The sequence below is a fragment of the Corvus moneduloides genome, chromosome 13 (genome assembly GCF_009650955.1).
Source record: "Corvus moneduloides isolate bCorMon1 chromosome 13, bCorMon1.pri, whole genome shotgun sequence".
In the NCBI taxonomy this organism is placed as follows: domain Eukaryota; kingdom Metazoa; phylum Chordata; class Aves; order Passeriformes; family Corvidae; genus Corvus; species Corvus moneduloides.
Window position 1 is genome coordinate 2,832,984 of NC_045488.1, and position 140,732 is coordinate 2,973,715.

General features: G+C 40.7%; 9 protein-coding genes across 15 annotated transcripts in view; 7 read left to right on the forward strand and 2 right to left on the reverse strand.

Annotated features, from left to right (window-relative positions):
• The first annotated feature begins 14,406 nt into the window (after positions 1-14,406).
• On the forward strand, positions 14,407-21,555 carry SPATA5L1 (spermatogenesis associated 5 like 1). The gene is given in 22 exon segments (XM_032123165.1): positions 14,407-14,534; positions 14,537-14,616; positions 14,618-14,651; positions 14,654-14,724; positions 14,726-14,803; positions 14,805-14,871; positions 14,874-14,924; positions 14,927-14,976; positions 14,978-15,155; positions 15,158-15,309; positions 15,311-15,353; positions 15,356-15,393; positions 15,395-15,457; positions 15,459-15,551; positions 16,552-16,593; positions 16,596-16,739; positions 17,298-17,462; positions 17,959-18,168; positions 18,546-18,773; positions 19,646-19,780; positions 20,433-20,558; positions 21,205-21,555. Coding segments are annotated over 22 exon segments (2,262 nt in total). The 5' UTR covers positions 14,407-14,473; the 3' UTR covers positions 21,358-21,555.
• Positions 21,556-23,291: 1,736 nt separating this feature from the next.
• C13H15orf48 (chromosome 13 C15orf48 homolog) lies at positions 23,292-26,638 on the forward strand. The gene is given in 5 exon segments (XM_032123135.1): positions 23,292-23,468; positions 23,802-23,884; positions 24,655-24,671; positions 24,674-24,719; positions 26,527-26,638. Coding segments are annotated over 5 exon segments (300 nt in total). The 5' UTR covers positions 23,292-23,426.
• A 10,764-nt stretch (positions 26,639-37,402) lies between these two features.
• Positions 37,403-53,740, reverse strand: SLC30A4 (solute carrier family 30 member 4). The gene is made up of 7 exons (XM_032122864.1): positions 53,153-53,740; positions 48,177-48,323; positions 43,662-43,815; positions 43,212-43,425; positions 42,808-42,913; positions 40,397-40,531; positions 37,403-39,726 (listed from the first exon to the last, which is right to left on the reverse strand). The coding sequence occupies exons 1-7, from the start codon at positions 53,541-53,543 to the stop codon at positions 39,572-39,574; spliced, it is 1,302 nt and encodes a 433-aa protein (XP_031978755.1). The 5' UTR covers positions 53,544-53,740; the 3' UTR covers positions 37,403-39,571.
• Positions 53,741-57,852: 4,112 nt separating this feature from the next.
• BLOC1S6 (biogenesis of lysosomal organelles complex 1 subunit 6) lies at positions 57,853-63,893 on the forward strand. The gene is made up of 5 exons (XM_032123139.1): positions 57,853-58,049; positions 58,732-58,876; positions 59,944-60,031; positions 60,634-60,720; positions 61,503-63,893. The coding sequence occupies exons 1-5, from the start codon at positions 57,983-57,985 to the stop codon at positions 61,620-61,622; spliced, it is 507 nt and encodes a 168-aa protein (XP_031979030.1). The 5' UTR covers positions 57,853-57,982; the 3' UTR covers positions 61,623-63,893.
• Positions 63,894-65,262: 1,369 nt separating this feature from the next.
• On the forward strand, positions 65,263-74,091 carry SQOR (sulfide quinone oxidoreductase). Of its 2 annotated transcripts, XM_032123137.1 has the most exons (11): positions 65,263-65,444; positions 65,888-65,907; positions 66,687-66,938; positions 67,274-67,444; positions 67,933-67,986; positions 69,582-69,776; positions 70,638-70,847; positions 71,314-71,497; positions 72,332-72,399; positions 73,259-73,437; positions 73,628-74,091. In XM_032123137.1, exons 3-11 carry the CDS (start codon positions 66,705-66,707, stop codon positions 73,683-73,685), a joined length of 1,353 nt encoding a protein of 450 aa, XP_031979028.1. In that variant the 5' UTR covers positions 65,263-65,444; positions 65,888-65,907; positions 66,687-66,704; the 3' UTR covers positions 73,686-74,091. The 2 variants fall into 2 exon arrangements, with proteins under 2 accessions (XP_031979028.1, XP_031979027.1); XM_032123136.1 differs by lacking the exon at positions 65,888-65,907 and having other exon boundaries at positions 65,265-65,444.
• Positions 74,092-74,326: 235 nt separating this feature from the next.
• Positions 74,327-77,299, reverse strand: LOC116450544 (nicotinamide riboside kinase 2-like). Its single transcript, XM_032123138.1, has 8 exons — positions 77,011-77,299; positions 76,772-76,862; positions 76,321-76,366; positions 75,993-76,179; positions 75,684-75,755; positions 74,933-75,039; positions 74,637-74,728; positions 74,327-74,526 (listed from the first exon to the last, which is right to left on the reverse strand). Exons 1-8 carry the CDS (start codon positions 77,034-77,036, stop codon positions 74,521-74,523), a joined length of 627 nt encoding a protein of 208 aa, XP_031979029.1. The 5' UTR covers positions 77,037-77,299; the 3' UTR covers positions 74,327-74,520.
• A 1,002-nt stretch (positions 77,300-78,301) lies between these two features.
• On the forward strand, positions 78,302-88,301 carry LOC116450555 (CDC42 small effector protein 2-B-like). Of its 2 annotated transcripts, XM_032123162.1 has the most exons (5): positions 78,302-78,317; positions 79,721-80,311; positions 81,726-81,933; positions 82,363-82,464; positions 82,998-88,301. In XM_032123162.1, the coding sequence occupies exons 3-5, from the start codon at positions 81,880-81,882 to the stop codon at positions 83,070-83,072; spliced, it is 231 nt and encodes a 76-aa protein (XP_031979053.1). In that variant the 5' UTR covers positions 78,302-78,317; positions 79,721-80,311; positions 81,726-81,879; the 3' UTR covers positions 83,073-88,301. The 2 variants fall into 2 exon arrangements, with proteins under 2 accessions (XP_031979053.1, XP_031979054.1); XM_032123163.1 differs by lacking the exon at positions 78,302-78,317 and having other exon boundaries at positions 79,548-80,255.
• A 3,589-nt stretch (positions 88,302-91,890) lies between these two features.
• On the forward strand, positions 91,891-118,831 carry SPPL2A (signal peptide peptidase like 2A). 4 transcript variants are annotated; one of them, XM_032123149.1, is made up of 17 exons: positions 91,891-92,128; positions 95,860-95,979; positions 97,192-97,374; positions 98,138-98,227; positions 101,429-101,562; positions 103,186-103,337; positions 104,100-104,196; positions 105,487-105,588; positions 106,208-106,289; positions 106,541-106,615; positions 107,252-107,308; positions 107,464-107,517; positions 107,944-108,043; positions 108,875-108,952; positions 109,287-109,447; positions 111,591-111,624; positions 116,134-118,831. In XM_032123149.1, the coding sequence occupies exons 1-17, from the start codon at positions 92,075-92,077 to the stop codon at positions 116,163-116,165; spliced, it is 1,605 nt and encodes a 534-aa protein (XP_031979040.1). In that variant the 5' UTR covers positions 91,891-92,074; the 3' UTR covers positions 116,166-118,831. The 4 variants fall into 4 exon arrangements, with proteins under 4 accessions (XP_031979040.1, XP_031979039.1, XP_031979042.1 ...); XM_032123148.1 differs by lacking the exon at positions 111,591-111,624; XM_032123151.1 differs by lacking the exon at positions 107,464-107,517.
• Positions 118,832-126,883: 8,052 nt separating this feature from the next.
• TRPM7 (transient receptor potential cation channel subfamily M member 7) overlaps positions 126,884-140,732 on the forward strand; it is a 52,600-nt gene continuing 38,751 nt past the window's right edge. Inside the window, exon 1 of one of the 2 annotated variants that reach the window (XM_032123141.1) lies at positions 126,884-127,129. In XM_032123141.1, the coding sequence (XP_031979032.1) occupies positions 127,127-127,129 (3 nt within the window). In that variant the 5' untranslated portion in view covers positions 126,884-127,126. The remainder of the gene's footprint in view (positions 127,130-140,732) is intronic. The other variant, XM_032123140.1, reaches the window with a different exon arrangement.

Below are 140,732 nucleotides of genomic sequence, written 5' to 3' on the forward strand. Positions count from 1 at the left end.
TCCCACCACAGCAAACCTGATGCTTTTACATATTTTGTCTAAGCTTAAAACTCATTTGTTTGTTCACACTACACCTTTGAGGCCCCAACTCCTAACCACCTGTCTTGCTGCCAAGAGCAGTTCCTTTGTCTCTTACCATGGGCACAATAGATTTGCCCCCACTAAAGAGAAAGCACAAATTCTCTACAGACAGGGAAGAATGGACAGAAGACTTTTTTCTTCCCTCTAATATCTTAAGTGTTTGATTTTTCTTACATCGTGCTAGGTTTGTTATGTATTTTATTGGTTTTCAGAGGCATTCCACAGAAAACATGGGAAAAATCAATCTCAGTTGTTAAAAATCTCAAGCATTTTTAAAAATTGGAGCGAGTTAAAGCTATCTGTTTATATAAAGTCCAGAAAGCTCCATTATGATCACATAATGTAGACATGGCCAATTTGTGGTTCTTGAGCCACATGTAACCTTCAGGCAGTTCAAGTGAAGCTCTAATGGGGCTAAATCATGCAACAAACACATCTGCCCCGAGCTGCTGAATAATCCAAACCTACAGTTCTGGGGTATCATCCATGGTTATACTACTCATCCCTTTCACCAGACAGAAAAAGAACTGCAAAGCTCCAATGTCATCAGATAAAAGCAGGCACATTCAAAGTATTTTCATAATGTTACTTCATAGCACTCCTAACTATCATCACCTGCAATATTTCCCCCTTTAAAGTATTTGTTTCCACTATTTTTAATACCACCATAATTCCATCAGGTTACTTGAGGACAGAGACCACTCTCAATTCTTGTCTCCATCTCAATACACTGCCTGACTACCAAACATGGTATTTTTCACTTCTGAAATTCCCCTTAAAAAAAAGGCAGTTTCTCCTTTACATCACTTCGATTTTTCCCTACTTCCCAAATCTTTTTGGTGTTGACTTAGCACAAGTACCACCACATAGCAGAAAGACTCACTGTATATTCAGTCATCTATAAACTACCTTTGAATGCTCATTTATCCCTGAACACAGAAGATTTCCTTGTTTAAAGCACTGTGTTAAGCTACACAGATATGAAACACATCAAAATTTATTCATTAAAAAATATCAAAATATATTTTAGAAAAAAAAGGGGTTATATCAACTGTGAATTGGGGGGAAGCATTTCTTTGAGACATACATCAATATGGCAATTAAAATATTTTAAGTAATAAAATTAGTCTTATGGGTATTTTATAATTATTTCTTAATAAGTCAATAAGTATATATGGCTGTAGCTAAGAAACAAACAACTGCCACTGTAACTGATTTGAGTTTCATTTAAAATTTAGTATTGGAATGCTCCATATTATTTACATCTCTTCATGATACCAGATTCTTGCATAGGGAAATATATACATGCTTGGAAAAATTATACTTACACTTTATTTCAGATTAACTTTCTTTCTAAACTGTTGGAATTACAAGAAAGGCTTCCTGCTTTTCCCAGCAGATGTCACTGCACGGCAGCTGCAGAGAAGGCACATCTGTTGAAAGAATTGCCAAGTGCAGCATAAGCAGCACAGGTTCCTTTGCCCATCCAAAAGGCACTTTATGAACCATTTAAATTCAGTACAATTTTTTACAAGATAACTAAAGTTAACTGCTACAACAGCTATAAATTCCAATTTTTAAATTTTTAGCTGTCTCATCCTTTCTATTTCCTTTTAGGACATACATTTGATTTATCTTACAATTCTACTATGCATGATCCTTTGTCATTTCAGACTGCTGTTTGTTTGGTTTTTTTTAAGTGCCCTTTCAAGTATTCAAGGGGAATCTGAAGCTGAGAGACTATTTATCCACTCACTTTATCAAAGGTGGGATGCAATAAAAACATAGCCATATACCTGGGTGGGCAGTCGTGCAATAGCTTTGTGCCAACAAGCTACTTACCCCCCTCCCATATTCAGAGTCATTCTAGCAGGCAGATGTCACATGATTAATTCAGCAGGTCCTCTTTACAAACAAGTGCATGAAAATACCTTAATCACTTCAATCTCCCTGTTTGCACTTCTCCAAGATCATTTTCTTTTGCAAAGGCAGTATTTCAGATAAAAATTAAACCAAAAGAAGAGAACACATTTACAGAAATTGAAAAGGAAAATTGTGATTGCTAGTGACTTCCCAAGCTGGAAGCATTCTAGCTTTCAAATCTCAGATGAGAACAGAGCCTTTAGCAAGGCAAATAAGATGCATTCTTCAAGTGAAAAATAATTTGATCAACAGAGATTGATTTGAGAACAAACGCATATAGTAATTTTTACACGGATTCTTCCACAGCAGAACTCCACAAGCTTCACACAAATATGCTTTGAACAGTAACATTCTGTTCCATGCAAAGTGCAGTTTTTCCTAAATTGGCTGTCAGGGCTCCATCCAACTCCCACAATACTTAGTGGGATTTTTCAAATTAATTCCCCGGGAGATAACTGATTCCCTATTGAGCTATTTTTAAGAAAAAAGTTGTCTACACACAATGGAACAAACAGAATTCTACAAATTTGGACTTGAACTCTCAACCTCTCGCTAGCACTGGTAAAGGTAATAAAGCCAATAGCTGGTTCCAATCTACAAGCAAGCTATTCCTGAGATTCTTGTTTCCATGAAACTTGCAGGAAACAACTCCAGCTTATGCAGCTTTGGGCTTCAATGAAGTGAATTCAGAGCTTTGAAGAGATACAGCCTGATCTCTAGTTTTCTTAAGTGAAAATGAAGCTCATAAAAATAGCACAACCTCTAACAGCTTTGAAAAAAAGGCTGAGAAAATAAAGTCAAACCAAGCTAAGGAACAAAGCACTGGGGGTAAAACAGATACTGCATGACTTGAGAAAAAGTGCTTCTACTGAGCTATTTAATTTCATTACAGATTGGAAAAACAGAAATAGAATCTTTAGTTTTATTAAAGCCTTTGCTCGAGAACCAGATCTACTTAGAACATTCAGAGTGAAAGAATTAGTCTTGAGAAAGAATTCATCTTTAGATAGATTTAATCAGCAGTCACTTTCAGTCTTGTAGATCTGTGGGAGAGAACCATTACATGTGTCTCATGAGGTTAATTCCCTAGTCACAATTCACATGAGTTAACATGCTTTAAGGATACTTCCTGGACACTTACACTAAAAATTACTAACAGGTTACTCAGCTATAAGTGATGATACCAACTTGCTTCAGCAGATGACTGTTCTGGACCCTAAAATGTGATTCATGGAAAAGCTAAGTTTCATTTCTAATTTATTTCAGAAGTTCTGATATTTTAGAATTGCCAAAAGGGGAAAAAAATTTAAAAGTTTCCTTCGAGATTTACTGAGATGTTGTATAGTTTCCTTCTTCAAAATGCAGGCCAACAAGAAATTCCAAATTAAGAACCAGTTTTATTCAAGATAGATAGCAAAGATGGTTTTATTGATGCATGGACAATTTCAATAGTTCTGCTTTTCAAGCTATGCCTTTGTGAAAAAAACTAAATTTTAGCCAACTTCATTTTAGAAAGAAAAATATTCATACTCTGCTAACCATCAGATACAACAAAGACATTTGAAGTCATAATTCAATCTGCTGCGACTGGATGCAGCTCCACCAGCCTCAACAGGTTAATTATTCCACTGATATTGCTTCAGAGACCTACATTCACCACAGTCACAAACAGCTGTTCACCATTAACAAGATTCAATTTGACAGGTGGCTTTATTATTTTTTAATTTTTCACTTTTATCTTTCACCAATTTTAATCATCATTTTCAATTACAATGAAATTATACTTGACAAGAACCTCCTTTGCAAAAAGATTCTGGAAAAACAACATTTCCTTCAGGCTACTGATGTTCATGGTGCTTTTCAAGCTGCCCCATCAGTTTGGGTGATGTAACAAACTATGCCTAAGGTCAAGTTGCTGGCTTGATAGGTTGAAACACAAATCAGTCTCTAGTTGTGTTTGCACAAGTAGTACATGTTTTTGCTGTCAATGATCCACGTAACATGAATTTGGAAGAGCATTCTTAAGCTTCTGACTCGATACTGCAATGGGACTATTCACTGCTCAAGTTACAGAGATTTAAACCTTTGCAGAGAAAGGTATTTCTATTGCAAATACTTGTAGCCTTCCCCTTTGGCAGTTCTGCTAACTCGATGCCTACATGAATGCATAGGTTGACATTTTAAAACAACAATGTAGGTATCTCAATCCAATCATCTCTTACACACGTTTAGTCAGTCAGCTCCTAAAGGCAAGGTCGCAAAACAGACACCATCAGTAGAATGCTGCTTTGTTACTCGAGTGAAAAAAGCTACTTAAGTTAAGATCAAAGTCTAATTATGACATCTGCATCACAGCACTAAGTTGATTTCATTATAAACAGGATGAGTTTGTAATTCTTCCACCAGGAAAAATTAAAGGAAAAGAATACTTCCTTCTTAGGAAAAAGAAATCCTCACAGCAAATTTTCCAAGTAATACACTGCTACAGGTCTTACAAAAGAACAGGGCTGCCTCTTGGTAACACCTGAACACTGATGTAAATTCAAAAGCATTGCAAGCTTCATGTCTTACAGTCATCAATGCCTCCAAATTATTCATGCAGGCATAGCTCATTTGTTCTTGAAAATATGCCTCTCCAAACACACGGACATCATGTTATCCCCAATGCCTTTAATAGATTTCCTATATCCACTGATAATGTTGATTTACAAACCTAAACATTTACTTCCATTTCTTTGATAGCTGAGAAATTCAATTCAGCTTCCACACCACGAGCTAAGGGAACAGGGAATTTATTTGAAGCAACATAACCCAAGCACTGAGGACCCAGCATTCTTGATACCCTCTGAAAGAGAAGAAATGGGAAACAATACATTCAATATGGAGCAGCAGGAGCAATAATTGAATACTTTTCCATTCAGGCCCAGCCTAAAGAATTCTGTATCACACCTAGGAATCTGGAAATATGACTCAGTCATTATTTCTGTGGGAATCTTCAATCTCTTCTTGTTAGAAGAAAAAAAATAAACATCTTCCAGCTTCCACAGTCAGAAGCCAAGGAAGTCAGTCACTGAAAATTCTTGCTATGGTTTTCTTCCATTTTTCTTCATTACAGCATTTGGGTGACATTATTTAACCAGCAGCACATGAAAGTCAGTATGTTACAAGAAAGACTTCATTCTGTGAACTATTTTGCATTGTAATATTTTCTGAGGTATGGAACTCTTCTGACAGTGTAGAAAGCATTCCTACTCCCTTTGTTCAGTCAGAACAGTCTCACATCAGAAAGATCAGGCCGGTGATGAATACTGTTCCAGTGCGGATTCTGTAACACGATGTATCAAAACAGGAGGCCTGTGGAAAGGAAATATCTATGGACAGATTGTCGGTAGATGCTACAGAGATGTTTATTTCCCCGGCCACGGCCGGGGCTCTGCCGAGGAGCCATCACAGTCCGGGCCGAGGGTCCGTGCCCACACAGGGAGCACAGAACAACCAACGGGAACGAGGCTGCCCAGGGGCAGGGAAACCCCGTGCCTGCCCTCAGGGCCCCGCTCCCAGGGCTCCATGGCGGGGGAGGAGACCCCGACAGAATACGAAATAAGCGCTGTACTTTTAAAGGCGATCCTTTGGGTGGAAAGGTGCGCCTTTGGCTCTCTGCCGGAGCACCCGGCCGTAACGCCCTTTGTGCTGTTGTCTCCTAATTGTCCCTTTTCTGAAACTTTCCTTCAAATTCTACAAAGAGCGAAGCTCGTTTTTCCCAGCCCCGCGGTTGGGGGGGCATCACCGCTGATCCCTCCGCGGGCAGGACCGCATCGCAAATAGTCCCTCCTGCGGATTACTGCGCGGCCAGGACGGCAGCACCGCGGCTCCCTCCGGCCGATCCCTCTGTTACCAATGGGATTGTGATGTTGGCTTTTCGCGTGTTCCAGAATTGTTATGAATGGATTGTGATGTTGGTTTTTTCATGTTCCTTAATGTGAGAAAAGCTTTGCCTCGGTTCTGTAACGTAGTGCTGTAGAATGGCTGCAGTTTGGGTGCTCAGTTTGGGGAGGGTCTTCACATTCCTGGAAAATCTTATCAGAAGAAAAGAACCCGAAACCAGACGGAATGAGGCAAGGAAAAAGATAAGACTGATAAGATGATACTCAGCAACTCCCATGAATAAATGAATGATGCATGCCGGTGACGAATACGAAATAAGTGCTGTACTTTTAAAGGCGATCTTTGGGATGGGAAGGTGCGCCTTTGGCTCTCTGCCGAAGCACCCGGCCGTAACGCCCTTTGTGCTGTTGTCTCCTGATTGTCCCTTTTCTGAAACTTTCCTTCAAATTCTACGAAGAGCGAAGCTCGTTTTTCACATATAACAACTCAAAAATATCTGTAGAATCATTTCACATTTCCCTAAGGAATGCATGCATCACTGTAAGGACACAGAAATTGCAGGGTTTTGTTCTAAGAATCCCTGCTTTTCCCTTCCTACTGTCTTTCCTACTTTAGACTGCCCTCATGGAACCTATTCCAGCATTTTCCTAACCTTTTTTTGCTGTCTTAGTCCCTGTCTACTTTGTTCCTCTCAAAGAGCACAGATGACTTCTATTAATACCACAGTGCATTTGATGCCTGAAAGACAATTTTTATAGCAGAAAAAACAAATACATTACACTCGGTTGAGAACACAACAGTTTAACAGAATTCAAGACTTACCACTGCATGGGGTAGATCTCTATCAAATGACTGGTACTAAGTTGAAGTCAGATTTCACCAACTTAACCAGCCTTTCTCAGATAATAGTAAGACCTCAGATGTCTCAGAAAACTGGAGGTGCTCATAGACCTCTCCACAATAGGTAACAGGTGAAGAATAGTTCCATCCCATTTAATCAAAATTACCATCTAGCTGCAACTGCTAGCTATGCCCCTTCCATAACAAAACTCCTTCCCAGTAAAGAAATATTATATTAAAGCTTTGTTTCTTGTACTTTCTCTCAACCTTTGTATAAAAGCATAAATAAAAGACTGAAGAATTGCTATGACAAATATTAACGTGCTTTGCAAGGACTCTACACTAGGGAAATGACACAAGTTTCAGGGCATCTCCAAAAATAGTAATAATAACCTTTCGTCATGAGTACTTTTTAGAATGTGCTTATTTCTGTATTTTTAAAACCAAATAAATATTCCACATTCCATTAGATAATTAAACTGTGACTAAAGGTATGCAAGCAGGACTCCACAACAATAAGTTACAGGAGATGACAGTATGTGGTAATTACTCAAAAATTCTAATAGGCCTACTGAGAACTTGGACAGCAGGCAAGTAAAATACAAAACCTTACAAGGAAACAGCTCCCAAACAAGAAAGTCCCCATCTGCAAAGAAAAGTTCCAACATACACATTGCTCCATGCTATCAACTGCTCTACTAGCTACATACCATTAACACACCAGCAATGCTACAAAACAGACCTGGAGAACAGCAAGGAGCAGCAGCTCTGTAACAGACAAAAAACAGCAACCAAAGTTGATAAGAACGATGGCAAGGCATAGCCTAAGCCCAAGCAATATAGGCCTAGGAACAATGCCCAAGCCCAGGCCATCAGACAAACCTGTGCTAACAAGACCAGGTCCATAAACAAATCAGGAACGCCAGAGATGGCTCCGAAGGCACAAACCCACACCTCAAGCCATCCTCAAACAAAAACTCAAGCCTGAGCCTTAATAGAGCTTGGGCTCATGGGCAGAGGTGTGGGTGGGGAACTCAGGTAAATGCAGTCAGGGTAATAAAGGCCCATCGGTGCACTCTGAGTCCTGAAAGGGCTTGGGAACAAAAACAATGAAACAAAAGGAAGCAAAAACAAGAGCACCAAAGATTTTCTAACATAATTAAACACTGAGCTCCCTCCTAAAAGCTGATTGTTTCCCATGATAACACAAATGGATTAATTGCTAATCCATTTACCTAATTTTACAGTCTCCAAAGAGAAGAGATTTCAAATTTCACAAAAATACTTTGAATAAGGGCATTGAACCTAACTATAAAAAACAATTATTAGGAGCCAAAGCCAAGTGGAGTGAGCAAAAGAAGTACCTGAAAAAAATAACAGCCTGAGTGCAGGTGATGCTAGCCAGGGTAACACAGGTGCTTCGCATACATCCTATTCTCAATTAGTCTTAATTATCTGCTGATTTAGTATTTAGTCTTTGTGCTACCTCTATATGAAAAATATTTGTTTGTAAATTAAAGTCTTTTATTGACTCCTATCAATAAAAATTGTAAATTACCTGCTCTTGATGGAGTTTTTAAGTTAAGATTCAATGACATGTACATTCCTGCTCTAAAAATCAGTCTGGCTTATAGTCTAACATGAATACTCTGTGACTGTGTGAAGAAATGACAATAGTTGTTCTGAAGAAAGCAGTATGGCCTATCACAAATCCTGAAAAAGATAAAAAAGAAAATCTACCTATCTGCATTGGAGGAAAGGAGAGAAAAAAGTATAACACGTAGCTGTGGTGTGGAGGAAGGGAAGTGTAAAAAAAAATCATTAAACATTTTTCAAGTGAAGTTCTAGGTGGGAAAACAGATCTACTGAACACCTAGCTTCAGACCTAAAGCCTTTCCATTTTGCTCCTGCTCAAAAAGCAGGCATGACAAGGATTCCTAGAGTGCCTGGGTAGAATACTTAGACACTTCTGGGTACATGCCTGGAATGTTCCTACAAAGCAGAGAGAATTCCTAGAAATTCTTCTAAAAAGACTTTCTAGAAAGCATAGAGGGGATTCCCGGGTGCACCTGGAAAATTCCTAGAAAATATAGGGCAAACACCAGGCAAACTCCTAGGATACACTCAGAAAATCCCTAGAAAGCAGAAGAGAAAACAGAACATTTCTAAAAACCATTGGCAGAAATTCCTACAAAGCAAGGAAGGAAAACCTTCAGAAAGCACTATGAAAATTTCTATCAAGCCTAAGAAGAATTCTTGAAAATTCTTTAAAAGCACAAGGGAAATTCCTAGATGCTACACTGGGAATTCCTTGAAAGCATTTGGGAAAATTCCTAGAAAACACTGGGAAAAGCCCTAGAAAGCTGCAAGACCATTCTACATAAACCATACACTGATCTGTATAACTGCTATGTGGGATTTTCTAAGAGGGAAAATTTGAATACAAAACACGTCCCTAACATTCTGTATGCCTGAAACCAATTCTTGTAGGGATTTATTTGCATTCTATTAAGAAACAAGTACGTGATGCTTTAAGAATGCACCATTAAAAAGACAAAATGGAGAGCAGTGCAGAAATAGACAGTAAGAGTAAGCACGTGTGACACTTCCACTCTTACACACTCCTGATTTCCAACAATATCAGCTTGCAGAAGTTTCTGACACCAGCAGGAGTCTGGCTCTGCAGCAATCCCCCGTGAACTCTCTTCTCACACAGACATCCTCAATCCTGAGAACTCTCATGAACACCGTCCTTTGAGAAGTACTCTCCAGTCTCCTCTTGTACCTACATACAGTTTTGCATCCACAGCATCCTTCCATGGAGTTCTACCTATCTACTACCCACCATGCCATGGATTGCCTCTTTTGCTTTGTTTTGAACAGAGGTCTGAGTAGCATCAGTTGTTCTGGCATTGGAAGAGACCTTTAAAATGGGCATTTCCAATCCAAATGACAATTCTGCAAACCTCTTCCACAGCCACCTCAAAGTTTTTCTCCTGTCTTGAGGAGACATCATGTACTTTAGTAATTTCGTGAACTGAAGCCATTCCGTACCTTTGATAATTCTTGCTGCCTTCTCTGAACCTATCCCAGTTCTAATACGTATTTTTGAGGACAGGAGAGCTGAAGTACACACAATATCTGAAGTACAGGGGTACCACCAAAACAACAGGACAGAGAAAGATTTTGCTCTGTTCTCTGTTCCTTTTTAAATTCACACTAACATTTAATTTGCTTTTTGAACATCGAGCACTGAGCTATTTCCATGGAATCATCTATCCTGATGCTCTAAAAGTGACCCTTCCCTTTGATTGCTCTCCTTTTGTTCCCCTTTGTTCTCATACCTGTATACTGAATTTAATCTGCCATTTTGCTGCTAAGCCCCTCACGTTTTTATGGTCCTTCTTTAATTCTCAACAATCTACTCTCATTCCTATACTGAACACCACACAAGGATCTCACTATTACACATCCAAAAGAAGATTTAGTGAACCACTGGATTATATATTATGCTGAAACTTACAACCAAGCATCTCTAAGCAGTGATCAAAAGGTGCTAAAGACAAATACTGACAAATTGAAAAATGTATCTTGTTAAACTATCTGCAGCTGTCCATTTTCCCCTCTTTGAAAAGCTTTCACCCCAAAGTTTCAAGAGAAAGGGAATGTGTAGTTGGGACTCCAGTCACTCCCAAAGAAATGTAGCCTCGAAGAATAAAATCCTTTCCTTGGCAACTTAAGACAAGTGAGTGTCCACTGGAAGGCTCCAGGTGCAGGCACACGTTTTTCCTGATGCATCTACTGTGGTGGCAATGACTTCCAGCAGAGATGCAGCATCTCTGGTATCTACCTAAGGTGCAGTCATTTCACCGTAGCTTTTGCCAGCAGGCAGAGATTTTCCACACAGTAAGGCACGAGCCAAACCCCATATGCCTTGCCCATCCAAAATTCCTAACAGTAATGGGAACTTCTTCCATGGAAAGATACAAGACTGGATGTTCACTGGAAAATTAAGTAAACACATTGAGGGTGGCCCTCCCAGAAAGACATGCAGACATGCAAAAACTCTTTCCACTCCTTTTCTAAGCATGTCTTTACTATTTATTTATGAAGTTTTGTTATAATAAAGCCTGGTGTTTGAAATGTGCAATATCTAGCCTAAGTGTAATACAGCATTTATACCTAGTCAAAGAACCCCCACAAATACTAAAATTCTGCCCTAAAGCATATACATGCCAGCTACTCACTTTGAACTATTCTTATTTGATCAATAAACAATCAGACCACATCTTCAAATCCATCTACCATGAAATAGGACTATGTTAAAAACACAGTTCATTTGTCAATTGAAAATAAAAATTTCCATTCCAATAATAGATAGGGTAAAACCTACTGAAAAAAATACAGCTTAATATCTTATTTACTTTGTGTGCTGGGAATTATTGTAACAAGACACAATTATTTTATTTCATGAGTTATAATAATTGGGAATTTTGAACATTAGTCCATCAAAACCCAATACATATATTTAAAAAAAAACCCAACAAAATATTGTCCTTTCTTTTTAGAACCTTTAATAATTGTATGTTGTCCTTTAAAAAAAGTTAATCTGGCCCACTAAATATGACCAAAAAAAAAAAAAAAAATTCTTCCCCAGAAATAGAGAGCAACAAGCCCAACAAGAAAAAGTAATGAAGCTGAAAATTATGTGAACATTCACTGTGCTGGTTTTTCAGTTTCATATTAGAAATGGACTGAAGACAATGCTGGACAATTTCTCCAAGAACTGATGACTACTCTCTCCAAATTGTCAGATCTGAAAGGAGAAATACAGCCATTCTTGAAGATCAGCTGCCATCTAGTGAATGGTGAGAAAACTGTTTAAAACATTACTTTCTTTTTTTTTTTTTTTTGTCAATTTAAACTAGATTCTTGGTTGAGTATTTTTTGTCACTTTGTCACTGTAAATTTTGGGGTCTGTAAAATATTCAGGAGCATGGCTACTAAAAAGGATGCATTTGAAACCAGAGCCATGTCACTCAGCAAAATTTTCTATTAAAATATATAAATAATATATATGTGATCCAACAGTTTGTTCAAGAAAAGCCAATCGTGTGCACTTTCAATAGGACATATTGGTTTTTGGGGGGCTTCACTATACTAAGAACTGAACTATCAGTGGCTTAAAGTAAAATAATCAGTATTACAGCAATAAACTACAGCAAAAACTTCAAGAAGTTTAAGTTAAAATTGACTGAAATGTGCTCATCAAGCAGCAATAGCAAAGTTTTTCTGTTGGACACCAACTTTTGTTACTTTATTACTTAAGATTAGATTTGCAGGTGTTTTCCTTCTCATAAGAAATCAGATTTTCCAGATGATACAATAAGCCTGTTAGAAGGACCCACTATATATATGAAGATAAACCACAGAGCTCATTGCAAATATTCCATTTTCCATTCTTTTCTTTCCTAAACACAGCTTTCTGAAACCAAGCAGAGGCTCTACCACTTACAGTTTGAAACTCTGAAACACAAATCTGCCATTTTAAGCAGAGGATGTTTTTTGTTGAATCGAGTACGCACTTGAGGGCACTCGTGTTTATGAGAGCCTTTGACAGAAAGAAATAAAACAAGAGAATGTGTTTAGAAGACATTGGCTTGAAAATACATTCTCCTGCTTGGAATGAAAGCTCCTTCTCATCTTTTGTCTGTACATTCTCTGGACAGACATTAGTATGTCCTACACCAAATACCTGGTAAGTCTACATATTCCATAGAAGCACATTCCACAGAAACATTTGCATACATGTGTAGTACAAAACCGTGCTATGAAAGGAAAGATTCAGTAGAGGAATAGAAAATAAACACTGAAATGAGAAAATCTGGTCATGAATTGAAAGGAAATGTATTACAGGCCCTTTTTGCACATAATTAGGCTTAAAGAAAAGGCTTGCTGGTTTTCACACTGTGCAGCCCCTACGACATTCTTGTGAGTTCCTGTTCAGCATTTAGAATTATTAGGAGCTGGTTCTCTTAGCACTGCCTGCTTTTATTCATATGGCTTACTGAAATATTTTGTGTACAGCCTTGGCTCAGTAAGGAATGTGATTAACAGGACACCATCAAAAAGGTTTTCTTACGCTGCCGCTTCTGAGGCCTTCAGAATACAAGGCAGGACAGATTGTAGTTGTGCTGTAAACCACTTTCTCTGGGTTTTCTGTGAATACAACTGTGTCTGGCTGCCATCATGCATTTGAGATCCCAATTCTTGTATGTCTGTGGCCTCAAAGTCTGTGTGTATTCAGAGTATGTGTGACTTTATTTAAAACAAAGCTACTTGCAAGAATAAAACTATGCACACGCTAAATTTTATCTTGTAGCCCACAATGCTGGCAGACATCCTGGAAGGTTTTTATTCATAGCACAATCGAAGAAGGTGGTGGACCAAAACTTTTCTTAAATGCTGACTAAGCATTTGTCAGAGCAACATACTACAACAGTTTTACCAAATGTCGAACGAATATTCTGTGTCTTAATTACTTGTACCAGCAGCTTCTCAAGTTAGTCGTGGGGCTCCACACATGGTTTTTTAACCAGCAACCACAGCTGACTCAATCCTGACCACTGGAGACAGAGGTACTACCCTGAGCCAAGGGAAGCACAGACAGGAACATGGGAATGGGGAAGCCCAACATTTGGGAACATGTTTAAGATGCACCAAACAAGTAGGTGGCACTGAGGAGACAAAAAGAGGACAAAGAAATGAGGGTGGCAAACAAGCCCTGCCATGACCAGCTCTGTGGAGAACAAGCCAGATGGCAATTAAGTTTTTTACTCCGTGCATTTCGTCTGCAGGATGAGGATAGAAGAAATCTCCAGTACACAGCATTCACCTCACAGGCATTGCTTTGACAGCCCTTCAAAAGGGAAGGCGCAGGGTGGTGGCTGAGGCAGGGTGTGAGGGAGGTGGTGGACATCAAGTACTATGGGCAGTTCTGGGCCCCTCAGTTCAGGAAGGACATTGAGACTGGAGCAGGTCCAGAGAAGGGCAGCTTAGATGGTGAAGGGCCTGGAGCACAAGTCCTGTGAGGAGCAGCTGAGGGAGCTGCGGGTGTTCAGCCTGGAGAAAAGGAGGCTCAGGCCTTATCATTCTCCACAACTCCCTGTGAAAGGCGGCTGTAGCCAGGTGGGGCTTGGCCTCTTCTCCCAGACAACAAGTGACAGGAAGAGAGGACACAGCCTCAAGCTGCACCACGGGAGGCTTAGGTTGAACATTAGGAAAAATTTATTCACAGGAAGGGTGATTAGACACTGGAATTACCTGCCCAAGAGTCACCGTTCCTGACGGTGTTTACGGACAGACTAGACGTCACCCTTAGTGCCACGGTCAGGCTGACACGGTGGCGCTGGGACACGGGCTGTACCCGATGATCTCAGAGCTCCATTCCTACCGCATGAACTCCGCGGCAGCTGAGGCGGCGCCCCAGCGCGCGTGCTCCGCCTGTGGCGCATGCGCGGGGCCGCCAGTCAGCGCCGCGAGCGGCTCCGCCCCGGCCCGTCCAGCCCCGGCCCGGGGGTCGCGTCCCGCCCGCCGCGGGTCGGGAATGCCGGGCGGCCGCGGTGCGCCGGGCGGTGGCGGAGCGGCAGCTCTGCGGGACGGCGAGGCGCGGTGAGTAAGGAGCCGGACGGGCCCGCGCAGAGCGGGGGGGGGGGGGCTGCTGCCCTCTCTCGTGGAAGCAGCGATGGAGGCGGCAGCCTTAAAGCTGCTCCCGCTGGAGCCGGGAGATGAGGGCACCCAGCGGTGCGGTTGGGACCTGCCGCACTCTCCTTCCTGGGAGCCAGGATCGGCGCCCCGCTGAGGATCTCCGTGCCCGGCGGGTGCTGTTGTGTGCACGGCGTGGCCCCGGCACGACCTGGCGGACGGTACTGCAGGGCCGACCTGACGTGCAGCAGCGCGGGGCTGACGGCGCGGGACCTGCGCGGCCTCTCGCTGAAGCGTGGGCCGGCTGCAGCTGCTGCCGCACCGACAGCTGCGGAAAGCCACTGTGAGAGCGGTCCTCAAGAGCGCCGCGACTGAAAAAGTCGACTCCCAGAGCGGTGTTGCAGGAGACGATCAGAGAGCTGCTAAGAAACGTGTATGTTTCGCTGCATTTGTGTGTACTGTTGCCCCAAGTCCCGAAAATCCCGTGGCGTATATGAAATACTGTCTGCGGACCTTTTGGAGGAGGAAGCTGGATTGATAACTCGCCCAAACAAGCATAAAAATTAAGGAGTTGATCACTTTAGAATGGTACAGACATCTGTCAGAAGACACTGCAAAAACTTCCATTGCAGGACTAGATGATGTGGGGAAGTCTTTGAAAGAAATGATTGATCTGCCTTTCCGCTTTCCAAAAACTTTGAAGAAGCTGGGTCTTTCTGTCCCTAAGGAGTGCTATTAATTGGTCCCCCAGGTGTAGGGAAAACTCTTATGGTAAAGGCAGTAGCAAAAGAGCTGGGTGCGTATCTGATTGGCATCAGTGGCCCAGCCCTCCATGGTTCAAGACCAGGAGAAGGTGAAGAGAATCTGCGAAGAGTCCTTTGAAAAGGGCAGAGAGATGTCAAACGAGGGCCCAACCATTCTCTTTTTGATGAGATTGATTCTTTATGCCCAAAGCGAGGAAAGTTCCAACACTGCTCCTGAAGATCGTATTGTTGCTCAGTTGCTGACACTGCTGGATGGTGTAGGGATGTGAGGGTAAGATGGTCATTGTGGCAGCAACAAACAGGCCTGATGCCTTAGAGCCTGCACTGAGAAGACCTGGCAGATTTGACCGAGAGGTAAATAAACCCTGTTCCTCATACACTGACATTTCTCTTTCCTTATTGTAGTCATGTTTCATTGTGGGATTCCACAGGTTTGAGATGGGTGTCTTGTTTCTGTCTTTACTTTGCTGCAACTTGGGTAAGTTTGTTTTGGGTTTTTTTTACTCAGGACACTGAGAGCTCCATATACTTGAAAATGGACGGGGGGAGTCTTTATGCTTGTCATAAAGACATTGAATTTACCTGATCTCGAGGGGGGTTGTTTGCTTACAGATGCTTAGCTTTACAGGATTGGATTTTTTCATTTAAATCCTACATTGAAGATTTATACATCTCTCCTTAAAGGTTTATTGTGACAGGGAACTAGTAACCTCTTGTGTCAAAACTTCTATTCAGGCTTCAGTAACAGAGGTTGGGTCTACTCTGGAAAACTGCCATTAGCCTGGTAGTCCAAAGAAGAGAAAACATATGCAGTTATACAGCACACAGTGCTTGTGCTTGCTATTGTTTATTTTTCTGTCTAAACCCACTCCTAGGTCTCCAGCTTAATCAAGTTCTTTAATGCTTTCATAATTATAATTTTTGTTATTTTCCAGGATTTATAGATTGTTGGGATATATTTTTATAATGATGCTTTACCAGGTTTGCAATCATGTATGAATGTTTATCTGTTTTATTTTTCCCTATCATATTAATCTAATTTAGTGCTTGTGATGTAAGGGAATTATTATTTCAGTGTTATGGGACTTGATAAACACTGTCTGACAGTGTCTTTATGAACAACTGTTTATGCAAACACTGTTCACTTGAAAAGTAAAATGGTATTTTAAATACTTGTCCTTTGTATAGTGCTGGAAATAGGTTTCCTGTAAAACTCTTTGGTTGGGATATAAGTATATAGAAATTCTTCAGTAGGCAATATAAAGCAGAGACAAAATTGCTTGCCTAGGTCTATAAATAAATGAAATAGCAAATTATCTGTTTAAAACTTTTGTTTCTTCTGTTTGGGTTGTAGGTTATTATTGGGACCCCAACAGTTACACAGAGAAGATCCATTCCTGCAGTTTGCTTACATCTGATATGCCCATTTCTGCAGAGGTTGATTTGGCTAAGCTGGCAGAAATGACAACTGGGTATGTGGGAGCTGACCTTACAGCACTCTGCAGAGAAGCTGCTATGCAGGCTGTGTCCCACAGCTCTTTGGTATGGTTGCAAATCCAGTCGAGAACAATGTCAGTAATACTCGTAATACCCTTTCCCTCGTTTATACTCAGCTTTACTTGAAAGCTCAACAAGTTGAAGGCTCACACCAAGCATATTCTAAATATAAATGTTATGTTTGCTAGTCCTTTCAGTTCTCACCTTAGTTCTGTTAATGCATCTGTGGTTTAATAGTGGCATTTACTAGCCTGTTTGAGATAAAATGTGTTACATTCTTCAGTGTGTGGTGAAAATGAATTTGGCAATTTTTGAATTTTTATTCAGAAGACTGTAGGATTTGATGTGTGTTAACCCCAGAAGCAGCTATTTGATTTAGCAGATCACTGTCTGATGCAGCTATAATTTAGGGAGTAGTAGTTTTCTCTGAAACATTAATTTCTGTTCTGCATTTTTGTGCCTGCAGTGTCTAAGCTCATTAGATCAGGAATTGGCTTCCTTCTTAGTTGTATTTAGCCTTACGTGAAATGTTTTGCGTATTAATGCAGCATTTAAGAATGGCATTAAAATATTGTTAATATGCTCTATCTGGGCTTTTTTCAGGATTCAGCTGAAACTGAAACCATGATTAACATGGGAGATTTCCAAGAAGCTTTTAAAAAAATTCAACCATCCTCTTTTCGAAGTGCAGTTGGACTAACAGAGTGTAATCCTGTGACTTGGGAGCAAATTGGTGGTCTTGAAGATGTGAAATTAAAGTTAAAACAGGTAATGTATTAAATGAATTTAGGAAAACAGCTAATTTCTAATAAATGTGTGCTTCACGGTATTCTGCATGCTGCATTATGAAAATTAATTCTCTTGCCAATTACCTAATTAGCAGTGTATTTTAAACATTACATGAAGTTATTGCAATGTTTGAGTTAGAAATCTTGCAGTCACAAGATACCACCACCAAGCATAGTAATATCATGGGAAAATATGCATGTTTTTAGTAGCTGGAAAAGACCTAACTTGCAGCCAGATAATTTGTCCGTTCCTGAATATCTATCCAGGGATGGCACTTGGGTATTATCTCTTCAGGATTGCTTTTAGTTCTGTTTCACATGGAAACTTTAAGCAGGGGGCATTATATGAAGAAAGACTAAATCAGTATTCTCTGATTTCCAGTTAATGTTTGTATCAAGGAGAGGAAATTATGGACTTGGCAGTTTTATTGATCACTTGTTACTGAGAATTTTATGCCTTTTTTATGTATCAACAGAGTATTGAGTGGCCCATGAAATTTCCTGAGGCCTTTGCCAGGATGGGCCTGTCTCATCCCAAGGGTATTCTTCTCTATGGGCCATCTGGGTGTGCCAAAACCACGCTGGCGAAGGCTGTGGCCACGAGTTGTCACTGTTCCTTTCTCTCTGTAAGTGGTGCTGACCTGTTCTCACCTTACGTTGGAGATTCAGAGAAGATTTTGTCTCAGGTACAGTTTTTTATTTGTATAAGGTCTGTAGTTTATTTTTGCTTGATTTTTGTAAAGTATTAGTTAGACCTAAATTTTGTTGTTGAAAAGATGATAGAGCTCTCATCTGATTATAAAAAGTGAGAATTTATCCCTGAAATTATACCATGTTAAACTTTGAAAGTATTTCTGCCCTTTTGTTTTCAGTTCATTTAAGAATGTAAATACGAAGCAGAATTTGCCAATAGTAAATGTTAGCCAGAACAGCTCTTAAGAATCATTACAAATGTACCTTTAAAGTTAGGTAAAATACAGAGTATATGTAAGTGGGATTTTTTTTCACCTTACCTGATGGAATGCAGGCATTAATGTTTTACTTTATTAACATTTGTTCAAAGGTTTTTCGCCAAGCAAGAGCAAATCCTCCAGCAATAATATTCCTAGATGAGATTGATTCTATCTTGGGATCTCGGGCACAGGGCAGAGCTGGCCATGGTGTCTCAGAGCGGGTTCTTTCTGTTCTTCTCAATGAATTGGATGGGGTTGGGCTGAAGGTTACAGAAAGAAGAGGAGGCAAGCTACAGCTTGAGGCTCAGTGCCAAGAGCAAAGTGATGAGGAAAGAAAGGTATTTATGCTCTCTTTTCTGTACAGGAAGAAGGAGAAATGCTGTCCAGTTGTTTAAAAAATCTTAGTTGTTGGCATTCACATTTTAAATTTAAAATCCTCAAAAACATGCAAGAAGCTCTTTTGCTCTGTCATAATTACTAGATTTTAGAAAATACTGTATCTAGGCTGCTGACTGTTTTTACATACACTGTTCCTCAATGAGACCTTGTTTGGACAAAATACCCACACAGGCTAATGAGCATGACTTGTTGGGGTTCATCTTCTGTCACCAAAATCCTTTTCTTGGCACTAACGTAATTTTTTAGATTGAGTGTGCGATTTTTACTCTTAAAACAAGTTCCTCCCTGAGCTTACTTTTTATAAGTACTTCCCCTACTTCATTTGCAGTTCTTTCTCACATAATGCATACAAAAGCAGCACAGTTGTGATCAGTTACTTACTTAAACAAAAAGTTGTACCTTCACTTGTCAGTGAATTGTTCACTACATGTAATATTTAGCTATTTTGGATATAAATTTCTTCTTCTTATGATACTCTTTGGGAGAATAATGAAAGAAAACAGTTCCAGAATTGTAGGATACTGAATTTTTTGCATGTAAAAGTACTTTCTTACAATCTGGTCAAAGAAAAATCTTCATTTATTGCCAGGGCAGATAGTAATTTCTTCTTTGTCATGTCATCTGCCCTAGACCAAGGCATTTTTTTACCTCAGGAAAGATAAAATACTAATATTGAAGAGGAAAGAACTCCGTGAAAAATTACATGACCTTTTTGCCCTTCCCCTGTTCTCATTGGTAGTTAACTGATATCTTCAGATTTTACCTGTCTCAACCATGTTGCACTAATTTGTTTATCTGATCTCTTACTCAGCTGGAGTTTCAGGAAGCTTTAAACAAAGATTTCATGGTAGTTGCTGCAACAAATAGACCAGATCTGTTGGATGATGCCTTACTCCGTCCTGGAAGGCTGGACAAGATGATCTATATTCCACCTCCAGATCTGAAGGTATTACACATACATATGGATGTGGCTTAAAAGGGGAAGATGTTCATTGCCACCATACTTCAAGAGCAAAGGGGGCAGATTCCTGTAACGTATTTAACAATTGATGGGTTTTTCACTAGAGGTCAGTCACCAAATTCAAGGTACAATGAAGAAATTTAAAAAGGAATAAAGATATTTGTATTTTAAGCACTAATAGCATTTTAACTGGTGTAGGTAGTTACAGTATTGCATATGGAAAAGAGAAAATATGTATTTACAAAATAAAGCTACAATTCAGGAAATACCAAACTAAGTTGTCTGTCCTTGCTTCAAATAATTTTTGTGCCCTTTTTCCAAGGGTAGTGTAGCTACTTGTCCTGAGCTTCACAGAAAGAGCTGACCCAAACCATGCCAAATCAGGCCTGTTCTGTCTAAAATGCTGTGTTTTCATGTAATAAGGAGTAACTGTGAATATCAGACCTTAAGTATATGAGACAACCAGAACAGCATTTTCTCCATTGATGGCATTTTATTCTTCCACTAAAACCAGGTAGTTTTGGTACTCTCCTGGATTTTCCGTGGTTCTAATTTCAAATTTGGTACTGCTTTAGAGAAAGATTAATTTTTGGTTTGTTTGGTTTTGTTTTCTTATACAATGTGCACCAATTTACAGGGAAGACTTTCCATTTTGAAAATCTGCACTGAAAAAATTCCATTAGATACTGATGTGTCCTTACAAGACGTGGCAGTCCTAACAGACCTCTTCTCTGGAGCTGATATTGAAAATCTGTGCAAGGAGGTAAAACATACTCCTGGTTCATCTGTGAAATAGACTCTAAATAACAACTTTGAAAAAAAAAGAGCTAACTCATAGATGTTACCAAGCCATCTGTAGTACAGGTTCTTTCACAGTTTGCATTGAAAATACAAAGAAAATCTTTGAAACAGAAGAACTGAACAAGGGTTCATTCTTTAAATAAAAAAGCCAAATAAGAATAAAGTCTGTCTGTGATAATTTACTAGAAGTTAAGGAACTGTACTACCCTTTATTTCATGTGGCCCTCTCTAATCCATACTCAGATCTAGTTGAATTGTATTCTTTCTCCTGCAAGCTGAAATTAGCAGATACTGTCAAGGCTAGAGAGGAAAAAATGAGAAGAAAAATCCAGAATTTGCGTTGAGTTGTATAAAAGACAGAAGACTAGTAAGAAAATCCAAATATATAAGTGATAAAGGATGTATTGTTTAATCCAGACGGAAAAGAGAATTAAAAAGTTATGGTAACCTTACTTGGATCTTTATCTGTTGTTTAATACCTGTTAAGTTACACAGTGCTGTTTTCAGATGCTTTAATACTTTGTTCCTTGTAAAATATTTTAGAACACTTAGAGTGTTCTTTGCAATTCAAAACATGATAGGGACTTTGTTTTTTTTTTCTTTTAAAGGCTGCTTTGTTGGCATTGCAAGAGAATGGACTTGAAGCAACTGCTGTCAAACAGGAACATTTTGTGAAATCGTTGAAGACTGTAAAACCATCTTTAAACGTAAAAGACTTGGAATTTTATGAAAAATTCTCTAATCAAGAATTAGTCTCTTGAATCTAAAAAGGAGTGGCATAAGTATTTTTAAATATATTACAAAGATTTTGAAAAGGTTTGCATCTTTCCTGCTTTTTAATACTGTACTTACCATAGTTTTCAGAGTGTTTGAAATACAGTAAAATTTCACTTGTGAAAAGTTCTGCAATTTCAATAATGAATAATAAATGAAAATCTTGTTTGCTTTGGGTAGGTTTACATCTGATGAAACAAGTCATTGAGATACTTAGATAAAACTGTGGAACAGCTTAGTGTTAATGTAGATTTCCTACTTTTAAGTACAAAAATGGCATATTAAGAAAATTTAAAATGTGTTGTGAAGTCTCCAAAAGACAGCAAGTATTTAAGAAATAGAAAAGCTTTCAGGAGATTAAATAGGAGGAAGTAAGCCCTATTCTATATAATGTAAGGTGTTTTTTATGTGCCTATCTACAGGCTTACTTTCTTACAAGAAGATTCCAGTGGCAGTGAAAAGGTTGTCAGAGCTTAACTCCTTGGTGTAGGTTTGGAAGTCAGGGCTTTTGGGAGTAATTTTAGATTAGTTACTGCTTACTGTACAAACATGTGAATTGAGTAAGCAGGTAACAAGTGTGTAATCAACTCAAACTATAATAATTTCTTCTTTTAGAAACAAAGAGTGCTTAATGACAGTTTCTGCAGAACTATTTTCCCCACCCAACCATTCTTTGTCAATACATTTTTGTTGGTCACCTTCTAAAATACCCAGATCTAAGGGAATTGGTATTACACGTATGTAAGTGTGCATTTTAACTTAAAAGAGTAGGAAGGTTTTTACTATTTTTTATTACCTTTTCCCAGTGAAAATGCTTGTGAACAGAATACACCAGTGTCAAAGATAGTTTCTTATTTTAGCTGGGGTTCAGAAGTTATAAGCCCACTGGCAAATATTTCTTTCTCTTAACAGGCACACTAGGGACTGTGCTGGAGTGTGGTTTATAGTGAGATGGATCACAAAAAGAAGTTCAAGGCAGCTGGTGACTGAGGAGGGCAAAAGGCAGTAGTAGAAGCCATTGTAACCTAGAAAAGGGTTCAGATACAAACAACTGCCCTATAGCTTGGTGGCTTTCATCACCATTTTATAGAAAGGACCATTCTGTCACTTTTTTGGTGGCAACAAATAGTCAGTGCTCGTGAACTTCCCAAATAACGCAAAGGTTTCTCAGCAGCAGTGCTGATAAAAAAGTATGAAAACTCTGTTTTGCTTTCCAGTGTTTGAGAGCTTGCATTAGAATTGCTGGACCTGAAAGTTGTTACAGTAAAATGCTGCCAGCTCCTTTGCCCCTCCAAGATGCTGCTGCTTAACTTCCACACTTGCTCCCTAGAAGAACCAGCAGAGCTCACTGTGCCCTGTCACGTCTGTTCCTTGCTGCAGGGAGCGAGCAGCACATGCAGGGAAGGCTGGCCTAACTCCTCCCTCCTCACTGCTTTCCTGTGGCTAAGAGAGAAGGGAGAAACAGATGGGACAGGAGTCGCCTGCTGTCACCTCCAGCCTCGCAGTGGTAGGAGTTTTTCCAGGGATATTGGGAAGTGATAGGAGCTGTGGTACACAATAAAGTGATGGGAACCTGGGCCGGGTTGAGCTCTCTGCTGCAGCACAAGGGGACATGGTGACGCTGGGCTGCCCTTTCGGTCACTCTGCGAGCTCTGGAAGAGGCAGGCTGTGTCCTCACTTGGGCGTTTGCCTAGATACCCTGTTTGGGCAGCTGTTTTAAGAAGGGGAAAGACAAGAAGACAAAGGAGTAAATGGAGAAGGCAGATTTGAGTGCTGCAGTCACGGAGAGAGAGGGTTTGGCGGCGGGAAGGGCTCGGGCCCGCGTCCCGCTCTCTCCCGGCCGCTCCCTGTGGCACCTGCGGGCGCGCGGGGGCCGCTGCCGGGCCGGGGGCGCCGCTGCACGCCGGCCGCTGGGGGGCGCTCTGCCGCGTGCCCCTCAGCGCCGCGAGGCTCAAGGAGCGCGGGGCGGGCCCGGCACCGGCGCCGCCCGCAGCCTCCCGGGCACTCGGGGAGCGCTGACAGCCGGCACTTGTGCCGCTCCGCAGCCGCCGCCAGGATGAACAGGGGCATCTTGCACACGCTTAAAACCAAAAAAGAAGTAAGTTTGCCCGAGGGGTCGGGGCTGTTGGTACCCGCCTGCGGGGGAGGGATGCGGAGGGCTCGGGCAGCTGCACCGTGGCTGCCACTTGATTTCCCGAGGAAATGGACCCGCGTTAAGGTTCATGTATTATTAAAGTGAGGTGTGGAGAAGGGTGATATAGAGGTAAAGTGAAATTCACATATTAAAAGTGAGGTGCTGTAAAGAGTAATACAGAGGTAATGTACATGAACAGGTAATCCTCTCCTTAGTTCTGTGTAACCCTTGCTCCCCCTGCTCGTGGGTCTGTAACCAGGACATAAGTTCAGCTCTTTTCTCTATTTTATCTTTCAGCTCATTCCCCTGGCTGGAATAATTTCCTTCGCAGCAATTGGGGCGTTCTCTTTTTGTGTCCATTCCCTATCCGCAAATCTGATGTCATGTAAGCAAAAACTTACTGCTTAGAGCCTTACCCTAACCTTTTTTTTATTCAACCAAGTATCTGACCCATCATGTTTTACACCATAAAAAAAGTAAGCCAGGTGACATGTTCCAGAGTACTGGTAAGGATTGAAGTATATGCAGATTGTAAATAGTGAAGAAATTAATTAATTTGAGTGTAGTCCAAGTTATTTCCTAACTTTGATTTAATAATTATATTTTTTCTTTGATTTAGGTATTAGAAGTCTGAAATGTTCTAATCAAGAATTTCATATAATCCACATAGGTAGATGAGATGCACATATTTTACAACCAGGCTATTGGGTTGTATATAAGAAGAGCATTTGATAGTATTAACTTAAGATAGTGTTCCAATGGCTTGGCTAATAATTGGAGCCAAATCCTGTACTCTTCAAGCTTTGGGGAATTTATTTATTTATTTTAAAGTGATTGGAATAGGCATTTTAACTGTCAGGTAAAAGTCCCCTTACTTTGTGTCTTTATTCAGTTTTGATTTTTTCATCTTGCTTCCCTCACAATGATATGTGAACAGTGCTGGCTTGCTTGGTGCTTTGGAAACTGCAAACAAAGCAAGCCACGCTGATTCCTACCCAGATTTCAAAACAGAGTATCCCAAACCTGTGAACTTGTGTTTTAGGGAACTCCTTGCTTAAGTGAATAGCTCTATTGACAATAGGCTGTCATATGAAAATACATGCAAGGACACACCTTAAAACATAATACCTGTTTTATCTCCTTTTTAAAGCATTCACAAGATTGGCAGCCAGAACCATGGGAGACTATTGATCCTGCCAAGCCTCAGAAGGTAATTTTTATGTATAAATATAGTATAAATTTCCAAACATAATGAATCACTTCTTTTAAATGTCTAAGACCTAGCAAAATATGAATGAGGAAACAAGTGTAAAGCTGATGTATATCTAGTTAAAAGTAGAAACAAATGCTTCATTTCATTACTTTATGTCTTCACTGTATTTACCTAATGATAGGATTCAGCTGTTACACTGTAGGTCTGATCTTGAATTTATGCCGAACTTCTGGTTGTTCTCTATGTCCATTCCCCCCCCAAACATCCCATTTACTCAATTCCATTGATAACAGTGGAAATTTGGAGCATAGAGGAAGTGCTGTTTACGCTTTACCTTTTTCCTGAATTACAGAATTGAGTAAGAATGTTTTGAGTACTGCAGCCTGAAGGAAAAATATCATAATTTAATAGAGCAGCTAGGATAAGGAAAAACAAAATTGGCATTATTACTTAATTAATATCCAAGTGATTTTATTCAAAAATTATTATCTTATCAGTTGCAACATTTCTGAAAGGAAATGTAAAACCACTAGAACTTCTTCATCAATAAGATGATGTATGATATGGGGGGATGTGGGAGTGGAGTAAATGCTCACTGAGATTTTGCTAACTTTCATATTTTCCATTTCTTCCAGCTGGTAACAAATCAATCAGAAGTGGCAGCCTATAGAAGAGCTGGAAAGGTCAAAAAGCTTACGAAGTGAGAAGTTTCTGTTGCCTCAAAAAGGTACCCTATGAATCTAGTGGAATCACTTCTGCACAAACTGACTACTGAAATCAGTGTGCGGAAATGCTCTGCTACATTTTTAGGGTCTCCCTACATTTTTTTGGACTCTGGATGAGGAGTTTCATGTTGCTTTAGAAGCTGGCATACAGCATCCAAATAGTCCAAAAATCTGACTCAAAATATTAATTTTTAATAGGCATTTGATGTAAATTGTTGAATATTCAGATGGTGGTTATGGATTGAAAAAGCCTTCACAGTTTTTGTAGAATTTCAGGGTTTGTTTCAAAATACATTTGTTTTCTCATTTTATTCATTTTTCGTAAAATAAATTCTGAATTTATACATTTCATGTAAATTGCCCAAAAGCCTTTCTAAATTGGGATTCCTGGTGTTTCAATGCTATATAGAGAGCAAAGTCATAGCCAGAGGATGTCTTTGTATGGCAGCATATGTGTTCATAAAGTACCCTTGCATTCCTTGTCTGTATTAGATGTGGTGACAGTTTAAGTCAAAACTAATGTTCTGCTTCAAATGCTGAAACTTACCCACTGAGGAATCCAAGAGGTTATTTAAAGGTGGATTTGAGACTGCAGATTTAGAACCTAAAAACCTAAGAGTTAAAGTGTGGCTAGAAGGGAAATGAAAATAAGGTAATTTCTGTTGTATTTAAATGTTGCTCATTATTAAATTTTTTTTAAGTACTAGAATTAGAAAACTTGCATTATCCAAACGACATAGTGTTAATTTCTTCTTTTTGTGCGAGGTTGGTTGAGTGTGAGCTCCAACATACTGCACAGTTAACAATATTTTTTTTTCAATTTAAAGATTTTTACCTGCTGTTAGGAATATCTCCTTTATCAAATAAAAACTAATAGATTGAAATTAGAAATGATTCTGTGAAGAGACAATTCCTCTTTAAGTTTCCTGTGTTGTGCTTGTGGATGGCCAGGGAAAGAATGTAATAGGCAGACTCCAGTAAATTAATGAGATAATAGATGCATCCAATGGCAGAACAGTCCTTTTGTAGATATTTTCTGGATGTGCCCTCTTCTGAGCAGTTTCCCAATCTATTCCACATTTCCTTTACAATGGATGTTCAGAATTCATATTACTTTGTGTGAGGAAGAAAGCAAAAGTGAAACAACTGCTAATTGGAAAAAGTCCCCTTAAATGAGTAATAATCAAGTGCTTTAGGTTACTCTGCTGCACGCAATGACAAGCTTAAGTTAGAAAAGCTGTCTCCTGAATTCTCAGATAGTTTGGCTTCAGAAGCTTTATGTTTTCTTCCACCGAGGAAAAAAAAATAGTTTAAATGTTGCATAAATATTTGTTTATCAAGTAAGGATGACTCAGCATTTATGTTTTAGAGTGAGAGTAACTACTAGTCTTCAGAATAAGTCCTTAGCTTTCATTTTAAGGAATGACATTCCGAGAAGATTGGATAGCATAGAACCACAAAAATACAGTGCTCTGAGGAATACAAGCTTTAAGGATTTTAAAACAGAAAACATTTTAAAATACTTCTCTGTATTTCCATATTTTCTGCTGGACTGTACCTAAAACAAAGTGCTGTGCTCTGAGTTGGTGCATTAATTTAATGAGTTTGTTCTTCAGTAAGTCACTTGTTTGGTCTGCAAATACTGTGACCTAAGTATCTGTCCACATTGAGGAAATAAGTGTAAGTAATTTTTAGTTAATTTTTGTATTTAGCCACATTTCAGTGATGTTTCCAGTAGCACAGTAAGCAGTGTGACTGCTATCAGTCACAGGTTGTTGTTTCTCTTATCCTGTCCTGAAGCATAACAGCTCTGGTAATAAACTGTTTTGCTTTGTTAGCTGTTCTGTTTTTCTTTATTAATATAGATTTTTTGGGGGACAATTTTCACACAATGTAAGAAATCAAAATATTTTTTCTGCAGTTCAAGAAGATTATGAATATTGTTAAAGTTCTTGGGGGTTTGTGTGATCTCTGTGTCATCGCAGACAGTGCATCTGTCTCCTGCAGAGAGGAGGATTTTTGTTTAAAAGTAGAGTACACCAAGGGCAATTACTGCATCTCCCTGCTCAGCTTCTCAATATAAATCTATAAAACAATATACACATTATTTCCTTATTCCACAAACAGTAAAGATTCAGTTGGCTGAATTTTATGAGCTGACGTTTATGAGAACAGTAAGACTTTCCTGATCTGTGCTATACAAACCCATGAGTTTTTATTCCATGAACAATTTAGAGGGTATTGAAACAATTCAACAACTTTCTTGTTTCTCCCCATTTGTCTCCTACTCCACTCTGATCTTGGTTTTGGTTTGGGGTTTTCTGGTTGGTTTTGGCTTTTTTTTTGTTAACAGTGACTATCTTTGCTCATTCTAATTAGTACGTTTCCATGGAACTATATCACTTCTGAATTTCATATTACCTACAAAGTTTAATAAAAATGCTCACTAGCTTGTTCGAGTTTAAATATAGGTTAGAAACCATTAGAAATGTGTTTTAGTAGTTATAATCACTATTAGAAATGCATCATTAGAATCTATGGCCATGCTTTTCTAACTTTTTCTAAGCAGTCTATTTGTAAATAGCTTTCTGGAAGAACAGAAGACTAGAAGGTTGCTTTTTGCAGTGTACATACAATGAATTACTAGTTTTGGTATTACAATAGTGCTTCAAGGCCTTAAAACTGCAGATCTTGTGGGTGGTGTGGTTATCAGAGAGCTGTGTTGAGTTTTTTTGGTTTCTTTGCATGTGATAGCCCCGGTATCAGCATTTCTCCTTCTGACCCCCTGCATTTCTCTGCCACAAGGTGCCTATTAGTGTAGTTCTGCACTCTCTGGTTATTTCACTGCGTGTGCGAGCTTTCTGCAAAATAGTAACTTACAGAGGGGCCTGATGCAACTGTTGAAGGAAGTGGTTCATCCTGCAGTTGTCTGCCTCACTACAGAGGGTGGTTGAACCTAGGACTAGCTGTGGAAAACAAACAAGAGTAATGGGAATGATTCACTGAATCCAGCCAATATTTGGTGTTGGACACTTCCCAAAAAGCTTTCAGATTAAACAAACAAGGCACAGTTTTCATTTGCTGTCCTGAAGCCTTTTGCTGTCCAGACATCCCTGCCATACGGGAGCACACAGACAATGAAATCCATAAAAAGTGTAACTGAAATAGAAATAAAAGCAATACTGCTGGCCCAGCCTGGGCACTGTGGTTGGACATGGTGAGTGTTGCCCTTCAGGTTGCTGATGTTAACAGGGAGCAGGCAGCTTGTTTGCCCAAAGCTCTCTCCATCGGGAAGTAGCCATCACAGTAATGGCACCTGCAAGGCTGTGAGCTGACACCGTGTCCAAAGCACGTTTGCCTGCGCACCTCGCCCTGACCAAAGATCACACACCCTCACCACGGCCGTACCAACCCTATTTATGCTGGACCTTGCCCAGATGAACAAGGGATTTGGTTTCATTATCTTTTACTTTCAGATAATTTTGTTGTGCATACATTCTGACCAGAGAAATTACTGCTGCCCTTCTTCGGGGCTCACCCAGGACGTGTGAGGGCCCCTCACAGCATGGGGTGCCCAGGGCCTGGGACAAATTTCACTCTAAAGAGTGAGAGCTGTGCTGCAGCATCACCACAGTGCCTGTGTGGGGACTGAGGGCCATGTGAACAAGGTGTAACAGTGGAGGTGGCAGGGCCCTGGTTGGGAGCCCAAGAGACCGTTTGTCTGGGTCTCAGGATATAGGCCAGTACTGGCCTTCACTGCCAGGTTACCAAATTAATTTCAATAAACCCTGTCTCTTAGCAATTGAGGGCATGAAAAAGGGTTTGGTTTGGTGTTGGTTTTCATGTTGTTTAAGACTTCCAAGGTTTGGCCTGGTGCATCAGGCCAGCTCCATGGCCTCCATTCGGGGGTTGTGACACTGCACAGGCTGTGTCCAGAATCCCTGGAGGTGTCCTGGCTGGTGGCTCTGTGTGTGGAGCCCCATGAACAGGCTGGGCTGTGCAGCAGCAGCAGTGACAGCCAGGGCTGGGGTGCTGGGCTGGCAGGCGTTGCTCCTGTCCTGGCTGGCCAGTACCATTTTCTGCTGCTCATGGCCAAGATTTGACAGTGTGTAATGTTTCCTAAAATGTCTGTATAAATAATTTAGGCTTCATCATGCAACATTTCTTAAGATAAAGCAAGTCACTTTTGTGACCTTCTTTCCATAGGTTTAAAAAGTACTTGTGAACATCTGTTAAAATTCAGATACATGTGCTTCCACTTTTATTGGCTGTCAAGCAGTAGAAAAATCACTTCAACTTGAAATATTTGATATAGAATATTTCTAGACTCTGGTATGACTTGCTTGCTGCCACTCACATCCTCCTCCCTATTTTCTATTGAGACTCATTTCTTTTTTCACTTGTTGGCACATATTTTCTTCTTGCCAAATCTCTTTCTGTCTCACCCATCAAAACAAACACATCAGAAAAACTTAGATTTTTCTTGGCCTAATTTATTTCTACTATTACTACTGTTTATTGGTGTACCTGCACTGTGTTCTAGAAAGTTACACGTCTAATGAGTAGATCAAAATATAGTTAGTCTGGTGGTTTAAACTAAGAAATTAAGCAGAGAAGGCCCTGCTTGTAATGTTTGCTTTCCTTCTCCCTCTTTCCTCTTCTGCTTTGCTTTATTTATGCTGATGGATTGTAATAAATGCATCATGGGGGAAAAAAAGAGGAGCCTTACTAATAACAATAAGGATACATAGATTGTAAACATTTCAAGAAGAAATCTCTATATTTTCATGATATGCATAAATAACAAAAGTGCTTTTAAAATTCTTTCCATTTTTTTAAAAAAATGAAGCACAAATAATAAGCATGCATTATCTTTCAATAGACTCACATAAAAACATTTGCAGTTTTTCTTTAATTTGTTGACAAATTAACACTATGTTGGTATGTAGGGTCCATTCCACTGAAAGCTCTCTCTAAATTATGCTGCTGCAGAAAAATAAAGGCCATATCAGCTAATAATATTATGGAGGTTCTTGCTCACCCACTTCTATCTAGATACCTTTTGTTTGAGTAGGGGCTGTTCTGTAACTGAAATTTCTGTCATCTGGTTGTTTCTTTGCAGGTAAATGGTAAAACAATTTGTTCGCGTTGTGTAACTCCAAACTTGAAGTGGTCTGGCAGTTTTTAGTCCTAAGCACTATAAATCATCGTGATTCCTGTGGCGTGGCAGACTGATAGTGCCAGTCCAGGCAGAAACTGCTTTTTTTTCATTTGTGTATTTTCTGAGTAATTAGAAGACATAGTTTCTGTAAGTTCAAACTCCCTTAGCGCTCACTCAGGCAGATTTGCTGACTTCACTGACCCCAAGTGTTGCTGAAGTGGGGGAGGGAGATGATAGCTCTTGGACTTGGAACTTGTATCACAGCCGTTGATTTTATAATCTGAATTCCCTGCTGAAGGGCATGGGAATTCTGCACAGACGTTGCTGTTACCAGAGGATGGTAAACTGAGGATCTAGAGACTCTGGAGGATAAGTCATTAGGATACAGCATCAAAATTGGACTCTGGGGACCAGAGCTCTGTAGCAATCCTGTCAGCATTGCCTAAATCATGAAAGCATGCAGTCACGAGGTAGAGCTGCCTGCATCCCACTTCACAGTTACAGTTCTGTAGAAGTCTTTGCTTTTCAAGCCATTTTGTATCGTTTTACTCATTTGTACAGTATTTGGCACAAGACCAGTCTGTTCTGGTGCTCCAGAGGTGGACTGTGGGCTCGAGGGCTGCATCAGCCTTTTGCACAGAGCTGTATTTTATCTTCAGAAAGTACTGGTGCATGGTGTGAGGTGTAAATGAGGAACACTTACCTCCCCGCTAGATTATAACAGAGACTGTCGACAGCACAGTGTTAGTGAAAACTGGAGTTCTTTCCCTTCCTGTTTCAGTATTGTATCCTATGTGAATTTTTTGTTGCAAGGTTCTGTATTAGCTGAGAGGTCAGAAAGCCACACAAGTCTGAAAAACTTCTTGCATATAAATAAATTAGTTCAAGCTTTGCAAAACTATCAAATTCTTGACCTCCTTTTGGGTGTCACTTCTTTAATTGAATTAAATGTATTTCCAGTAGGCAGGTAACTAATAAACACCATCCTTTATCTGATGCTGCTGCTGCACAAACAAGGAAGTAAATGCAAAAAGTCCTGATCCCTGATAGTAACAGAAAAATCTTATCAGTTTTGCCAAAGAAAAGCAAAGTCATCCACTGCTGATAAATCACATATTCACTGCATTAAAACAAATGGAAAGGTGGGGTTTTATTGAAGCTGTTTAAAACGGTTTCATTTAATGATGCATCTTTGCCTTCTGAGGTGACTCCTAAAATCAGTAAAGCCTAAGTATTTTTGAAGACACTTAGCACTATGCTGCCCTGTGCTGTTAGCATTATTAAATATGTTAGCATTATGCTGCCATTACTGTGTTTAGTTTTCTTCTTGGGAATGCTTTGAATGAAACGTTATCGTCAGAAAAAATTAATTTGTCTTCAAGACTGCGGTATCCACCTTACAAAAGCAGAAATCCGCAGCACAATCCTAGTCATAATGATTTTGCAAGTTCTGGTTCATTGCCAAACTTGTGGTCATATTTCCAGCGTTACAATAGCATGTTGTACAAAGTAGATGAAAAAACATTAGTTTGAAGTTAGGTGAATGTTTTTATACTGATTTCAGGGAGGCATGGAATTAATACAGTAAAAATTGTAGTGGTTGTGTTTATGTACTAGTACATGTTTTTTGAAAATTCTCTCTTAAGAAAAGTTAAAACATTTAAGAACTGGGCATGTCTCTGCTCAAGCTCCTGTGTTTGTATTAGTTCAAAGAGGAAGCTTTTGCACTACACAAAACAGGGTGTTACAAGGAAGTTTGTGTTTGAGCATATACTGTTGAGAGTGTCACTTCTCAGTAGGTGTAAAGGGCATAGGTGTACACCCTCTACGGTAAACAAAAATTACCATCAAAGTCATAGATGGATTCCCTCAATAAAGAACCAAAAAGAACCTTCCTATCTGCTTCTAGAAATCCTCACAGTTGTGTGGCTGGCAGTGCCACAGGTGTAACATGCATTCCTTAAGGAATAGTACAGCACAGGGGTATTGCTGTAGCTGCAATACATTTGTTGAAGAAAAGTGTAATCAGTTTTAAACAAGCAAAAACTAAGATAAGTTCTTTACTACTGAGCTTTTTTCTTCTTCACTAAACAGATAAAGTCTGGCAACCAACAAGAAGGGAGACACTCCAATTTTCTTTTTTTCATGCAGTAATGAAAGTTTGTGGTATAAGCTAGACAGGTAAAACATACCTTGTTTAAGAGAAAAATGACTGTAAAACCATCAGATGTCTTAGTTGAACTAAGTTGAACTGCACAACAGATCAATTAATGCCTGCAGTCTGTAAAGGAAATTGGTGTTGGACCACCACAGATTACAGTATGAGTCATACTTGGTTGCATGGTAATGTAATGGAGTCTAATGTTTCCCAGTTGCTATCTGCAGAACCCACATGATCTGGCTTTATGTTTTCTCCCCTCCTTCCTTTTTTTGCACACGAACACACCTTGTATCATAAACAAGATATGAACTCTTAAAAAATAAAAAAAATTTAAAAAAAAAAAAAAATCCAGGCAAACAACCCTGCAGTATGAATACCTCTACTTAGCCATAGCAGGTGGTGGGCTAATTGTTGAGATTTAATTTTGTTATTACTCCACCTCCATGAGCAGCTTCCTTCTAGCTCTGACAGATAAAATTAGGAATTGCCTCTTCTCTTGATCCTCTCCTCAGAGAATCTCAAATGTAGTAAGTCTGTGGAAGAAAAATATTCTGCTTTCATTGCTGCTTTACAAAGACACTTTATTAATAGAGTTAACGTAACGAGATATCCTGCATAGCTGTTCACAGGTGAGCATATCTAAAACATATCTTCATTTACAGCTAACTACCCATGAACCTTTAACTTTTGATAAGCAGAGAGTTACTTTCCTTTGAATTTTCTATTCTATGACTTGAACTTCGCTCTGTGGCAAGTTGAGGAAGTTAGGTTGCTTGAAAACCATCCTCACTGAGTCCATCTAGGTTCTATTTAAAGCAAATAGAAAGAAACCAGTGTGTAACTGGTTGGGTAATTTCTGTTTCCAGTTTAAGGTGTGTGCAAAAGCTTAGAAAATACAGAATTGCTTAATAGCTTGAAGAAATGAAAGAAGACTTTACTGGAAGGAAGTTGTGGTTCTGAGTTCATCAGCCCCTGTCATCTGAATTTTCTCTCTCTGAAGTCTGTTCAACTAAATCCAAAACCACCACTGTACTAGCAATTGCAGTGTGTAAACATAACAATATTTGACATTTATAATTGTACCTGCTTACTTTAAAACAAATTTTTTTCCCTCACTTTATGTTTTTGATTGAAAGTGTCCTCTGATTCTTCACAAAAAAAGCAGAGTCAGCAATGCTTCAGATGGCAGCATCTGTTGTCTTGGAAACATGAATTCAGCACCCCAAAGAAAGAATACTTGTTTTCATAGAAACAAAGGGCTTGCTTGATAACTTACCTTGTTTGCATTTAATCTGTTCTAATTACATTTCAGGTATCTGTAGCCTCAACTAATTTCTACTCATATGATTTTTTTATTAGATGTTTCTAACTGGAGGAAGGCACTGGAGCATGTATTTTATGGTGTTTACCCGTATATGCCTTCAAGAAGTATCTAAACTCCTTCCCGGTAATAGATTAGCCAATCTGTGCTAGGTATGTGCTTTTCCTTATTGCATCCATGATAACGTTAAATCCCCCTCTGCTATTTTCAGGAAAAAAATAAGAAGGTTTGGTGGGGGCGTATTTTAGGTTGGGGGGTGTTTTGGAGTGTTTTTGCTGTTTCTTTACTTACTAATAAGACATTTCTAGAATGTGTAACAAATTATATTCCCTTGCCCGCGGCAAGTCCCCCTGGCCCTCCCCAGCGCACAGCTGTTTGTTAACGCTGGGAACGGTGCGCCATCGTCTGGAGAAGTCGGGAACGGCCTGGAAGGCTCCCAGGTGAGGGGAGTCCTTGTCTGTACAGGTGTGTCAGGCTTGTTCCCACAGGGGGCTTGGAAACGAGAAATCAGTAAAAAAAAGGCAGAATATTTGTATGCTACACTGAACTATGGATCATCATCTTAACTATGAAAATGTTTGTTTACGGTGTTTATCTCAAAAATTCTGTTTTGAATTTAAAAGGCCAGATACTAGACTAAGGTAACTGGTTTTACTAGTTCACATTTCATCAGTTTATTTAGGGGTTTATTAAATAATTTCTTTGTGTGTGCTTTGGGAAAAAGAAATAGGAAGATTGCAGGGACTTGGATGCTCTTAATGCACCTATGATAAAAGCAAATTTTTAGTCTGCTTGCCATCTGGGTCCTTTTATTTATTCATCAGCTGAACTAAAAATCCTGTGTACATCAGTACTTAGTTTACTATGTAAAACAATGCAAAACACACTCTGGACAGACAGCACTGACTGGTTTCACATACCCTCATGTACTGGCTGATAATGGTCCTGGAGAACCAACTTATCTTTTTACCATCTATAATAATAAGGCAATCATGAAGCAGTCATCTTAAGGATGAAATTATACTTTAACTTATGAAATGGCTTTTTTCCCCTACACAAATTGATGCCATAAAAGGTGTAAATCTTCATAGCTGTAATAAAAGCAGTTATTTTGTACTGCATATTTAGTACCGGTCGCTTTCAAACTGTGTGATACTGAGAAAAAACAATGGAGAAAAGGAAAGTAGAGATAAAAGAGCAAAAATTCTCAAAAGACCAAATATAATTATGAGGATACCATCATTTTACAGCTGTACACATAGAAGGCAGCTATACATGTGTTTGAAGAGCAGATTGCTGTGGAGGCTGCAGAGCAGTAAATGGAAAGGATCCATATTTATTCTAGTAGTTTCCAAAGTTGTGTCAGGTATTTCAGAGAAAGAAGGAGCATGTAGGGTCCTTCCTAGGGCATTCAGCTGTGGAAAATGGAATAAGAAGAGTAGAACAGAGCAGGATTTGCAAGCTCCAGAGCACAGAGACTGCCAGTGCCCAGCACAATTTGTTACAGAGGGGAGGATGGTGTGAAACTGGAAAGGGAATTAAGGGTGGAGAATGTGGAGGAAATTTATCTTTTTTTTTGTGGTAGAAAGGGAATATAGAGGCTTTTAGATCAGGTCTTTCCTATGAATTAGCAACTTGGTGGCTGAAGGCTTTTTTTAAAATCTATCAATCAAAGAGGAAATGACCAGGCAAGGGCAAGCCTGTGGAGAGGACAGAATATGGCAAGAAAACAGAGAGGGAAGCTGAGAGCAGTGGCACAATGCAAAGAGCTGGTAAAACATGCGACTGCTGTGCTAACTCCTGCAAAAACTGAATGTGCTTGGAGCAACCAGCAAGAAAAAAGACCCTGGCAATGCCAGTTTGGATGGATAGAGGGAAATGAGCTGGATATTTCCAGGGGATTGTCCCCTATGCTTGAGATCCCAAGGGAACTTGTGCTCTGGCAATGGATTAGTTTATTGAACTAGGAAGCTGCTGCAGTATGTACCGTGTCTTTTACCCAACTACCCATCTTTGTTTATTACACTCTTGTAGTTATTTGTAGAGAGAAATGATGCTTTAACAGCCCTGCCCTGTGCAGTGCAGTGCAGTGTCCTCATGAGATCCCACCAAAATACCTGAACAAAATTCTTGCCACTCATTACTTGATGGGTGTCTTTTGGGTTTTTTGGTTCTGTGTCAGAAAATTACTTTTAAATGCCAGCCTACTGCTTTTCTGAGTCATTCTGCCACTTGGGAGTGATTCTGCAAGAAGTAGTAGATACGTACAGTAGTAAGATAATTGAAGACCAGATTCAAGTATGGCATTTTAAATGGTAATTCTGCTAGTGAAGAAAGAAATGCTGCTGGTATTGAAAAGACAAAATGGCAACACAATTAAAAACAAAGACCAAAACACATAATTGAGCAAGGAAAACATTCAGAAACAAAATATGTTTCTGATAATTTTCTTCTTAGGATAAGAACACTTCAGAAAGAAAGAGTGGGATGTGGGGGTTTGCAGTCTACTCATATGAAAATGTTTTATTGACTCATATGAGTAGGTTGTCATCAAAACTGTATCTGTGCTTCAGAAAAGGATGGGTGACAATCACAGATTTAGAAAGGAAAAACCTTCTCCCAGTGTGGACTTTCAGAAGTGGCAGAATTTTCTCGGGATTTCATCTGTTCAATCAGCAAGAGCATTCCAGCACAGCTCTGGAAACCAGGGATACTAGTTGTGGAAACCTGCTCAGATCTTTCAAGTCTTTTGCTGAGAAAGAAGTCCTGTCAAGTATATGCATTTTCATTTCAAGCAGAGGATTTGTTAGAAGGAAAAGAATACTGTACGAGTGTGTAAACTATCTTAGCCACATGAAATAATCTGGTTTGGAAAGACACGAAACCTTATTTATAATAATGCCCCTTTTCTCTAAGCTGATACTGAAAATTATCTTGAAGTATCTATAAAAACTTACTGATTGTTTTCTTCTTTATTCTCATTTCATCTTCTGTTGCCTTTTCTCTGAACTTCCAGTCTACAGACCTTGCTAACAAGGGCCCCTCAAGGGTGTATGTAGGGTTTCAGGAATGTTTTGCCAGTTGCTTTATGGTGATCCTTCACCATACTTTGTCAACTTATATTTTCTAAAGTGCAATTGTTGCGTGTGAAATCACAAGTCTTAAATTGTTCTGACTAAAGGCAGAGACTTAATTCTATGTGTAGCATCTGCAAACTGAGTTAAAGTTGAGTGTTCAGACATTTCAAAACACAGCTGCCCTAAGAATCAGATTGCTGTAACAATTCAAAGATGATGAGATAGAGAAATACAAATAAATATTTTATAAGACAATGTGAAGTTTAATAATTGATTTGATAAAACCCACAATAAAGCAACACACCTTTTTTTTTCAATTAAACAAATGTATAGTAAATTATTAAAAAACTGCAAATACAATACATGTCTACTGTACTTCAACATCTAATTACATCGACTGTAAACCCCAATTTAATTAAAACCCATTTGAGCAGTAGTATGTGCAAAATACCTGTTGTTTGTGGTTTGGGGTGTTTTTGCCAGTAAGTTTGTAAGGATGGGATGCACATTTTTCACGAACTGTGATATGGCTTAATTAATGATAGTGTTTGTATTGCAGCATCACCTTCCCGAGCGCGGTGCTGCTTTTGAGCTGCACGTGCTCCCATGCTGTACACGGGTGTTCCCGTTTCTTGCCCAAACAGATACAAACACAGTCCAGTGTTATGTGCACTTTGTCCAAATTCACAATGTGCTGTCAGTTTTCATCAATAAAAATTCATCATGTGACCCCTACCTCCAAAAAAGGAAGAAGCCAAGATTGTTACCGCCAAATGCAGATACAAATCAGCCTGATGAAAATTCTAAAACAGACAGTAGCTGAAGTATTCACAGCTGAGTATCACAATAACCTTAACCGGGCAAAAATTTTCCTTTCTGATGCACACAGAGAACTACTTTTCATATCAGTGAAAGTTCTGCATAAAGATGAAAGTACAGAATAAGCAAAAAATATTTGAAGCCAAGTTCTTCTCATCTTCTGAACTTTGTAGGTCGTATTTTTGCTGCCCTTAACTTCTTCAATGTCAATGACTTCAGAAGCAGATTAAATCTGAGCTTGTAGGTGTATGATACATTAGTGTCAAGATTTATTATCTTGTGTACATTCAAAATACAGGGGTTCCACAATGAGGCCAAACAGTTCCACTTCGTGGAGTCTGAGCTGTCCAGATGAACACACAGTCTTTTCAGGTTGCCTCCTCTCTGTAAATACAAAAGGCCCTTTCTGCCACTGTAGGTTGTTATGATATTGTTGTCCAACACCGTTAGGTTACTGAGCTTGCTTGGATCTTGCTTTATTCATAAGCTAAGTAGTGGGAACTGCTATTGCAGTGGCATTCCTGTCAGGATGCTGCCATGCTGTGCTCAAAGCAAAGATGAAAAGGTCAGAGATTGTGATGGATGGAATTGTGCATCTCTATAACTTCTGCTCCCCACTTTCCTGTTGGATGCCCATCTCTGTAGATGGCATTTGAGAGTATTTCCATGTCAAACATCTATCATTTTACTTTTAAAACAAAACAATCATGGAAAAATGATCAATTACGGGACATTTATTAATTACAATTAGAATGCATGCTAATCAACTGGCCTTTTAACGTGAATCAAATGATGGTTTAGACATTCAAGATTATTAATAATAAAATTCATCTTACAAGTCAAAACTTTGTAAAATAAATAACCTGTTTCTAATGTATAAATCCTATTCTAAAATACATTAACGATAACTGATCACTTAAAACACTTTGGGTCCAGTGTTGAGTCTCTAGTTAAATACCAGAAGTCTGGGCAAGGATCTTCCTATCTGGATCTCTGAATGCCCAGATTAAAGCTAACTTTCTGGTCTGGGTTCAGTAAATTCTGTATTTTGCAGTATCTCTGAAGAGACAGTTTCCACAAGAATTCAACTTAATGTATGTGTTAATAGTTTGAGATGCTGTATGAAAATTACTATTGTAAAAATACTGAATAATGAATTTGGGGATCATGATATATTGTGCAACCCTGGTATGATCAGCATTAGAGACTTTTGAATGAAATACTGAATACTTGATGCTCTGTTTGGAGTGCAGGTACTTTGTGGTACGTAATGATTAAAGGACAATATTTGACTGTAATTTGTGAGGTATCTGCAGAGCCATGTTCCAGTTTGTAAACAATAATCCAAAAACAGCTTTGTCGCAAAATCATAATAAATTGAATAAACCAGTACAAGGGAGAGAGTGAAATACATGTTCTGTAGGGCAACCACTGCACTTTTTGCAGCACCAGTTCTCCCTGCTGCATGTCCCATGGAAAAATCCACATATTAATGGTTACTATTGGATAATTTTCATTTTGCATTTATTGCTCTCAGTCTTTGACTACATAAGGTAAAGAATAAGGCAGCAGTTCCCAAAACATATGAAATTAGGCACTGGAACTCTGACAACTCGCACAGGTTTTGCTCATTTCTTGTTTGTAACTCTGAAGCTGGACAGAGCACTTGTACATTCCAAACGTGTTCAGCAGCAGTTGTCGGGCCTTGGACTGAACATCTTCCCATTTAGATGAACTACCAGGAACTGGAAAATTAAGAAAATAATTAATAAATTCACTCTGTAAGAAACCTGGGCAATCCAAATGTTCTCAAACTTCTCACAGTGTCACTGATGAGAATAATTTTTGCTCCACTTGTTTATTAATTTAGTATTGTTCTTGTGGTCACTGTGTGACCTCTTTATTATAACTCTCTTTATTATTTTACACCTCTCTTGACAGAACTCTGTGTGTGTCTGACACTTTCCCCCAAAAACCTGAGCTTTCTTACTAAGAACTGATATTCGTAGTAAAATATATTCGTAGTATTGTTAGATGTCTGAATCAGCACATGTTTTGGCAAAACATTTCTTTTTCATGTGTTAGATTGATCCATATTAGAACTTCACCCTTTCTTTCCCTAAGCATGTGAGAAAATTTCTGAGGAGAAATTTTGTGTTGCTTTTTTTTCCCCTACCCAAAGAATCTGCATTGGGTATTTTGGTATGAATCTATTTTATTTGCACAATTTTCATTTACACCATGTGTTTGTGGGCCAAGGTATTCTATTCCCTGCTGTACAAAACCAGAGTTAGTAGATTTTCTTTCCCCAGAATGATATTTCTTGGTTCAACTTAAATAATAATATGAAGAGGAAGTGGCAGGGTTTTTCCTACACTTGGATTTAATTTAGAATTATGCTATCCAGCAGCTTACCTAGTTGCAAGTGGACTATGGCAGTTGTTTTTCCTGCAGTGAGAGACCAAACATTTAAATCTTCTATAGAATAAACATCTTCAATTTTCATCAAGTCTTCCTTGATGCGATCCACGTTTAAGTGCCGTGGAACTCCTGTGATGCCAAACATGAGATAAAATTAATTCTGTCTTCTGCAAAGTTTCAGTAGCCTTTAAAATGTCGTGACAGATCTCAATGTCAAAAAAAAATAGAATTTGTGCTGTTGGAAGTGATTTGTAACTTCCATGTTGTCAACAGAAAATAATATGGAAATGAACCTGTTAAGTCCAGTATGGATACAGAAGTTGTACAGGAATTGCAGTGCTGTCTCAACTGGAATCTGTCCTGTCCAGAATCCACTCTCTGGCAACAGGCAACGTTAGATCCTTTGCAATTATGTAATTTTGTTGACAACTTTACTGCAGCTTCTAGCCCCTAGTAACTGCTTAGGCCAGACTCTAAGGCCAAAATCTGTTAAAAAATAAAATGCTAGGGCCTGTCTCCTGAAACTTCTCTTCAGCTACCTGGTATGTTCACAGGCTACAGTAATCCATGTGCAGTGGTCACCACAGAGGACTGTGTCTTACAGTGTGTCATCTCTGCAAATCAGAGATCAAGTCTTTTAGGTATTTTCAACAGCACCTCTGTAACTTAACCATCACCAGCCCTTTATCTGTACAAAGGGCAAAATCAAAATTTTAGATGATCAACATGGCTCAAAAACTAATACAAGTACCGAATAAACTCTTTCTGAGTAGTTTTGATTCTATAGTAGCTTTTATTGCTTATTTTCTAGTTTTATGGAGTTTCTTTAAATATACTATGAGGAGTCCAGCCACTTGCTTCTCAAATTTCTTCAGACTTTTTGCATGACTTCTCTGAACCTGCTGCCTTACTGTCTCTTAAATTATGTTAGTTCCATACTACCTCTTTTGAAAGTTCAGTGTCTAGGATTGTCTCATATGAAACAAAATTTTCCTACTAGTGGAGACCATCAAAATTTATTTAGCTGATAAATAACTAGCTGTCTGGTATTTGTACAGCTTTCTTTTTCCCAGGAAAAATGGACTTAAATTCTCGTATCTACATGGTACTTGTGATGGGCTTCCATTCTGCCTTATAAATCTATATTAAAAGCTGGAATCTCATTGCTTGTGTTGGATAGCTATTTAATTTTTTAATTTAGCATTCTTAGTATAATGAGGAAGCTTAAGTTAATACTAAATGTTGATACAGCTTCAAGGGCCTTGATGTTGCAGAAGCACTTTCCAGTACAAACACAAGTCCATTCTCTGGAGATCCTGAATTTGAGTTGGCAAAGTTCCCTAGCATGCATAAAGCCCATGTATCATCACTTTTAATGACATCATTAATTTAGAGATTTTTATGACAACTGGGATACCTATGCAAACAGCTACAACTCAAAACATCTGGAATCTGATACTTCATTAGTTTGTCTTATCTATTTTCTTCAGCTAAATCTATTGCCTTGGAGGGTTCTTCAGTGAATTTCATCATTTTTACCTTCTCAGTGAACTTCCACTTTGTTTGATTTTTTTTTTTTTTAATCTTAAGTGACAGCAAAAGCACTTGACTGAAGATTCTGAGGTTTCTGATTTAACTTCATAACGTAATAAAAGTAAAGTCAATGATAATTCACATTAAACAGTTAAGAATGTGCAGTTAAAACCTAGGATTTTTCTCCCAGCCCTAACATCTCTACTTTCATAAAGTAATAGTACTAGATCAAGCAGTAATAGTTGGCATGTAAGCTATGATAAAGCAAAGGATGTTGCTGACATGTTTCCTTCTATGTCACAAGAGATAAGATCCTTCAGCCTATGTTCAGCTTTTTCTTCCCTTTTTTCTTCTTTTTACACCACTCTTAACTTGCAGCTTCCCCTATGGGAACAGCAGATACACACAAGTAATTCAAAGTAATGCAGTTGTGGAAAGGGGAAGACAGGACAGGCATGAACCACGTGTCCAGCCATTTAGCTAAGCTTGCTTCCTCCTTTTACCTGCATTCACATTCATTTTAGCTGTACAAGTAATTAAAGTGAGAGTGTAGAACTGAGTCTGGGCAAATGTTCACTTGATTTAGCTGAGAGTCACTGCAGACACACAGGAAAGTTCTGTACATTTCACTTCCCCATCTCCTGATGGTAAAGAGTGTGCAGACATAGGACTTGTGTTGTTCTGGCCAAGTCAGACACCTAAAGACTGCTGCAATTTAGAGGAACCATAAAGAACCACCAGACTAAAGAGCACCAATACAGACAGATCTCCAGGCACAACCCAGTTAGAGATGGTGATCATGATATCAAGAAAGGGCCAATGCTCACTGGTATTTGGCATGTAAGGTACTTCAGACTGGGCACAGATCTTACCTTCCAGAATAATAACTCCTGTGTCACACAGAATTCGAATTGTTGTAAAAACCACCAGTATGGAAAATACATATGTACATATAGGATCAGCAATCTTGTATTCTGGCTGCAAGGGAAATTTCACAATGTCAAAGGATGTACGAAAACAAGCTCCCTTACAAAAATGTGACTCAGAAAACACAGTTACTTCTAGTTCCAAATTTTATGAATAATTTTTTTTGCTTGAATAGTTAGAAAATATGTAATAGAAACAGTTTTGCTTATTTTGCATGAATGTATGAAGCTTATCATAAAATACCACAGATACTTTAAATAACTTATAAAACCAGGCCCCTTTTTACTTTAATCACAGGAGCTGAAATGCCAAGAATTGCCCCGTGCCTCCAGAAGAGGCCCCTCCTTACCTTAAAGCGGATGATGTAGGCAGCTACGAGCACCCCGATGCTCTGTACCAGGTCCCCCAGGGCATGGACAAACGCTGCTCTCACGGCCAGGCTGCTGTGTCCATGGCTGCTGCCCTGGGCTGTGTTTGGAGAGTTCGGCTGAGGTACGTGAGAGTGAGGGTGGGAATGGGAGTGGGAGTGAAGGTGGCCAGATTGATTCAGCAAAAACCCCATTCTGAAAGTGGAAGAAGAAAAATGCTTCAAGAAACAGGCTTTAGGGAGGATTTGTTGGTGTTTTTCATTTTAAACCAAGTAATTGAAAAAGTTGTATTCAGCGTAATTGCTTGTCTTATTTATGAAAATTCAGAGGTCCAGCAAAATTACATCCCAAGAGGAAGTTACAGGCCATGAATGAATTAGCAGCTTATTCAGAAATACATTTGTGAGTGTTAATGGAGAGAGAGATCTTACATTAAGTTAACTGCAACACCGACGGCTGCTGTGATGAGCATTATATCACCATTTATTTCATAGTCCATATGGATAGTTCTCTGAACAGCCTCATACAAGAGGAATGCCATAAGGATATAGACCAGCAGTACACTAATGATGGCTGACAGTACTTCTGCAAACAGAAAGGAAAAAATGTTATAAAAATGTGTCTCAGATCCATTTTTATTTCCAAATTAGAATGTGGACAGGGCCTTGTTTTAACTACTTTATGCATATTATACCTAATATAAACAAACAAGTTGTGTGGCAAATAAAACTTGTAAAATAGGATTAAGCAATGGAGTTTGTTCTAATCTACTCCTTCACATGTCCCTGTCATCAGTGTATACCTCAAATTATGTTTTCTCTGAAAACTTCTGCACAGGTGATGATCCTGACTTCTTCACACAGCCCAGAACATTTGCCTGAGAAGTCGCAAGCAAAGGCCCTGTCCAGGGGTGAGGAGGACAGGTGATCTCAAACATCACCAGTCCACCCACAATAAGAGAAACAAAAGTTTAAGGTCCTACCACAAAGAAAATAGGTACTTCCAAATGGTCCACTTGATTGCTTTTATCATAAACTTACTTTTACCCTCTAGCTTCATATTCTTAAAACTATTGCTGTGCAGCAGCTGAAATGTAACAAAATAAAAGCAATACAGCTGACAGAGAAAACATTAGCCCAGTTAATGATTGTCCCAGTTATAAGCAAGTTAATACAGGGCTTTACAAAAAGCACTGGGAAAACCTTAATGCTCACTCCATTGTATTACATGTAAATCTGCAGCCATGCCTGAGTAATCTGTAATCATTATGCATAATGCTTATTACTGTCACTTGCCAGATGGATCACTGGGATCTCAGCCTTCCTCTGCAAACTCAGAGGTGGAATTAATTTACTTGGAATTGTAATGGTTGTTCTTCCCCCTAGTTCCACACGTTGCCCTGATTTCCTCCCCAGTAAGGGCAAAGTTCTGCCCTTGGCTATACCATAGCTCTAAGAACACTCATCTGAGAATTGCCTCTGTTCTCCCTCTGCTTTGAATCTGTCAGCATGCAGTACAACTTTGGTTACTGCAGTTGTCATTTCTAACTCAGAAGTGGTTTAGTTTTATTTATTGAGTATTACAGAAAAAAACCCCAAAATGCAGTTATATCAGCATTTTAATATCACCAAAATCACTTGATCCATACACTGAATTATTAGCATCATTATGGGAGAAGACACTCACACCAACGCATTCAGCTGCTGGGTTGTGTGTCAATGCCTGGATGAGGAACAGCATTACCAGGCAGTAACAAGGCTCTGAAAGGGAACTGTCACAATCTGAGATGATTTCAGAGCAACTTGAAAATTCTGGAAATATCCATGCAAATGGAAGTGATCTTTATGAAGCTGGCAATGGCCTTAAAAATAGACAATACATTGCTTAGAAGGTTTTCCAGAATGCTTTTTTAAAAACTTGTCAAGCCATAGCATATTAGCATTTACCAGAGAAACAATACAGTGTGCTTTTACAATCTAAACCCATGTTATCTGCAATGGAAACCAGTGTTTTCCTTGCAGTTTCTTCCACAGTCACTGTCATGTCAGCATTGTAAATCTGGCTGAGATCTTTCACTTCTTGTGAAATGAACTGTGCACTGTTTCAGTGGACTGTCTGATTGTCATTACTGACATTGTCTCTGCAGCAATGGAAAAGTGCCAGGTTCCATATCTATGCTTAAATCTGCTCAGTGTCTTGCTGAAAAGGAGGTATCTGCACTTGGTGGTGAAACTGAACTATTTTTGGCTTCAAGAATTTAATTCTTTTTCAACATGACTGCAATTTCCATTATTTTGTCTTCACTTTTCTAACCCATTCTTAAATCTGTCAGCTTCCTTTTCACCACTGAAAATGGAATAAAACTGAAGATGGAACTTATATATTATGTATGCAAGGAGAATTCAAATAAATGAAAATTAGCACTAACTTCTTTCTGGAATTCAACTAGATAACTAACAGGTCTGTTGCTTTTACAAAGCAATGTTTATGGGAACAAGTTTGAAAATTCATCATTCTAAAACTAAAATAATGAGTACCAGAAACATTGTTCTTTAGAACATTTTCATGCCTGCTGAATGTATGGATTATCTTAAAACTAAATGCAAAGCAGGTCAGTGATGAGACAGTTCTTGCACGTATTCCCAGCTTTAAAAAAATGCTCCACATCTTTTTCTGACAGATGCCCAATCTGTACCCTATTTTTAACATCCCGACATGTTTTAACATCTCTCTTGTGAAATTTAAGCTATTCTTGAACTGGTATTATTTGCTGACAAGCTTCTTACATATAGGTTACTTGGAAAAACGTGTTACAATGAGGATATACCCTAGAAACTGCTTTGTTCCATTACCAGCACTCACTGATGTGTGAAACTGGGCCCTCAGGCCACAGCATTCAGACTGGGTGCCTAAAATCAGGCAAATAAATTTCACAAATGTGATTTTTAAAAAGACTGTGTGTAGTAATTTTGAACCATCCCATCTGCATTTTGGGGGTCCCTGGCAAGGCCTTTACCCACTTCCTTTTCCCTAGTGCAGCACAGAAACTCTTCTCCCCAGCCCCAGGCTCTCCTCCTCCTCCTCCAGAGAGCTGCACTGCTGCTACTCATGCAGGATGGTTGAAGTAAAAAGGAACCCTGGAAATTGTGTAGTCCTGCTTAAAGGAGGATCAACTACAGCAGGTGGCTCAGGGCTGCTTCCAGGTGAATTTCATGTATTTCCAACTGAGGACACTCCACAACCTGTTCTAGTCCTTGACCACCTACTGGCACTGGGAGCAGAAAAGGAGCAAGTGTTGCAGAACTGAGAAGCTTCTCTCCTAGGGAGAAGGGCAGTACAGACTAATTTTATGGGCCACATCTGGCCCATGGACCACCACTGGACTAGTCTGACTAGTATTTTTCTTGGCAGTAAAATGGAAAGAAAAAAATATATAGAAAATGAGGTGGCAGGAATCCTCAGGGATTTCTTCTTTCACATTAATTGCAAAGTCAGCGAAAATTTACAGGACTGAGCAAGATTTTAATGGTTAAGCAAGTTCCTTTTATTCTTCTTAAGATACACCCCTGTTTTAATCTAGGCCATGGCATGTTCAATGTATATGCTATTTGGTTTTAGAAAAGTTACAAAGACATAGAAACTACCCAAATGATTTTGAAATAGGGTTAAAGCATGTATAAATGCTAACAAACATCCTTCTGCAGAGTATGAGCAAATGCCAGGGGCATGCCTGCAAGGTCAGGTTTCAGTATCAGGGGAGCTCCTATCACAAAATTAAAACTTAATGAAAGAAAAGTTTGTAATGGGAAATGCTGGCATTGCTAATGCTTTCTTGCTAGAGCCCCAGAGAGCTTAGCTAGTGTACAGAGTTATGCATTCATGCACTAGTGACTAACTGATGACAAATGACAAGGAGTGATGGAGTTGTTGAATTCTACTGCTGTTCTAGCAGCAAAAATAAGAATTGCAAATAGTGACTACACAAGATTGAAATTCCTTGGAAAATGTATGCTGTAGAGTGTCATAGAAAATAGGTAGAAAACTGTGACACTAGAAATTATCTATTTCATGAAAAAGAAACTTTGAAGCTTTTGCTAAAATGTCTACAGACTTGCAGCTGCATATTATGGATTATTATATCCAGTTAGCAACCACATGAAAACACCCTTTATCATCATTACATTTCCAAACATGAAGTAAGAAATCCTGAAAATATTCTTCCAAGGGTTAGTCCATAATTCTGTTTATACTTCTTTTTACAGACACCTAAACTGGACAGAGGTTAAGTAACTTGCTGTATTTTGCAAACCATGGGAAATTTTGACCTCAGCTTTCTGTAGTTCGGGGAATGCAAAAGGAATACTGATTTATACGACTTCTGGCAGGGCAGAGCTCTCTAATAATATGTTCTACATAACTTCTTAGTAGGGGATTAAAATGTAATTTTTCACATTGAATAGGACCTTTTACCAGTATCACAATTCTGCTGAAGTCAACAAGATTTTGTAAATCCTGGGTACTGGCAATAATCTGTTGTGAACAACAATGGGCTGCCATGCACAGCTCCTGCACCAACAATGTCATCATGAATTCCATTCCCCAGCCTCCCTCTTCAAGATGGAAGGTGAATCAAGCATTCAGGATTTAACTCTGACTCTGCTAAGTCCTAGTTGACAGAGATGGAGAGACTTGCCCTGCTCCCAGTGAATGAAATTCTGCCATCAAACTTTTGGCCAAGTTGTTGGTTTTTTTTCAGTCTATTCACTTGTGGGAATACAAGCTAAGTAGTGTATCCACAATGGCCAGAAAGGACATTAAGAGTCAGTTAAAGCAACTCTTAGGTTTGTTGCTACTTTCTTTCTAGCTACCTATTCTTCTAGAATTAGGTGCTCTTTACAGTTGTTGCTTAACATACTCTTTAATAGCAAAATCTGCTATCTACATACCTAAACGATGAAATCCAAAAGTGAACCTCTTTGTCGGAGATTTTGCAGACAGCCAGAGAGCGAGGAGGGTCAAAATAATACCACTAAGGTCAGTTAGCATGTGAAGTGCATCTGTCATAATTGCTAGACTGTTAGCAACATAGCCACCTGAAAACACAATTGGAAAAGTCAGGACACATGACACTTTTAATTATTTTACGTAATATCTTCTTGCATAGCTTACAGTTATTTCTTTTCAGAATAGTGCAGTAAGTACATGAGAGCCCTTCTCATACTCACTAAACATGAGGAGGTTTTGCCATTACAAGAAAAATGCCTTGCTATAATTTAAAGCTACCATAGTTAGAAGTGCAGTCAAGTGTGCTTTCTATTAAGAGTAACATAGAAAGGATTCACTCCTGTAATTCTAACAGAGACTACTTGCATTATAACGTTTGCGTGATCAGGTCCAAACAGTATCTTTTCTCTACATATTACTGCACATGTGTTTAATCAACTGATTCTTTTCTTAAACTACATCTGTTAAACATTCTGACATTACAGAACAGGAACAGAAGTCCAAAGACTCAATGACCAGGAAATTTACCCTGTCCCCTTTTTATTTTTATTACGTTATCTTTTAACCTTAATTATTCCCTGTCCTGGAAGAAGCATGTACGTTCTGCCAATATCTATTGCAGACAATGACTTTCAGTTGTACAGCATTTTTCTTTGTTATTACCATAATTTTTTCTTGTAATTATGAGCTGCATTGAGACAAATAACCTGAGATCAAAGGTGAATATCTTTGTTCCAATTCAACTGCTAGTGCTACTATTGGATGGGTGAGAGATTTAAACAGCACACCTCTTGCTTAAGTATCCCTTATACAAAGGGGAATCAAGGACAAGGCTGTGTTGTCTTCCATATGCTTGAAGGTAAGCCCATTATCTCAGAAAAGATCACATCTTCAGTGTCAGCTCAGCTATGATTTGGTTTCTCTTTTTACCTTGAGATTGTCGTGCAGCCTGTAAATTGTACTGAGCAAAGTGTGCAGCTGGTGTGCCATTTGGCAGGCTTCAGGCTCCAACTAACATTTCAAATAAAGAAATCTTCGTATACAATTAAAATTGTCTTAGTGAAGAGGCTGACCAGAAGAAATAGCAAAGGGGAATTCACAACTGGCTGATTGCTTTTAAGACTAGTCATAAAACCTGTGTGTGTGGCTGTGGGTGTTCTTATGTACACACCTGCAGACAGAGCTACTCTTTCCTCCCCAGCCAAACACGGAGCACAGTTGGTACTGCAGTACTATTTGTGCTGTGGGTAACTACCAAATGCACTACATTTCAAACAGCTCCTTTCCTCCAGTCCCTTTCTTCAATTGTTCAGAACTTTCTATGTCAAATTCTTCTGAGGCTGAAATTCTCCAAAAGGCCATCGCAGCTCAAAAACAATGAGTTTTTAAGATTTAGCAATTCAGCGGCTTTTTAAGTAAAATGAGTTACGCCTTTCCTTTCTGAATTAATTTTTGTTCTCCCATAATTTAAAAAAAAATTACTTAGAAAAGTGCAACTCAGCCTCTTTTATAGTCAACAGAGAAGAAACAATAATTTATATCCAAGGACATTTAGTTCAGCAGTTTATACATATCATTATCTATAGTATATATGTTGATTCATATGCATTAATTTTGAGAATCACTTCAGTCCAAGAAGAGTCAATTCCACTTCAGCTAGCCCCTCACTTTTAAAGACTTTAAAAATAAAATTATAAGGAAGGAATTCAGGTACTGAAGCTAAACATAGTGCAGCATGTGGATTAAGAAACATAATCGCCATTTATGGAATTCTGAAATCAAAGGTTCTCTGTTTCTAAAGGTATCGGTTCATCGCTCGGTTAAAGGTACTGCCTAGGGGAGTTTAAATACAATTGGCAACTTGGAAAAAAAGACATCTATAACCTTTACAAATAGCTTGATGGCTCACCACTGTTTTCAGTGACCCGTGAAGGACAGCAGTTCTCCTCATGGATGATCAATTAGAAATCTCTAAACATAGCTGAAGACATCAAAACCCTGTCAGAAAAGCTAATTAGGACTTGCAGTGTGTTTTTCATTTCTTGATGCACAATGGTTTCCCCAAAGTGTAAATTGTTATCTGGCTGTTCATCAAACTAAACAGCAAACACTGAGATAGGCTGGGGTAATGGGTTTGGAAAAAATATGCCAATCAAGATTTCATGAAAAAAGCTGCTGAAACAAGATTTCCTTCATCTTGACATTGGTAACAGACAGCAGAAAGACTTTTAGTGAAAAAATTGTCTGAAAGAGTCTTCTGCCTTTTCCCCATAAACTCAAATCTGTCAAAGATCATAGAAGGAAGTCAGTTTAAATGTCCTATATGATCAGAGTTTCCCAAATACCTGAGCTTCAGATCAATTCATAAAGTTCGGAAATTTGAAACCAACCATAGAGAACATAGTACAGGGCTGGAGTGAAGTAAATTAAGCAGGTGGGGCACTGACCCAGGACTTGGGGGCTATATCTCTAATTACTCTTCTGCTGATGATTACTTGCCCTGTGACAAGTCATTCAGGTCGAGATCCACAGAAGTACAGAGATATCCAAACCCTCTGATTATTCTCTGTGGAAGATGGATGCCTGAATATTTTATGGGTCTGGCCCTCAATGCTCTCTGATTCTATGCCCAAAGAACAAAATATGACTGGAAGCAGCACACCCAGACCCGAGGAGGATGAGCCACAGTACAGCACTAACATTCTGTACAGACAAATTCAGCCTGCACAAGTCCTGACTGTATGGGAAGAACAATAGATGATGTGACAGTGATGAGAGAGTATTTTTACTCTCAACATCTATTATTTCTAGAGCTCTCCCTGCACTAGCTATGGAGATGTCTACAACTGCATGAATCAGATCCAAAGCCCCAGTAGAAACACTCCCAGTGACTGGAGCATCAACCTGCCAACAGCTTGGACATTATTCAGTAAGAGGCCCTTCAGATGAACTAAATTCAGTGTACATCAGAACTCTGATAGGAACACAATCAGTTAACATCACTCTCATGTTAAAGGATGTCTAAGCCTAAAATACAACACTATTGCTTATCAAATTTACCTGAGTTCATGCTGAACTAAAATCTCAGCCAGAGAACAAAACATGGAGCCAGGGGGCAAATGGAGGCGTTCAGCCAAATCCCCACAACCAGTTTGACACATAGTGCCTTAGCCATAATAAGCTGATGTATTGTGGCAGTGTTATTAATGACCAGCCACACACTGAGACATGCTGAAGGGCAAACCCACTTTTTTTCTATTAACCCATGTTCCTGAAATAAGGCCCCAAATAAAACTGGGGCAGACACAGTCAATAGTCTGGTCTTTCTCTGACAAATGGAACATTCATTCTAGGGGTTTTCTTCCCCTACATCTGTGGGACAAACTGCATTATTTATCCTCTAGCAATCATTTTGCTTCCTATCCATCTTGCACAAATTTGTCTTAAAGACACAATTCACAGCTGTCCTAGCAAAATCATCCAAGAGCATGAGCTCAAGCTCACTTCACACGAGCACTCAATTGACTTAATTTGCAGAAGTCAGGAGGAGGATGTGGGTCCCATGCTACTGTTCTTCACTTCCAGAAAGTTTTTATGATTTGATTTTTTTTTCATGTTTGAATTATGGCAAGTAATTAATCTGATTAGCTCTGATTCAGACTTGAATGTTGAAAATAAAGAAATTTAAAAGCAATTAATTGCAATGGAGAGACCTGGCTCAACATACACATCAATGTAGTGGCACTGTGTAGTGCTCCCCACAACTCCAAATCAGGGGACAGTGGATGAGAGCGTTTAAGCATTTTTCAGGAGGCTGAGTCACACCCAGCAGACACTTGCACTGCATGGCATGGATGTATCCAAAAAAACAAATAGTAACAGGACACAGGAAATGAGATTAAAAGATAAATACTGAATTTTGTAAAAATGATTAGACAATGGCCAAGTCATAACATTTAACAGCTAATCTATGCATCTCAGGGACACTCATTTTATTTCAAGTCTATGCTGCTATAGCTTATTAGATAAAGCACAGTTGTTCAGTACAGACTGGTGTATAATGCACAGGTCTCCTCATCCTGCACGGTCATTAGGAGGGAGCAATAAAAGCTGAACTTGAGCAATAGGTTCACTCTTCTGACCAACAATCAGATCTTTATATAGGAACTCATTTTCAGGTAAAACCCCACTATACTTCTGCAAATACTAACAAAAACTACAAATAATTTAATGTGGCTACTTGGTATTCTTACACGTTGTAGCAGAAGGTGTTAAAATATCACTTTAATTGACTGTGCTCATATGATTTATGTCTGGATGGAGCACATGCTAGTCCAGAGCACAGCAGGACATCAAGAAGTTCTCAAGAGAGTGACTTTTTCACTGGATTGCTGTTGATAGCTCAGGACTTGTCTTTTCAGTTCTAAGTAATGTGTATTGCTGTATCTGGTGAATAAGGACAAATACCCCCCCAATATTAGTTTTGTTCTTATGGTAATGTCACATTTGAAACTCTATTACCCTCTTTTTCTCTTGTCGCAAACACAGCAAGATTTTAGGGCAATGATCAAACAATGCTGTGACTGAAATTGTTCATGCCACTTCTCCTTTGTTAAAAACACCTTAAAAACTTAAAAGGACAAATAAAAAGCCATTAGACAAAGAAAAATATGCATATTTAATACCACTTCGGGGGATTGGTAAGAGATTCAGGAAAGAGAAGTTCCAAATTCTTTCATGGAAAATACAGGTGGACTTCATTCCCTCTCACTCTCTGCACGTGCAGCTCATCTCTGTGGTCTCTCTAGTGGACTGATGGTTTCTCTCAGCAAATACCTTTTCAAAGCCACGGCCGGAGCAGGGTGACGAGCTGTGAGGCACCATGCCGGAGGGACGGCACAGAAGGCCCCCGACTCACCTATGAGCTCCCCCGTCATGAAGAGGAGGTAGAGAAGGGCAGCGAGCGTCAGCCGCTTCTTCACCTTCCTCTGCTTGGAGCGCTCCCGCCGGCTGCTGCAGCCGCTGCAGGGGTCCGGCCGGCTGGCTCGGGCGCTGCGCAGGGCGATGTCCCGGTCCAGCAAGGACTCATCGTCGGACGCCAGCCCCGGGGACGCCCCGTTCACCGGCGTGTCCGGGGCCGCCTCCGAGCCGTCGTCCGCCACCACCACGCGCAGCTTGTTAAACCTGGGGAAGTCCTCGTCTCCCACCTCGTCCGAGAAGTCAAAGGCACTGGAGTCGTTCAGGAACAGGGGGTCTTCGCTCCTGCCTAGCAGGGACTTGATGCTCGTCCAGAGCCCGGCCCCAGCCATAGCGGCGGCGCTCGGGGGCCTCGCGGGGCGCGGCCGACCCCCGAGCAGCCCGAGCGCGGCTCCGCTGGCGCAGCTGTGCCCTCGCAGGCAGCGCCCCGACCGCTCGTCGTCCCGTCAGGGCATGTCCCCTACATCGCCCCGCCGGGCCCTGCGCAGGCCGGACGGAACGCGGCGCGGGGCTCCGGCGCGGAGCGCCCCGGCACCGCCGGCCCACCGCGCCGCCTCCGCGCGGGGCACCGCGCCGCGAGGCGCTGTCACCGCCGCAGCTCCGGTCACCCCGCGCAGCGCTCAGCCGGCGCAGCCCCGGTCACGCCGCGGCCGGGCAGGCGGCGCCGGGCGCGGGGCCGCCTCCCTGCCGGCGCAGGGGGAACGCCGCCGCCGCCATGCGCGTCACATCCCTCCGCTCCGCGCACCGCCGCGGGCGGCCACCGCGCCGCCCCCGCAACCCCTGCGCGCTCCCGGGGCCGCCCCGCGCACGGCGGCGGCAGCAGCGGGCGGGACCCGCGTCCCCTGCGCGCCCGCGGACCCCGCCGGCACCGCGCCTGCGCCGCCCGCGCGGGACGAACGCGGGTTCGAGCCCCGCTGCCGCCGCCCCGCCGCGCCCGCGCTGCCCGCGGAGCGAGGGGATCGCGGTGCGGGGCTCGGGGGCGGCGGGGCCCGCTCGGGGCGGCGGCGGCTCCCGCGCGTCCCTCGGGGTGGCCTGAGGGGCTGTTCCCGTTCCTCCGTGCGCTTGTGTTGAGTGGGTAAATGCCACGCGAGGTAGAGACTAAGAACTGCCAAAGCCATACAATGCAGGTATGGTGGTCTGTGACAGACAAGAGGCTGTCTCCATGTACGCTGGAAGCCTGAACTGCATAGTTCCGTGCTCTGGCTTCAGATTTTGAAAGGCAGAAGTTTGCATTGTGTTGCTTTTCTCTTTCTCTGTCACTGCACAGCTCTTTACACCGTTTCAATAGCTCCATTAAGGCAGGCTTATAGGAAGTTTCATATGCCTTTCTGAACATTCCTTAAAGGATGTAAGGAGAAACAAACCGCAGGGACCCTGCTGATGTATAATTCCTTTCATAACTGTGCTCTAACTTAAGAGTAATTAGATTTTTGCCTTTATTAATTTTTCTGAGAGGTTATTCCCACTCCTCATTGGTCTGAGTACTAGAAATTTTCTCCTGATTTGCAGCCGACATGTGCTCAGCAGCTGTTTGTACCTATGGCCAAATTCTATTACTGTATTCAGTCAGTTCCCGAAGCCATAAATATTTCTGAGAAATGATGCCTGTCAGAGAGAAAGTACATATCTTGTTTTTTTGACTTGGTTGAAGGAAGTTACCAAGTGAAGACTGGAGAGTTGTATAGAAGTGCAGGATTTTGGAGACGGGCACTCCTTTTCTGGTAAGGGCTGATAGCAGATTCTGGCAGGCATCAGGGCGGTGCTGCAGAACGTGGAGTGAGCCCCTTCTTGGAACTGGCCTTGGGTGGAGGTTGCTTATTGTTGTTCTCTTAATGATGCCCAAAAATAGACAGTGTGACGCTTTGAGCTCCCCTTGTCACTTTACAATGTGACTGTTTTCCTGAGCATGTAATCTCAAGTTATTCTTCCTCAAGTGGCTAAAATGGTGCCATCTCCTGCCCTTTCACGCACCTCATAATTCCCCTGGCAGCATTATCAGCACAATTGTTCAGGGACCAGACAATGAACTGAGTCCCTGAAATGGGCCAGAATGAAACAATGCATATTGGAAGGGGTTTGGATATATTTGTTCCTGTAACTGAGACTGCTTCCGTGATCTCAACTCGCTTAGACATCAATATGACAGTTGTCAAACTGAGGGGGCACTGAACAGTGTGGGAGTCAGAATGAGCAGCCAAGGCTGGGAACCAGTTAAGCCAGCCTTGCTGCCTAGAAAAGTCCTCCCAGCTGTGTTCCAGTTAATCCATTTTTAATGTTTCTCTTTGGGCGATTTAACTCACTCTGTGTTTCAAGAGTTTTGCCACTTGCACCAGCACAAGGTAGGACACACAGACATGAGCAGCCAGGTTCCAGGAGCCACCAAAACAACTGCTTTTAAAACTGTCTTAAAATGTTGGGGCTTTGCACTGGAGCTTTGCTGCTTCTACAGGAACAGAAACTTTCAGCACTGAGGAAGGGTAGTAGCTGAGAGGACTAACACACTAAACCAGTGCACTGAGGTTTGCCAGCTCACCTTTAACTGAATAATTAAGACCAGATCTGAAGTGTTGTCGAGTCAAGAACCAGTTCATACATTGGTAAGATGAGCCTCTGTTGAACAGAACCTTTTGTACCAGCCTGCTACACTCCATTTCTTTACTGTGGCAGCCAAGGCTCTACTCTTTCTATAGTCTCATTTACTTAATGAGGACGGAGAGTCTTTAAGAGGTTACCTATTAATGTGAAGTATTTCCTTTTCATGTTGTCATCCCTGAAGCCATGTGGCACTTCCAAAGCTGATGGTTTAAAACATCCTATTTGCTATACAAGTTACCTTAACTCATTTCTGTCAGATTTCTAGGCTGGGGCACGGTTACAATACATGTAACTGCTTAAATCAGTTGCAACAATAAAATCCAAAATGTGTGACAGTGTTGCATTAAAGGCTTCTGAACACAGTTGCTACAACATAAAATGAAAATGAAATACGGTTATTTGGTGTTAACAGTATTACATACATAGGCACTTGGGAAATAGTTACTGTGAAACAGAGGACATTTTGCAGAAGAAAAGGAACAAGAAAAGTTTTCCATCAATCTCTTTTTTGGAGCATTCGGGTTGACAAATAGTTAAATTTTAATTTGTCTAGAAAACCAGATACCAGCTTTCTATTCCAATCCTTAGTCTATTTCTGCAAGACGTGGGAAGGCCTGGAACAGGCAAAGCAGGAGCACAAATCTGAAACTCCCACATCTCAAGTGAGACTATTTCAGAGTCATTATCTCACTTGTTCTTACTAGAAATTCCATCTGGAAGCTGAGAAGTCTTTCCCAGTGAAACTTTCAACAAAAGTTGTGCGTTTTCCCCCCTACCAGAAGAAACTTTTAGGTAAAATTGCTAACCAGTTGTAATTAAGAATTTGAGTTGAGTCTGTTCAAGTTAATTAACAACTTCCTGCTGTTGCTTCTTTAAAAGAACAGAAAAAGAAAAATGGGTGAGTTTTTAATCTGATGATGGAATAGTAACATAATTGTGATCAATAGTTAATTAGAATATGCATATGAAGAAAAATGCAAATGAATTTGCAACAATCTTGCTGTTAAAAATGTTAGTTTTGAGGTTGACAGATTATCTCAAAAGCCCATTGTTTTGCCTTGGTCTGTTTCCGAAGAGCATTAGGGGGACTGTCTGAATTTAATTTAATCTTGAATATTTAGGAATATATTAAAATACTGCATTAAAAAAAACTTTGAGTGGTGCTTCGTTAGTTTCTTTCTATAGTTGCACCTGCATTTCTTGAAAAGACCTTTATAGGTAAAAGAGGGAAAAAATATAAATCCTACCATGCGATATAAAAGTGATTTTTCATTAAAGAATATATATACTTGCAAGTTGGTTAGAGCAGGGTGCTGATAACACCGAGGTGGCTGCTTGATCCCTGTATGGCCACTCACTCACGAGCTAGACTTAATGATCCCTCTGGGTCCCTTCCATCTCTGCTCTGTGATTCTGTGTGAAGTTATTGCTCTTGCAGACTGTTGGGGGAGATGCAGAGACAGACCCACACACAAAAGCTAGTTATTCATTTCCTAAGAAACAAAAGCTACGAGTAGTCTATAGTCTGCATGGTTTCTGGACAATAAAATACAAACCTATTAAACAGATGAGCAAGGACGTCCCTAGGAAAGGGCACCTGCAGTGATTTTAGTTGTTTTCTGCCGCGGCAGCAGAGCTCACGGGGCTGCGCTGTGCTGCTCCCGCCTGGCAGCCGCTCTCCCCCGGCACGCTGGGACGGTGCCATTGTCAGGCCCCTGCACCCCAGCGGGGTCTCCGCGGGGCCGGAACCGCGCACACCGAGGCTCGGCCCCGGCCCCAGCGGCTGCTCCCGAAGCCAGGCGGCCTCCGACGGTCCCGGACGGGCCAGGCACCCCCGGGGAGCGCAGGGGAGCGGAGGGAAGCGGAGGGAAGCGGAGGGAAGCGGAGGGAAGGCGCGCCCCGCACCGCCCCCGCCCCGGCGCGGCCCCGGTGTCGGTCCCGTCTCGTCGTCACTCAACGCCACCTGCGTCACTTGCGCGTCACTTCCGCGCCCGGCGCGGCCCAGTCCCGGAGGCGGCGGCTCTATGGTGCGGCGGCGGCGGGGCGCGGGGCGGGGGGCGCCGGGCCGCCCCGCTCGCTGAGGGCAGCCGGAACCGCCTGCCGCGGGCTTGGGCGGCCCTACCCTGCCCTGCCCTGCCCTGCCTCGCCTCGCCGGAGGGCGCCGGGAGCGGCAGCGATGAGCGGCGCGGAGCGGCCGGAGGGGAAGGAGGCGGCGACCGCGGGCGACCCCGGGCGCTCGCTGGGTGCGTGAGGGGCGGCCGGGCCGGGCCGGGCGGGACGCGGGTGCGGGAGGCCCGAGGAGAGGCTGCGGCCGCCGCCGGCCCCGGTCAGAGCAGGGCGCCCGCCGGGAGGCTCCGCTACCCCGCGGTGCTACGGCCGCGCTCCCTCGGAGGCGAAGTGCTGCCCCCGGCAGCGTTCTCTCCGGTGCGGGGGGCCTGTGGGTTAAAGGGCTTTGTCTTCCACGAGCACTGCAGGCAAAAAATAATCATTGCGTGCCCATACGAAACTTAGAGTTGCTGTGAACCAACTCCTGCAAACTCTCGGAGTTCAGCATGAGGTGTTTCAGTGAGCCCGTGTTGTTTTGAGTGACAGGTGAAGACCTTTCATAGCCTAGTTTGTTCTCAGACCTTGAAAGCAAAGGTTGGGGGCTGTTAATGTTTAGGTGCTCTTGATACATAGTCAGAACACTGATGTTGCCCATTTTTAAAAGGGTTTACCAAGAAGCTTGTGATACAGGCCTGAGAGTAAGGGAGGAATAAAGAAGAGGAGGAAAATGAAATCCCAGTTTAGTTGAAAAAGTGCAGAGAATTTTAACGTCAGTGTTTTAATGCTTTCAATTTTTGAAAAGGAAAATACAGTTGCTCTAGGTGAAACTTGAAGTGTGTGCTGAGCTGTCACATTCAGCCTTGCTGTTCTTTGGTGTAGGTCCCAGTGATGCATCTCCAGATGAAGGAGTTGTAGAAGACCTGCCTTTAATAGATGAGAAAGCTGTGGAGCAGCTAACTGAAGGATTGATCTCCCATTATCTGCCTGATCTTCAGCGATCAAAATTAGCACTGCAGGAACTTACGTAAGCAGATTTTTGAAACCATCTTCATATCCATGCATACTTTGTTTTGCTACTTTTTTCAGTATAATGTGCCAGCTCCCTTTAAGTGGAATATAGTTTATCAGCATTTCTGTATCCTGACTAGAGCAGCCTGAATAATTCAGTGATCTGTGGGAGCACCAGCAGGTGTATAAGCTGCAGTGCAGCCTGTGAGCACTTTGGCTGAAGAATGTGTAACACTAGAAGACTAAAGTCCCCTAAGCCAGGCAGAGCAGAAGACATGTAGATTTCTTAAACGCTTATTCACTTCTGCAATGGAAAAGTGTGCTAAAAGCTGGATTTATTTTGCTTGGAGACATGCAGTTTGTATTCAGGGCAGCTTGTAGTGAGATATATTGTTTGTTGTTCGGTCTCTAAACCGTATTGCAAAACACTTGAAAAATACAAGTAAGGAGCTAAACAGATAAGAGTTTTGTACACTGATTCCTCACTGATAACTGAGAGTAGTTGATTTCAAATGCAGACCAGATCTGCCACGGATACGGAGGTACTGGAAAGAGCTTTACACAGATCCATCACAGGTTTTGCAGGGTACCGTGGTTTGGGTTTCACTACACAAGATGTGGTTATGCTGCTGCCAAGGACAGCCTTTGTCTGGAAAGACTTGAGCTGATCTGTGTGGGATGGAGATCCTTAATAATCACCAGGAATCCACACAAGTTCTGTACAGAAATAACTTAGTCTTGCATCATGACACAGAGTAACCCAAGTAGAAAGTCAAGAGCTAATTGTTCTTTCTTTCATTCAACCACTGCAACCTGGAGAGTGCCTCTTCAGAGTCTAGGGATATTCGTGCTGGATATCCATGCTGTATGATGCCAGCTGAATTTGTGCAACAAACAATAGCTTGGATTTTTCTAAAATAATTTACTCATTTTTTTATTGAAATCACCTAGCAATGCATAAGAGGAATCTGGTACTGGGAAGTGTATATTGATACTGTTTTGATTAAAAGTCTATTTAAAGGACTGGTTGAAAAGCATAAGTGGTGCTTCACTTTGGGTTTATGCATCTTTTTTTTGTTTTAGACAGAACCAAGTGGTCTTGCTAGAAACATTAGAACAAGAGATTTCAAAATTCAAAGACTGTAACTCCATTCTTGATATTAATGCTTTGGTAAGTACCAGTAATGCCTTTTAAACTCTAGATTAGCACAGATTTTCTTGCTGAAGCATTAGTAGCAGCTTGTGTCTTTTCCTTGTCCTTAATGACCTACAGAAAGAAAACCAGTTCAGATATTAGGGACAAACTGCTGGAGAGGGTGGGAACCAGCATATTTCCCTCAAATAGGAAGGGCAGTGGGAAGAGAGCACTGGCTCAGGCAGCATTAGTGAGACTGGCTGTTCAAAGCCAGTAGCCAGAGCAAATGTACACATTTTTTTCGGTAGGATTGAGGCCCAGCATGGGCTCTGTGCACTTCCCCAGACTAGCAGGAAGGGTGCGTGAAACACTCATATATGGGGCATAAAGTGGTAATATTTTTGTTCTGTTTTGTGAATCTTAACTCAATAGATTACTGGGTACAACTGCTGAGATGTAGTAATTTTCTATATTGGTATATGTAATATGCAAATTTTATATATAAACTTGAACATGTTTGTTCCATTATCAAACTGTTCTGGTAATCACTATGTTTTTGATTGCTATTTTGCTGTGTAGCTTTATAAAACAACTATTCTAACTTAACAGTCACTGCTTTAACAGTTATGGTTTTTAAGTTTTCAGAAGCTAAACACTATCACAACAAGTTAGTGAATATTAGAAATGAAATGATGATGCTGCACGAGAAGACATCAAAGTTAAAAGTGAGTGGGATAAATATTTTTACTTTCCAATACAGATATTTATTTCTGTATTATTGACTTCCAACTTTTATTTTGGATGCATGCTGAAAATTCTGATTAAAATAGAATTTTATCTTAAAAGGATGTTTTCAGTAGCTCCAAGCCATGTATGTTTTTAAACTTTCATTTGCTCGTAATGGTGCTCAAGCAACTTACACATCTGAACTGCTCCTAATTTTCAGTGTCATCTTCATGTTTAGATGATGTAAGAATCATGCCTTGTTCTGTTGCTTAATCCACTCCATTCCAAGTAGTTCTCTTTGTTGTTTCAGTTTCTTTTCAAGGGAAACTAGATTGTGACAAATGTAAGAATTTCTCCTATTTAATGTACAGTGGCATAATTAATTTAATTAACAGTGGCATAAGTTCAGTGGCATCATGCTGTATCGACAGTCTCTGGTTACATTCTGGCAAGGTTAGTCCTTCAGTGTGTTCAACAAGAGAATTTTTTCTTAGAGGCAGTAAATGGCATGCTAAGAACCTTGTCAAGTGTACCCAAAGGGTGACTTTTAGTGAGCCTGAAGGGATTCCAGTGTGTTTTTTCCCAGTGTAGATCACAAACTTGCCATTTCTGAACAGTAAGCTGAAAGTGGGAGGGATGAAGCCAACATGAACAGTTTATGCTACATTCAGTCATAAGGAGGGTGTGTTGGAGAGAGGGAGAATGGGAGGGATTTTGTTTATTGCACCAACTTGAATATATCTATAAAACTTAAAATTATTTCCTTGTCTTTTCTGTTTAGAAAAGAGCACTTAAGCTGCAACAAAAGAGGCAGAAGGAGGAGTTGGAACGAGAGCAGCAACGTGAGAAGGAACTTGAAAGAGAGAAACAGTTAACAGCAAAACCTGCAAAGAGGACCTGAAAGCAGAGCATGCAACAACTTATCTGAATGAATGATTTCTGCATTCACTGGAATTAAGGCAGACTTTGCTTAAATTGGGCTATAGCTGTTGCTAGCAACAGTCTACTCTGTGGTATTAAAAATTCCAGAATGGTAATAACAGAGTTGGTAATTCTCACATTTTTTCATTTCGGCCATTCAAGTTGCCTTCCTTTGTAATGCTATGCAGTTTGATATTATTATAATGTAAGTTAATTTTTATATATATATGTATATGGGAGAACTAGGCATCATAGTTTTAAGTACCTATCAATTTTTGTTTTCATCTGTTCTTTTGGTGTTCAGAATTCTGAGAGATATTTGATGACTAGCACATGTTTTTCAGACAAAATGCAGAATACTTCTTAAAGTTCAGTTCTCATCACCAGACTTCAGTGGTTGCATTTTCACTGAAACTGCTTTGTTTCAGGCAGTTGGGATCTGTCTTTGATCATAAATACTGATTTCTTGTGCAGCCTTAGTTTGATCCATCTCTAATGAGCTGAAGAAAATACCAGTGTATTTGCCTAAAATTCACTTCATTGCAGCAATCTTAGGTTTTTTGTCATCAAGTAAGTTAAGAACAGCTTTAAACTAACTTCTGAGTAAGTTCCCAACTGAAATGATTGGCAGGGGGGAAGCAGAACACTAAAGATTGTCAAAATTGATTTGTGCACAATGCAAAGATTAATGAATTTGTGCTTCCACAAACATTTAGTTCAAACCAGGAAACTGTTGCTTCTGTAATGGTTTATTAGGAAGACTTGTGTGGTCTAAGCATATTTTTGTGGGATTAGAAGTTGTAGTTTCTTTGTCTTGTGTGACAAAATAAAACATAACCAAAACTAAAAAATTTCCACTTCATGTGAAATTCAGCTACCTGTAGGAAAACTACTGCATTTAATGTCTTTTCCTTAACAAATTAATCATTTGCACTTCGGGGCTATATAAGAGATTTTTTGTTACTTTGTCCTCACCCAAATTGATGATCATTAGTGTGTACTGATGATAAATTTGGAATGGAGGTTGATACCCATTTCTCTGAATGTAATTCCTATCTTGCAGCACTTGGTGTGAACTCACATTCAAATGAATGTACAAGTTGTCTAGACTGGTAAAAGAGCTTTAAATTATTTGTTCCTTCAGTCTAACAAACTAGTTATTATATATCTGTGTTTCTTTTCAATTATATCTGTGTTTCTTTTTAAGTAATAATGTAAATGGTGTGTTTTGAAGTAAGATAAAGGGTAAGCTATGTAAAGTTTTCCATAAAATATGTATAGGAAGGTATCACAGGGGCACAGTCAATTTTACTTTTTCTTCTGTTTTAGATTACTCACACAGTGTACACCTGCCTGGACTTTCTGTATTGTAATTTTCTGAGCTCCTAATGTCCTGTTCTTAATATTTGGCATCTGTTTCTGTGAAAGATGTACTCTAACAAGTACCCAGCCATCATGCAAGGTAAACTGGGATAATGTTTTGGGGCAAGAAGAACAAACTACTTAAAGTAGTCTGAACAGACACTGAAATTCTGTTACTGAACCAGTATTAGATTAAGACTTTCCACAGGTATTTTTCCCTGAAGTTGACTCATGTCTATTAATTGCCAGTGGACTGTTGGTCTCTGCTGTGGTTTTGTATGTATTTCTAAGAGAAATGTAAAGAATTTCCACAGTCCATTTTTTGGAGCAGAATGTACATAACTAAATGTTGTCTAAGTATTTTATTTTGTAATGTAATTTCACAATCAGATTCTGGGAATTAAAACTGTTCTCATTAAACTATAACATGAAGCTAGATGCCTCAGTATCCAAATCAGGATTGAATTCCTTTGATATTTCTTGATTTGTATGCCCTCATGTAGAATCCAGTTTACTGTGTCAAGTCATATTCTGTCTCTCTGTCAAGAACCGTTTGGTTTTTTCCAAAGAACTGTGGTTTTATGGGGTTTTGTTTTGTTTCAAAAAATCATGGTATTTTTAATTAAAACTAGAGAATTCTAAGAAATTCATATAAATTTATGCTTTTGAAATCTTGTACATTTCAGCATTTGGAATAATTTCCAATCAAAGGAATAAAAGCTGACAGTACTTGCCTGAGTAATCACATACACATACAGAAAAATGTGATTGATTAACTTTTCCTACAAAAGTTTGGTAAGATCTGGGTTTTCTATGAATAAGGACCTAATTTTACTAAATGACCTTTCTGTACTAAAGGGGGGAAATTAATAAAAATATATAGGATGAAGTTTGTTCAGTTTACATAACTGCCATTAATGTGTTCTTAAATTACTTCGGTGAAAAGTACAATTCAGTATCTCCACAGGATGTTCTATCAAATACTCTTGTAAGTCTTAATGCATAAAAGCAAAAGCTGCATTGGATGAATCTAACGATACTGACATCTAAAAATGTGTGCTTGCATCAACATGCTCAGCTAGAGTGAGCAATTCTATTGCTGTGTACACTTAGTCATGCTTGCTTTTATAAAAAGTTACTTATTGAGTAGATAAATGTGGTAGTGTAGGCTTAGGATTAGGCAGTGTGTGCCCAGCCCTCACACAGCAGCTCCCACCCTCTCATCCTGCCTGGACTTTGGAAAGGTTTAGGCAGCGCTCCCTGCAGCTGCTGGAGGCCTCTGTGCTACAGGTGAGGAGTTTCTTCATGTTTGGTTTGTGAGATGTTTCTGAAGTATGGAATTCATTTGAGTGATTTTTTAAATTCAAATTGCAGGCTATCTCTGTAAGCAGTCTGTGGGGAAATATGCATGGGAGCGTAAAGACAATACTGCAATATTTAAAGACAATCCTAAAAATATATGTTAAAAAAACAGCCCAACAATTTTCACATGAACAGAGATGAGGATCAACCTCTTAGGACAAAAGAAGATGTGGAAAAAAGGCTGCACTCTGATTATACCAAAGCAGGTGGAAACAGGAAGTTGAGAAACTCATAAAAATTATAAAGATTGGCAGTTTGAATATTTTAAAGGATGTAACCATAAACCCTAGCCCTTTTTTCTCTTTAGAGAAGTTTCTTGTATTAACAAAGATGTCTAATTTCTGTGTCACGGTTTAAAGATACTTATTGTGTCTTCTTTCAGTACATTTTCTGTCCAGTAAAACCCAGACACTGGGTGTACAGCAGCTTTGAAAAGAGAGCCTTTGCCTATCACTGGGGAATGCACTCCATCAGAGCTCATTTATTATTAATTATCTATCTAGTAAGAGTTTTGGTGTTATTTTATTAAGCTTAATTGTTTTGCTGGTTTTTCTGTCTATAGAAAAGGGTCACTAGATGATGGTTTAGGGCTGGTGCTTACAGGTAACCTGAGAAAGTTCAGATATTGAGGTATCAGTGGTCACTCCATCACAGGTACTGTAGTGCTCATGATTCTGGTGTAGGCCAGCCCTATGCGAGCGACCTGTGCTGCGCCTGTCTAGCTGGGACTCCAGGCTGCCTCCAGCCGAATGCGCAGCAGGGTTTCGAGCCGGGATTGGCAGGGGGCCAGGTTTAGGACTGGAGTTTCAAAACTTCGGGAAGAACGGGGTCTGGAGCTGTAGGTGCGATCGGTACCTGCCCGGAGCGGAGCGCCGGGCTCAGCCCCTCGCGGGAGCTCCGCGCCCACCGCCGGCTGCGCACACCCAGCCCGGCCCTCCCGGCCGGACCGCGGCCTTTGCCCGCGGCCGGGCAGCACCCGGAGCCTCGAGCTCCGCCCCGCCACTCCCGGGGCCCGGCGCCGATCGCACTCGGGCCGGCGGCGCGATCCTTCTCCGCCCCTGCTCGGCGCAGCGAGCGGGTGAGTGCGGAGCCGGGAGCGGGGCCCGGGGTCCGTCCTGCCGTGAGGGAGCGGAGGTGCCGGGCTGGGCCGAGCAGGGAGGCGGCGGGAGCGCCGTGCCGGGGGGAGCCCGCGGGCCGCAGCGGCCTCGCCCAGCGCGGCCGGGGTCGTGGCCCTGCTCCCCCTGCAGGGCCGGGTCCCTTGGCCCCGGCGGGTGCAGCAGCGGCGGCCTCGGGGTCCCCTGCGGCTGCTGAGACCGGCGCTGAGGGGCTCGCAGGCTCTGGAGCCGGCTGGGGCACCGCCCGTCGAGCTCGCACACGTGCATGGGTGGAATGCTTAAGCTGCTGATCTGCGGCCAGCTGTTTAAGGAATAGTTGCAATGATCTGTACTTCTTGCCGGTAGGACTTTTCTAACTTCATTTATTCCAACTTCCTTCAATAAACTGGTTCGATGAAGTGGGCAGTCTGCGGAGCTTAGCATCTGGTAGGTGCCCCGGAGAGGAAGAAGCTGCAGTTGTCCTGAGTGCCTCTGCATGAACCGCCGTGCTTCGCTTAAGTGTTTGTTCTAAGCTCTAGTTGAAATACTGAGGTGCTGAGCTCTCCTGCTCAGTCTTAACTGTGATTTTTTTAAAGTGCATTTTCCTCAGTATTAAACAGACTTATTCTAAAAACATGCAAACAAATAGAGTGAAAGGAAAAAGAGATTTAAGAATGGAGGTCCATATTTTTGAGTAGCTGCCTGCACAGATGATAAGCAGCCTTCTAAAGTGAAACTAACTTATTCTGGAGTTGGGTGTTTTGTTCTGAATGGGGAGAGGATGAAAAGAAAATGTCTGCATCTTGGAAACCTTCTGTAAAAATTATTAACATTTGTTTTACATTGGATGCCTCTGAGATTTTTCTGTCTCTGTCCCAAATTGTAACTGTAAGCATTAATAATGGGCCATTATAAAGAATTCAGGGGACACAGACATGAGGGATGTCAAGATAGCACAGAAAGGTTCAGAATGAGTTGCACAACTACATCTAGTGTCGTGGAGAATTTTTGAAGCTGGCATTGGAAGATTTTCTTGAAAATATTTGAGGTTTCTGGTGTAATTTTGAAACTCTGGTCTGTAAGTACCAGTACAAAAGCTGTAATTCTTGCCTGATAACTCCAGGATTTAATATTATAATTTTTGCCTTGAAGACTAACCCAGGCATTTAAATAAATATAAATTCTGCCTCCTGTAATTGTTGCTGGTGCCTTTCCTTATCTCCTAGCTTCCCACTTAATGAAAGATGTCAGCAATTGGAGCAGTGTCCTCCTGCTTCTGTCTCCGTCCTGGTGTGTGGTTGCTGAAACCAGGAATGCAGAAGATGAGCTCCTTTGGCTTACACACAGCAGCCAGGTGTGCTGCCAAGGATTATTATGAAGTACTTGTGTTGGGTGGAGGTGCTGGTGGAATTGCCATGAGTGCTCGGATGAAGAGGAAAGTGGGGGCAGCAAATGTGGCTGTTGTTGAGCCAAGTAAGGTGAGTCTCCCTCTGCTGTAAAGCACTGTAAAGAGTAAGCATTTTACATGTGACCAGATGGGTCTGATTCTCATCCCTCTCCAGCCCCACGTTTTTAGCTGTGGAAAGTAAGCCAACTAACCATCTTTCAAAAGGTTTTGCATGACATTTGCTTATCCATGAGATTTATGCATCCCTGCAGCTTTGTCATGGAAAAATCTTGGTTATTTATACAGCTTCTTTTGTTAAGAATAATACAATGTTAAGAGTACATTGCTCCCATTTGGAGTGATGTGCCTTCATCTTTAAGTCCCTTTAAACAGTTTTGAAATGTCCATTTGAACCTTTTATTTCAGACTCATTACTATCAGCCACTGTGGACCCTGGTTGGTGGTGGTGCAAAGCAGCTGGCAGTTTCTGGACGTCCAACAGGAAGTGTAATGCCTAAAGGTGTTGAGTGGATCAAATCTCAAGTTACAGCATTGGATCCAGATAAGAACTGTGTCTGGCTGGAGAATGATATCAAGGTAATAATGTAAAAAAAAAAAAGAAAAAAAAAGTTTTTTATTTTATCTCATGAGCTGTCTACTTCCTGCAGATCCCCCTAGAACTGCCTATTGAGCAAGACTCCACCATCTAGGAGGCCAGGAAATAAAACTTAGAAATACTTGATCCTAAAATATTTTTCTAATAAAAATTGCAGTAGATAACTAAGTTAGAATAACATCAACTCAAAATACAATTATCATAAGCCTTTGCCCTGTTTATAGTGAACTGAACAGAAAAGAGAGAATATTTTGCTCCAGATACCTGGGTCCGTGTATAGCAAAGGTTGTGTGTGTAACTCATAATGCAGTTAGCATTTTAACTAGAATTCTTAGAGCTTAACTTATGTTACTAATGCTCCCTATATCTCCTTCCCTTGTGACCCTGTTGCTGTCAGGTAACTGAAATTTACTTTGAGGTAATGCTTTGGTTTCTTTGTCTAAAATACTTTTTTTTCCTTACGCAACAGGTATCTTACAAGTATCTGATAATTGCCCTTGGAATTAGTCTGCATTATGAAAAGGTATTTGTTTTACAGTAATCACATTTATACCAGTTTTAATAGCATCACGTGCATTCATTAAAGTAAATGGCTTTTCAGTATTGTTTTTACTACAAGGTATTGAACACTGCATGAATTAAAGAGCTAGAAGACAAATGACTTTACTCCTAACCCAAATTAGCCTTGGGAAAGTCTTTTCTGACAACTTTGTTGCATCTCTGTGGCAATATCAGCAGATGGGGCAGCAAGTTAAATCTAGAACTTTAAGGCAGCCTGTAATAATGAGATAAGAAGGTATGCTGACTGTAGTCTGAAGCATCTCTAACGTAATGAGAATGAGAAACACGCAGCAGTAGGTAAAATCTGTCCTGCAGAATTAATTTGACCTACCCTCACCTTTCTTAAAGAGTGCACTTCAAAAGGAGCCAGCTGAGTCACCAGGCTTGTGTTTAAATAGGCCCTGGGGCCCTTCCCTTCCGTGAACACTTCACACGGTGGTACTCAGAGGTAAATGTTGGTGCAAGAATGACCACAGTGATGTGTAGGAGGAGGAAAATGCAAAGGCAAGATGTCTGAGCAATTTGACCCTCGTGGTTTTATCCTGATCTGAATATGATGTAGTACCTGACAATATACTTAAGTATCTCTTTGAAAAGCTTTCAAGATGTGTGTAAAGCAAGAGCTGGTCTCAGTTAACTACAGTCTCACACAGATTCTGGCGATTGGGTCGGTGGAAGGAAGAGTTGCAGCATGTTCAGTGACCCTCCTCTCAGTCTTCACATGTATTGCTCCAGCACAAGCTGATAAAAGTAAATTCAGTGTTCACTAGCAGAAGGCATGTAATACAGTTAATCACACTCTGTAATGAAAACTCATAGTACCTCTAAAACAAAAGTGGACACTTTTAAAAAAGGGATGTTTTTTCTTTAGCAAGAGCCTACTCCTGGTGCAGACTGGAACATCCCAAACACATTGCAGCATGTGTAACATGACTCCCATTTTCTCACGGAATTTCTGCAATCCATTATTTTGAAATGGGTACAACTTCCTTCCTCACAAGCAGATGCTCAGCTCATAATAGGAGTAGCAGGGAAATAATAGCTGGACACAGTTTAGTAAAACAAAGTAACCCTAGGCAAATATAGGTGTCTGCAACTGAAAAGTTTCCTTCAGCTTATAAATTTTCGTTTATGTAAACATTTTGTAATTATTATGTAATAATTATGTAAACATTTCGTAAATGTTTGGTTGGTTTGTTTTTTTTTTTACATGATTTTTACTTGTGATGATGTGGCAGTGACTTTATAAATTCTTACTCTGAATTTCAGTCTACAAAAACTTGGGTCTGGGTCTGCACTGAAGACTTATGCTCAGATGTTGCAGACCAAAGTAATTTCACTAAATGTTACATCTACTAAATCATCTACTAAATTCTAAAGGAAATACCTGTTTTATTGCTAGGCCTATTTCTAAAAACACCGACTACCAAGTAAGTATGGGCTTTCTTTCTGGTAAAAACTTCTTATATAGCTATTTCTCAGTCTATATTTAATACTTGTCAATGATGACAAAACTTTTGCCATCTGTACTTGAAACCTTAATTTCTCTTTTCCTAGATCAAAGGCTTGCCTGAAGGTTTTAATCACCCTAAAATAGGTTCCAATTATTCAGCCCAGACAGTAGAGAAAACATGGAAAGCTTTACAAGATTTTAAGGAAGGAAATGCAATCTTCACTTTTCCAAATACTCCAGTGAAGTGTGCAGGGGCTCCTCAGAAGATCATGTATTTGTCAGACGCGTACTTGAGAAAAGTAAGTATTTTACCCTCTCTGCCCGTGCTTGTTCTCACAGTTGGAAGCTTGTTCTAAAGGTTTCATATTATCTTTAAAATGAATATAAACCACATGAGAGTGCTGTGACTCAGGATTATTAAAGTGACAGAGTCGGTTTTTCTATTTTTAATGTATAAGGAATGCAGGTAATGGATTGTACATAAATATTTAGCATATGTTTAATACCAGACAAACTTGTAGAATTCAGAATCCATACTGAAAGAACTGCTTACCCTGCTTCTGGTGAGTGCAGATACAGCTGTTATGAGCCTAATTTATAACTTCACGTGGTGCACCAAAATAACACTGGCTGGAAGTAAGTAATTCTTGTTACTTTAAGTACTTAATAGTTGTTGCCATTTGTCTTTCTACTAGTCTGAGAAGTGGCTATGCTTGCTCCTTGGGGCACATTGTCTCAGCATCAGGAGGAGTCTTAGCCAGGCTGTTAAAGCAAGCTTAGTGGAAGCAAAAGACAACTTCAGGTGGAAGTGTCAGGCTTCATATATGTTTAAGTTTCATGAGCTACCTACTGGGTGAATACCTGAATTATGCATAGAAATGAAGGTTTCAGAAAGCTTTATAACACTAAACTGCTTCAAGCAGTTCCTCAGTGCCTTGCAGCCACCTCTTGTCATAAGTCATTTTTGTGGTGTCTTCAGTACCTCATGCTGAAAGGGGTCTACCTTCTAACATGGTGTGAAATTTTAATTAAATATTCATTAACAATTGACCTGCATGAATAGTTCTGTCAGCTCTTTAGTAGTGCAGCATAGTTCTTTTGTCTCTTCTAGCTTGTCACAGTTTCTTAATAGAAAAGGCTAATTGACTCTCCTCCTGCAGACAGGAAGACGTTCCAAAGCAAACATCATGTTCAACACTTCCCTTGGTGTGATTTTTGGTGTTAAGAAGTATGCTGATGCATTGCTTGAAGTAATAAAGGAGAGGAACATTGCTGTTAACTATAAGCGCAACCTCATAGAAGTTCGGGCAGACAAGCAAGAAGCTGTGTTTGAAAACTTGGACAAACCTGGAGTGACTGAAGTTTATCAGGTCAGGAGCTTTCAGACCCCTCATTTCATTCTATTTCTTTTCCTTGTGTACTGCAAAATAACTTCTACATTGTAATAACACAGTCTGCTTCATTGTGTATTGTTCCTACCCCCTTAGAGTACTATCTCTAACTTTAGCAGAGTATTAAAAATTTTGAAACCAAGGTGGAGAGAAGAAAAAATCTCTCATAAATTATGCCTGGAGTCCAGTATGCCATGGGAATGTGTCAGGTGTGTATGGAGGAAGGCAAATTGCTTCCAAATGGAGTTGCTTGGTAAGGTCCATGTTAATTAAAGGATGCACTTGAAATTTGAGAACAGATTTTCATTCTATATACTTGTGTTTAAAAAACCAAACAGACACAAACCCAAGAAACCCTCTCTCCACACTGTACTTATTGCCTTATACCAACAGATAGAGTTTGCTGTGATGAACTAACCACTGAGTGCCTTTTCTTTCTGTTTAGTATGAAATGCTTCATGTCACACCCCCAATGGGGCCACCTGCTGTACTCATCAACAGTCCTGTCTCAGATGAAAGCGGCTGGGTGGATGTAGATAAGGAAACCCTACAACATAAAAAGTATCCTAATATCTTTGGTATTGGAGACTGCACCAACCTTCCAACATCAAAAACTGCTGCAGCTGTAGGTAAAGTTGCATGTGTATGTTTGTGTGTGTAAATGACAAGAGTGGAGTCACATTAAGCTTTTTGTTAGTTTGCTACTCCTGAGGTCATGATTTCAATTTTGAGCTTTCAAAAAGACCAGTCTCATGGGCTGACCAGCTAGCTACAGACCATGTCAATGCCACTAACCCAAGAGTTCTGTTCCAGATACCTCACAGCTGAACTAATTCTATTTTTTGTGTTCACGGAATGTCATAAAATGAACGAAGTATTCTTGTATTACAACATCATTCAGTAATGAACCTTTCTGCTTTATCTTAGCTCCTCATGCATGTGTCACCTAACTGATAAGTCACTTCGAAAAATCACATGTTCTGCCCTTGTAGCCACAGGTTCCACAATTAAAACACTTTTAAGCGTATGGTCTCACAACCAATAAAAGGCAAATAAAAGAGTAGGAAAAACCTCAGGGTATACAGTATGTTATTGATGTAATGTAAGAGTGGGGTAGTCAACTACTTCAGTGAATGGGTCTACAGTTACAGCACTCAAAATGAAACAGAACTTCAGTGTGCCAGAATCTCATGTTTGATAAGACTGAGCAAGTATAGTTTGTCATAGGAGAATGGGCATAGGCTAAAAATACCAGCTCAAGTTTCATTAAGCTTTAGCATGTTCGAAACAGTGAGGCCAAAGCATTAGTCCATTTTTTTTTAATCTGGGACAGTAAACTTACATGCAAATTCAATTGCAGCTGAATTGTCCAACAAAATGCCTGGCTACTACTGTTTGCTTTACTAATGACAATTGCTGCCTGAAACAAAGTCTTAGTACACTTCTTTTTCTTTCTTATTTAGCTGCACAGTCTGGAGTCCTTGATAGAACCATTTCTCTGGTAATGAAGAACAAGTTGCCAGTTAAAAAGGTACTTTCTCTTAGGGAGAAATTCTCTTGAATGTTTTCTCCCTTCTTACACAGGAAGTCTTGCAAGCAGCTGAGCGTGTGAAGCGGAAGGCAGGAAAGGCTTTGCCTCCGCCGCTGTGGTACTAAATGGCTACAAGCTGCATGTCAGAGGAGCAATGGAATTGCACAGTTCATGCTCTTGATGCTGCCATTAAAAGTATTATCTGTTTGATTCCCTGACTTCTGAGCTGAGAGAAGGTTAAATGCTGATTAGTCTGGGTTTTTCATCAGTACAAGTGACTTATTTACACTGTTAAGGTAATCCCTGTTCCAGAAAAACTCTTGCAAACTTGCTTCTCCTGTATAGGACATGATCTTTTAAAGAGTTAAACAGAAGCTTTTGTACTACACTGTGTTAAGCCTATAAATATGTTCAAATTTGTCCTTGAGCTTTTACTTTCATTTTACACATGGCTTCCTTGGGGTACTAACCCAAATATCCTGCATTTCTCTGGAAATTCTCACTAGATTAAAGATAGTTTGCCTGTTAAAGTAAACACCAGCTCTCATCCATATCTTCTGGTCACCTGTTCCATTAGTTACAATAACCAACAATTAATGACATTATGCCCTATTGTTCTAGGTTAGGTCTAATTTAAGCAATGTTGTTAAGCAGATCTACATTTGAAATGGAATGGCTTGGTATTATGGTCATTAAACCATAACAGGTCTAGCAGCCTTCCAACTTCACTGGTATTTACACTGTAAATGCGGAAGTCTCCTAGGAAGTTGTTTGGAAATGTGAATTTTAACCATGCCTTGTAAAATCTCAGCATTTAGGCTTTGGTCAGAATAATGAAAAGTGGTGTTTTTCATTGCAGTATGATGGATACACTTCCTGCCCCCTAGTAACAGGCTACAACAAGGTGATTCTGGCAGAGTTTGACTACAATGCTCAGCCTTTGGAGACCTTTCCCATTGATCAGAGTAAGGAGAGAGTAACCATGTACCACATGAAAGCTGATATGATGCCTCTGCTCTATTGGAATGCACTACTTAAGTAAGTATTGAAGAAAAACAATCAGGTATAGACACCTGTTCTGACTTAGTTCCTTGCCAGAATAGAAGCAAAGTCCATCCTTAGTTGTGATCAAAACAACCCCCTAACACTTATCTCTTAACAGTATTAACTCTTAACTTTCCCCAAGCCCTACTTCAGTAGTATGTGAAAGAACTTTCTCTGCTTCCAGGGGATACTGGGGAGGACCAGCTCCTTTCAGGAAGCTCATGCATCTGGGCTTGAAGTAACTGCTGCTTCTCAGTGTTGGTTATAACCTCCCAAAGAAATGGACTGTTCTCACACTGGATCAGTACATATCTTCCCTCTTGGAATACCTGGCAGACATTTAATTTTTTTTTAAATCAAGCTTTTGTCACTAATTCCCTTTCCTCCTACTGTGGATTAAGCCTTCATAGTGCTCTTTCCCTGCTCTTCTGTGTAAACTGAGGCATTAAACTGCTCCTGTGTTTACCCAGGAGTCTCAACTTGCCTTACCCTACAGGTTACTACAGGAATTGCTATAACAATCAATACTTCTAAAGCTGTTATGTAAGATTTTCTTCCTGACCCTAAAGTGAATTGTCTGCATCCAAGATCAGTGCATGCACTGGATTTAACAGTGATTCAATGCTAGTAAAATGGCCTGACAACTCTCCTGTTGTACTCTCATTTTTGAAGAGCATTAATCCTAGTTTCTGAGCATACCTGCTGCCTAATTATTACAGGAATGCAAGCAGAGTTGTGAAAGGAAAGAAGTCAAAGCAATGTCTGTGTATATGGATACACACTCTCTCCTAGGATAGTTGTGCCACTGCACATCAGTTCCACTATAATCTTTTAACCTGTGACACTAAGAACATCACAAAAAGAATCACCTCAGAACACATACTAGACTGAAATCACAGACAAGGGGGAAGTGCTTTTTAATTATGACCATATAGAACTCAGTTTTCAAGGGAAAGGTTGAACAAAGTTGAATTTAAGAGTTGAGTCTTCACAGAAGCTGGAACTTTAGAGGCAGTCAGGTAGACAGCATGGAGCAAACGGGAATCATCTTCACTTGCAAGAATCAGCAGCAGCAGCTTATTTCTAAACAGAAAGATAAATGTGAACGTATTTCAAGTTACAGCTTCATGCTTTTTCAACACAGGCTTTAAAAGGGTTGCCTTTGAATTTTAAGTACAAACATGAACATATACCTGGGTGTTAAGTAGTTCTTCAATCTTATTCTGGATCTGCCCATACACATCATTAAACAGCTCCTCCTTTGATTTTGTCCCATTCAAATGCACTTAAAAGGAAGTAAAATAAGAGAGCAATAATAGAATGTCTCTCTAAGGTAGTCAGATCCTAATTTAAAAAGCATGCACCCAACTGGTATCAGAGAAATGTAGTCCCTCCACCTGCTTCATTCACTCCTCTCATGCATCTAACCAGAATGTAGTGCACAGGTTTGAAAAGCAATCTCAAAGTGCTTTTGTCATTAAAGACTTACCCACATCAACTCCAAGTTCTTCCATTATCTTCCTGTGCTTTACATACATAGGCCAAACGTGGCCGTCAAACAATCCAGGTGGATCTGGTACAGTGTAACTCCTTGAACTGTAAATTAAGGAAGGTATTGTTACTCACAAGTAGTCAAGTAACAGTTCAGGGAAATGACAGCTCCTTCACTGGGTTTCTCTACACATTAGCCTGAGCCCATTGATTCCAGTTTGGTTTCTGAGCTTATCAAAAGTTAGTAGTTAGCAAGAGCTGCAAGCATCAAGTTATGCAAGTAAGTTGAAATTTGATGTGCAGGCCCGAAGTGTTCAAAATGCAAAGAGAGTTCCTAAGACCGACTGATCTAAATAGTGATGAATAAGCTCTTAAAAGCTTTAGCAGAACTCTGGGTAAAATAGCTGTCTGCTTATTCCTCTTGAAATGTAACATTAATACTTTTCATTTGCAGTAAGAACACTGTATGTGTGCATACATACAGCCAAATGTAAAACCTCAAGTAGTGTGAGATCTGGGAACTCTGGAAAACCAGCAGGGGAGAAAGCCTAGTAAAAGGTCTGTGCAGAAACTGAGCATTACATACACAACACAATAGTTTGGTTGGAAATTTTAGGTCAGAAGGAAGCTACAGTCTCCTAACACAGCAGCTACATTTGCCTTTATTCCTTCTCATCTAAAATCTTCAGAGAAACCAAGTCTTGAATGGAGTAAGATGTTATTTGGCTAGCAAGGGAACTCAGACTTACCTTCTTCTCCTTTTACACTCTTCATATGGAATGGAAAGGAAGTACCGATGGTGGAACACATCAATCAGTGGCCTGAAAGAGACACGTGTTGGTTACACCTCAACTAATTACTAGCAAAACCCAGAAAAGTACAACTATACCCATTTCCTGTACTTAGAGTGACCTTTAGACTTGTGACACCTAAACTTGGCTGTAGTTAATGCCAGCTGTTAATTCTTGGTTTAGAACAGGTAGTTTTATTCCTCTGGAGGCTTGCCCATCACATAAAATAATGTAAAAATCAAAATGTATGAAGGCATAATTGATTACCTGTAAGTGTAAAGCAGGAAGCCTTCAACAATAAGAATGTGGATTGTTTCATCTCCTCCCTCCTTATCTTCCAAGATCTGGGTATCCAGTGTGTTGTTGATCCCATGAGAACGTTCAAACTTGACTGGGTTTTTTATCCAAGCATTTATGGTACTCATCATAGCTTCCATATCTAATGCACTAATCACTAAGACAAAACAGACAACTATTATTAAGAAGTAATTAAATATAATCTAATAATGCAGTCAGTGCAAAACAGTTCACTTAAAGAATCAGAACACTCTTTAAGTTTTTGAGTTATGCTTTGGTAACACTAACAGAGGCTTACCATCATACTGTTTAAACCCATCTTCAACTTCTATTTCATCTTGGGGCTGAAACAGTAACAAGAAAAAAAAAAAAAAAAACCTGCTTGGTCAGAACAGCTACTGAGAAGCTTAATACCCCTTTCAAAGCAAGATTCAAGATGCAAACCCTGAAGCTACGAAGGGGAATCTTAACCCTCCACCAGGTTCCTTTGCATGCAGATAAACCAGCAGTACGAGGCTCAGATAAAGCCGCCTGCTCCTCTATCTTTCCACGGACACGAGCACAGCGCTCCACGGAAAGCCATGGGGACCCGCTATAGCGCAGACTTATCCGGCAGGCGCACGGCCCCGCCAGGCAGCGCAGGAGCCGCGGGCAGGGCGGCGCAGGAGCCGCGGGCAGCGCGCCAGCAGCGCGGGCGGACGCCCGCGGGGGTCACCCCGCGCCCTCCCGCGGCCGGCGGGCCCGCTCACCTTGAAGAAGTCATCCTGGTGCACCACGCTGCAGTTGGGCAGGGCCCGCATCAGCCGGCGGGTCAGCGTGGTCTTGCCGCCGTTGGTGACCCTGCGGCGAGAGCGCGGCCGTCGGGAAACGCCACGTGGGGGCCGTGTCCACCCCCCACCCCCACTGCGGCACCGGGAGGGGCCGGGATGAGAGACCCGAGCCCGTCCCGCACCCCGAGCCGCTTCCCCCGCCCGGTCCCGGCTCTCACCCGCCGATGCCGATGATGATGTTCATGGTGTGTCCGGCGGCCGCCCGGCCCGACTCCTACTGCCTGTTTCTGAGGGGCGGGGGGGGGACCCGGTGTCTCCGGTACCGGCCGTCTATGTGCCTGAGCCGGGACCCGGGCAGGGGGAAGGAAGGGGCCGGAGAAAGAGGAGAAGGTGGAGAGGGGAGAAGCCAAACGTCAACTGCTGGGCAGCGCCATGGTCGCTCAGAGCAGCAGCAGGGCCGGTCCGCGCCGCGCCGCGCGCTCCGCAAAGAGGGGCGGTGCTTGCGCGCGCGCGCCTTCCCCTCGCGCGCCGCCGCGCCCATTGGGCGGCCGCCTCCGACGCGCAGCCAATAGGAAGCGGCGTGACGCAGGCGGCTCGCGATGATTGGCCGGAGCGCGCTCACTCACGCCCGGCCGTGTTACAGCGTGGCCGCTGGGGGGCGCCCGAGGGCCTCCGCGCCGGGGAGGGGCGGGGGCGCAAACGTGGGAGTTTGGCGCCCCCTGGCGGCTCTGGCGGCGCAGCGCGGGGCCCCGCGCTTCCCTCCGGCCCCGCGAGGGCGGAGCTGCGGCAGGGTCGGGCGCTCGGGCCTACCGGCGGCTCGGCTGGGTCCCGCTCCGGACACCGGCCCGGTTCTGAAGTGAGGAGCTGCGCTGGGGCCGCGACCGGCCATGGCTCCCCGCGAAGGCGCGCGAGGCTCCTGAGGGAAGGCCGCGAACGCGCGCGGTGCGCAGTGCGCCCCCTGCCGCTGTCGCCGGCCCCGCGAGCAGCGCTGCGGGCAAGGTCACGGCGCGGCCCCGGGGCGGCTCGGCACGGAGCGATTCTCTTCTGCAGCCCTCTCTAAATGAGGGCAGTTCCCTGCTTTTCCTGCTTCCATCATATGCTTTTCCTTGGCAGTCGTGTTTGCTCATCAACCATGCCTGAGGAATTCTATCTTTTCTTGTTAAGGCTTTTATTATCATTTTATGATAATAAAATGATGATTTTATGATGATCATAGCTATGATCGAATTTATGATCATAGCTTTTTTTTAGTAACACTTAATTTTGTAATTTACAAGCCAGTTAATCCATTCAATGTGCTTACATTATCAGTGGTGGGTGTGTTGCCAACCATTTGCTTGCTTTTCATTATTCTTACTATTTTTCTTTTCTGGTAAGACTGCAAGCAAACCTCAGTTGATTCCTTTTGCAGTTGTTTTTAACTTCCAAACAGAACACATAATTTAGTCTCTTGACTTTTTTTCTTTTTTGAGGGGGAATGGACGCTTATTTGGAAAAACCTTTTTATTTTCCTTTTGAGATTAAGGTAATTTAGCTCATTTTTACTTTGAAATAGAAGAGCTGCCTTTGTGGTTTGGGGGGTTTTTATGTGTGTGTGTGGGTGGGGGTATTGTTTGGTTGGTTTGGTTTCGAAGAGTCATTTTTTAAATATGTCTCTCTACCTAGCTTTGGAAAGAAGGATGTCCTCATAGTCACACCCACACCCCAATTTCTTAGGTTAAAATCCTACACACCTAGATTATTGAAGAGCTCAGGTAAAACCCTACTCTCAGCTTTCTGTGAAGCTCCAGGATGGCAGACCAATATATACATTTATGCTACATAACAGCATCATTATGTAGTTTGAGGAATGCATCCCAAACTCAGACTGTAATCTGTACATACACTGGTAAAATCAGGATGCTACTTGCAAGCAGCTAAGCTCACTCCACAGCAGGATTTTAGCTGCTTGGCTCCAAGGTTCTTCCAAATTCTTGGTAATTGTTTTGTACTCTTCACCTTTTACCAAGCAAGATGTACTCTTCAAGTTTCATGCTCAAAACTAATACTTGAAATACAAGTTTTGCTGTCTTTTGCCACAGCTTGTCATTCAAATATATAAACATACAAGCGTTTGAGGATTTTAATGTGATGTTGATGTCAAATGAGCAAAGGAGGGATAATGAACAAATTAGAAGCACGGTGGTTTTTAGCAAGGCATTTAGGCTGAAATGCACTGCTTCTTGCATGAACTCAGTATTGACAGAGCTGGAATAAAAATGACAACAAGTGGGCCCAGCAGTAATCCCGGTTTAACGCTGATTCGGGGCAGGGGGATGGCAGCCTGGGCCCGATGTGTGACAATACACACTAACTCTACCCTCGTTGTCTGCACTAACAGCTCGAGCCAAGGATTTTGCATGATCTGACCTTGAGTCTAAAGGCCAGCTGGGAAGAATAAATATGTTTAGTGATGTTATTTATCACTATTATCATCCGTCTCTTATCTATGCAAAGAGAGTTCTTTTGGTTTGATTCAAGCAAATATTTTCCCTTGATAGTTTGTAAGTAAAATACAAGAAGATTTTTGAATACCTTTTAATTCATAGCAGTGGTAGATTGCTACACTCAGGGAAGTTTATCTCAACATTCACAAATCTCTGGGGCACTTTAAGGCCCCGGGGTCCAGCAGGGCTGTGCATCCTGCCAGCGCATCCAGCATCCGTGTCTGCGAGTGCTAGCCATTCCCAGGCCCTTTGTCTCCTCGCCTCGATGATACTGCTGCCATGGTGAAAAACAGAGAGAAAGAACAACAGGATATTGTCCCGTTCTGGTCTGCGTGCCAACTGTGACAAAATGTTGTTTTCTCCTTGGTTTGGGGATTCTTGTTGGCTTTTACTTGTCCTGGGTGAGCCTGAAAACGTTAAGATGTTTTTAAAATTTTTCCAGTTAGTGTGGAAACCTTGAGTGTCTGGGAGCAAGGTGGTGTCCCATGCCCTGGCACAAACATTCCTGTCCTGGGGGATGATTCTCTGAGTCATGCAGAGGAAAAGAAGCGTTCTGATGTGAAAGACAACAGGAAGGCGTTCAGCACGCTGTGTGCCAGCAGGACACCTGCAGAGCTGCCGCAGGGGTGGAAGTGAGCCACAGGCTGCATGGAGAGTGCTGAGAAAACTGCACGGCTGCACAAATCTGACGCCAAAGCAGGGCTCTATTTTTGGCCTCGGCTCTGCGTTTCTGACACCTGTAGGGACGCGTGAAGCGCACACGAGCCTTGTGCAGCACCTCCCGGAGCGGAGGAGCCGCCGCAGGGCACGGGAGCGCAGCGGAGCGTTCCTGCTTAGCCAACAGGATTAATTATAACCCAGGAATATGAACCGTAAATGTGCTGAAGCTGCCAAGACGGGAGCTGGGTGTGTGCCAGCGCCTGAATGAGGACACACCATCCCGTCAGGACTCTCCGGGAGCAGCGGGCAGCACCGAGGTACGCGCGGAGCCCCACGGAGGGAGATGGACAAATGGGGGTGCGGCAGGAGGACGGTAGGCGTTCAGCTGTTGCTTTGGGATGGGCATGGTGTCTCAGTCAGTCTGCTTTCAAAATAGGGGATCTCTGGGGGGTGACACACTTCATGATTTTAAAGAAAATCTTATCTTTGATGGGGTCTCATTAACATGCAACAAACCCAAAAAATCTGCAACTAATGTGAGGTGCTGGCAAAAGCTTTGACTTCTGCATGTTTTTATGGTTGTGTGGACCACTGTCCCTTCTGGTGGTGATAAAGACCGTTGTGAGAGCATGAGGCGAAAAATGATGATTGAGGCAGAGAACGAGTTGTGTTAAAACCACTTAGGATAAACCGGAGTGGCATAAGACACATTCTGCAGAAATGTATCCTATAGGCTACCTAAAACAAAGGGGCAGACATAACAAATGCTTTGAAAGATAAATGGCAGAAATTTTAAGAAATCTGCTTGAAGTGAGACGTGATGGAATGTTAGAAAACCACAAAGGTGAAAGAAATAGATGTGCTAATAACATAATTGTGGGACTACATAAGAAATGCCCATGAAGGAGGAAGCTTCTGCTGGTTGGTTGTGAAAGGTTTAGTGGGGTTTCAGGAAGACTGAATTGATGAAACTATACCTTCTGTTACGCTGTAAGCTTTAATAAAGTAACAAAACTTCCTTTAAATGAACATGTTGTAATATTGTTTTAATGATCTGGGGTATGAAAAAGTTAATTTTAAAATCTACTCTATAACCCATGATTTGATTTGAAGGAAGATACGTTTACTAAAAAAAAAAAGTCAGTAACTACTAAAAGCTGGGCTGTGTCCTGGCTTCAGGGCACTTAGAGTCAGTGAGTTTCCTGGTTGTGTCTCCAGTTCAGGATTGCTATGTTAATATTTTTATACATTCTGGGAAGCTCTAAGCTCTGATGAATGGTTTCTCTTGCTGGTATGCATGGCTTTTCTCTTCTCTTTTAAGGGCTATTTGGAGTTGTAGAAGGCTCTTTGCTTTGAGCTTTTCCATATCTAAGAAGAGTAACTGTATCATATGTAAGGCCAAAACTTTCTTTTGCCTCAGTTTGTAAATGTTAAAAGGTCAATCTGTTCAAAGCTGGTTTCTTGCAAAACAGTAAATAATTCGTAAGTATTGGTTAGCTCTGCTTGCAACCAGATCATGGACTGTTAAACAAGACTTGACTTAATTCTAGCATTGTTTTTATTACATTTCTATAAAGAACTTACACTACTCTCTGTGAGTAAATATGGAGAGTTCTTAACCCTGATTTCTGACATGAACATGAATTAATTTTAAATTGATGCTTCTCTACAGATATGTTTAAAAATGTAATAGTCTTGGTTTAGTCTTATGAACTGCCTACTGCTCAATAACTCTTATAAAACATTGATATATTTTAATATGAATTTAAATAATAATCTCTTTGCAGGTATACTTATAAGATGCATTCTGTGATCTCTACCAGTGAACCTGCACAAGCAATTCCTTTCTAAGCTCACTCTAGGAACTGCATCTTGGTCCTTGTACTGCTTGAACTCCCAGAGAAATAATTACACAAGGCCTATTACCTACTGAGAAATAAAATGACTGAGTTCCTGGTTTGTTTTAACTGGTGCAATGGTGAACAGCCCCCGCCGGTAGGTGGATGCACAACTGCCACCCTTTATCAGATTTGAAATTTTGTCTTTCAGTTACGTGGAAAATGCTTTCGTTTTCCTGTTGTTTTGATTAGTTTGGGCAAAGTAATGCAAAAGCTAAAACCAGTCCTGTTAAACTATGTTTGAACTGTGTGTGCTTTGCCAGAAACTTAGACTGTATGACTGCTTGCAGTTTTCAGGCCCTGACTTTCCAATATTAAAGAAAGCTTTTGCTAAAATTCAATTAGCAGTAATAAAAGTGACTTTCATCATGTCTTACTGCAAACAGTCTGAAACTTCAGCCCTGTTGCCGTGAGGTGTCATTACGGGTCAGTACTGGCTATCTATTTTTGTCTTGGCTACTTGTTTCTGGCTGAAAGCTGCTGATGTTTTCTGAATAGAGACCTAAGATATCTTTTTGTCTCATAGAAGAGGCGTCGGAGACTGGACCGGAATATGATAGGAGAGCCAATGAACTTCGTACACACGGCGCACGTCGGGGCCAGAGAGATGAGTGGTGACTATTCCTCAGTAAGTGTGCACCTCTGGGAAAAGCACAAATCTCCCCTCAGTAACCTGTAGAGCAGGGAGCTAATGAAATACTAGCTAATTGTAAGAGAGAGAAAAATCTGATTTTTTTTTTTTAATCAGTAGAATAGCATCAGAACAGAACTTTTGGTTTGTAAACATGAGATAGCGTGGGAGATACACTGAGCAGGAAGTGCTCATTTCCTCAGTATCTTTACACATGATGAGAACCTATCTTTCACATGATGAGATTCTATGGATGCACTTGATACTAGAACCTGATCACCTTAAAGTCAAAGCTGTGCCAGGGTGAGGGATGTAAGAATAAGTGGATTTTGTATAGCAAAATGTATCTCAAATGCTGACTTAAAATAGTATTTAACAGTCCTGGATTTAGTTGTTATTTCTCCCTACTACAGTTGGGACTCAGCACTGTAAACATATGACCCGCCTGCCTTTTCAAATTGAAGCTTTTACTAATTGCTCTGGCAACCAGAATTTATAAGATGCATGTCCTAATAAGCTTTTTTTCCTAGGCTGTATCAATTCAGGACCACATGAAGTCTAAAGGTGGCTACACAAATGGCACTTCTGCAACTGTTGAAATATAGGAAACTGAGAGAAGGCTGAAATCTGTTCTGTCCTATGAGGACCCCCTGGACTGTGCTTTCATATTCTCTAAAACCTTGTTATCATGGAGTAGGGAGAGTACCTGAATTAGAAATAGGTCAGTACAAGCTTTGATGTTCTTTGCACTATATCTTCTGAAGGAGTTATTTTAAATTATCCTTAAAATGGTCTGTCATGGTAGTGTTGTAGTAGCAACTGTAATTCGTCACTGTGGATGACTTCCTAGCTCTGTCCCAAAAACCTCTCAAATCTGTCATGTAAGATGGGATTGGAAGTCAGTATGAATTGTCTGGGATTTTGGCATCTGTCTTTTTCTCCTCTCAGGAAATGCAGAGGTGATTTAATTGGAAGGTATCGCATGTTTTCACTTCTTACATGGGCTAAACTGAGTTGCTAAGTACGATCTTGTGGCTGTCAGATAACTTTGGATCTGTTTTTTAGATACATTACAACCTAATGCATAAATCTTTGGTATTTTTTTTATGTCTTTTGATGGTGAATGAACTCTAATATAAGATAGCTAGCTGAGTCTGCGAAACACAGTGAAACTTCTGCCTTGCCAAAATAACACTTTTGTATCTAAAAATGGAGCTTTTGCAAACATTCTGACTCTCAAATGAGACTTAGAATAAGAAATGTATCCCTAAGTGACTGGGCTGCCTCCCATCCATGCACACACACTGCTGTGACTGGCAGCTATTACTACAACACAGCTAATTTCACCTACCAGTTAACTTCCAGTGGTGCTACAAGATGCTCACAACTGTGTGCTAGTTTTGCATGCCTACCACTGAATTTTAAACTAAACATATTTAAGATCTCTCTCTTTGTTACCTCTCTGTAACAGTAACCACACAGGACTTCAAGGGATATCTTGCTTGTCTTTCTGGCTCCTTCCTTTCAAGATTGTCTGTTTTTATATGAAATAAATTTTTTCTTGCATGCGGTGTAAGTGATACGGCCATGTGAAGGACACACATTTAAAGAATATTGTGAAAAGTTGCAGGAGAATATTAAATGGAAACAGAATTTTGCAGAGTTCCAGCACTTCATAAAGATTTAAATAAATAGCCATAAATATTTAGACATACTCAAACTACAGTTTATTACTTAGTTCTTATTCATCTTTCTATTAAGTGATATGACAAAACTGCTGAAGCAGAACTAGGTTTTTCTTTTACCCAATCACTGACAATTGTTCCCCAACTCAAAATTCTGTATGACTACCACTGTAGAAACTTAGGAAATCTGCTTGCTCTCATGGGATTTACTAAATACAAATGTTTAAATTGCTGCCATATCAGCACAATTTATGCTGGAAGTCAGCAAACTCTTCCTTTGCTCTAGGCAGAAGATCAGTTATGAACTTATTTCCATTTAAAGAAACTTATAGCGGCAAATCTTTTAATTTGTATTATTCTGTTGGTAGCTTGTGATATTTCTTAAATCTAGGTTGCTGGCCTTGCTGAATTGTTAGACTGCTTTTTCTGAGTATACCAGGAAACTAAAACTTGAAAGGTAGCTCTGTGTTTCTGTATATGTTCGAAAAAACAGCTTTTCCCCTCCCCCATGTTTTATCTTTTAGGGCCAAAAAGGAAGAGGGAGTACTACTTAACAGTCAACAGCTGATCATAACATTCTGTAACCACATAAAAGAAATCTAATACCCATGTCTTGCTAGATTCTTACTCTTGAATTAGAATGCACGCCAAATTTAAATATATTTTAAAATTAGCGTCGTTAACTGTACATTTAGCTTTTGCAAGTCTTTTATATTTCTGTCTTCTAACTTCAGATATATTCTAACAGCCTTGTTAAGATACAGAGTTTAAAGAAACTAAATCCTGTATACTTTAGAGGAAGCATAAAGTGACCAAGTTGTTTGAAAGAATAGATTCTAATTCATCTGCTATTATATTGAGTTAATTAATTCAGTCATCTATACCTGCCTAGGAAGAATTGTGATAGGGCAGTTGTCATGAAGAAAATGGGTTGTTTTGTTAACACTGTAAGAAAAGACATTGAACAGAAGTTAGAGTTTCTTGAAGGACCACTCAGTAGATTTAAAATTAGTGGTGTAACTAGAAATAAAGGAGTTGGTGATCATTTCAGTTTGTCTCTCTAAAAATAAATCAACAGAGAATTTGTTATTAAACATTTATTTGGAGAAAAATCCTAGTTTTGATTATGTAAACCAAGTAGCACTATCTGGTATAAAACTAACCTATTTTCATCAGACTATGTAGTATTATATAGGACCACAATAAAGTGCAACATCATTAAAAGGAAATGTTTTGCTATTACATTGAAAGTGTCATTACTTTTAAAAATCTAACAAACATAAACACATGTCCTAGGGCTTAGGTAGTTTTTGTTCTATATTTAGAAACCTTATGTACCTGTAATCTGTCATGTAACTCAGTAGGAGCCTATTTTAGCTATAATAAATATGTTGAACTGGGCACTTGCACTCTTTTCATATTGTGGGAAATCTTGATATTTTCTCTGCACTGAAAACCTGTTGGCTAAGTATATGGATCAGCATGGCTTGAACTTTTATTGCACAGAATGAAATTTCTCCACTAGAGAGCATAGTTTTACATCAAGTTTTCTCGGTTCTATGCAAGCTCTTGCTCCATTGTGGAGTTTGGTGGTTTTTTGAGCTTGACTGAAATAAAATACAGAAACAATACCAATTGATCAAACTTTTAATCTACATTGTAGGCTGTGAAGACCTTACATCAAAACAACCAAGAAACATTACTGCTCCAACTTGATGCCATTTTATGGTTTCTTTTTTAATCAGAAGTAAAATAACTTGCAAGCAGAGCAGGATCAACTGTTTTTTATATAGTCTGGCAGCGTGTCAGCACTGTTTACTTCCTTGAAAAACAAAAATCTGGGATGGGGAGGTATTTTCAACTCTGGCTGTCTTATGCCTTGATGTTCCTGCTAGGCTTTACTGACTGTCCCATAATGGTGCATAAAACCATAGGCAGTATATAGAAAAGGTATTTGTCTTTTTCATGACCTAGTATGTCTTTTCACCTCCTGCAGAGCAGCTTTACACCAGTTACGGGGTGTCAATGCTATGCTCCAATTTAGCCTGTAATATGATAACTTGCAACCCACACATGTGGTACTATTCCTTTGTATGCTCTTGCCATATTGGACTACCAGGTGCTCTTGTAGCTTCCACTCTGTATAGACAAAAACTGTTAAGAGATTAATAAATACCCTTAATGTTACTATGGCAGCAAGAATAACCACCATTCAACAGTGTTAAATTCCATGTTCATGAAATTCATTGTATGTTACTATATATGGTAACACTGAAAAAAGAAACTCCAATCTGTCAGTGAAAGACGATTAAATGGCTGCTCCTGACCATGTCTGGATTTACTTTACTGTCAGCACTGTGACACCGCCCTGAAAACCCAACAGCTGAAGATAAGAATGATCTTGTCTGCCTTTCATAATCTCTGTGGAACTACAGGAAGAAACCAGTGCTGTTTTACAGTGGTGTTAAGATATTCTCTGGGGAGTGGGTTCCTGCAAGGCTTCCAGATACTTTGTGGTTAATGCTTGAAATTCAAAATTTTAGCTGCTTACCTATAAAGTTGAAGTCCTGAGTGCCTAAAGAGATGCTGTAAGCTGCTGGTGCCTGGACTTCTGCAGATAAACTGTCCTTCCTTCACACACAGTAATTTGTCTGACACAGAAGGCCCAAGGTACTTGTATCAGTAGTTTTCCTGCTAATATTCATGTGGTTACAGTGTATGTGTAAAAGGTTTCTCATCCTGTACAGAAGAGGTCCTCTCTAACAACTGGCCTGTTGGACAGTTGTTTCCTCAGCTGAGCCTTAAGCTGTGGAGTTACTTGTGATCACACACAGCTCTGAGCCAGTTTTGTACTTTGCTGTGTGAAAGCATAAAGCCCCCTTGATATTGCTTAGCTCTTCCTACTGCAGGGAAGGTGTTGAAGAGGCTAACAGGCTGATCAGGAACTACAGAAAAAATGAGGTATGGAAGTGAGGGAGATTTAGGCATGGAGAGGCAACGTGGTGTACATTTATGAGGAAGGAGCAGGGAGCAGAGCATGCTCATGTTGACGTTTCTTATCTGCAGTGCACAAGGCAGCTTTGATACCAGTTGGAAAATAGCCATAATATGTACATAATTGGTATATGGAGGAAATCAGGGACTTAAATGCATGACTAAGCTGGGACTTTGAGACATAGATTGCCAATATAACTTTAATGAATGGTAGCATCCTCTTCCTACAGTGGCTTACAAAGCTGTTTTCAGAAAGTACAGAGCCACCCAAAAATGTTGCTGTGGTTTCAGCAGTTGCAGACTGATGTCACATATATGTTTGGAAGACAAGAGGGCTTTTTCTCTTTTTTTCCTCTGCTATATATGAGGTTGCAGATGTTCTAAATGCCAAGGCTGGCTGCACCCAAAGGAACACAAACCAAATAAAATCTAGCATTTACACAAAATAGCAGTAGTAAAAGGGTATCTGCCTTTGGGCCACTGCACAGCGAAACTTCAGGGAAACTAACTAGATCCATCTGATATTCAGATTCCGGGTATTGGGAGGATATGGACAGGTTGGAGTGAAAGGTCATGAGACTTCCTTGTGCCTGAGGAAGTTTGGGTGATAGTTTGTTGGACTCTCTGCAGGCTGAGATGCCGGAAGCTCACCATGGCTACACCAAAATTCCATTAATACTTTTTCTCCTGCTGTTATGTAGAGAATGGAAAGACGAAACAAAATAGTGAAAGCACTTTGAGTAAACAGGGATGTTACTAGTATGTGTTCTTGTGCCAAAAAAGCTCCCAACTTGAGGTGCTTGACACTGAACTACAACTGCTGTTGTCACTTGGGAACTTAGAGATGAGCAAGCTCCTAACTAAAACCTGCGCCCTTTCAGGGAGAGTGGGGTGTACAGGGCACACATGGCCTGGTCTGCACTGCCTAAACCCAGCTTATCAAGGTTTGCATTATGGCTACTGAACACCTTGTGGTTGTCACTTGTTCCATACATTCTGTTCATGTGCATCCCATTAGCATGACCAATATCCTAAAATGATACCCAAAACCTTCATTCAAATGAAGTTCTCTTAACCCAGTTTTAATCTAAGAGAGTAGTAACAGCTGGACAAGAACAACAGCTTTGAGGTGTCTGTTGAGGCCTCTACAATAAATCACTCATGAAATCAAGGCCACAAAACTGTATTGAAGCTACTTTATTCAGTGAACCTATTTAATTTTTTGTTGTTATTAAAACAATATAAATGGGAAGAATATTCTAACAAATTTTAAGTTTTCTCTGATATTTGCATATGAATCCAAACTGAACAAAACCAAGGCTATTATTATTAAGGGCCCACCCTAATTCAGGGGCAAAAGAAGAAGCTGAATTATGTCTTTTACTGTTTTAATATATATGTATATATTTAGACCTTCATCTTAAGTAATGTGTAAGGAAATAAACTGTTCTTTTAGACTGAAATTAGTGTGATTACTCTGGCTTACTGAAAATTTTAAAAATGGACTTAAAATCTACATTTAAATCACTGGGAGAGAATTTGACGTGCTTTTAAAGCTGACATTGGCCTGTACAAGTGGATGACTAATTAATTTCATATTTCTTCATCAAAGAGCTAGAAAAAGTGGTTACAGAATTATTTTTATTTTTATATAATAGTGTATTTACATGCATCTGATCTTGCTGGTGCTTAAGAAATATGTGTACATTTTACATAACTTACCTGAGTCTAAAGGTGAATGAAGACTGTCTTAATAACCAGTAATTAGTGAGCTGTGTCTAATTAAGGATTCATAGATCTGGCAGGACATGGCACTTACTTACAATGGCACTTACTCTAGTCGGAAATCTATTTTTAAAAAATGGATGTAATATATGCAAGTTAGACTCAACATGAGCTGAAGCTGCAGATTAATGGTGAAATACCCTTTTAAATGCAGTTACCCACATTTACCCTTGTAGTCTCTACCACCAGGGAATATTAAAATCTGACTCAATTCCTTTGAGGGTGTGATACAATCTTAACAATGTAATTCAAAAGTAAGGTTTACAGTGCTTCATTAATGTAGCTAATGGGGCCTTGCTGCATAATGGTGTATGAGTAAGGCTTTCACCAGTTTCTTTCAACTAGTTTAAACATTACCTTGAAAATGCATTTAAATTAGTTATTCTCTCTGCTTTATAATATTCAGTGAACTAGGGTATCTCTTCCTTGCAGAAATTACTATTTACTGGTGTTCAGATAAGGCTGTTGGTACATGGGGAAAAGTTGCTAAACATGTGCTTGTATTAATAAATAATTCTTAAATGCTGTCCTTTCTATGTTTTGGATCGCTCTCTTGCCAGGAGAAACAGGTCCATCAGGCTGTTGCACATGTCCCTGTCGCTGCCACGTGTGCCTGTCTCACAGAGACAGCAGGTTTCAGCAACAACATTTCCTGTACCCATTTAATCAAGGGGTTTCACAGTGTTATTTTGCTCTTTTGTTCCAGACTCCAGCCAAAAAGCTGTGAAAATATGAAGCACTGAAAGAATTTACAGGATAGAGTAAAATATTTTTTGGTTAAGCTATTTCCTTTTCTTCATCACCTGCTTTATTCTGTCCTATTACTCTACTGCCTACTAAATTTCTTAGAAATATGTGCAGTATTTGGGTCAGTGCTCTTTCTTAGTTCTTAGAAATTAACATATTTTAAAAATTCCTTCATCCTGTTGAAGTTTGTGTATTGATCAATGAACCCCAAATCCCCCCTGTTCTGATTTTTGTGTGACACAACTCTTTGATAAACAGAGTCCAGTTGCTATTAATCTTAGTCCTCTAAAAATTAAGCAATGTTTCTCTAAAATACCTAATACTGGTAGCCACCCTTCCACATCTGCCTACCCAGGAAGGAACTATCTTCTGTTTATGGCATTTTATGCAAAATTAACAGAATTAAACAATAATTCAAGCTTAAATTTGATTGCATAAGGAGATACAGGGAAAGGAACAGAAAAAGGCAGATAGGTTGGGATAAGTTTACTGAAAAGCCAAGAGGCTGATCATTATGAAAAAACATAAATTAGCACTTAATACAATGTTAGAATTAGGAGAACAGCCCTGGAATAGAAGATATTTTGGATTTTTTTTTTATTTCCAGCTGCTGACAGAATAAAAATTGCTGTGTTTTCCTGGGGAACACAAGGAGAAGGATTCGTATGTGGCAGGACAGGACAGGCCGCCATGGATTCTGATCCTGGGAGCAGCTACGCACTTGCAATTCAAATGAAACGCTTCTTCCATGCCCGAAATGCAGTGTAATGTACATACCCACAGCTCATTAGAGATCACAAAACTGGCAGATTTATTGAAGTAAATCAGTATTCGTTTGTCATCCAGATCTTGTTAGACTTAGAAGAAGAGATAGTAGTTGGCGTAAAGTGTCATGGTTACTCTGACAACAGCACCAAAATAGAAACACACAGATGGACAACGTACTAGCCTGGTTTTTTAAAATACCAATTCTGCATAGAATCTGAATTATTAGTTGTGTAAGAGTGTGCCATTATCTGGTTAACTGTTTAAGCACATGAAATTGTTAGATACACTTTTGCAGCTCAGCAATTCTACAAGATGCATAAGCCTGTTCTGTTGCTGATATAATGATGAATTGCAGATCATCACTGAGCCAAATAAAAAGCCTGTCTGTTACCATCAAAATATCGGTATTGATCAAAACACTACTTATGTACAGGTATGTAAACGTTACTCAGATTTTTACAGCAACAGAACAGCTTCCTGACAATTTGACTTAGTGCAGTGGGGAATGTTCCCTGTAGATGTTCTGTATGCCTTTGTCCTTAAATGCACAAAGAGGGAAAAACCATGCGTGCAGGAATCTCCTTCCTCAGCAGTAATAACTAATAAATACTTAGTTTGTGAGCAACTCAGACTAAGTGAGTTACCCCCTTAAGGCTTTGATTTACTGATGCTGAAGTGGAGCTAAACTCTCATCCTCTTGCGTCTCCCTCTTCCTCACGCCTCCGCCGTCTCAGTCATGGCCACACTCCCTTCTTTTCCCAACACAATCTTATCTTCACCCCTTCCGCTTCCCTGTGCGCGTTGGCGCTTCGGCAGGCCCCGGGAAGGGGCGGGGGGGACCGCGGAACCAGTGCTGGAAAACCTCCAGCGAAAAAAAAGATGTTGCACAACTTCCTTTGCTGGTAAATCACGGAGCTGTTTCATCCCATCTCCTTCCCACAAATCCTCGCTGGTTCTTACATCTGATGCATCACAGCCCTTTTAATACTTTCGAAGCCTGGAAGACATCTCTGAAATGCACTTGTCTGGTTTGTTTTTTTTTTTTTTTAAGAGCAAACAACGCAACTTCCTCCACCTTGTGTTATAGGTCACACTGCTGTTTCTTGTACTTGTTGCTCTCACGTACGACATCCTGCTATCCTCACCACACCTCTCTCCCATGGCTCTGCGAGAGCTGGACCGAGATGAAACACTCGGATTGCTTTGTTTCGGGAGAGTGGGGCAAACGCGGCCGCTTCCTTTTACTCGTAAGGGCACTGAGGCGTTTCAGTGAGCCCGTCAGTACCAAAAACACTGGGAGCTGCTGCGCGGACACCCCGATACGGCAGCTACTGACCCCCGCGAGCCGCAGCGAAACAACAGAGACACAGAGGCACAAAGACACCCGGGGGCGGGGACGCGCAGCCCGGCGCCCGCCCGGCTCCCCCAGCGCCGCCCCGCCGGGAGCGCCGCCCCGCGCCCGCCGTGCCCGCGGCGTCCCGGGACCGGGCCGGCGGCAGCGGCGGCAGCGGCGGCCGCGGCACACGGAAGAGGAAGTGGTGCCGCGCCGGGAGCCGGTGAAAGGCTCCGCGGGGGCGTGCGGAGCCCGAGCTCAGCGAGGCCCCTTCCCGAGCAGCCGGCGGAGGACGATGGGGGCGGCCGGGCTGCTGTGGGCCGCGCTGTGGGCCCTGCTGCTCCCGCTGGTAAGGACGCGGGGCCGCGCTGCCGCGCCGGCCGGGGCCGAGCGGCGCCACTCGGGGCCGCCCCGGCGGATGGGGCCGCCCGTCGCTTCCTTCCGCTGCCGGCCGAGCGGCTCCCTCTGCCCGCCTCATCCCCCGGACACGTTCCCGGGAGCTCCCCGGCCGCGGCGGGCAGGGCCCGCGCAGCTCCCGTCTCCCGCGGCTGGGCTGCGCTGGGCTCCGCCTGCCTCCGGGCGCCCCGGGGCGGCTCGGGCTGCAGTGTGGCCCGGGGGATTTGGGCCTCCTGGGCGCGCCTCGGGCGAGGCCTCTCGGTTCCCCCCACCGAGCCCGGGGAGCTCAGGCCGGGCCAGCTCCGGTCACTCCTTGGGAGCTGAGATAACAAATCTCACGGGTGCCGGCGTGGATAAACCTGGTGTTTCTAGAGGTGTTTAAATTTGGATGCGGGGAATGGGGAAGCTCCTAGTGTGTGTATGCGTCCTGATTTTTGTCTTGTTCATCTTCAGTGCCGTTTTGGTTTCGGTATGGCACATATTCTCCCTCTCCACAGGTGTACATTGCCATGGAAATCTGGCAGGCCAGACTACTCCAAATGGAGTAGTGAAATGGGGAAGTCAGAAATCTCTGTAACCTGCTTAGGCAGTACAAAGGACATATATGCATTAAATGCTGTTCCACGAAATTGTTTTGCTGTTGAGTTTTTTTATTTACCTAATTTTAACGAAGTTTTTATCTTGTTTTGGTAAGACAGGATGCAGAATACTTCTTTCCTATGTAGGAAGTCACCATTGGATCTGCTCAGCAACAGGTGCACAGCACAGTCTGTTAGTACCTTGAGAATGCCTGTGGGGGAAGTAACTTGTCTCCCTTGCTTTTCCTGAATCCCACATAGCTGTCACTGGTGTGCTGGGCTTTTCTGAAGAGTGGCTTTGCTCCTTAACCTAGTGGTTTGCCGCTGCTGACAAGGGAAGAGGCTTCTGGCCTCCTATAAGACTCCAGGCCCTGTGTCCTGCCTCCTTCTTTGCTCTACAGATGCAGTTGTAGCAGTGGTGAGCACTGGACCCAGGTCATTCTGCCTCAGGAGCAGTGTCTTGGCATTAAGAGCTTGGGGAGTTGGGACTGGGGAAGGACCACTGCTGCTCTGAGCATGGGCTCCTGTTCCCCTGGGTCCCAGTGCCTGGAGAGAGGGAGAAGGGCCAATCTGTGTGTGTCACACGGCCACTGGCAGAACAACAAAATGATGGTTGTTCTATTCATGGCTATTTTTTTCCCTGCCTTTTTGTGTTTCTGTGGGTTTTATGTTGTCACTTGCTATGTACAGACTACCATCTCCCTAGTCTGTACCTTTGAGTTTCTGTATGTCTTATCTAGGTACTAATGGTGATGGATGTTGTAAATATAGGCTTGGTTTGGTCTCTGTGTCTACTGGTTCATCTGATTTCCTGTATTCTACATGGTGGGGTTACTGATACACTCCAAAGCTCAGCAGTCAGGCCAAGCTTATATCCCTGCAGGGACAAGGACACGTTTGGAAAATTAAGGATTAAGAGACAGAATGAGACTTCTTCTCTATCAAGGATAAGGAATTATACAACAAAAATTTAAAGGTTGTAAGGGAAGGAAGTATGATGAGAGAACTACCTGTCAAAAACAGGAAGGAATTTGTTTGGAGGTGAGGGGCCATTGGGAATTGTCTGAACCTGAATAGAAAGGAGATGGTGATGCCCCTTTAGGTAAGGGCAGCTGTTATGCCTCTTCTCCGTGTGGGAATGCTTTTATGCCAGAGCAAGTCAGCCTAGGGAAGCAGGTTAATCTTTTCAAGAGATGTTTTTGTGACCACACACTTAGTCTTGTTCTTAAGTAACAAGATGGAAAATGTGCTTGGTGAGAAATGCTAGCTTTGTATGTGTAGTGAGAGCAGGATTTGTTCAGTTCAGCTGACTGCAAGGCCACCTACCCAAACCGGTAGCCCTTGTCTGTTGTGAAACAAGGATACTGAAGCCATTAGAAAGTAACAGGACTTTAGGTGGATGCAACAGGATTTCCGTGGGGATGGTCCAAGTGAGGCGCATCATGTAGCGTTTCTTTTAATTTTTAACTTCTAAATGCTGTCTTTAGAGCTTAGCAATGACTAGGTGTGGGCACACGTCATGCTCAGGTCCTGCCTCCCTCCACCTCATGAGGATGAATTGTGTTCCCTGGTTAATCCCCAGAGAAGGGAAGCTTGCCAAACAAAACATGCATATCAAATAAGCAAGTAATCACTCCTTCTAGGTAGATTCATGCTTGTGTAGCATTAACACTTGATTTCCTGGAACCCAGAAAACACTTATTATTCTACTTGATGAAGCAGAAAGAGCTTTTAATGGATGTAAACCTCTGGGGTTTGCACCTGTTGGAGGTAGTTACTGCTTTTAATTCACCATTACTTTGTACTTCTGGATGAGTGCACTTAAGAGGGAGGCTTGATCATTTTTGTGCTGATCATAAATCATGGAACAATTTATTTTAGCTGACAGCTGAAGAACTGTTCTGTGTTAAACAGTTAATGTGCTCAGGCCCTTTGACACAGTTCTCCCAGCAGATGTTCATGCGCTGTGGCCAATATAATGGATTCCTCTGAAGAAGGTTTTTTGCTATTCAAACCAGGCAGACATAAACCTCTGAAACAATATCGTCACATGCTTTTATTTTCTCTCCAGTTCTCCCCTGCTGTAGAACACAAATCTTCTAGCTTGAGGAGAAATGCCTCTCTAGCACTGCTCGTTGCGTATCTGACAACTATTTGGGCTTCTCCCCCATACCCATGCCTACTTCTAGCTTAATATGTTAGTGGGTTTTTATACAAATCTGGAATTTAGAGCAGGATTTAATGTTTTCTTAATCTGATGATGCTTCTTGCTATTGAGGTCAGTTTCAAGACAAACAGTTGAAAAAGATCATCTTCCAGGTTTTTTACGGTTACACTTCTTTGAGATGCAAATAATGTTTGTTTGTTTTCACTGCTTTATAGCTGTAGCTGCATCTAATCTTTAGTCTGTTCATTTATCCACTTAGATACCTGATCTTTATTAATGCTTGGGGAGAAGTATTATTCCTAACTTCATGAGAAGTTTTAGAATTCAGCTGTATTTGTAAATAACAGGAATCATATTATGTGAGGGAGTCTAATCTTAAGAAACACCAGTATTTTCTTAACTACACAAATTCTTCTTAAAGTACACTAGTTGGTCTCTTTGTGTTTACAGTTACTTGACCAAAAATATTTTGGTAATTGTCACATGATACGTACATACATAATACATATAATCCCCTACTTTATTAGTAGGGAAAATTCTAGAGTCTGCAAGGAGGCAAAGATTTTAATCTCTTTTCCAGGTACTGTTCTAATTGCTTTGCATGTAAAATGTTACACGTTTTGGAAGGCACAAGATAGAGAATCTGAAATCCTTTGCATAGGTTTTGTGCTGGTATTCTGCTTGGTGACATGAACTGTACATGTCATAAATACACTGTATTTGCAAAGAGGATAAGCAGCATTATATAGTAATTAGCTTATTACTAGTTTTCCAACCTGCTCTCAAGCTCCCCATCTCTTACGGAATCAGTCATTATGTAAAATAATTGAGTAAATTCCTTTTCTCTTAACAGTTCTTTCTCTTAAGCTTTTTAAAAGAATGTCTATATAACTGATATTCTGATCTTGGTTTAACTCAGAACACCCTGATCTGTTGCAGGTGGCTGCTGATGAGGGGATCCTGCACGCCTCTGGGGGTGGAGTGTCTCCAGTAACTAAGGATTACTGCATCATTTACAATTCTAACTGGGTATCTCTTCCAAAAACCTTGGACAATGCTGTAAGTAGCTTGTAGTCATACTCTCCAAGAAAACCAGAATGCAGTATGAATTTGGGTTAACTATAACTGGCCTTCAACATTTTGGATTTAATAGGTGCTACACTGAATATTTGCCATTTTGGGTCATGTTGTCCCCTTCCCCCCAAACCACTCAAAAAAAAAAATCTATAATGGACATTTCTATCCTTTAGAGAGTTGGCTTCTAGAGTTTACAAAAGGAATACTCTCTGTATGCTTAGAATCAGTTGTAAATGTGTTTATGTATTCATTTTATCCTGTTAAATTTTTTTTCTTCAGATGTTATCCTTAAGTCTAAGTTTTATATTTGGGAATTAAAGTTCTGTTTATTTGTTTACAAAAACTGGTAAAATTCTGAAACTTTTAAAAAATTTTCATTCATCAGTTTGATGTAGTATTTAATTGTCTTGAAAACACGTGGTGTAATAGGAGATTATCTGAAATGTACCATCGTGCTGTATTTTCTGACTGTTGATGTGAGGCAGAAATAAATGTTCCTTAGGCATTTTTAGAAACAGGAAATACTTTGTGTTTGGGATTGATCAAGGCACTCTGTCTTTCCTTCTGTTCATTTGCAGACTAACTCAATGTAAAACACAGTAAAAATCATTTGTCTGCCCCAGCCATCTTTGCTGAGCCGCTTTGGCCACTGGGATGCCTTGAGCAACTAAAGAAAACTGACAATAATTTCAAGATAATTGTCCATATGAAATTAAACTTTGAAATAAGGAGATGATGATCTAAGTAAAACATTATTAGACTGAACAGCTGGTTTTGAACAAGCATAATACTTTGGACCTCTGATTATGTCGTATCCATCAGTGCTCTTTTGGCTTGTAAGCCTGGAAATATCACAGAGTGTACACTGGATTCCCCTGAACTACAAGCAGTGATTTTCCTGTCTAATCAGTTTCTTATGATTAAATTATGATACAAACTGCTGTGAAGTTGCACTTAGAAATATCCAGATTACTTCTGCTCTATCCTGCTCTCAGTGTCCCTTAGTATTGCAGGCTGCAGAAACTGCTGCTGTGATTTTATATTCCTGAATTAATCATTCTTTTCTGTTACACCTCTTTCTGGCAAATCTCAAGTTAAAGAGCATAGTAATGGAGTCATCTAGATTAATTTGTTTGTAATATCAATTTTTCTGCTTTAATCACTTTAATTCCTTTTCTCTCTCTTGCTCTGCAGACTTTCAGGACTCTGGAAAACCTGACTTCTACAGTCCTCTGCAATTCATCTGAAGTTCCTTCTGGCGTAATGAAAGACAAAGCAGTTGTAGTGATGAGAGGAAACTGCACTTTCTTGGAAAAAGCAAGAATTGCACAAAGTTTGGGTGCTAAAATGCTGTTGATTGCCAGTAAATCTAGGCTGGTAAGTTACAACACAGAGTTTTCTTGTGTAGTGAAATAGAGTCTTGTCTATTTGGTCCTGTGCAGGGTTAGCTGAGAGCAGCCCCACAAGCAGAGAACCCTGACCATGTGTGGGGTCCCAGCAGAGCCATTTGTCCTCCCCACAGAGCTGTGCTGGTGGGGCTGTGCAGTGCTGGGTTACATCTGCTAAGAGGAGCTACAGCTGAGCTGGATTTTTAAATGTCCCTTGTATCTTCAAACGTGTTTCTGATGCAAATACTTGTCTTTATCTTTCCCTAATTTTAGTGCATTCTGAACTCCATGTAAACTTAGCTGATACTGTTTTAAACATTTGTGATGAAAATAAGCTAGGAAAATATAATCCAAAATTGGAAATAAAAAAGGTATTGTGAGATCGCATTGCTTTTTTGTTCTCTATTGCAGCTGCAACGTGTATGTACCAATATGTACAATTTATGAATTTGTGTGATTATCACAGAAAGTTAATCTTGTTTTAGAAGTGTAGAAATTAAAAACAGTTTTGATTATTCCTTGTAATATTACATAAAAGCACAAGAGCTGTATGAATCCAGATGTGTTGGTATCATCTGGTTTGATTTAAGTACATCTATCTTTATTGACCTTTTGCAAAGGGTGATGAATGAGCTTTTTGGCTTTTACCTTCCTACAAATACACTGAAATTGAAAGGATAATCTGCTTTTAGGGATTTAGCCTACTTTGTAAATAGGCTCAACATACTTATCACTTACACTTTCTCTTTTAGTCTGCTATTTCAGATAACAAGACTGATTTTGAAGATGTGACTCTTCCAGTTGCTCTTATAAGATATAATGACATAGTAGATATGCAGCTGGTAAGTAACAGAACTTCAGCATGTTATGGTTGTATAAACTTAAATATTTGAACAAATAAATTAATTTCAGGTCAGGTCTGGATGTCTGCCTGATTTGAATGTGCTTAGATACTGCTTTCAGTTCTAGGAGAGGATGGACATTTAGTTGTGGAAGTACTGGTCTTCCTAATCAGGTGAACAAGAGAGAACAATTGATTGATTAGAACACAGAATGGGAAACAATACCTAACTGGAGATGGGGAGCCTTAGAAGTCTTTCTGCTGAACAAGATAAGCTGTCTTCCAGTAGACTTGGGTACAGTTGCAGGTGCCTGACATTCCTGAAGAGCTGTAGCCTGAGAGGATTGTTCCTTTAGTGCAGAAGCTACAACAGCTGAGCTTGTAGCTACTGGCACCAGAGCTTTCAGGCAAGCAGCACCTGAGCAGGTTGGATCTTGAGGAAAAACTGAGAGTTTTTTTGCCTTTGGCAGATGATGAGCTCCCTCTATACAGTGTGACAGCATCAGCTACAGAGTGGTTAGGCAGTGTGGTTTGAGTTTCTGCTGGTGAGTTCGTGGAGAGATGCCAAATGCATGTTACTAAAATGTGGCAGTTGTGGTATCTTCTACACTTTATAAGCAGGGCAGTTTGTTTTGGGAGGATTTGGAGTTTCTTTTCCTTGGCATGTAACATTAGGATAACAGAATATTGCACAGGTTTTAAGGAAAACAGTATCTTTTCTTCAGTGTGGCTTTTTCTGTTGTTATTATATTGTTTTGGGGTTTTAATTTAGTGTTGAATAGTTTTGCTAAGCAGGAGTTGAGTTGCACATGTTTTTCTGTGGATAGCAGAGGCTAGCTTCTTGAGTTGAATTTGCAAGCTCACTTCACCATTTCTGCTCTTAATCTTCAGAGCTGCCATGGGAGGTTGTCTTAGGTAAGTATGCAAACTGAAACTGCCTAGATTTGTAGGACTCTGGTTGTTTACTGTTGTGATTAAAGATAGGTACTTGCTGAGCACTGACATGACTGAAGGTTTGTGCTGACTGCCACAGCCTTGATAAGTACTGTGGTTGGGTTCAGGTTGTCCTCTGTCTTCAGATTTGTTTCTTCAAGTCAGATAAGTGTTGTTTGCTTAGCTGAGTGGTTTTAGGATGCCCTACTAACATGAAAGGGAACTAGGGCAAGTTAGGACTCTAAATGGTTCTGAATCTTCTCTGCACCACTTTATTGCCCAGGAGTGGTGTCATGCAGAATCACTTCTGTACAGCTGCAGTAACTCACCAAAGCACCTCTGCTCTAGATTGGTGTGCCAGGTGATGGCTCACACTGCTGCTGAATCAAAGAATTCATTTTTGTCTTTTAATGAGACTGCCTTCATAAAAGTAGTGAGGGACACAGCCTAGACTACAAGGGATCTTTCCTAGTTCTGCTGTAGTTTTTTGCCAAAGCCTCCTGTCACGTTGCTGGCAGCTGTTATTTTGAATGATATTCTATGCATAGAATCCAGCAGCCATTGTACACTTCCTACTACAATTGCATTTCTGGTTTAACTCTCTTTAAAGCTTCCAGTTTCTCCTTTTATTTAGAAGAGAGAGACCACACAAGTCTGAGGGACTAGTTTGCATAAGCATTCTTTTTTCTTGTCAAGACTTCATCTCTGTGAGCCTTGACCCTTAGAGCCAGGTCTGTTAAGAGTCTTGATAGCAATAGCAGAGACTTACTAACCTTCTAGTCAGTGGACAGCTCTCTTGTAGAGTTTTAACCTGATGCAGGCTGTTTCATTCTAGTGCTCTCTGTGGTGGAAGTTGAGACTTACAAAGTTTTTAGTGAAGAGAGGAACAAAAGGAAACAATTGCTTTAGATTCTAACGTGAATCATACTTTGTAAGATTTATGAAACTTAAAGGAAAAACTGGATTAAGATCTGTTGGAACTGAATATTAAAAATGTATAAGCCTCTTGGGGTTTTTGGCATTTTTTTGGTTTGGGTTTTTTTTTTTACATAGAGGATGCTGTGATTTGAATAGGGTTTTTTCCCTTTAATGTTATGTTCCACTTCATACAACTGCAATGTTTCACTAGAACTTAATTTTATTCCTTGTTTTTGAACTTCCATAACTTCAGGCAAAAAGAATGATTCTGACTTCTTTAGCCTGCAGGAAGGTTATTATCTGTAATTAGAAATTCAGATGCTGAAATGAGTCAGCTTTCTTCATATGTGGCCACTGTATTCCACTCTACTACTGGGCTTCCCATTCAGTCTTTCTACTGCCAGTTTGATCTTTCTGAAGCCAAACCTGTCTGTCATGTTCTTCTCTCTCCTGCTTTTATCTCACATGCAGACTGTAAACAAATCTGGGGTTCTTTTCTGCATCTCTGAAGTCTGTTCTCACTGCACAATTATTTTAGATGTCTGGACTTAGTTTGACTGCAACAGCAAACTTGTCTTCCCCACTACTTGGCATTTCCTGTCAAATTATCATCCCTTTTTTGTTTTTCAAATCTCTCCTTTCAGTCAAATGGAAGCACCTTGGTTTTGCTTTCAAGATTTTTGTGCAATTCAGTACCAGTTACATCTCAGTGTTCTCTCCCATTTTCTTCTGTGTACTTCAGCTGCTTGTTTTTTTTCCTTAGGTCTTAAATTTTTTAAATAGTGTGAAATTGTTTTCATTTGAATCCATCTCAAATCATGTTTCTGTGAAGCTGTTGGTAAATAACTTTCTACCACCTTGAGCTGTCACTGCATTCTGTCTGAAGCCTCATGTCTGTATCTGAACTGGGAGTTTTGTGGGTTTGAGAGCTAGAGGTAGACTTCTGCTGGTACTGTGATTCTGTATTTCAGGCTGATTGAGTTAGATGTGCTTTCCTGCAGAGCAGATGTCTTTGACAGCACTTGGTATATTCTGGGGAGGCATTTGGATTAGAGGCACAACTTCTCAGAAGCGTGGAAAGAATGCAAGGGAGTACCATTTTCTCTTGTGCTATCTCTGTATTTACACAGCAGTAGTAATAGGTTTGTTTCCAAACCTGACCATCCTGAAAGGTAGCATGGAAAGCATTGCTTCTTGGCAAACATATGACATGTCTTGTGCAGTAAGTTGAAAACTTCCTCTCAGCATTGTATAGGTTAAGAGTAGGAAATCATGATGTACATCTAGTTGGAAAATAAGCAACATAATTTCTTTGTTCTCCTTGTGAACCAACGTGCATGTTGTATTTCAGGTGCTTGGAAATGAAGTTAATGTGACTCTGTATTCACCACCTTTGCCAGAGTTTGATTACAGTATGGTTGTCATCTTCCTGATTGCTGTGTTTACAGTGGCACTGGGAGGCTACTGGAGCGGAGTAGCAGAACTGTAAGTTTGTTAAATGGAACTGCTTAAATTACATGGACTGCAAAGCTTGTGAAAACTGTCACTATGATCAGTGGGATATTATTTTCTTTTAGGTTGGTAGTTAAAAAATTAGAAGATCTAAGTGCAATTAGCTGCTTTTCCATGAAATGCACTGTAACCTCTGAAAAATCACCATAGGTCTTTGAGGAACCTTGAGCATAAATTGTAAAAGTCCCTGAGGGATAAGGCAGCTCTTGGGAGGAGGCATGAGTTAACATTTTGACAAATTACCAAACACTCAGTAACTGGCATCATAATTCTCAAAAACTGGCTGTAGCTGCCTTTGAGAGCATGGCATTATTCTGCAGTATTTCTTGGGTGTCTGTGTATGCTAAATGGGCCAGTGTTTCTTGGTACCTTCAGGGTCTCATTGGTGTTCTGGTGCTTTGCTCCCCAGAACAACAAGGAGAGGATTGTATGTGATAACAGCAGCTTCCTTTTTCCCACAGTTATGCAAATCTAGCTATTTTAAAGAGATTAAAGAAGTAGAAGGAGGGGAGGTGTGTATGTTTCTTTTTTTGAAGGTTGGATCTGATTATGCTTCTTTTTCACCCGGCAGTGCTGCAGGGTGTGGCTGCACTGAATGCTAAAATAACAAAATGTGGTGCTGTCTCCCATATTAAAAATACCTAGATGTAATTTTTAAACTAGTTAAAGCACTCTTTCATAAATCTAGGGTGAGCTTATTTTTTTTAAAAAGCTGCTTATTCAAAACCTGTTTTCTGAGAAGGTGATTCATCTAACAAGGTGCCTTGCTCCTGTGGGTTATTCTCTTTTGAAGGTGGCTGTTTCAGTGCTGAATTCAGAGTTTTGTAGGTAGGTCCTGGGATTCCTCAGGAACACACTATCTGATGGACAATTTGCACTAGGTCTGTACTAAGGAGTAGAAGGGCTATCTGCTCAAAGAATGACCACAGCAATTTAAGTCTCCTTATTTTGCATGGTGAGGCATAAATATGGAGTATGTATGCACAGAAATCCAATTCCCAGTGAAAATCCCCAATTATACCACCTCTCTTTCACTCTGTGAGGTGTAAGGGTGAAAGAACTAGTACTTAGCTGGCTTCATTCTGTTAACATGCATGGCTTTTGCAGACACTTAATGTCTAGTTAAGGTTTTAAGTGTGCAATACCCACAATTTTGATTTATTGTAGACATATGTATCAGATTGTCTACGTTTAGCCCAAAAAATTTTGTAGTCAGAGGTGATGCACTAATAGAGCTCAGTGTGTGCATCCTGAAAAGTAGTTTAAGAGTACAGTACTACTTTTTTTCACATGGATCAGGGGTTTGGTTTGTGGTGCTCCCTTAAAGTTGGCAATTACCACACCATTGGAAAGGAGTGCAATTAAGAATCTTTTCCTTGTGATTGGTGCTAGGTTGGAGGTGCATATCTTCATTAAAAAATGGAGAGAATCTCAAACTATAACCATACCATTTTCTGTGGTTTTAAGTCTAGCAATAGTATGAAGGACTAAACTGAAACCTTGTCTAAATGTTCCATAACCAACAATTCTGGTCCTAGTAAAACATTTTCATAATCTGTCATCTGAGGTAAATGTGTTTGTTGTTTCTTAAAACAGTGAGAATCTGAAAGCAGTAGCGAGTCCCGGGGAGAGAGAAACCCGACGGAAGAAGGAAGAAAATGTTACTTTCACCCCTGTAACAGTTATCTTGTTTGTTGTCATCTGTTGTGTCATGCTGGTCTTACTTTATTTCTTCTACAAATGGTTAGGTAAGAAACAATGAATAATCTCATTTGACTTATTTTTCTGCATGATCTTATTAAGTGTTTAAGTCTAAAAAGCTAGATTTCTAAACTAAAATGAATGTAACTTTTTAAATTGTTCTCTCCATGCATGATTTGAGGGTTGAAAGAATGCAGTTGCTACTTAAAAGAGAGGTTTCTTCAGCTATCTTACAAAGACTGCCTTGGCAGTGCTTCCTCTGAATGAAGTCATGTGGAAGAGAGGTGACTAATGATGAGCAAAAAAAATATATTATTTATGTCAACGTTCTTGGGAGGATGGCAGTGACAACCTGGTAGTGTTTAGAGTTCGCTTGATGAGAACATTTTTTGCTAGTTGGGGTTTGGTGTTTGGATTTAGTTTTTTTGGTAGTGAGGATCTGGCTAGAAAGCAATTCTGATACCTCTGAGTCAAGTTTTTGCTTGATGAGAACTTCCTCATGGCAGAAACACTCAGAAATCAGCATTTTCTATAATTAACTGACTGTGGTCTCCAGTGGCTGTTGAGCACTGCTGTAACTGTTAACAGTTTATATCATGGAATCATAGAATCCTCAAGGTTGAAAGGGACATTCAAGATCATCCAGTCCAACTGTCCACTCAGTACTGTCACTGCAACCTTTAAACCACATCACCCAGTGCCAGATCCAGACACCTCCTGAACCCAAAATACCAAATGTATGTTATTGTGTTTGTTTCCTGTTTGCTATTTTTTTGTTGCTGATTCCCATCTTCATTGGTTTTATTTAGTATATGTTATAATATCAGTCTTCTGCCTGGCATCTGCGATGAGTCTGTACAACTGTCTTGCAGCATTAATAGGAGAAATCCCAATTGGGCAGTGCAGGTATTGTGCACCTTTCACTTACTAAAAATAGAAACTTTCCTCTGGGTATTTTCTGGTTGTTACTCAAGGCAGCATGAAAATATGGGAACAGTCTGACAAATTGTTTCCTGTATGGTTTTAGTGTGTGGGATAGTTACAAAAGAAAATTACAAGCTGCTTTATTAAATATTAAAGGTATCTGTAGCATAATCAACAGTTACAATAGTTGCAGGAGATTTGCTGCATTGCCTTTTTTTGAAAGCATTCTGTAATCAAATTTGAAAGGCTCTGCTTGGCTGGCTGAGCTTGGTTTTACAGAATCCTGGTTGTCTGTCATATGTGCTTATTTTGTTCATCAAGGAACTCTGTAAGGGGAGGATCCTGCACATTTGATCCTATTTGGGCAAGTACTGTGCTATAGGCAGTAGAGGGATTTTTTCTTCTTTTTGACCTGTACTATACCTGCCAAGTTTTAACTTTCAGTGTAGACAACACATTGCTCATGTCATCTGTGTTAGAAGGTCGTGGTTACAGTCCTCACGTGGGTGGTGAGTTACCAGTGCACAGATGGGTGCTTCTTACCACTCTGAGTTAAATATCCTGCACCTATTAGGGAGTATGGGAATGTCCCTGTTTTCCTCCCCTGCATTTTCACTTTTTCACTGAATATTTAATGCAACCAGTAGTTCTTTTTCCCCAAAAAGAACAATGCTTATGAACTTGGAAGTATGTCAGTCATGTGGTTTGCATGTTACTTAGTGCAGGATATTCCTGTCAGGTGATTTAGTAGCCCATCAAAGGTAGTAATCAGGTAGAAAAGGGGTTTTGTGTAAGCTACAGGAGAAGCATTACTTCTGTCAGTTATCAGTTCAAGAACTGTCACAGAAAACTGAGTAAGTGGTAGAAATGGATATTGGCTCACAATTTTGCAATACATAGTTACTTAATTTTTAATCTTGTATTATGTTTCTTAAAATTGCTTTTTCTCAGCAGTACCATTTTGTGCAATTATGAGATGTCTGTGCCTCATTGACATAGCTCAGTTGGTATAATTGTTACATGACAGAAATGGATTAAACAAGCTCATCTGCTTGCTGCCTTCCCTGGATATGTTTGCTAGAATGAGGACAGGCTATCCAAGCCCCTCTTGGCTTGTTTTTAGTGCAGCCCAGAAAGGGATTGGTGCTGCAGTTGCAAGAAGAAGAAACTCCTGGATTGAGAACACCTTGTCATCTTAAGAACCCATGATAGCACAGGCATGTGTCTTGGCTGTTGCAGGCTTTCTCTTTTAATTTAATTCATTTCTTTTAGGGTTACATGTTGCAACAAAACCATTGAAGTGAGGCTTATTTTTCTTGCTGTATTCTGCATAGCAGCAGCTGTTGTCTGGGCAGTATTTCGAAATGAAGATAGGTAAGTGATGCATTCTCACTTAAGAGTAAGGTGAATAATTGGTGTTAATGAACTTCCCAGCATACAACTAATCCTGGAGCGCAGCATCCTTCTAAACTCCAGTGCCAATTTCAAAAAGATCATGAAAGTATTTTGAAGCTTAACAAGCATGGGAGTAATAGAGAACAAAGCTATGCAAATGAACTGTGTGGTAATTTAAAGTTACAAAAAACTATGAAGGTGAGGAAGAACTAGCTTGATTGCTAACGATTGCCACAGAAGAAAAGAGGTACAGAATAGCATAGGGAATAGCTCTGTTCAGCAGTAACTACAACATCCCTGTGTTATCAAGGCTGTTTCCAGCACAAATCCAAAACATAGCCCTTACCAGCTGTTGTGAAGAAAATTAACTCTATCCCAGCCATTACAGCTGGGATAGCACAGACAGTTACCTATTTATGATCAGAGGCTGGTGTAAATTGACCATCTTGAAACTAGGACTTCTGTGGTTTTGGTAACAGTAAATCTGAGAAACTAATTTCTTGCTTGCTGAGAAATTGTCCTTGCTATTTCCAGCAAAATCTAGATTTCAGCAGTAGTTGGAACAATCTGTAAAAATGGTTTGGGGTTTTTTTTTTAGGTGGGCGTGGATTTTGCAAGATACTTTGGGAGTTGCTTTCTGCCTAAACTTCATTAAAACACTGAAAATGCCCAACTTTAAGGTACTGTAAGTTGCTTACCATGAGATAGTATTCTACTGCCTTGAATCTGTAAGTTTACTGTCAGGAAGTAGGTTTTCAACATGCAAGAAATATATATTAAAAACCATAAATTTTACAATTTTTAATAATTATTAAAAGAAACTAATCCTGTTCTAAATGTTATGCCAGATTAAAAAACATGGTGCCAGAATCTAGCTGTGTGATACTTGAAAACCCACAGTAATATTTTCTTCTCTTTTTTTTTTTGCCAGTCCTGTGTAATACTTCTAGGCCTCCTCCTTCTATATGATGTGTTTTTTGTCTTCATAACACCATTTATCACAAAGGTATGTCTGTGAATTTATTGTAAGAACAAAAATGTCTGGTCATTGGGTCTGTATTTTTGTTTAACAGGTCAGTGTTTGCAATGGTCTCAAGGTGGAAAAGCTGATTTCCATTTTTCCCCATATAAGACAACAGTGGCCTAAATTTTTATGGCAATCACATGGTCAAAAGTAAACCATCCCCAGTTAGTGTGAGGGATAGTGTGATCAGGAGAAATTACTGCCCTCCATTTTTTTTCCTTCTTTTACTTTGAACACCCATTTTTTGGAATGTGCTGTGGTACTTTCTGCAGTGATCACTTGCAGTGTGGTATGAACTGTGTGCAAGTGTTAACCTGCTTTTATTTTGAAGCAGAAAGCTCATGGCAGAAAAAGCTGACATGTTTTTATCTAAAATTCCAGCTACATCTAGTGGACTTGTTGTTTGGGGTTTTTTTTAACATTATTTTAGGCTGGACTACATGTTTTTATTGCAAAACAATACTGTATAATACTGTACAATACTGGGGCATTCCCTTTGATATTCAGGATTTTTCCAATCCTGAATTGTAAGTGGATGTACAAGCAGTTTTTGTAGATGTAGTATGAAAGTTTTGGTGCATTAAACCACTAACTTTTGAAAAATAACTTCAATTTCAGAATGGGGCAAGTATAATGGTTGAAGTTGCAGCTGGTCCCTTTGGAAACAGTGAAAAGGTATGAACAGTCACTGTAACATGCAGCATTAAAGTACTGACTCTGTGTAGCTAATTCATAGTGTGCTTTTCAGCATAACTTTCTCACAAAATATAGCCAGCTTCTGCTATTTTCTTATAAGTATTAAATGCCTGTTGACTTGGGTTTGATCCTAGAGTGATGGAAACTTGGTGGAAGTCCCTACTGAACGCTCAGCTCCCCATGAGAAAGTAAGGATTGTATTTCAGATACTGGATTTTTAAATTATTTCCTCTGAAAAGACTATTCTTTTGGGGAAAACTTCACTGTCCAAATTTCTCTTTAGGGCCTGGATATCGTTGATCAGTATTCTATAGTTAGGTTAATAATCCAGATTTGTTACTCCCGTTATATGGTTAAATATTGTTTTAACTTTTTTTTTCATGTGTGCATATTATTTGTAAATCTGAAATTCCAGCTTACCAGTTGCCTTAAGCTTTATCTACTTTCTATGTTGGTTTCTGGTTTTTACTTCAGGTTCTACCTATTTTGAAGTTCTGCATTAACAATAAGTTAATTATATTTAAACTGTTTATTAATTTAAGCAACCAAAAAAATCCAGAACACTGGAATGCTTTAGATGAGATTTATGTGGCTTCTGAAATAATGTTTTACAGTTACCCGTGGTTATTAGAGTGCCTAGACTGGAACACTCTGCATCGACACTCTGTGACTTGCCCTTTTCATTGTTGGGTTTTGGAGACATTATTGTCCCAGGTGAGCAAATATTTTTGGTAACTGTAACTTATGAATAAATATTTTGGGTTTTATTCTCAGCTGACTTGCAGCGAGTTTATTCACAGAGTAATTACTAAACTGAATGCAGCAGTTTGCCTTAATCAGTCAATGCAGAATACAACAAAAGCCAGAGTAGAAGAAGAAAGCTCAGTATGTTACAGAATACTTAAATAGTGAAAGGTTTTCTATTTTTTGTTGCACTGGATTGAGTAAATGCAAGTCCCATAGGCAAATCCAGTTGTCAGAATTAACTAAATTTCATCAAAATCCCACAGAAAGCAAATATTTTGTGACTTCTTAGGATTTTCATATCCTAGACTATGTAATTAGAGGTGAGGTAATGTAAAATATTGCCAAGTTTTTCCATCTTTCTCAGAAGAGCTGAATTTGGCCCTATTTGGAGTCTTGAGCACATTACTTTAATTGAGCATGTGCAGGCGAAATTGCTGAATGTTAAGAGTGAGCATTAGAATCCTGTTGAAGAAAAGTATTAAAAATAGATTACATTTCTCTATTAGAAAGCTGAAAATAGCACAATGTAATTAGGTTGCTTAAAACCCCCAGCCTTTAATTCCAAGCTTGCTTGGTTCATATTTCTGTTATGGTTTTGATTTTCTAGACTTATGATAGGATTTCTTAGACTGATTCTTGCCTTTACAGAAAAAATAATTGGAAGAAGATAAAACAATAATGGGAAGTCTTACTATAAATTCTTTTATGCTGTTTTCATTTGGAAAATTGGGGAGAGAAAAAATCATGACTAAGCATTTCATTAATCCTTTTCCTTTTAAAATTTTTTTTTCCTTCAAGGGCTTCTGGTTGCCTATTGTCGAAGATTTGATGTTCAAACAAGATCATCTTCTGTATACTACATTTCCTGCACAATAGGTAAATCATGTGATATTTCAGCATTGTTGATCTTCATGGTAGCTTTTTTAAAATGGCAAAACTAGATGGTTTTCTTCAGGTAAGGTTCAGTGTTGTCAAGAAACGCTTTATAAACTCTTTTTAGTGTACCTGCTTATATGTAAGGTGACTATTCTCTGTGGTAGTCAATTGCTTTGAGAAATCTTGCAAATACAGAGCAACCTGTTGTGTCTCTCCTTCAGTTATATTAACAAAGAAAATATTGCTTAAAAAGAAATTCTGTCTTACTAAATGATTGACTTAATCTAAAAATCCTCCTGTTCTTAATTGTGTATGTATGAATGTCTTTTTATAGCTTATGCTGTTGGTATGGTGCTGACTTTTGTTGTCCTGGCATTGATGAAGATGGGGCAGCCTGCCCTTCTCTACCTTGTACCATGTACACTCATCACGAGCTCCCTCGTTGCCTGGAGGCGCAAAGAGATGAAGAAGTTTTGGAAAGGAAGCAGTTACCAGGTAGGCTGGATGCCTTGGGTATTTTGTTGTTAATTCTTTTGAGTATATGCTTCTCTGAGAACTTGGTGATATATCACCTGCAATCCAGTTTTTGCTAGTTTTCCTGTAATCTTCTGGAACTAATAAGGAAAAATAGTCTTTACCCTTAGAAAATCTTAGTCTTGTAGTTGATATGGCAGAACAAAGCTCAAGGGAGATGAAATAGCTGGTTCAGTACTCAGGGAGGAAAAGAAATTTGTTCTATCCACTTTGAAATGTTTTCTTGTGCTGTAACATTCCTCGTCTATCATCTTGATGTGGTATAACATGAGTCACTGAACTAAGCATGCAGACTCCAAACTGTACCAGCTCTGTATTAGAGACAGCTCAAAAAAACTGGTGATCAACTAGAACTTCAGAAACTTTCCATGCATCACTGATGGCCTACATCATCAGGTTGTATGGAGCATTCAGGAACAAAATAGCTGGGTTATACAATTGTTTCCTATCGCAGCACACACTGTGGGCACACTGCCTTGGATAATCTATTTCCCCTTTGGTTATGTCTAACACTACCCAGGAACTGCAGTTCTTAAAATCCCACCAGTTGATACGTGCACATTTTCCCTGATGGGACTTGATGTAGTAACTGAGTGTGCCAGTAGCCCTTGAGAGCTGGCATTTATCAGAATACAGACCAGTCTCAAGATTACTCTGTGCTTTGCTTGAGACCTAAGTCCAGTATTGTTTGAATTGAGGCACCATCACCTGTACCTAGGGCATGTTGAACTCAGAGATGAGATAGTCTCTTCTGGGGGAGCGTGGGTATCAAGTTGATGGTGAATAGGGGCAGCTCCTGCTTGTTTAGCTTCTGGATTGGAAGGTTTAAGTGGGTCAGTGGAAGTCGAGGGTAATTCTTGTAAAGGTAAAGCTACAGGTACTGGCTCCTATAGTATTACTAGCAAAATGCTACTGTTTGTTGATCTAATACTCTACACCTGCTTCAGCTGGAGTTTGGTTTAAGTGTGAAATTACTCTGGAGATTTTCAGCTTTAACTAAATACCCTGTCTTTCTGTTTACAAAATCAACTCCTTTCATGGGTGCAGTGAACAGAAATGTTACTCTGTAGGTCAGAATGAATTTGGCTTACTGTGCATTTATATATAAATTAGTGACTTTTAGCTCTTCTAAAATAAACAAGGTCACATTTATGAAGCCCAGTAGCTCTGGGTTTGTTGGGAGGAAAACACTTAGCAATTTATTTTCCTCACTTGAGTTCTTAGTAAGATTGGCCTGAATAAATTTGGCAGGTCTCCTTAGCGACAAAAAATTTCTTGCACTTCTTGTAGCAAAACTCATACTTGAAAGAATTATGTTGCCATAGTAGTTATTTCATGTCCTTTCAACTGGTTTCTTGAAGGATTAAAACGACTCTGAACTTCAGAGTAGTTTTGAACTTGTTTTGAGTCAGGTGACTTCATTTCTAGCACAATATAAAATGCTGATTTCAACCCCCACTCCACCATCCCTGAGTTAGACTTCTCTGTAGTTGAGCCTGTAGTTGACCTCTGTGTAACTTTGTTAACTCCTATTTTTCTATAACTTTCTGAAGAATATTTTTATATTAATTTTTTATTCTCAGAGAGTGTTATTCAAGTTGCACTCTCAAAATGCTGCAGGGTTGATCTTTCTCGGATATTGTCCTCCTTATCTAAAACTGTATTTTGAACTGTCCTTACTGAACTTACAAACATGCAAAAAAATCCAAGTAAACAAACAAAACCCCGAATAGCCCCAACCCACACAGCCCCAGGGCTGAAATCTCCAGTTTTCAGTGCTCATTCTGAGGAGGAAAGATACAGAAAGGTGTCAGAAGACAATTTTTTTCAACATCAGTGATTCAGACTTGGGCAGAGCTGCTCCATTGACAAGGGTGGCCAGACTTGTGTAGAGGTTTCCTTTGCCCTCATGGGAACAGAAAACCCTTGCAGAGCTGTTAGAGCAAAGTGTCCTAAGAATAGGGGTAGAAGAGCATATACAGTGCATCAGGTGACTAAACTTCTAAGAATAGTCCATTAGTTACGTTTTTGGAGTTTTGGGTTTTTCTGATTTTTTGTTGGTTTTGTTGTATATGATTTTAATAATGGAATGAATTTTATTTAGGTGTTGGACTCCTCCAGGACGCCTTTGCTACAAGGTGTGATTATGGCCTTCTTTTACTGCAACTTTATTAATCATCTTACAGTTCTTTTTTCTTCTTTTTCCCCCTCTGCTTCTTCTTTTCAGTCTTTTTTGCATCTACTTCTTAATTTTTGTATTAATAACTCAATAGAAGAGGGTAGAACTGAAGACAAGATACAAATCTGTATTCACACTTAGGTCTTTTGCGTTTTTTATTTTTTTAAAGGAGTTAAGGAAAACATAAGTAGCAATGAAGCCATGATTCCTAAGCCTGAAGGCAGGCTTTGTATGCTTCTCTACTCTCTAACTTCCCAAATCCCTAGGAGTGTCTTCAAATATTTGCAGTTAGTGTTAGTTCCTCTTCTGTTACCTATATTGCAGCCCTTCACCTGATTTTTTTGTGTCGCTGCACTGATGTGAAAACCTGCTTAGACCTAAACAACAATTTTGTTGTCTTTTGTTACAACACTGAGCATTACAAATTTGCCTTTAGTAATCATGTCTACATCCCTTCTGTCACCCTCCTGCTCCGCAGTGTCCTTCACCCCATCCTGTCTGCACTGCTTGCACTGCGCTGGGGAGCAGGGATTGGGACCGGCTCTTGTGGCCTTGCTGCTGCACCACGTCTGGACTGCAGCGAGGTTTGACCTTTCTTGGCAGTAGCTCATGACTGCTAACACTGTTGGTATTTATCTTCACTGTCCACACAACTTGGAGAGAGCAGTGCAGGCTTTCAAATTTCAGCTCCTTGTGGAATTTGAGCATTTAAATATAATCTTGAATTATAGTTGCTGGAGTTGTACATCTCTTTATAAAGCATAGGGTGTCTGCCATGAAGACAATTTGAGATGGTGAACTCTGCCTGTGTCTTAAATTCTCAAATAAAAAGTACTTTTCTCATTAGCTCCTTTCTTCTAAAAAAGAGTACTTTAACAATTTAAGTCTCATTAAAAAGCCTTAGTAATAAAGAAATTAGATATAAACCAAAGATGGTATTAGGAAGTGGGAAGGTATGAGTGCAAATTAAAAGCAGATGGCCAGACTATTTTTATAACATAGAATTCTTCTGTCCTGCTGTGTGCACTCGAGTTCTTGGATAGGTTTGTTAAAATCAGTTTTTTAGTTTCTACTTTATATGCATGACAAATACTTGACTCCCCAAGATAGCTCTGAGGTCCCATAATTCATAGCTGAGGTCATTTCTGTTTCTGCGTAATGATGCAGTCTTAAATTCTAGTTATGCTCTGTGTGGCTTTTTTATGGTGTAGTCTTGAGCTGTAATGAGTTGCTGCACAGAAAAACATTTTAACTATTCACTGAAGTGCAGAGATTTCTTGGAAGAATAACATACTTACTTTCCTGCCACCTAACTGGCAGTATTGTTCCTGTGAAGTGTATAATAAAGGTTTATCTAGGTTTTCTAGATTGCTTATACTCCTCATGTATGCCTTCACGATAAACTAATTTCATACTTATTTTCCAGTTATTGATTTAATTTTAGAACACTGTTTTTTGTATCAGTGCAATCTATGAAATAATTTTAGCAACATCATGGACAATCTAGTGGCCTAATGCAACTTTGAAGTCTTCTACATAGAGTAGTCTTGCAACCTGTTAGAGTTTGTCAGTTCCAAGTGTTTAGCACTTCTTACCTTCTTTGAAGTAATAAATCAACAGATTTGTCACTGCCATGTTACACAGCATGCATCTGCTATTTAGTACCATAAGTTTTATAATCACATTTTTAGATACTTGCAAATTCATCATAACTGTGAGTTGTTAAGAATTCTGTGAATGCAGCATTATTGCCATGAATCTTGCAGGCAACTGTGTGCATAGGTACCTGTGTACTCTTACAGAGAGATTTGTACTGCCATTTCTAGTTTGGGTCTGTGGAAGTGGTTTTTTTGGGGTAAGTTTGGTGCTTTTAGTTTATAATAGTTCACCATGTTAGTAGATAGGTTAAACAGAAACGTCTACACCTCCCCCTTAAAAACTGTCAGAAATTCAGATATGAGAGCAAAGCTTCTAAATCTCTTCCACTTCAAAAATATTTGTGAGCTCTCCACAATGTACAGTCAGATTGCTTTGCCTCTTTCTTGGTTTAAAACAACAGCTTTGTCCAGGATTGTAGCAAGGTGCCTTCATCTTGCACCTGGTTGCCATAAAGGTTCCTGCAGCTTCTGCTGAGACTTTGAGGAAGGGTTTGTCCTGAGAGAATCCACAGTGGAAATACACGTGTGGAGGAAGCTGCATAAATGCCATCTCGTACTTTTAGAGAGGCACCTGTTGTCCCCAGCTTTACGTTGTGGGCTGTCCTTCTGTGTGGAGGAAAGATTAGGAATGGGGTGATGTGACATTTTTAGCCTTGAAACATTTATTTAAACACCCCCCTGAAGCATCCTTAGTGCTTTACTAGGCCTTTGGTTTTAAAGTTAACTTTAAGATCTGATTATTAAGCAGAGACTTTAAAATTTAAATTCAGGTGCTAGCTCCAGCATTTGTACAAAAAAAGTACATTTTTTGCTGCTTAGTGTTGTAGGACTAATAGAAGAATCTTTGACTTCGGAATACACTGAATTATTGCAAATACTTTTATTTCTAGAAGCACCTTGTGAATTTAATAGGAAAACATTGTACAAAAATGCTTAGCAAAATTACTTTCTCTATGCCAGCTATTACATGATCCTCCCTAGGTTGAAGGAAGATACATGGCATGACTTGATGTAATATGGTACTGTGGGGGGAGGTTGTTCTTCTTTTATCCTGGAAACAAATACTTTAATCCTCATTCAAAAGGATGGTTTGAGTTCTGTAATTGTAGGGAGTGTTTGCTTTGGGTGACTTTTGATGTGGATTTTTGGTCACAGTGTAGAGGAAAATTCTGGATAAACTGAAATAAATGCAAGATTGTCATTAGCTCAAGAGCTGGGTGTTCACTGCTGGACTGAGTGTGTGTTGTTGCTCTAACTCAGGTCTAAGGTCTATTGGCAAGACTGGTGCCTGCCTTAGTTCTGACTGTTGTGATTCTGGCACATGAAGGGAGGGATGTGAAAGACCTCTTCTGGTCTTAGATTGATGCTGTGGCCACTGGGCTTTTGTAAACCTTACCCAAATCCCACTGACTTGTTTTTTGGAACTGTCATCTTGGTTTACTGCACAGCACATTGGTGTAGCTGGACTGTGAAACAGCTTGTTTAAGCAAAAGTGCTTTTGATAAGGTATGTTTGTGTACTTTGCAATGAAACAATTCTGTTGGCATAAAAGAAGGAATGGCACAGAGCTGGGTCATAACTAGAGAAGAGAAAAGTTAATGGAACTCGTCTCTTTGCCCTGTACATAAAATGATACCACACTAAAGTGTGTACAACACAGCAGTCTCAGGGCCTGGCTTTGTCCTGGCAAGGATTCTCTAGCAGGTGCTAGTAAGACAAGAAAATAATTGTGTGGAAATCTGCCCAGCATAGATCAGAACCCACACAGTGAGCAGCTGTTGCACAGAAAGAATGGCAGGATATGCCACTATGGAAGAACATAAGTAGGGTTTTCTACCTTTAGATGCTTAAAGCATTATCCCTTGCCCTAATAATCCTGCCACTCTGGGTATATGAGCTCCTTGGCACATTCTGTTTTTTCAGCATTAGTTGTACTACTTCCGTGTCTTTTGTCTCTGGCTCTCAGCTACCTAAACTGTCCAGTTCTTGGCCTCTTGTTAATTATGCTCAATTCTGAAACCCTTAAACTGATGGTCTCAGTTTGTTACACTAACAAACGCGTGTATTACCTTTGTAATTCATTCAATGCCTTGTCTCAAGGGGAAAACCAGAGCCCTCATTGCCTCCAGCAATGCAGCAGTGGATAGTGAAACAGGCTGCTTTTTACTCAGGACAACTACAGATTTGAGTTACTCAGGCAATCTAATCAGTTACATTAATGCAAAGTATAATCAGTCTATAATAATCAGGTTTGGATTCTCTCCTGATGCAGGACTTTACAGTTCCGTTTCCTTTATCCTTTCTAAAATAAAAGGAAAATCTACAAAGAAATGTGACCAATACAGTTAGTTTTGACTAACTGTAACATAGGTAGCATTTACAGCCATGAAAAGAGGAAAGTTAGTCTTTTCTGTTCAAGCTATTGCTTGCTACCTGTAAATGTCAGGTAAGATCCTAGAGTCTACTTCCAGTTTTGCAAGCCCTATCTTTGAAAAATTTGCTTAACCCCAATTGTTTTTTGTTCCTTGTATTTAATAATTGAGATACTTCTGACTTATAGGTTTATTTCCTTGTAGAGGACTCGGGTCCTTGGAGAATCGTTCTGTAGTGGAAAGCATTAGCTTTGATTATTTGGCTTAAATACTTTTCTGATCTATAGAGGACTTCCTAAATGTATGCTGCTAAAATGCACTCTAACACGTGTTTAATTATATTTCTCTTAGCTAACAAATACTTTAGATCAATGGGGGGAAGGAGTATTTCTTTATAAAGAGCCATCTCTTTTCACTTTTTTTCCTTTTTACTTTTAGATGATGGAACACCTGGATTACACAGGAAATGAAGAAAGCACAGCATCAGCCACTGAACAGCCTGGAGGACAGTAATATTTGGGATCCTGATTTAAAATAGCATTTGAATTTTTGCCAGCTGAATTACAGTAAATTTGGTGAAATTTTACAATAGAGTGTTTCCCACTCTGTGTAAAAGGGTTTTTTATTCCTGCACCTATATTTTTATGGAAAATACTGTTAATAACATGGAAGTAATCAAAATAGAGTTGCATTTTTACAGCCAAACCATAGCTAGTAACACCGTGCCTTATTTCGATTTAAATAAAAGGATATTTTCTATGCAATTTTCCAACCGTGTTTCTATACAGTATATTTTTATAAAAGTTGCTTGCCCATATCAGCTTGAGTGAAATGTTTTTTTAAAGTTTTGATTAAGACTAGTGAAGTTTCCTTGGAAAAAAAAAATACAGTATCCTTCGTAGGATTTGTTTGCAGATTTTGAATGCAAAGTTGGATAGTAATGTAACTATAGCAACTGAAGAATGAAACTATAGTTCCATTACTACAAGTGATTCAATAAACAGTGTGTAAGTCTGTGTACATTGTTAGCCATAAAATAAATAACAGGGCAAAATGAGTGTGGGGTTGTGAACTCTTCCTCCCCACCCCCTCATTGTATCACTGGCTTATGCCTTAATTCTGAAGAGCGTGAAGCCTTGGATTATATACATTTCCAAACATTTAAAAACAATAAAAAAAGGAAGGTACTTACACATGGTCCTGAAAACTTCTATGCAGCTCCTGGAATATTTGACAAACAAGATGGTGCAAAAGGCAAGAGGTTTTCTGCTCAGTAAATGCTATTTTAAGGGATGGGATAAAATGTTAACACTGGCCTGGTTCTCCCATCTGTTGAGACTAGGTGTGTATTTGTGGTCTTCATTGGCTCTGGATCAGTTCAGAGGGATGGGGGAAGACAGGACAGATTTTTTTTTTTACCTTTTGCATCTGCACCATACGTTTTTTTGAACTATTTGTGAAAATTCTTTGCAACTGATAGACAAAACAGGTTTGAATAGTGCTAGTAGTACCTGTGTTACTTAAGGCCAATGCATGTGTTTAACTTGTTTAATCTTAATTTGTTTTTGCTTTTAAAGACTTGGAAAAGGATAAATAGTTTAAATCATTAGTTTGCATTTAGAAGAGTTCGTTTGACACTTGTTCTTTTTTCAGGAAACTGCAAATTGAGGGGGATTAGGCATAGAAAATTTGTATAGCTGTAATGCTAACACTTCACACCAAAGAAGACTGGAGAAGGCTACAAGGGGAGACCACTGAGTTCAATTAGTGCTAATGGCAGGTAGTCGTTAAAACATTTTTCCTATTCTTTAAATGAATGTCATTCCTAAAGCAAGTACAGTTCAAGAACCCTGGAGAAGACAACTGAGTAAGCACATGCTGGGCAGTGGCAGTGGAGGCTTTCCTGCAGTGCCTTCTGCAAGTGCCTCCTTTGTTTGAAGGTCACCTCTAGACATTTCTAGTCAGTTTGGGGCAAGTCGGCTCAGGAAAATTTACCCTGATTAAATCTAGTTTAGCCAGATTTGCTTTGGAAGTATGTTAATTAAGACAATTGAAAATCTGTATTGGCAGTTAACAAAGGCTTACTGCAAATTTACGTAATTTATATCAAGTTGAAACTTTTGTTTGCAAGAGTCAGGAGCAGACAAACCGACAGCCTGGATATCTCTCAGTTGTAGCCATTCACACAGATTGAGTGTGGTTACGGGTAAGATACCTCACCTTGTTTGCAGCTTCCCTAAGAAAACAGAAATTACAAGCAGTTTTTTATGTTAGTAGTTCCCCCCCTCGACTCGAGCTTGAACTGACAGCCTCAGAATGCAGTAGTCATCTTCAGTCATCTGCAGTTTTTTATTTAACTGGCATTTCATAATAAGTTACAGCATACCTCAATGTTTTAATAGCAGACTGAAAATGTGTCTTCTGATGTGTTGTCGTGCTCTTAGACAAGCCCAGTATCTGCCAAAGTTCAGTGGTTTTGAAGAAGTTTCTGAAAATTCCTGAAGCAGATAAAGAAGTCATAACTCTTTCAAAGTCATGTACAATTAATTGAAAGCCCTCAGAAGCTTCACAAACCTATGTAAGATGACTTCTTTGTCTCTTTGAAATCTTCCACATGGAGGATTTATTAAATTTTCAGCTGTAAGTGATAATGGAATTAGTATAAATAAAAAAGACCTTTGGCAACATAAGTGTATTCAGCAGCTGGCTGTGGAAGCTCTGTCTTGTTCTGTGCCTAATAATGCTCCATGCCTGATCATGCCTGAGGTTTCACACACACGTGCTGCAGTTTAGTGGGATGTAAACTAACTTTTTTTCTTTCAAATGCTTAGGTGCTTTGTTTACAAAAATTACAAATGGAGTTTAAAATTTTATATAAATAGTAGGTTAATATTGACTACTGAAATGAGGTTTTGTAAGTTCAATAGAACTGATTGCAACACTTCTAGGAATTTTGAATGTTTTTAATATTAAATTTGGTTGAGCTAAACACTGTTAAAAGCCTTGTTAGTCATACTTTAATAGAAAAATCTTACTACCTTTTCATTGTATGTTTACTGACAACAGCCCCCTTCCTTGTGACTCTTAAGTTATCACCTTAAGAATGTTATTAATAAATGTTACTTGGAAAAAAATAGTTGGGTAATTGCTTTGTTCTAACTCATCCTTTTCTTACTGTGATTGTTCATGGCAAAACAGTTAACACTTCATAATACCAAGTAAATTTAAAATCCATAATACATCCCCATAAATATGTAGTTGCAGTTTTTCTCAATGTATGATTCTGTTAGTAAGTACCTGTATGATGGGTTTGGTACATTGCTTTTCTCTATTTTTTTTTCCCCCTGGGATGCAGAGAGAGGAACTGAAGTGAATTGAGCTACATCCGTTTTCCTGGTCTGGCTCAGTAAATGCTTGTTGTACAGCTGTTAGTGCTGAGGCTCGGTGAAAGTACACCAGAGAAACAGTGAGCTGGAAACTTAGCAGCTGCAAACTTCTCAGTGGAAACAAGCTCCCTGCAGTCAGCCAGGAAGTAGTGCTGTAGAGGCATCTTCAGCTGAAGGTACTTAGCCATGAGGGCAAGAAACAGCCAAGCCTCAGACTTGAAACCTGGGCTGGGTTGGAAATGTTGGCAAGGGAAAAGAAAAAATCACTGAACCTGAGTGCACTTGATATGTGATCCTTGAGACATCCCTACAGCCCTGTGATGGTGTGTTTTGTATGTAACATGTTTTGAGGTATTTTAAGTCTCTTCTGCTTGTACACTGGAGGTTCCAGTAGCTTTGAGTCACAGTAATGGACTGCTTAATGGGGACAAAACTCTCCAAAATGCTCTTTGAATTTACTTATTTTAAAAAGTAGAAGTTAAGAAGAACAGACACAGCTGCAATCAGCAAACTTGTTTTTCACTGTCTGTTCCCCAAGCATTCCATTATTAAGGCTGCTCCGTTTGGCACACTGGCAAAACTGTAAATCTCAAAATTGCGAGTAGAAGAGGCAGTTTCTTATAAGGAAGGGGATGCTTAACAGTTTAGATCAGTCCAGTCTTTACAATACAATTCCATTTAGACACAAGAATAAGCTTTTCCCTATGAGTGTGGTCAAGCACTGGCACAGGTTGCACACAGAGGTGGTAGAGTCTCCATCCTTGGAGACAGACAAAATACAAGTGGCCACAGGCCTGGCAGCCTGCTCTGAGCAGGGGGTGGAACTAGGCAACCTGCAGAGGAGCATTCCACCTCTACTGGTCTGGTTATGAAGGTGGGGTTTTTTTGCTTGTTTTCCAGCTTCACTAATCTGCAGGTTTTTTTCTTCATGGAAGAACTCAAATTTTATCACCATAATATGGGTTTGATTTTTTTTTTTCTTCCATTTGGAATAATTTACCTATACCAAACTGTTAGATTTAAGTATATTTAAAAATTGTCTTTGGATTTCTAATGCTTTCAGAAGTTAAAGCACTGTTTTGTTTTCAGGCAGCCCATACAGCACATATTCTGGGTGAATGCTTTATCTCTACAATTCTTGAGGAAAGAAGAAGGGCGACTCAGACTGTTACCCTTTTTGTCAGTAGTGAGCAATCAAAGTTCAAGGTTTTGTGTTCTTGAGAGAGGTTGATGGTGGAGGCTCAGGTATCTCTGGAATTCCTCTTATTGATAAAGAATGTGCAAGATCCTGTTTCCCTGAATACTGAGGACATCAAATAGCTGAGAATAGTTTTTTGCTTGCAGCTCAAAGACCTTTTAACCAAGAAAGTGTTTAGATCAAAGAGCTTCCAGCTTTTTGTTAGGGGTGTGCTCATGGGTATTCTGCTGTCTGGTTTCTGTTCTCCCTCCTTGCTCATGAACATAGGACCTCATTTCTTTCCTCCTCTTTTCTATTTGGAGCAGTACCAGCGTGATTTGAAGTGTCTTTGCAGATTACTTTATTTTGGACAATAATATGTTCCTCAGTTCCAGTATGGAGACCAGTAATGTGGAGGTTTAATCTTTTGGACTACGAAAACAAACACAGCCATCGTGCCCGCCAGCTCACGCTGCCAGTAGCAGGAACTTAAAACAAGCTGATCTTCTGCACATCCTTGTCTGTGTTGCGGTCCCACTGATTTTCTGGAGTTGCATTCATGTTGATATAACTGCCAGGCTTAGATTTGCAAACAAAACATGTAAGGGTTTTTGCAGTTCCATCAGAGGCTGAAATGTGCTCATGCTGGTTCTCCCCATATTTTGCAGAAAGGCTGCCAGAATATGTAAACTTGGGTATTGGACACGCTTTGGAATACAAGGAAATTCGACAGGATTGGTACATTTAAAAGTTCAACAATAGCTCAGTTAATTTAATTTCCACCTTTGTTCTGATGTGTCCCTGTCAAAGCTACAATAACAGTGGTCTCCTTTTGATTAAATGTTTCTTTCAAAAGGTAATGGAAACTTACGCTGGAGAACTGATCCATCCTCATGGATTTAAAGCACCTGACTACAGAAAATCAGCAAACAGATATTTATCTAGTAGATGACCATTTCTGTGGGAGCTGATTTCAAAATTAAGTAAATTTACATTATAGTAACAGTGGAACCAAGAGCAAATGCACACCCACTGGTACCTCCTTCTCTAAGAAATGGAAGAGCAAGCTTCCACAAGACAAAGTGACAGTTCTGTCATGGTCACTGTCAAATAAGAATTTCAAATTGGACAATTAAGACCTGCCCCTGTATAGAGTCACCTAAAATTTTACATTTTGATTATGAGTTACCTATCCCTGGATTTTAAAAAGCCCCAAAACATCAAGAAGCAGAGCTCTGTGAACTTTCTCTAGTTGGTAAAATTCAGGTACCTTCAGCTGCTGTTGGTTTCCCTGCTGGTTCAAGCAGCACAGTCCTGGAAGGAGATGCTGCACATCTGTTTCTTGCACATGGATCATCTCTGTGCAAAGGCCACCTCACTGCCTGACCATCTGCTCAGCTGCTAACACATGAAAACACAAGAATTTGTGGGCTCAAAGATTGCAGCAGAAACAATTTTCACAAGCAAGCTTTAAAAATTCTAAAAAGTTAATGGGAGGAGAAAGTTCAAAAGGAACAAAACTGGGATAAAGTAATTTTAGTTATATTTTTAAAGGCAGGCACTGATAAAATCTTGCAAAGGGTCACCATTATGTTGTAAATGTACCCATACAGTTCCTGGCAGCTACTGATTTTGCACATCTAAGTAGAGATGTGTGGAGGCACACCCTTGGCAGTTTTGTGCAAGTCTGTGGCCTGTGTTGGTTAAGCTCTCAGTTTTCTGAGCAGGAAGTAAGGTATCATATTCCCAAATACAGGATGTGCTTACATTCTACTTTAGATGATGGGTTTGGGTAATGTATGTCTTTTTGTGCACTCATGGAGCATGTAAAAGAACATTCAGAATTGCATGTGCTCAATTACCTCATCAACTTGACATCCCTTCCTATTACTATGGAATATCTTTAATGCCAATTTTAAAACTGGAAAACCCACACTCTCAGTTGCCTAATTTGGATGCGACAACTCCTAGCACAAAGTTGAACTGGAGTAACTGGTTTTGCACTCTGAGCTTGGTGTGTTTGGTCACTGGGCCCTTTGTGCTGCCATCAGAAAGCCACCCTACAGTCCTTTCCTAGTGTTAGTGGTGATTTGCCATTCCCAGCAAAGCACTGAAAAACTGAGAAGCCTAACATACCATTCCCTGCATCTGTGTTGCAAAGTCAGTGGCTGACATTATGCTCTGGCCCTTAGTTAACACCTAAATGCGGAGTTGTTAGAGAGGAGCTGAACTGCACTGGTGGCCTTCAGGTGATACCAGATCAGCTCTCTTATCTCCAAAGCCATGCCACCTCCATCTTCCCTCTCTGGGGCTGTGTGGCACACTAAGATGCCAATGTTATTTCATTGATTTTAATACCTGAGAGGTTTTGTTACTTTAAAGACATCCATTGTCTGTGAGATTGGAGTCTAAATCAGTCACAGGAGATAATTTGTTTAATGACTGTTAAATATGCAAAATTGAATATTTTGTACATTATTCTTCTCCTGGTATATCTTGAATTTACCTTGGATTTTATGACCTCTTTCTTTACACTGGTTTCTTTTGAGGGAATATATCTTGTCAGCTGTTAAAGCTAACACATTACTTAGCCTAACTACTTTTTGCCTTTAAGGAATCTTGGTATAATGCAAAAAGATTACTAAAGCTTTGGGACCTCGTCAGAAGATGTGTGACTCTGGGATGTACCACAGACTACCAAAGTAACCAAAATTACTAAACAATTTAAAAACTGTGAGGTTACGCATTTTCTACACTTTATTTTCCCTAGTTTCAATGGCAAGAAGTCTCCTCCTAGCTGTTTGTACTTCATCCTATTCTGAAACAGTATATTCTGAATTGCTGCCAAGTTGTGTGATTGTAATGTTATTTGGTATATTGTAGGAAAGGTATTGGACAACTGTTTTCACAAAAAATCAGCAACATCAGCACTAGAAAAACTTTCACAAAAAATGGAGGGGACTTACAGATCCCATTAACCTGTGTCATTGTGTGTTTTTTGCCTTAACTGACAAATCTTAAACTTCCACATGGAAAAAAAGCTATCTTCAGTTTTCAGGAGTAGCAGTTAGAATGTAAACTGCTGAGCTGCCACGACAGCTGTAGCTGGAGAAATGATTTACCTGGGTAAATTGGAAAAGGACAAACCTGTGGCCAAAAAAAGAATAAGGCATTTGGGAGAATTCACCAGTTTCAAAAATATGAAAAGTGAACAAATACTAACTCTTTTCCTGCCACAGATTACTTCACTATGGGACAAAAAAAATGTTTTCTACACAGAATCTGTTTGACCTTCAGAGGGACATTAACTAGATCTCCTTATCAGTTAGCATTTGCAACTTATTTAACTACTTGAACTCCAGCAATTATTTTGAAAAACTGCAGAATAACAGCACATATCTGGTAAAACTTTTTACAGTGTCAAACAAAGTCAAAACCAGGTTACTTTCATTTAATGGTAACTCATTTAATTTCTCATCAAGAAGAATGCTGTGGTTTTTTTCTATGCATGAGTCAGTATTTCATCCATGTGAGGCTGAGCAATCAAACAGCAGCATCCTGGCTAGTGGATATTGCAATATTGAGATAAGGGCTTCCTAAGAGACGTTCCTTATTGTTTAGAACTTACAGTGAGATCGAGTTACAGCTGGTTTAATGGGATGTAAAACCTATTGGGGTTGACATCACAAACTTTACCAGTTCTAGAGATGATTACCTAATAAACTCAACATGTCAAGGACAGACTGATAGCTTGGTTTGAGATATAAAAATGAGATATGGGAACCGCATAACAAAAGGAGTTTTGTTTAAACCAGTTATATTCAATCTGAGATTGCAGAAGCTTGCTTCAGGTTAAAGGTCCTTAAATGCCATTGGGTATAAAATAATGCTTCATTTTTTCCTTGTCATTTGCAGCTGACAGCTGTTGATTTGGAAGGAGATAGCAGAGGAATTTTGAGTTGACTTTTGGTGTGATTGAAAGGTAACGCTTAGCATGACAAGTAGCAAATATTTATCCTACTGTACAGTGATTTACAAGATTTAACATCTGAATGTACAAGAATTCACCTTGTGAATTACTAACTCTGCTAGCTTAGGGTCAAATCATGCCATGTTCTGTCTGTATGGCTGATCAAGGTAGTAAGAGGATATAAAGTGACTTCCTTAGGCCGTGTGCCATCACTGCCAGGTCACAGGGATGAATTTCACTGTGGTGCTGTGTCCTGCCTCCACAGCACTGAAGGCTCACGCTCTCTCAGACAGCATGAGGCAGAGGATGTTGATGACTCATCTTCCTTTCATTTTCATCACAAGCTGTTCCCATGAAAGAATGTGCTCTCTCCATCTGAGCTTATCACAGTTGAACTCTCAAACAGTTTGATATCGATCTCTACAGTTTTGCAGGATCAACAGGAAAACAAAGCATGAAAATTCCTCACCTTACACATGTTCTCCTAAACTAATAGCTTGTACCAGAGAAGATTCATGCCCAGGCTGGCCTTCAGCTACTTTTTTCCCAATTTTCTTGCTGCTTCTACCTCTTGGATTTACAAATATGAAACTTAGAGGCCAACATGATAATCATGAGAATCAAGTCCGTATAGCCCAAATATTGCTGTGAGATGAGGTGAAGGATCTAGTCATAGAAGAACTGACTCATTAACTTAATGTGGGATGTAAGTTTTAGATAAATTAATTAGAAAGGGAAGAAGAGGGAGAGAGGAAGCAGGAATGAGATAATTTCTCAGAAATACTTTCTGTTGTCAACTAAAGAATTCAAAAATCCCCCATTTTCTCTACTTCGGAAGATTCTTGAACCATTTCCCAAAAAATTCTACTCAGCTTCCACTGCTCCTTCTGTTCCTGCACCCTAAGCCAAGAACTAGCACATGGGAATCTGGGCAGGAACAAGTAGTGGCAGATCAGAAGGCTTGGGACTTCTACACAGTAAAAGAGTGAATGGAGCCTCTTTGTGTGTGATCTTGTAATCAGAACTCATTTAAGTTTTTCCTGGAAAAGCCTAATTTTCCCTTTCTATGGAAATTGAGAGTCCTAAGAGCCTGATTTTCATATCTATGTAAGATAGCACAAATTCTTCTGAAGTTAACTTAAAACAGGCATTAGGAGCTCCCCTGCAGCTGAGGAACTCCCTGCAACACCCTAATTCGAGCTGGATGCCTCAGTTGCTGGGCCTTCCCAAATTTGCACCTATTGTCCACAGCAAAGGTGTTCTGACACCAGAATTTACAGCTGGACTTGCCCTGCTAAATGGCTGTTAATGCAAGAACGTTTGTTTTTTTTTTCTTGTTATCTACAGTTCTGTTTAAAAAAAAATAAAAGGCAGCAAAACTGGCTGCAGCAAGTTACTGCTTGGTTTGATTTTTGCTCGTGCCTGTCTGATGACTGGAGTGGGCTCTGTTACCCTGTGATGCACAAGCCCACGGTTCAGGTGTAAGCACAAGTCAGCTCAGCCCAACAGTGTGGTATTAATGATGGTATTTTGCAGCAACGGGAGACAGATGATAAACAACTCACAACAGCTGACAAATGATCAGGCCTGACAACGAAAAGTCAAAGCTTTTAAGTTACTTTCAATGTTTGCATTGAGTTTATATATAATTACTGCTCTTGTATAGCCATGGTATTTTAAAAAGAGATGGGAGATTTTTCTAGGATCTCTTTAATTTTTTTAAATTTAAGGAACACAAATAATTTGAGCCAAACTTAATCTCTCTTTCTTCCCTTACAAATACTTTTTACTCAAGCACAGGGTTCATTTCAAAAGCTATATAATGACATATATAGTAGAAATTATTGTATAAGGCTTTTCATTTGTGGTACTGATTCTCCAAGTTTGCAGATTGCATACAGGGACAAAAGAAGACAAGGTTTTCCTCCCCTGGGCAGTTCCTAATCTAAACTGGGAACTGAGCTGACTGAAGTGGCAGAAACGCACCCTCCATTCTCCCTCCAAAACGAGCTCTCCTCCTGCAGTTTGGCTCGGGCCGGTGAGAAGATGCCTTCGACGCGGTGCTAATGGCGGCACTGCCATGTGTGAGCAGGGCTGGCAAGAAAAGCGTGAACGAATCTGAACTAAGGCTGTTCCCTGCTCTGTGTGGGAGTGCGGCCGGGTCCCAGTCCGCAGGCAGGAGCCGGCTCCGGTGTGCCCGGGCTGAGGTGCCCCTCGTTGCCGGCGAGCGGAGCCGCGGCGCGCTCCGGGCCCTCAGGGACGCCGTGCAGCCCGAAGCGCGGCCGATGCCTCTGCGGAGGTGCGGGGCCGCTCTCCGAACCGCGCCTTCCCAGCCGGGCGGGTTTCTCTCCGGGGAAGCTCCATTTTTAACATCTCCGCCTTCACATCACCAGCAGCACAGAGCGGCAGGGCCACCCGCCCGCAGCCACTGCCGCCTTCTCAGGGTACCTCGGGACCCCGCTGGGGCCTCCTCGCTCCATGTGGAGAGGCCGACAAACCCCATCCCGTCCCCGGCCGGCCCTCCCCGAGGGCACCCGGGCGGGCAGCACCGCCCCGACAGCCCCCTCCTCCTCCCGGGGGCGGTGCGCGCTGACGCGGCAGCGCCGCGGCTTCTCCGCCGGCCGAGTCGCACAATTATGAGAAAGAGGCGCCGGGCCGAGACTGCCGCCAGCCCTGGTTCCCGGTGCGGAGCCGAACCAGCGCCGTCCTCCGCCTCCCTTCGCTCCCGGAGCGTTGTCCTTGCCCGGCCGCTCCCCACCCAGCCCTCCGCTGCCGCCGAGCCCAGCCCCGATAGATGGAGACAGGCCCCGCCACCGCCGACGCCGAACCACGAGCAGGAGCTGCCCGGCGAGAGGAGAACCAGAGTCGGCGCCGAGACCCAGCCCGGCCCTGAGGAGAATGGTGAGAGCCGCGGGGTGCGGGGGTGCCGCGGCGGCGGGACCGGGTGCGCCCGGCGGGGAGGGGGAAGGGACGGGACCGCCGGATCAGACCTGTCCCAGCCGGCTGCTGCGGGTCCCGGCCGCCCCGAGCCGCCGCGGCCCCTCTGCCGCCGGGTCCGCCTCCTGCCGCCGCCGCGCTGCCCGTCCGCCAGCGGCAAGGACGGGCCCCGCCGGGCTGCGCCCCCGGGCCGGAGGGGACGCTCGGGCTCCGCGGTGCCGGCTCCCGCTCGTCGCCCGCCCGCGGGCCCGGCCCTCCCGGAGCTGCCGGCCGGGAATGCCCCGCGCCGCCGGGGCGAGGCTCCCGCCGCCGCCCTCCTCGCACGGTGGCCGGGGCAGCCGCCGCCCCGCAGCCGGTCCCGCGCACCCTCCGCGCCCCGAGCAGCGCCGGGTCCCGCGGCGGAGGCACCGCACGGCTCAGAAACGCGAGCTCTCCGTTCGTGCTCCCGGTGCTGCCTCCGTCCGGCATGGTGGTTTGGTCTAATACCAGAATTCGGACGGTGTAGTTCTCTGGGCTGCAGCAGTTCTCTCTTCTGATCTATGCACCGGTTTGATTTTTGCAGTTTCTGCATGTTATGTGTAAGGGAACGTATATACGCTTAGAAAGGGATGTATGAGTGTCTCCAAAGAAAACACGGTTTCAATTCCAGCTCTTTATTCTGGCTATTAGACGGTTCTTTATCGGTATAAGTTTATTCCTTAATTAATATTTACAGAATTTAAGTGACTCATCGCATCAAGTGCTTTCAAGTAATTTTGGAAATATAAGTGTGAGATCTAAATATATGGATTTCTACAGTCTGCTTGAACTTCTAGTCAGATGCTTTCATTTTAAACAAAGGTGTTTTATTTCACGGTATTTTCTTCAAAACTACGGGGATTCGTGCCTATGAGTCTTCCATTTCTGAGTATATCTGTGAATTGTGTAGAAATGTGGGCTGTGTTTTTCTAGAAACTGCGAATCCAGCACTCCTCTAGGAAGAAGCTGAAAATGCAACCTTCCATTCTGACTTAAAAGAGTGCTTGGCATCTGCCACTTATGTGGTACTTGCTCTTCTCAGCTGAAGTGCTTTGGTGTTGGGTTTAGTTTTGGGGGTCTGGGGTTTTTTGTTTCATTTTTTTAGTTTAACTCTGGTGGTTTTTTTTGGTGCTGATATAGCCTAGAAATGTACAGATTGGTTTTAACCATCATAGTTTTGTAAATTCGAGACTCAGCAGCCTTTCTGGCAGTGTAGTGTTTGCAGCGTTTTATATTTGCTGTGCGTTTACCAAATGTTTTGAAACCACTGTTAAACAGGTGTTTTGGTTGAGTTGAATGTAAGACATTTTATGCAAGCTCATTTTGCTAAAAATTTCCCTGCTGCTCCATGACTATTTAGCAGCTTTGAATAATTGCTGGATGGTGTCCAACATTAAATCAGGAATTATTCTAAGGAGTGAGTTGTTCAATGTGGCAATTCCGGCTGTTCAGTCTTTTTTTTTTTAAATGTGTCTGTGTGGGTGAGATAAGTGTCTGCTAGATCATCCTTCATACCTTCTGGTATGAGGCCATTCTTGACTTTGCTATTTCAAGGCAGGAAGGGGGGAAACCTTTGTGCATGTGGAGCTGTTCAGGCTGGGTTTGGACTGTTTGTACCTTAGTTTCCTGATGTTGTACTTTGATACTTCTTTTGCTTTCTTGAGCTCAGCAGTGGAAAGGTAATGTTCACTTGTACAAAGGCACCTTGAAACATCACCTTGCATTTGACACTTATCTCTCACTTTTAAAGATACTGTATCAGATCATCTATCTCCCCACGTGGATTATCTTGAAGAGAGTTACTCCATTGTTTTAAACTTTCGCTTCTTTTCTTGTCCCTTGAGGCTCTGCCTAACTAGTCTTGCTGCATTACCATTTTGTCTTACCACATCGGCCCAGTTTTCTCTGCTCTGCTGGTGATAGACCACAGCATCCAAAGTCCTCTCTTTTTCTCATCGTTATCTTTGCCACTTGCTGTGCTTCCCTTTCCTGGAAACTTTGGACCAACACCCACATTTTTCATGCTTCTCTTTCATGGCCCATTCATGAGGTGCATTTCTGTTAACCATTCAGTCCTCGTGGACAGTCATGACCGATGAGAGTTTTCTAAACAAAACAATATTGTTTTGAACTTAAATAACTGACTCTGACACAATAGAGTTTGGCTATATTGGTTTGTGATTTGACATCAGTAATATTGCAAATAAACCTCTAAGATGACTTGTCAAAAAGCATGTGTGAAGGGAGATGATAGAATTTTGCAGTCCTTAAAGACTTGAGGATGGATTTCTATATTATAAAGCTTTGAAATACATAGACAGTGTGAAATGATACTTCTGATGCCAAAATATTTAACCTGAAAAATATGTCTTTGTCTTTTTTTTTTTAACTGATATTTATTTCTTTTGGAATTCCAAATTTCTTTCAGCAGTGTCTACTTTGGCTGCGATATTTACATGCCATGTCAATTTCTTAAACAAGCAACATTAGTTCTGTTACTTTGTCCCACTTTTTAAAGGGCAAACTGACCTTTAAATGTAAGGTCAGTTTAATTTAAGTGTAATCAATGTGTGTGTTTTTCAGAATTGAAGTTTTGTTTTCGGGGTGATGTTTCTGGTTTCTGTGAATAATTCTGTCTTGGTGCATTTTGCCTTCAGTGGTTGAAATTTCAGCAACTGACTTTTCAGCAGATACATTACTGAATAATTTCATTCTCTGTGTGTATTTGGATAAGACACTTATGTAATTATTAAAGCTATGTCACTTTTTACCTCTGACACTGAGAAATAGCTGTGGTCCCTTACAAATGGGTCTATGTGCTTCATTGGTTCTACAAAGCATAGTCCACTTGACCTGTGGTAGAACCTGAACGTTTGTTGCACACTTTCTTTGTGTTCCCTGGCCTGAAGCCTTCTTTTTCCTCTATTGTAGTCTCTGCAGTCTTGTTATTGTCTTTTTTTTTTTAATTTAATCCCATTGCTTTTGCTCACATAATGAGAACGGGGAGGTGATGGTGTCACGTATCGTGATACAGCCAGCACTGAAAGTGATCTACCTAATCCTTGGTTTTTGTTATTTTTATTATGGGAAGCTTGGCTTTTCTTATGCTTAAATTATAGGTGGTTTTGTGTTTCAAGTAATAGAAAACTAATCTAACAAAAGAACAGATAAAGTAAACCCCCAAAACCTTAGTGTTGGCTAGCCTTGCTCCCCGGCCTGGCTCAGCAGAGGATTAGCTGGACGTGCCTGCTGCTGTGCAGGAGGGGAGGGAGGATGTGCAGTAGGTGACTTGTCTTTTTGGTAGCAGCCAGTCATTAAACAGCTGACCAGCTGCATCCTAACTGGGTGGGACCACAGCCCTGAGCAGCAGCGGGGATTCCAAGAGCAGTCTCCATCACAGCTGTTCCACTGATGGAAGGAATGCTATTTTTCTTGAGTAGTGGTGAGTTTCTTTCAGCCTTTACACCTAAATTTTGCTTAGCATGTAGAGTGTGAGCCACGTTCTTTAACTGCCAGGTTTGCTGGACCCACAGAACAACCTGAGTTTGTTTTTCTCCCCAGCCATTATTTTGCACAGAAGAAGGGGCCACACAGGTTGTTTAGTTACTGTTAGGTGAGCAGAGGAGAGTTCTTACTCCTCTGTTCTTTCCAAGAAGGAAAGGCCAGTGAACTTCTGATGGGATAATGAAATACAAAAAACAAGAGAAAAGTTGTATAGGATTTTTTTTTCTTTCCAAAAATTGGGTGGAAAATGTCCTGAACATATGGGGAATTCAGGGAGTGAAATAACTGTGTTGCTAATCGTGGTGCTGGTAGTTCCGAAAAGCTGCTTTATGAAAGGACTAGAATATTTAACTGTGGCAAGTGGTTTGACAGCACGTGGTGTAAGGATGTTGCAGGGTTAGTCTGTAAGACAAATGTGGTTGGTTGGCAAGGAGAATTTATAGTATGGTACCAGACTGACAGCACATTAAAGCTTGGTTAACAAGGTACGCGTTTTTTTCCCCTTGACTTAAGCAAAGTTCAGATGTTTCTGAAATGGTAGGCGTGGATTAGACCTTAACGATGGGAATTTCTGTATTTCTTATAAAAATCCTAAAAGTTGCATCATAGTTAGTTTATTTAATCTTTATGTTATTAAGAGCAGTATAAGTTTTTTCCTGAAGACTCGTACAAACTCATTCTAACTCGAGCTGTTCCATACGTTTTGTTGTCACATTTTCTGAAATGTTTGAACACTCTGTGTGTATGGCAAATGTGCAGTTGCTGAGTTAATGTATGTCGGCCCATCTTTATTTCATTTGTTCTCAGCTCAAGGAGGATGGCATGAGAGTTGTGTGGTACCATATCTGTTGATTTTTCTACAGCTGCAAAGTCAGAATTTTAGAGGCTGATTCAGTAATCAAGTTAGTACTCTGTTGTGTGTAGTTGGACAACGGATGTTTTTAGATCATCCTACTTCAGAAACAGCTATTGTAAACCCTTTGTCAAGCTTTAGTGGGACTTCATCTTCAGCCTGTTAGTGGAGAGCCCTAGTTTACATCATAAACAGTCCAACACAAAGTGCTTATTTTGTTTAAATGCACATCGAGTGTTTTGCAAAGAGCATGCACCAGGCCAATACACAGTTTCAGTGAGAGTAGTTGTGTGCTCATAGTTTGTGAAAATTATGCACATGTGGATCTTACCAATGTCTAGACTTACTGCTAGTAATTGTAACAGCAAGAATTTGAGGCCTGTTTGATATGGAGAGCACTGGACCTCTCTTTCAAGGAGCCTTGTCAAGCTTTTTGTTTCCTAGTTATGGATCCTAAAGCCTGGTCTGGATGACTCTCAGTGCTATTGGATTCTGCCTTTAATTGTTTACTGCCAAACAGAGCAGACATTAAAAAAAAAAAAAAAAGGAAAGAAGTTGTACTTTTGAGAATCGGCATATTGCAATTAAATTCTGGTTTGCTGATTTTCATTTTGTTTATTTTCTACTGGCAACCTTTTGGGTGATTACTGAAGTATATTTTTGCTGTGTTACACTAAAGCATTCTTGCTTGAGAATACTTTCTCAGTTACAGCTCTAAATTAGTGTAATCTAGGTGGTCAGCCTTTCCCCATAATTCTGTAATCCTCAAAGCCTGGGAAAGTGTCTGTTACAGCTCAGTCAGTCGTAGCACAATGGTTTTTGTAATTGAATCCCAGATTTTGTTCCATGCTTTGTTCACACACCTCTACCCAAAGTGGTACTTATTTTCTTTACCTTATCTGCCTGATTCTTGTCACCTCTTTGTAGTCCCCTGACTTATGCTGGGTCGAATTTTGCAAGATGTCCCCGGCTGATGGTTCTTAGCCAAATGTCTGCTAGATTTTTTCTCTAATGCTGCAGTTTTTGTGAAATGTGGACTTGAAAAACTTGACTCTGAGAGTTTAAATTTAATAAGTAAATCTACATTTATGCCTTCTGCAAACTAATTTCTAGATGCTTTGTTAGGAAAATTTCACTTCACAAGCACTAATTGCTTAAAAGTTTCTAGGCTTGGGGCACTCTTAGAGCTAGTGTTATTTAGCAGCCCAGTTCTTCCCACTGTTATTCATTTTATTGACGATATCTTTTCTGACTGACCTGGAGTGCTTGAGATATGTTGCAGGGTAATAACCTCAGGTTATGGGTTCAAGCCCTTTGCTAGCTGTTCCCACATCTGCCAAAGCTCTTCTTAAAGGTGTGTTGTAATCCAGTCTGAACTCCTCTAGACCCTGGCTGTCACCCTTTCACCTGTCCCTTTGTGTTTCCTTGTATGCTCAGTCACTGGGGATCTGAAATGAATAAACTTCTCGTCACCTCCTTTCCTTTTTTTTTTTTTTGGCGGATTATTTTGTTGGCCATTTCCCTGATTTGGCTTCCACGTGACTGCATAATTGCTGGTGCTGGTATGAGATAGGTTGGGATCATGTGCAGAGTCTTAGGAAAATGGGATTGTGGCACCCCAAACTCGACAGGAGCTATGAAGCTGAATTTGAACCTTGCTCTAAGGTGCCTGAGATTTGGTTTGTGCTATTGCATTAGGAAGTGTTGGTTACTCTGTGTATCACCCATGGTACAGGAATGTTTTCTGGGTCTCACAGCCTTGTGCACAGGCATGGATGGAGCTGTGCCAGCACAAGTCAGGTTCCATGGCCTCTTCAGAGTATAAACCAAATTGCTTTGTAGACCTTGTCTAATTGTACTGCAAGCCCATGTTAGCTATTCTTGAACACTCCTGCATCTAAATTTTTGTTCACAGAGTATGTTTTTCTTGACCTGCTTTTCTGAATGCATGCTAACAGATTCAAGATCACTTGTTTTTACCAGGTGTGCTGTGCTCCAGTCTGTCTCTGAACTGAGCTGCACCAAGATGAGTTTGATCCCTCCCATCAGGTTATTTCTGTTGGCAAATGATTCACTGCTGGTAACTTGTCTAGTGTAACAAAATATTGCTGAATTTCTTTTCTCAGTGTTGTTAACATACAGCATATTTGCTTTTTAGTGCTGTTCTCATTCTTGTTTAACTTTCTCAGGAAGCTCAACTTGTTTCTTTGAGTTAGGAAAAACCAAAGTTGCATTCTGCTAATGTATCTGCCAGAGCTCAGCACAGCAGCCATGTGGACAGGTTCAAAGACAGTCATGCTGCTGTACAGCACTGTTAAAATTGCTTGTAGGTTGGCTTTGTGGAGCGAGCATAATGCTGTATTCCGGTTTGTGGCTAGAGCCAGTCTGACAAAGCTGTTTCCTTTCAAAGCCTGTCCCTGGTGCTGCTGCAGGTCATGCAGTCTTTAGGCATAACTTTAGTCACCTGGATAGGTTAAATTATGCATGTGCTTAAATGACACATGATTGGAGCCTAAAAATACCGGTTGTGTAATTACAGAACTGTTAATCAACTTTCTCTTCAATTATAAAAATCAGTTAATCTACACAAGTAGGGGCAGTTAATGATGTTTTAAATGTCGAAGTCTTACCAGTTTGTCCTGTGTTCCCTGGCTGCATTATTGTCTGTAGTTTGCAGAATTCTGTTAGACAGCAAATTTAATAACACTTCAGCTGAAGGCATTAGAAGGGTACATGGCTGCAGGTGATCTTTTGGACAAAAAGTTTGAGAGAGATTCATCTTGAAGGAACTCCTGCTCGTGCTAGTAACCTCACACTAGGGAAAGAGTAATGGATCACCAATACCTTAGCTGACAAATATCCTAGAGAACTGTCTAGGAACTTATCACTGTCTGGCGTGGCAATGCCTCTGGATGCAGAATGAGTTGGAAAAGGCTCGTTGTTTCCGATTTCACAGGCTCTTCTTTACTGACCCCGTAACTGCTGCTGAAGGTGTTTGTGGTTTTGCTGCCGGCTGGCCCTGGAGACAGCCCTGAGAGCACTCACCTGGCCTCAGCCAGGGGCACTCAGCACAGATGTGGAGGTTGGGATGGACTTTTACCTCTTAAACTGGCACCAACTGGCTTTGCAGCCAGAGGCATTGAAAAACAGAAATAGCCACTTAAATAACCTTTGCCCTTCTAATTTGTGCAACTTCAGAAATGCTCTTGATGAGGATTTATGCCTTTGCCTCATTAAACGATGGGTCTGTCTCAGTCCTGGTTTCTTTTATAAAAGTCTTACGCAGAAAAATCCTTTTTAAAATTTTCAGCTGTAGAAAACCCATGCTTTGTGTGCATGCAGTTTTCAATATCAATCTTACTGCTCTATGTGCAACTCCGGGACTCTTTGCCCTTAAATTCTCTGTAATTATTTCAAATGCTTTAGTGAAACAGCGTGGCCCTTTTTATGTTGCTTATGTAGGGAAAGAGGGCAGAAAACACTCATCATCCTTGTCCTGGTTTGGGCTGCCAGCTAGTGTTACAGGTGAGCATTCTGTGGTGCTGAAGGCTGCTAACAAGTGAGTCATTGTGTGAATGTATCCTCTGGTTGTGCTCGGTGCTTTCTGGCCCACAAGAGAAATATTTGGTACTGGTATAATCACAGTACTTTGCTGGACAATGTGATGCAGGAAGCTTTGGGCTGTGCTTTCTTCCTGGTGTAGAAATGTGCAAGAGTGGAGCTTTTCTGCCTTCAGAAAAAATCCTGGTTTTGGGTTGTAGAAGGATGTTTTCTGGTCACAGGCAATCTGAAGAATTCAGGTAGACTTTGCAGAGAGGGGGAGGATTTTTTGCAGGAGCAAATTGGGCAGTGAGTCCCTAGGCTTGTTCAGTGGAGACCAAGGGAGATTCTGAGCAGCTCTTTCCTGCCTTCAAGGAGGATGTAGAACAATTAGCACTGCTGAGATCAGGTTAGTCATTTTTACTATCCTCTTGGGTGTCATTACTGGGTTTTTGTGGGTTTTCTGACACAAGTATAAAGATCTTGCATATAGGACAAGAAAAATCTTTAGTAATTAATGTATTAGGAGTTAGTTGAATGTTAATTATACCATGAATTAGAACAAACCTTCAGTGCCAGATGAGAATGGGTGCTATTCTTAAATGCAGGGCATCTGCCCCTCCAAAACATGACCTTAGGCAATATGTTCTTGCTTCATTGGCAGCTCTCCGAGAAATAAAGAAATAGTCTTAACTTCCTTTCCTTCCTGAATATCAGGATACATGTGCATTAAAAAAAAAAATCTTTTTGTGTGGCAGATCTTCAGTCTTCCCCTGGGTGCCTAGAGCCTGTGTGATTTTGGGGATTATTTTGACGTACCTTGACAATATGCTTAGATCAGCTCAGCTCTTCTGCCAACCCAGTATCTTTCTGCTACCAAAGGGGATGTCCTACTTCCCTTGTTGCCAGCCTGGTCATGGCCATGGGATCCTTTCTTGTGCCTTAGTTTTCTGTCCAGTTTGCATCTGAATCAGTTCATTCTGACATTGAAGCTACCTGCTTTTTTTTCTCTTCCCCCTAGAAGTAATGTGCTGGCTTAGGGAGCTCAATCAGCTCCCCAAAGGGCGAGTGCACAACTGCAGGTGGGGGGGAAGTAGCAGGAGAATGGGTGGGAGGGCAGAGTAGGAACTTCCTCAGCTTGTCTTCGACTGCACCCTCACTTTATAATTTGAAGATTTGCATCTGTCAAAGCAAATGTTTCTCCTGTGTTTCTTGGCTTTGCCAGGACCTCCACCTCCCTGCTGATGTCTTTTGTTTCTCTAGAATGATTGTCTTCACTCTTTTCCCAGCAGGCCAGGGAGGAGCCTGTCCCAGGTATTAGTCCAGTTCAGCTTAGGCAGGCCTTTGTGCCACATATACTCAGCATCAGTGAGTTTTACTGGAATTTAGTGTGCTGGAAGAAATTACTATAAATAGAAAACATTTTCCATGTGAAGTTGTTTAATCATTTAATTAGTTGTTTCCCCTACCCTGGGGAAAAAAAACCCCCAACAAACCAAAAAAAAAAGGGTACTTTATTTCTAAAAATAATATATTTAGTTTCTGAGTAATTATTTAGACTTGTGGTATTTAACATAGAAGAGCCTCTGAAAGCATCAAAAGCTCAAACAACCCTCAAAAACAGAGGGTGGAAATTTTTGAAAGTGCCTAAATAAACATTGTATGTTATTTCAGACAGTAATTAGCTGCTTTCACATTTCTCTAATAAACCCAGTTAAGTTTCTTCTTTGCACTTCTCTGGAGTAGAAAACAGAAACCACTTGAATAGTTTTAGTGGGGGACTTTATCTTCTGATAAGAGTTTAGGTACATGGATGTCTCTTGAATGCTGTCAGGCTACTTGTACCCCGAGGTGTAGTCATTGTGCACTGAGCAGCTGCAGGCTGAGCTGGCTGTGAGAGGAGAGCTGCTGCTTTGTCTTGACAGGCAGTGGAAGTGTAACTGAATCCAGTAGCTCTTTGTTATGAGCTGTATTTAAAAATGCTTAAGTCTTCGTAATTTGACAGTAGGTGAACTATAGCAAATTCTTGTTTTGGATTGCTTTTATGCCAGCTCGTCCTACTTTCTCCAGCCTGTTCTAATCTCCTAAGAAGTCTGATCACTGTAAAAAGTTGACCAAAACATTTGCTTCCCCTGCTGTGCCTAGCAAATACTGGCACATTGGTGTGCACGTGTGTACAGGCAGGAAGAACCCAAAATTCCAGATCTGTTTCAGGTGGGTCTTTGGTTGTGTGTTTGCTGATGGACCTCTTTCCTAGTTTCAGTAGTTTAGATTATGACAATAAATTTGTTTTCCCAGAGACTGTGCCTAAACAAACGTAAGTTCTGTGAAATTTCATCATCCTTAGCAGTGGTCTGGTGCTGTCTCCTATTTCATGTGCCCACTAGTATGTTCTGTTGCTCTTCCTTCTCACCCATGCTATTCAGAGAAATATTATTGATCTGTCATAATTAACATGGCATTCCTTTTTTTTTTTAATAAGTATTCAAAGAGTTGTCTGAGGCCAGCTATGTCAAAAATCCTGTAGTGATAACAAGTTTCCATTGCTCTAGTGAGTTAATAATAGCCTACTTAAGTCAGGAGGCACCAGAATCTTTGCTGTGATGATAGAGAAGTGTCCTTCTTTGTACGACATGAAAAATAAGTCAGATCTGTAAATTGAACAGGCTCAGAAAGTGGTAGAGCAGGACAAACAGCATCCACCCTTCCAGTTTGCTTTTGTAGTTGAAATGTGCTTCAGCTCATACTGAATTAATCAGATGTTCATGCACTTCATGGACTAGAAAGGGAGGACTTTCCTTAAATCTGCAGCTCAGATATCGCTGAAGTACATCCTTTGCACGAGGTGAGGGGGTTTGCTGCCTCTAAAGCTGTCTAGGAACAGTGGCTGCCAGAGCTGAGGTTTTTTCATCAGGGAACAAACCCAAAGCAAATTGAGGGCAGGATTAATTATTTGGCTGGTTGCATGAGCCCTTTCCCACTGCTTTATTTCCAGAAGTGGCCACCACTGCCTCCTTTCTTGCGTCTGTGACTTAATATTCCCTGTGTGAATGGGGAAGGGACTGGAGGTTGCTTGAGGAGCACAGCAACTGGATCCAGACTGCGTGAGTTGCTTTACTGCTGAAACCATGTCCCAAGCCTCATTCCTTCCCAAAATAAATCCAGAGTTTATAGGATTACCTGTTCGTACACCCTCTGTGGCATGTGCAAGGTAAGCCCAGCACTTGCCAGAAATGTGAGGTATGAACCAAATGAATACTTTCACGTAGAGTAGATGTGGTGAGCCAGGAAGTGCAGGGCTTTCAGCAGCCAGCACAGTGTGTCCCATCCATCCCTGTGGAAAGGACCAGGGAGAGGCAGCAGCCTTCATACCCACAGAAATGTTTTGACCGACGTAAAAAGACTTGGCATCGTTCTGTGTGTGTTGGTGAGTAGGAATGCTGACTCTACCTTCCTGCTGGTCCCATTTAAGAGGGAGTGTAGGCTGGCAATGTGCATCTGGTCAGGTCAGAGCGATGGCAGACTGCAGCTAGATCTCTGGTGCTGAGAGAGGTGAGGGGGATGGAGACTGTACAGTTGTATCACTGTGGATAAGGAAGGGCAAGGAGGCTGGATGCTTAAAAATGTAAAAGATTTGAGATATGTTGAATGACCCATATAAACCAAATTAAAAGTGGGTTTGAAGTGAGGGACCCTATCAGAAAGAAGCAGGCACTGTATGACAGGCTTGCAGACATTCCTATGCACTTTGCCATGCTTCTTTGGTTTTTGTTTTGTTTTAATCTCATTTGAACAGAGTGAATATTAAGAGTGAAGATGTTGGCTGAAAAGCTGTAGCTGTATTTCTTGTAGTTACAACCACACACTCCTTTTCTGTCCTTTTCTTTCATCCATGATGTTAAGTTTTAGGGCATAAAGAATTATTTTCATCTCCTTTGAAAACTAAGTGGTTTGTTGCTTCTAGGTCATAACTTCAGTATATGTTTTGAAATACTTTATGGAATGCATCAAAATGTGATTGGTCCGTGAGCTCAGAGGAAGTAAGTTATAGATTCTTTAGCAAGGCTAAAAATTTTTAGCTTGGTATTTCATTAGTTGGGAAGACTGAAATCAATTTACTTTAGCTCACAGCAATGAAATTGGTTTATCTTCTGCTGTATTTTCTTTTTCCTACCAAAATTCCAAATTCTGTCAATGAAAGTTGTTGGAAAATAAAAATTAAAATGCATTTCTCTCCTTGCTTCCCCTTGGCTTTTCTGAAGGCGTGTTCAGAAACAGCTTGCCATCTGCTGTGCTGACACAGTCTCAGGGAGCCTCTGGTTTTGGCAAGTTTAATTACTGTATCTGTTATAATTGGGCATTTAACTTTGAAGGTGTTTATTGTTATATCAGCTGAGAAAAAGCCAGTTTGAAATTACACCAGTGTGTGACTGTTTTCTGAAATCAACTGATGGTCCATTCCATGGTGACCTGAGCTATCTCATACTGTAGAATCAGTTGTGAAATATTTTCTAAGTGTGTATTAATATTTATTTTATGCCTTGTATGGATGGTATATGCATTTTCAAATTTAATACTCTCTAAAAAAGAGGAATAATTTGATGGCTGGTCTAACTGCAGAACAGCATGGACCATCACTTATTAAATAAATAAATAAATTTATTTTAAGGTATGCTGCATTTGCTCTGAATTTCCCTCTGGAAGACCTGTATTGCAGTTAGAAGGTAACTTTCCCAACAATATGAGTAAAGTGGATTGAGATTAAATGTAATAAAAATATACCAAAAATATTAGGTCTGTGGGTTTTATTCTGGTACATGGGGGTTAAAAGTCACCACTTCATAATGCTAAATTCTGTATGTGAATTTAGAGTATTCTTAATTAAATGAATCTGCAGGAAAAGAATCCCTGAACACGTGAATTATATGCTTTATAATCGCAGGGTGAAATAATTCTCACGAAAACAGTCTGTTCTCCAAATAGCAGATTGGAATAATTTTCATCAAGTTTGAGAGAGCTGTAGAAATCCCTTTTGACAAATCCTGATTACTTTTTGCATCCAAAACTGCACGTGGATTCAGGGAGTTCTGTGGTAGCTTCATTACGTCAGAGAAGAACTTGATGAAACAATAGCTACTCTGTTTGAGACCTGGATCGCTGTGAAATCTGTTCAGAGCAAATCTCCTGAACTGTTTAATAAAAAATAGGATTGTTGAAGGTTTGTTTTCAGCACTGAGGGAGCCATTGAGATGAAGATTCATATCTTTGCTCTCTGGCTCACTTGAGATCTGCTTCCCATGTGCAGAACTGACAGAAGGCTTTCTCTGACTGCCCTCTTTCCTTCCCTGCTTCAATAGTTCTTATTTAAAGTAAACCCAGTAATTTTTTTTCTGTCAAACAGTCTATTTTCAGGACCGTAGCAGTATTTTCACTAGAGAAGTTTTTCAATCCAGAAAACTGGAGCAGTTTGCTTTCTTAGGAGTCCAGTGAAGCCTGGTGAGCTGTTCTGTTCAGAACAGGATCTTCAGCACAGCAGAGACACCTTTTTGTGCATGGTGGGTCTGTCTGTCTGTCTGAGCTCATCACATTCTGTGACAAGAGATGCTCCAATGCATTTGGGGGGAAAAAACCCCAAAAAACAAAAAAACCCAC

Excerpts from the sequence above, each read along its gene's own strand:
- SQOR (XM_032123137.1), top strand. The coding sequence starts at position 66,705 with ATGTCAGCAATTGGAGCAGTGTCCTCCTGCTTCTGTCTCCGTCCTGGT. Across the intron at positions 71,498-72,331 it reads AAAAACTGCTGCAGCTGTAG|CTGCACAGTCTGGAGTCCTT; the intron begins GTAAAGTTGCAT and ends TTTCTTATTTAG. Across the intron at positions 73,438-73,627 it reads TATTGGAATGCACTACTTAA|GGGATACTGGGGAGGACCAG; the intron begins GTAAGTATTGAA and ends CTCTGCTTCCAG.
- SLC30A4 (XM_032122864.1), bottom strand. The coding sequence starts at position 53,543 with ATGGCTGGGGCCGGGCTCTGGACGAGCATCAAGTCCCTGCTAGGCAGG. Across the intron at positions 43,426-43,661 it reads GGTGTTGCAGTTAACTTAAT|AATGGGGTTTTTGCTGAATC; the intron begins GTAAGATCTCTC and ends TTCCACTTTCAG. Across the intron at positions 39,727-40,396 it reads CATAGTCCACTTGCAACTAG|TTCCTGGTAGTTCATCTAAA; the intron begins GTAAGCTGCTGG and ends TTAATTTTCCAG.
- LOC116450555 (XM_032123162.1), top strand. The coding sequence starts at position 81,880 with ATGACTGAGTTCCTGGTTTGTTTTAACTGGTGCAATGGTGAACAGCCC. Across the intron at positions 81,934-82,362 it reads ATGGTGAACAGCCCCCGCCG|AAGAGGCGTCGGAGACTGGA; the intron begins GTAGGTGGATGC and ends TTTGTCTCATAG. Across the intron at positions 82,465-82,997 it reads TGAGTGGTGACTATTCCTCA|GCTGTATCAATTCAGGACCA; the intron begins GTAAGTGTGCAC and ends TTTTTTTCCTAG.
- LOC116450544 (XM_032123138.1), bottom strand. The coding sequence starts at position 77,036 with ATGAACATCATCATCGGCATCGGCGG. Across the intron at positions 75,040-75,683 it reads GAGTGTAAAAGGAGAAGAAG|TTCAAGGAGTTACACTGTAC; the intron begins GTAAGTCTGAGT and ends CTTAATTTACAG. Across the intron at positions 74,729-74,932 it reads AGAACTTGGAGTTGATGTGG|TGCATTTGAATGGGACAAAA; the intron begins GTAAGTCTTTAA and ends CTTCCTTTTAAG.
- SPPL2A (XM_032123148.1), top strand. The coding sequence starts at position 92,075 with ATGGGGGCGGCCGGGCTGCTGTGGGCCGCGCTGTGGGCCCTGCTGCTC. Across the intron at positions 92,129-95,859 it reads GGGCCCTGCTGCTCCCGCTG|GTGGCTGCTGATGAGGGGAT; the intron begins GTAAGGACGCGG and ends GATCTGTTGCAG. Across the intron at positions 97,375-98,137 it reads TTGCCAGTAAATCTAGGCTG|TCTGCTATTTCAGATAACAA; the intron begins GTAAGTTACAAC and ends TTTCTCTTTTAG.
- BLOC1S6 (XM_032123139.1), top strand. The coding sequence starts at position 57,983 with ATGAGCGGCGCGGAGCGGCCGGAGGGGAAGGAGGCGGCGACCGCGGGC. Across the intron at positions 58,050-58,731 it reads CGACCCCGGGCGCTCGCTGG|GTCCCAGTGATGCATCTCCA; the intron begins GTGCGTGAGGGG and ends TCTTTGGTGTAG. Across the intron at positions 58,877-59,943 it reads TTAGCACTGCAGGAACTTAC|ACAGAACCAAGTGGTCTTGC; the intron begins GTAAGCAGATTT and ends TTTTTGTTTTAG.